The sequence below is a fragment of the Panicum virgatum genome, chromosome 2N, assembly GCF_016808335.1.
Source record: "Panicum virgatum strain AP13 chromosome 2N, P.virgatum_v5, whole genome shotgun sequence".
In the NCBI taxonomy this organism is placed as follows: domain Eukaryota; kingdom Viridiplantae; phylum Streptophyta; class Magnoliopsida; order Poales; family Poaceae; genus Panicum; species Panicum virgatum.
The window spans coordinates 67,940,000-68,075,562 of NC_053146.1; the positions used below are offsets into that span (position 1 = coordinate 67,940,000).

Consider the following 135,563-nt stretch of genomic DNA (forward strand, 5'->3'; position numbering starts at 1 on the left):
TGGATGTTCAACATTCAAAAAACCCAGCACAATGTGCACAAATTTAGACGCTGGGTCATTGGAACACCCTAAGTCTGTTATTGTGGGAAATAACATAGAGCTCAAAGGGTAAATATTTCCACATGCTTAATTGGTTCTAATGAATCAATCACACAAAGACTACAAATTGCCGGCATACTCCTCAAAATGCCTTGCACCTTATCTGGATCCAGACCACAAGTCCTAGGCAGAGTGTCTTAACACTCACATTGGGTCAAACAAAGGTGGCAATTAAGGAGAATTGCTTTCACTAAAAAGTGGAAAGTCTTTACTTCGTAATGATTTCTCCTCACAATGCTCCCCAATGGAAGCATTATGGATTCCTAAATCCATAAGGTGGTGAAGACGTGAAAGCTTGTAGCAAATGGTTTCACGCAGAGACCAAGCATAACATATTCGTTGGTATGTGTGGAAGTTATGTTCCTATATCAATAATTGGCAGATCAAATTTGATTTGGATAGATTTGGATTACAGGTCCCAATGCACTTTGTATTCTGAATCAAAACATAAATCGCAACATACGTTGTGTATAATCAAGTCACGCCAAGACTTGAAATAGTCAAGTTGATTGTGGTACAACTGACTAGGCGAGTTCCTTCCACAGAAGGATGTCTCCCATATTGATGATTCCACCTGTGTACTCATAATAGAATCCCAAGGATTTTATACATCTCATATGACACATCAAAACAGGTAGTCATCATATAAGACGGATTTGAGATGAAATATTTAGGTAAAACCAAATTATGCTTGAGTCCATAACTTAAGCACACATCAGTCTTCCAATATTCCATTGATATTGTATACCAATATCCAAATAATATTGGACAATCATACTACCAACAATATGGTCATTCAATCCCTAAATATGGATCACTATCCATGATGACCCTTGGGATTGCAACCTTAGTGCCATCAAAGTGCTCATGTATCTTGCATATCGCAACAGGCCTGATATTGCATTTGCAGATACTTACTATAGCTCAAAATAGTGCTACTTCTACACCACAGAAAGGTGAGAGTCAAAGTAGATATTCACAGATATCTATAGGCACAAAGAATCTTGATTTATTATTATCTAAATTAAGATATGATCATGTGGGGTATCAAGATATTGACTATTTAATCCCCTATATTGACATATCACATACTGATGTTATGGTGGTAAAAGTTCTCATAGGAGTCATCAAACTTGGCTCTAATGGCTACTTCCACTCCTCATTCTAAAGTATTACATGAACATGTATAACTTCATCGAATGGTCATATTTGATTCCATCGAATCCCTAGCCATTACATTTAAGATAATGCAACTTGTGTTGCTTGGATGTCAATAGGTTACATAAGAGCAATATCACTATATTGCCTTCTAGAAATGTTTATTCCCACAAAAGTGAGGAGATAAACACCTTGCGAACTAAATCAAGTGATAACTCCATGAGATTTATTCACAAAAGCCCCTACCAATTTCCACATATCACAATATGTTGTTGAGATTGGTATGCGATGACTTTGAGATTTGCAAGGTTCAGGGGGAGACTCCTCTTGAAACTATAACCTGTGTTACTCGGACACCCGCACCCGAGTCAGACACTGACACTCGCACCCGTGTCCATGTAACACTGACTATAACCTGTTCAAAACATTATATTGCACTCTTTTCCTCTATGAGTTTTTCCTCACATAGGTTTCTCATAGAAGGTTTTTAATGAGGCAATATCAATACAAGTTCATATGTCATATCTCTTGTTTTCCCCACAGGGGTTTTTGTTTGGGATATTAAAGACATAGCCTATGTCATATCTCCTGTTTCCCCCCACAGGGATTTTTGAGGAGGTACCAAAGACATATAATTACAATTATGATCCTCAGATCATATTTATTGTTCTCTAAACTTTGTCATGGGTTTTCCTTCCAAGGTTTTTCCCATATGAGTTTACAATGAGACAATAATCAACATATGCCATACTAATTTTATCCTTATTTTTCCCAATGGGTTTTAAGGAGTTTTTAATGGCATATCTACACATATTTCTTCCTTTTTTCCCTACAGGGTTTTTGGAGGATTCAAGATAAAACATTGATCTTAAAGGTGGACTCGATCAAAAGGGGGAGTGTTACAAAAGCTCTTTATTTGATCTCATCAAAGCAGCTATCAAGACCATGGTAACAGCCATGGTTAAGGATATAAATTGGGTTTATTGCTATGCTATGAATGAGTTTTATGGCTGCCATTAGAAAGAGAAACTGATGTTCTAAATGCCTAGTCTTAACTAGGTTGTAATCTCCCTATATAAAGGGACCTTGAGATCAATGAGAAAATTGGCTCCATTCACTACATTCTTGTCCCTACAATTTTTATTCTCCAACACATTCCACTACTATATGCAGAGAAGATGTTTCATCTATGCCTGCAATAGCAGATAGTGACCTCTGTAATTGTAAATCAGCTCAACCCTTTCATGTGAAACTGATCCGCACGCCCCGGTCTCCTCGGCAGAAATGTCAAAGCGGAAGCGGGAAGCTCCTAGCGCCTAGCACCACCGGGCACTGCTCAGAGGAAGGCAGCGTCGCCGTCCATCACCCCCCCCCCCCCCAACCCACCCACCCACACACACACAATGCCCCGTCACCCGTCTCTGCAGTCTGCACCAGGCCGGCCGGCGACGAACCCACCCACCATTAAAGCGGCGCCGTCGCACGGAGGGCGGTTGTGCCTCAAGAGCATTCGACTTCTGCACACGCCGTATTTACATCGTGCTACCACTATACTTATCTACACCTACTCAGTAGAATACTAGTATATAGCAGCATTTTGTTTGTGGATCACGGGCCGTCCGTGCCCTTAATTCTTGGCCCTGCGCTCTCCTCGTCCGGCGCATGCCCCGGAGTAACCATGGAGGCGGCGGCGGCGGCGGCGACCTCGTGCGCGCCCGCCACGCAGTGCGGCGGCGGCGCGGCGAGGACGGCGACGGCCTCGTGGGCTTCACGCCGCGCCCGCCAAGACGTTGATGCCAAGTCGGCACGCCACTGCCGATCTGGAGGCGAAGGGCGGGTGGGCCTCGTGCCCTTGTCTTGATCCATCCAGGGCCTTGATTAGTGGATTGCTTTTGCTAGAAGCTCCTGATCTAACCCCGCAAGGCCGACCTCGGACAGCGACGCGTGCATCATCGCCTCATGGGGTTCAGTCAGGGCGTTCACGGTCAGTGAGCAGAATTATGAGTGCGAGCTCAACATACTCCTGCTAATGGGGCGGGGCTTGATGGATTTTTTGGGTGGGTTTTAATACGGGTACTATTGGATGGGTGGAAACGGGTGACACTATGAAATGAGTTGGAGCGGGTTGGGTTGACGACATAGACGGGTTGGGACGGGTTGGGGCGCTATGGTAGTAGATCGGCACGTAAGTCGCATATCATCTTCCATCGTGACTTCGGGTTGGGGCGGGTTGGGCATTGGGCCGACGGGGTGGGTCGGGGCGTGCGGTAGTTAAGACTCTTGAAATATGGGTAGGAGCGGATTTGGGGTGGGTTCAACCCCGTTAGCAGACGTAGCTCAACACTTGTCCTGTGCCTGGTGAATGGTGCGTCTCTGGGGGCCATCGGACCTGTCCGTGGAAATGTGGTTTGGGTTGTCACTGCAGACAGGATCAATGAGTCATGCATGCACCAGTAGTCCAGTAGGTATCGCCTGGATCGGCCAGGATGAGAAACTTGTCAAATTGCATCGACAGAGTTGCAGATCGTCGCAACTGGGAGAAGTGGGCTCTGTGACTGTGTGCTTTCGTTCAGACAGGCCCAAATAGTCAGAATGGCCATGGTCCAAAAGATCAATAAAGAGCATACAATCCTATCCAATAATAACCAAGTGGAGAAAACTCATGATGCTAGTTTCACCAAGAAAACAACATTCGTACAGTGATATGCTATCACATTTCAAGGCAATAAAGGTTGAAATCAACAGGGGAGGTGCGAATTCCATTTCATTTCAACAATTCAACTGGGCCCAAGGAGGAACTCCAAGGAAAAACAGAGAGGTAGTCTAGCAGAACAAGCAACGCTCTCACAACATTATAGGACAAAAAATCCATATCTTTGACATCTGCACATCTGGTTTATAGCAACAGATTCGCCTTCCACGGTCTCATGTCACTGACACTAACAGGCGATTGATTGACGACACAGATGATAATTCCAACTCATGGCAAAGGCTAAGTTACCATATTGCCCAGATACTAGCCCATCAGGATCACTAATAACAGGGACAGGATCACTGAGAGATAAGAACAAGGTTGCAAGTCATCCATAGCTCTAGGTATACATCGTGTCCTTTTAGGAGACAGTAACACCATCAAGCTCGGCTTGAGCTACTGCTGCACCGATTGCATCGATCACATCCATCTTGCCCTTGGTCACTGCTTCATCCATTGGGGTTTTCTCATGGCTGCAGAAAACAAATCATGCCATAACAATGCCCTCATTGCTCAGTTAAATTTAATACATAGTGATGGGGGATGCCTTCCCGACTGTCACTTGTTGAAACATGGTCATTTAGATTGAACATACCTGTTCAGAGCACTCACACTAGCGCCAGCAGATATCAAAGCCTTGATTACCTGGGTTAGTTATTTTTCAAAAGCAGTGGCATCAGTATGCTTTTAATTGGTACACAAGAAAGCAGAGAAGTAAAGCAACTAACTACCTCTATATGTCCATTGAGGCATGCACAGTGGAGGGGTGTGTTCTTCTGTAAGTTGGTGGCATTAACATTCTGCATTTCAGTTATGTAGTCACAAACAGAACTTATGAGTCTAGTTCAGAAAAAAAAACTTCAAATGGTTCAGGCTTTGCTAATGGTTAACTTGGCTGTTGCCTTGCCTACATTGGTCAGTGGATCTTTTGGCAAGCTGGTAACCCCAGGAGAATGAAAAAAAAATACTTTAATTGACTTGCAATAGAAGTTGGCTTAGCCTTTCCCTAATAAGATAGGAGTACATTTTACAGAGAGGCTTAGCTTTCATGAAACGATGACATTTAATCTGGTTCAACATGGTAAATAATTTTACAAAGTAAGCTTTCTTACCGCTCCATTTTGAATCAAGTATTCCACCACAGCAAGATGGCCATTGGCAGAAGCCATATGAAGAGCTGACAGTAATGGGGAAAAGCTTAGCTAAACGGCCAAGAGAATACAATTAAACAATAATCTTTGATGAAAACAAGTCATCAAGTCTGTCAGCGGCTTCAGATGTACTTTAAACATTCCACTTTCACACAGTTTAAGAGTTTAGGCAGTCAATTGGGGCTTGATGATATTGGCTTGTAAGCTTAAGTCACAGAAGATGACTACAAAAGTAGGCAAAAGGCTCATTGAAACACAACAGAGTACAGATTTAGGAAATCTTCCACCAAGGAGCAACTGCACATCAAGTACTACTACTAACTTCTGACATGGACATATGGTCTTTATTCACCAAACAGATATGCATGCCACACAGTTCCAGTTTGTTCTATGCAATTGTATGACAGCCACCACAACTGAGCCCTATATTATACTGACATGATAAAGCTGAGATAAAATTTTCTAAACAGCATAGTAATAGCACTTAGTGGACGAATTCTTAGAAACGAATGCAACCTGTCCGGCCTTGCGAATCTGTTGAGTCCAGTGAAACACCAGCTGAGAACAGGGCAACTACGTCCTTCAAGTCATCGTACCTAGCGGCCTGCCAAGTTAACGGAGCAAGTATCCGCCTCAGTTTACACGAACCAGGGGAAATAGAACTCGGCGATGAAGGGGCCGGGGAGACGTTGTGTTTGGGGGGGGCTTACGTCGATGAGATCCTGAGCCTGCTCCGCGGCGGTTGCCGCGGCGGAGACGGGGGTTGGTTGAGCCGGTTCCACGCCCATCTGCACACGAGTACACGACGCGAGGAGCTGAGGAGGAGGAGGAGGAGACGATGCGGCGGTGACGGACGGCTGCCGGCTGCGCCTGATGGCTGATGCTGCGGCCTGCGGGGAATGCGGCGGCGGCGGCGGTCGTGTTTCTTCCAACTTCCTTCCGCTTCCTCTATCCTGGACCGATACCAGGCACATCTCGGCCCACGGCCCAATCCAAAATCTGCACTTTTGGGCTGACTACGGGCTTTCATTGAGATGGATCAAGGGCGTCTTTTTCTTTTGTTTTTTGACTGAATCAAGTGATAGATGTCTCTATTTGGATATCACTGTTTCTTTTTCGAGTACTATTTTGTACCCGGAATTTAATTTCGGGGAAAATATAAGGACATTCATGCCAAGTCTTGTACTCAACCGAGTACGATGGATCCCACAAACATGATTTCCTGTTCCATATATACTGTACTGCAATAATGTCACACATTTCAACATGGGTAATTTGCATAACTGCCCTCGTTTCAAGCTTTAACTACATATTGCCCCTCTTTTTTAAACTTTGCATGTTTACTCTTTTTTTTAATCCGAGTTGGCCGTTTGCCCTCATTTCTCAATGCCGTGAGCTGAACCATTTTTTACCCAATATCAACTCGGTAGCAAAAAAAAACATGAAGAAAGAAACAGGTAGGAAATGAAGTTTTTACCCTTGCCTTACCCAAAACACCTCGTCTCCCATCCAGTGCGTGACCCATCTCCTATAATGAACCAAAGGATACTCTCTCTCAATGCCGGCGGACGGTGGAGGACCGGCCGGTGGGGACAGGCGCGGCCGCGGCTCGAATCGCGTGCGGCGCAGGGCCTCGGCCGGTGCTCGCCTTGCGAGTAGCGCGGGGCCGCGGCTCGCGTCGCGGGCGGCGGGCGACGCAGGTCCTCGGCAGCCACTCGCCTCGCGGGTAGCGCGTGGCCGCGCCTCAGCTCGCAGACGGCGGGCGGCGGCGTAGGGACTCGACCGCTGTTCGTTTCGGGTCGCGGTCGGCGGGCAGCGCCGCAGCACAGCTCGTGGTCGGCGGTCGGCGGCGGCGCGTGGCCGCGAATCGGTTCGTGCTTACCCGCCGCCGCGGATGCCGTCCTTGCGGTCCACCAGCTTCTTCTTCTTCTCCGTGTCGTGCTTACCCGCCTCGCGGATGCCGCGGGCGGCCGGAACGCGTCGGCGGGCCTGGGCGCCCTGAGGCGGTGCGCGGCGAGGAGGCGGGTTCGTGTGCCGCCTCGGCCTGGCGCAAGCGCCGGTGGCGGTGTAGAAGTCCGCCTTGGAGTCGGAGGAGAAGCTGTGGGACGAGAAGAGCATCGACCTCGTGTCCGTCGCCTGGCCCCTCTCCCCGTCGCTGCTGAACGGCGCCAGCTCGCCGTCGGTGTCGATGAACAACGACCAGCTGTACAGCGGCGAGCGTGCCTTATCGCCATCGCCCTTCTTGCCCGTGCCGCTCGTCACGGCGTCGATGTCCCTCGCCGCCGGCATCGGCGAAGGCAGAACCGCCGCGCCGACCGTGCACGCGGAACAGTCGATGGAGATGTGAACAAGCGTCTGCGTGTTGCGGCAGCGGTGGCGGCGGCCCTGGGACCTGCCATCGATGGGCTTGGGCCGCTGCTCGTGCGCACACCGAGGAGGAGTTGGTTCTTGGCGCGAGGCCGCGGCGTTGCTGGTGACCGAGGTGGTGGCGCAGGACGAATGGAGGAGGATCTGCGCGAGCCGCTATCGCAGCCGGCCGCCCACGCGCCACGCCATGGCCGCCGGTCTTGTTGTGGCGGCTCTTGTCATGTTGAATTTGGGATCAACCTTAGCAAGGGCATATATGTCTTTTCACCCATTTGTTAACACTGTTAGCTTCCCTTCACAGAATAGGGGTAGATTGATGGTTCAAATTCAAAAAATAGGGGCAAACATGCAAAGTCTAAAAAATGAGGGTAAACGTGCAGTTAGATGTGAAAACGAGGGCAGTTTTGCAATTAACCCTTTCAACATTTGGTAGAACGGTGAGCTGGTAACCACATATATATAATAGTTGCTTCAACTTACAAAGTCCACGGGGTTGGTTCCTTCTTCCAATCTTTAATTTGAAGGTCTGAACTAGTCAAACTCATTTGTCAACCCCCTGATCATACGATTAATCCGTGCCGCATGACTTCTTAGTCAAAGTTACCTCACACGTTGCTAAGCTAGCTAGTACTACAGCACCAGAGGTAACTACATGCGCCATCAGATGCGTTGACCCAACAGCGCTGGCAGATGCGTAATTCGAAAGAACCATTTCTGTGCCATTTTTTTTCCATTCTCCTATGAGCCGACTTCATATCGACGTCAGGGCTGATTGACCAATTCTACGCCATATGCGTCGCAAAAAATTGTTCATAGAACATCATTCGATATTCAGTACGTTGGATTATTGCTGCGTACAGATGTCGTCCATTCGATATTCAGTCCCCAAAACACAAAATGTAAAATTTTTGTAAATCGCTTGCACGGCATACTAAATGTAGTAAAAAAATAAATCGCATTACACAAATGGATTGTAAATTGCGAGACGAATATAATGAGCCTAATCAGGACGTAATTAGACACTAAATTGCTACATTAATGCTACAGTAAATATGCTCTAATGATGGATTAATTAGGCTCATTTGATTCGTCTCGTAGTTTACAGCCGAGATCTATAATTAGTTTTATGATTAGTCTACATTTAATACTTCAAATGTTGAAGATCCCCTTTCAAAAATGTAAAAATGCAAAATGATCTAGATTTTTTTTTTGAGGGGGACAAAATGATCTAGATAGACAAGGCCTCAGTACATCATGCCGCCTTTTCTTTTGCGGGCAAGCACGGTCTATCACTCTAGCTGACAGATTTATATATGATGGGTGATTACTGTGCGTGCGAGATCTAATTTGGAGTGGAAGACAACCGTGCTCAGTCAACGATAGGATCAGATACATCAGCACCTTGATCAGGAGAGGTCAACCATCCGTGTCTGTGATAACCTACTTGCATGGCACCACGGTTGATGATGAGCATGGGCGCAGTCAGCTTCCTTCTTCGTCCAACACCATACCTTCAAGCTGCAGCTAGCGATGACAGCGACGACATTTTCTTCTTCTTCCCTCGTGAGCTTAAGCATTAACTCCGTTGCATCAAGTTGCTTCATCCTACTAACGTCAGGCCTTGCGACACTATGCAAGTCGTCGTCTCACCGGATCCGGGGCACGCGCGTGCCTCCGGCTGGCAGCAGTCGGCCGACATCGATGCTCGATCGATCGGTGGATTCCTTTGGCAACAAGGCATTTGGGTTGTGATTTGATTTAGCAGGTGCCACTGATTTTTTTTTGAGCCTCTTATCTGGATAGAGCTGTAGAATCTGTTCACAGCAGGTGCCACTGAATTAACTAGCACTGATGTCCTGATCTGTAGAATCAATTAAGCGCTTGAGTTTGTTAAACCCAAACCACCATTTGCTGAATTTCTCCATGAAACTCGAGTTACGATAATGCCCAAATTTTTCAAAAAAGAAACGATGGATCTAGCTAGAGTACGTCTAGAACAAAAGCACTATGTAGCCGGCCAATAATTATAAGCAAATAAATGATAGGATCGATGGTACTCAAATCTCTACGAAAAAGTAAAAGATCGACTCGGTCTGTAGGCCGGCATGCAGAACGTTCTTCCCATCGCCGGCGACGCAGCCGACCAGCCGGCCCACACCATACCATTCACTGCTCCATCTGACACCTTCATGCTGTTGACTTCGTTGCGCCAGAACGATCACGTACGCTGGAGGTGCCAGCGCTGTGCCAGCGCGCGCAGGTCTTGGCAAGCTCGCCAACGCCTCGTCGCCTCCGTCCGATCCACCACAAGCTCGTCTCCATCGGATCCAGGCGAGACGAAACGAAACGGCAGGCGCACAACGCCCTCGACACCCTCGCCGGCACGGCAACTGCAGGCAGGCAGGCACGGCCAAACCGCCACCGCCACCGCCACCCCAGATGCAGCCGGCAGCCCCGCGCCGCCCGTCCCGTCTCGCACCACGAAACGGAGCCCCCCACTTGCGCGCGTGCTCGCCCCGTGCCCCGGCCCAAAAGAACACCCCAGTTTACGCACACCCCACCCGTCGTCCTCGTCGCCCGCGTGAACCGCCCCCGCGCCGCGCCCCCGCGGACTTCTGACCACCGACGCCATGTTACGTTCCTGTCATCGTCAACCGCCATGCCGAGTCGCCGACCCGACCCTCGCAGAGTTGCCCCCTGGCACCACTCCCATCCATGTCAAACCTCCTCGAGTCGTTAGATTCCGGCCCATTCCCCATGTATAAAACGGATACTGCTTGCCCTCGCACCTACCAGCTGAGCTTGCCTCCTGCCGCGAACCCTGGTTGCTGCTTCAACGTTCGCGTTTCAAGCCCGCTCGTTGCCGCGTCGGCCGGCGCGGCATGGCGGATGGCCTGCTGCGGTGGCTCTGCGCGCGCCCGGGGCGGCGGTGGCGTCGCCGCGGGAGGCGCGCGGCGCGGCTGGTGCTGTGGCGCGGGGACGCGCGGGCGGTCGAGCCCGGGAGGGCGGCGGGGGAGCTCATGGCGGAGCACGCCGGCTGCGTGGTGTGCCGCACCGACGGGTTCCGGATCGGCCGCCCCGTGCCGGTGCTCGACATCGGGGACCGCCTCGAGGCCGGGCGCACGTACCTCGTCGCCCCCGTGGACCGGCTCCCGTGCGGCGGAACGGATGGGGTCGTCACCGCGGCGTCGCTCGCGGCGCTCTCGAACGCCGCTGGCAAGTCGTCGTCGTCGGCGGCGGCCCCGACGACGTCGCTGGCCGGGAGCGCGAGGAGCCCGTTCGAGTACGTGAAGGACGAGGACGGCCGCACGGTGATCAGGGTCACGGAGGAGTTCATCGTGAGGGCCGTCACGGGCGTTGGCAAGCCGCGCGATCGGGACGCCGACGCCGTCGGCGGGTGCGGGGCGCTTTGCAGCACGCCGGAGCTGAGGAAGCACTACGAGCAGCTGGTGGGCGCGGCGAGGGGGCGGCCGTGGTCGCCGCGGCTGGACACGATCAAGGAGCGGAAAGGGCGGAGGCTCGTGGACGTCGTGAGCCCGGGGAGGCTGTCGCCGGTGAGGCTGCTGGGGATGGACAAGAGACTCTCCACCTAGTAGGATAGAGATAGAGAGCTGCAAAATTGCAAACAAGCCAGTACAGCACCTCACATCTCACTGGGCTCCATGCGTTCGTGCAGCTGCTGTTTCTTTGGCTGAAGATGTTGATTCTTGGATGGAATTGCACATGTCGATGTATGGGGGGTTTTTTTGGACAAGAACTTGTACAGCCACGTCTCAGTAGTCAGTATAATAACTAATACAGATTCTAGTATTCAAAATTGCATGATCAGCCACGATCGCCTCTCCGGCTCTCCCCCACGCCACTCCATGATCTTGCTCCTTCAACTGGTACAGATACGCGGCAGGGCTGGTCAGAGTTGCCTGTTTCGAGCTCAAGTCATCCTGAAAGTCGAAGGATTCCACAGCTCCGGGTATCACAGAACGTCAGGATGCCTCGCACCGCCGCCGCCGCGGCGGCCGCATCCGTGTTGGACGCGGCGTGGTGGTGGTGCCTTTCGAGTTGTGAGTATGATGGCTCTTCTGGCGGCGACGGGGGCCATTCACGTCGGCGACGGCTTCCGACCACGGCGAGGCTCTTCTGAGCGCACGGCGATGGGGCTCGCAGAGTTGCGGTGACTGGCCGGCTCCCATGGCGCCGCCTACCATAACGGAACCACCGCCGAATGCAACTCTCGCTCCACCCCCTCTCCGCCACGGCAGAGATGAACGGAACTTGGTCGGAACTCGGAACCACGCGAGAACGTAGCCAGCCGGATCTCGATTGGCGGTGCAGGAAGGCCGGCCGGGCGCGACGTCGGAGTTCAGAATCACACGAGTACACGACCGCAGCGGCCCGTCGCCTGCTCAATCTTAACCGTTGCGTGCGGATCAAACGGCTGGCAGGTGCCCAGGAGGTGGACGGTAAATGAAATACCGTCCACCCCCAAACGAAATACCGACCGTCCTATATGGTCACGGCGACTCGGCGATCGGCGTACGGAGGCCATCGCTAGCCGGGAGGCGACGCGCGGAACGCAGGGCGAGGAGCCATGGGCCGAGGCCCCCTGGAGTGCGAGAAGTGTCGTTCCAGCTGTCGCGTATACGCTATATCTCGTAGGTTGCTCCGAGCTCGACCGGTGCGCGCGCTCAGCTTGCAAGACCTGGTTCAGAGTTCAGAACTTCAGATCGCCGGCACCATTTTCGCCCCCAGATTGAGCGTGCAGAGCAGACCTGCGATTGTGGGTTCCGGCGTCGTGGGGATCGCCGGTCAGCCGTCCACCTCGGTGATGCCGGCGGCGACGCGACTTCCAGGCCGGCCCCGGGGTGCCGCTGCTGTCGCCTGCGTTATCGAGGGATCGCCTGCTGAATCTCTACCGGGACCCGGGGTGGACGGTAAATGAAATACCGTCCACCCCTGGACGGTAACGACCGCCCCATACGGCCCTCGCTTCCTGCCATTGAGCTGGGAGGCGGCCAGGGAAGCCAGGAGGAGGAACCGAGGAGGCTGGGAACCCAGCGGCGGCAGCGGGCGGCGGCGCCGACACCAACATCCCCGCACGCGTAGGCCAGGCGCGCGACGACCGGAGCTGGAGAAGCACGATTATGGTTACTCGTAGGTCCCAATCGGAATACCGGAGGATGCCGAAGTGCACCGCGCCGGAGTCTGCAGCATATCTGTTTGGAGCAGGAGGGATGCCGCGGGCGGCGGCAGATCAGAGGCGGTGTGGAGAGCTGGGTGCCAGCGATGGCGCGCTCGCATAGATGCTAACTTCTCCCCAACACGGCAGGGGGCAGCGGCGTCGCGATCGTCGCCTGCGGCCTGCGCAAAGCCTCCAGCACTGGCTCGCCGCTCACTATTCACCACTCCAGCCACCACGCCGCCGGACTCAGCAGCCGTCTTTCCGCCCGGGCATCGGTGTCACCAACAGGCAGCCAGAGACCGTGCAGCAGTTACGTTTTGGATCGCCTCTCTGCGAGTTTCGCGGCACTCCTCAACACAGGCGTCACGGTACACATACGCCGGACACCAACGTTGCGAACAGAAGATCAGTTGGAGCTCTGCCGCGTGCGGTAACCATAGCCATGCCTACTCCTTGATGAACGTCGCCGGTGCGTGCGCTCAGCTGGCAACTCTTTCAGAGTTCGGATCGCCGCCGGCACCATCTCGCCCCCAGATCCGCGTGCAGAGAAGACCTGCGAGTGTAGGTTCCGGCGGCGGGTGTTCTTAGTTCGGCAATTGCGGCGGCGGCGCGACTTTCGGACCGGCCATGGCGCACCGCTGCCATCGCGTCTCGAGTAGCCGACCGCCGACGCCTTCGTAATTGAGCCGACAGCCGAGGAAGCGCGAGCCGCGACTTGATGGCTCGTTCGAATAGGGTGCCGGCTGCTGAATCTCGACCGTTGATTGAGGAATGAACGTCTCTCTCACGTACTCGGGGTGGACGGTAAATGAAATACCGTCCACCCCGGACCCCGCCGGAAGCCCGGACGGTAGCGTCCACCCTATACGTACGGCCGCAACGACTCGGGGTACACGTCCGCCGGCCATCGCTGATGCCACTGAGCTGGAAGGCGGCGAGGGAAGCCAGGAGGAGGACCCGAGGTGGCTGTGACCCTCGGCGCCGCGGCCGCCGCCGACTCCAACCGCCTGCCACACTGTGCGAGGATTGCCGTCCGCAGTTCCGCACGCTTTAGGTCAGGCGCGATGACCGCAGTTGGAGCAGCGCGTGATCATGGTTGCTCCTAGCTCCCAATCGGAAAGCCGGAGAATGCCAAAGTTCGCCGGGCTGGAGGCTGAAGCTGGAAGGTGTGGAGGAAGAGGGAGACCGCGGGCGGCGGCGGCGGCGGATCGGAGCCGCGGTCCAGCGCGTGCCAGCGGCGGCGCGCTGGTATATATATACTAACTTCTTCGCGCCACGGCAGGGCGCAGCGGCTCCGCGACCGTCGTCTGCGGCAGCCTGCAGCACAGGATCACTCTTCAGCACGCTAGCCACCACGCCGCCAGACTCCTCTGCCGTCTCGCCGCTCTGGCTACGGTGACACTCACCGGCAGCCCGAGAGCTGGAAGACGGCGAGGGGGCGCGACTGAATGACTTGTTCGAATCGTTTTGCCTGTCGCCTTCTAAATCTCGACCGTTGAGTAACGAACGGACGGTTCTCTGGTACCCAGGGGTGGACGGTAAATGAAATACCGTCCACCCCGGACGGTAAAACCAAATAGCGTCCGCCCGACCGCCGACATGGTCGCGGCGACTCGAGGTACGCCGGCCATCGCTTCCTGCCGGAGAGCTGGGGGACGGCGACGGAAGGCACGAAAAGGAGCGCCCCGCGCCGTGCGAGCCGTGCTTCCCGCGCGTGTTAGGCCAGGCGCGATGGCAACCGCCGGTGGAGCGGCCATCCAATCGGCCGGAAAACCGGAGGATGCCGCGCCGCGCGGTGGCTGCCTGGCCGCTGCGACGCGCAACACCCAGGTGCGCCGTGCCGGAGGCTACAGCAGGTCGGTGCGGAGGAGGGAGGCCGCCGCCGGCGTGGGTCCCGAGCTGCGGTGCCAGCGACGCCGCGCTCGCATCGTCCTAACTTTTCCCCGCCACGGCAGGGGGCAGCGGGGTCCGAGAGAGAGTCGTTCGTCTGCTCGCCCCAGCTCTGGCTCACTGCTTACTCTTCATGACGCCAGCCACAACGCCGGCGGACTCCTCAGCCGTCTCGCTGCTCTGGGCTCTAGCCACGGTGACAGACACCGGCAGCCGGCGATCGGGATTCGGGCACTCAACACACAGCTAATAAGCTACCTGCAATCCTGCATTTTTCTGTTTTTCTGACGAACAAATCAAGCACTGGACACCGCACGTCACTTGTTCCGATCAATGCGTTTGGACTTTGGATCACAGAATTCACGGCACAAGCAGCAAGTAAATCAAACAGGCGATCAATCGGACAGTGAATCGCACATATACAGTAATTAACAATGGCTACGGGAAGAGGCATGTCGCAGGACAAACTGTTCTCTGTTATTCCCTGGAAAAAGTGGAAAGTATGTACAAGGTGCCGGGGCAACAAGGATTGACACTATGTACAAGGAGGCAACACCACACAGCCTTTTTCTTCTTCTTTGTATTGCAGCTCATGTTGAGTTGACTCTGCCATCAGGTCGCTATACCTCAACCCCGATCCTCTCCGCGACCTGCGATACAAACAGGCATCCAGGTATAAGCAAATGCAAGAATCCGAAAATGATGTTGATATAGAACAGTTGCAGGGGAACCCAGCAGGGATGTCAATTAGTGACCCTTGGGTGCACCTCCAACCCTCTTTAGTTCAAAATTTTGTACTACTTCTTCAAAATCAGATCTCATTTTGGAAAATTAGTACAAAATTTTGAACTAAAAAGGGTTGTAGGTGCACATAAGGGTTACCAATTTGCACCCTTGGAACCCGGGGTCAATTTATATGCAGTGAAATCATTCCTAAATCTTGATGTACAACAAAAAAATATAGAGCTGCCAGATCTTGAATTACTGTATAATTAACTAAGCTTTGTGGCCTGAGCTTGTGTTTGTTAAGATTCGGTGCGTGGACTTCACAAGAAGTGTTGAGCAGAAGAGAAATATAGGTACCTCCTTGAAGGAGTAGACATCACTGCCCCAAAGCCAGGCATCACAGCCTGCATCCCTAGCTCCCCAAACATCATTCCTACGGTCATCCCCAATATGCACAGTTTCTTCAGGTTTCACGCCCAGCAGATCACAGGCCTTCAAGAATATTGTTGGGTTTGGCTTTTCTGCTGCAACCTGCAAGTTGATCAACCAAGGAACAGAGTTTAATATAATAGATAAAATTCACAAAGTCATAAAACCATACAAGTGCAATAAAAACAGGACCAGCGCCTTTCAACTAGTAGGCTGCAGTACACATGCTAATCTTTGGAAGATTTTTGAAATGGAAACCCACCTCAGCAGATACAGCAACTGCATCAAACCATTGATCACATTTCAGGGCTTGTAAAAGTGGCCGAAGACGAGTGTCAAAGTTGGACACAACAGCAGTTTTTACACCAGCCCTTCTCAATGCCTGGAAAACGCGTCCTGCGTCTGGATCACAGAGATGCCAAGCCTAGCAAAACATTTCACATTTGTAAGCTTAACAGACATATACCTAAAAAAAAGGTGGTCTGAAACCATTTTGATTACACATTTTATCTCACCTTTTCAGTCGTATAGTACTGATATACTTCCTCAAAGTACTGCAGATCTGAGCAGCCTGTAGAGGAACTGACTATGTGTTGCCAAAAGGGCCTTCCATCATTGACATACCTGAAGATACGCAGATACATTAAGACTGGAATTCCAATTGTAGTCCATGCAGAGTCATGATTTTTTTAAAGGATTTGAATGTAAATATGATTCCTGTAGGAAGAATAACTTTAACCACACATTCATATGTCTGAGGGCTCTAAGGTCCCAGGCAGCTCATTAGTTCATTTAAGTAACATAACAAACTCGAAAGATCACTCTGAGTGGGCAGGCAAAATGAGCTACAAACAAATAGGGTTTTAGGTGTGAATAACATTAAAGCATTCGTAGTACTTTGGCCACCACCCAAATATGCTGAGAAAAAAAAAAGGTGACGCTTTTTGGGTAAGATATTTCTCCTGATAAGTATACAGAAACGCCATGGTGGTACTTGCAACATATGATTGAGAAACACAAAAGGCAGGCAAAATTATTGCTTATCAACTGTACAGTATTTGTACTCAAATATCTAAATCCAACCCATATATAAAACTGCACTCTTTGTTTTTTTTTGTCCTTTCTTTTAGTGTTGCCAGCAAACATATGTTATTTCCGTCTGAGATCTAGATCTGGACATCATCACACTCAACAGGACTGAAATGATATAGTTCTCCCAGTTATTGACTTGTTCTTGCAAGGATGTCCAGCACTATGTCACATCGTCTTACAGCTGTTTTCATTTTATCTATGTAAATATTGACATAGATGTACCTCTACATATCGGATGTAAATGTAAGCCTGTTAGCTGGTAGCCTGGTACATATATGTGGCATGTTAAGCACATGCCAAATTCTCCCTAGCTAATCTTGCATGTGCTTGCAGTAGCAGTACCAAATTCCCCTAGCTTTATGGAAGGAACCACTTTCAAAGTGATTGTTCCAAAAGACTAAGTCACTAAACCACTGTGAAGTAAATGTCCTTACACCACTTCTAATAGCATATTTTGTTTGAATTACACAGAAGCACTAGGTATGTGCTGTTTCAGCAGGCATCTGACAGCATGAAGCAATCATCTGAGATCACATGACAAAATACTTCCAGATGCTATTACATCATCCTTGACTTTTTTTTCTTTGAAGAATTGTGCAGGGACATCGAAAATATAGCCAAGTACATGCACAATTTGGCACCAAAGAATAGTAACAAACACGTTACCTCAGGCGCGATCTACCCCATGGTTGCGCATAAGCCCGCCGATACCTCATCAGGATTTCATCCTCTGAGTACTCCACTCCATACTTCTGGCCGATCGTTCTGTATACCTGAAAAAAACATTTAAAACAGCCCGCATCAGAACGCATGCATATAACAATTATCACAGAAAGGAGCTTCCTCTGCAATTCGTTATGCAGGGGACGGAACCACCCAAAGCCTAACAGATCTCCTCCGAAGCGCAACCCAGAACTACACATGAATACTAGTAGAGCAGAACAACAACGGATCAGGTCAAGTCCAATCACACTGCCTCAGGGCGCGCACAGCAGAAATTGGCTTGCATGCCGCAAAAATTGCTAGTCATGGCCAGAAATGGGACATGCAAACCACCGGATCACACGCGCAACAGGCAAGGCGGAACAGGGCGAGAATCTGAGATGCGGGAATGGGAATCGAGCGCACCTGCGCCATGGGCTCGGTGGGGGCGAGGAGCGTGCCGGCGGCGTCGACGAGGATGGCCTTGTGCGTGATGTCGCCGTAGATGGCCCGCCGGTAGTCGTAATACTCCCGCGCGCCCATGGGCTCCCACCTCGAGACCCCGGCGGCCACAGCGGCCGCCGCATCCGTGGTGACCTCCGCCGCGGCCGCCGCCGTGCCTAGCAGCCGCCTCTCGCCGATGGCGCCAGCGAGCGCGGGCCGGACCCTGGCGGCCGCCGAGCGCAGCCGCGCCACCGCCATTGCTCGCGAGGTGGTAGTGGTGGTGGTGAGGAGAGCGGCGTGCGCCTCGGGTGGCGGGGCCCGGTGGCAGCCGCGGGCGGCGGTGGCGTCCCCGTGCCGTTCCCCAGCTCTGCGCGCGCGGCGTGCGTGTGGGCGGGCGCGGTGCGTGTGTTGGGGTCGGGGAACTGGTGGTGGCGGTTTATAGGAGAGGAGGCGAGGCCACTAGGCCAGGCGTGGCGACTGGTGGCCGAGGTGACGCCATGGCCTCATCTCCCTCATGTCCGCTTGGCACTTGGGTTTCAGGATTGCAGGTTTCAGTCTTCAGGTGCTGAATGCATCTGAAGTCAAAGGGATTTGGCTAATCTTGTTTTATCATCTCAGACCTGTGAATTTGGTAGGAGTAGGCTAAAAGAAAGCGCAAGCAATAAGATTGCAATCATGAGTTCCGTGTGATTTTGTGACATGTTTTTAGCTACTCCTTTTGCGCACGAAACTCCAAGTGCCACAGCCAAATCCTTCCTTTGACAAACAAACGACTTTTGCATATTTTTCATCTCAACCGAATAGCAATGTTCGTAGAAAAAGAATTAAAATAGTAAAATTAGTCAAAATACATTTGAAGAGGTGTGTTATTTATCCGAACAGTCATGCTTAACCAAGCATCAATTGTACGGTTTTCGAACCTAGTTTCACATATCATCTGGATAAATTCTTCTATATTAAACTACATGAACTCCATGCTCTTTTCTAAGATTATTCGAAAAAAAAATACATTCCCACATAATTGTTAACGGCACCTAACCATCCACTTCTTTACCAATTTATATTTGTGTTTTCATTTTGCAATCATGCAAACATTAATATTACGTGAACATTCCAACGAAACAATAATTCTAGGCTAGAGAGGCAGTACGGTTAAGGTGTTTTGTGGTTTTCCATGCAAATTCAAGTTCAACAGCTATGGATTTGTCAAGTTTTGCCAGATAATAAGGAAAAATATTAAGGGGTGTAATGACACACTTAATTCAGGTAAGAGATGTGACTGCCGTGTGTGTTCCAAAAACCATTGTGAAGAAACATAAAGATAGTTGAGGATGATTTACGATGTGGTTTTGGTAGGTAGATTGGCCAGAGGTGGTCTTTCCATTGTTTAAATATATCTAATATTTAGGGCAAACTATAAATGGAGAAAGTAAAACAATATGTGGGAGGCTGTGAGGAGTTACTTTTAGAGGAAAAGGTGGACAGGAGAAGATATAAGGGAGATCGTGAAGCAAGATGCTCAAATCAACACCTTTTTTTTAATAAAAAGTGGCATATGAAAGATATACTACGGATTATGCCGAGTAAGAGGTTGTTTGGATTCAAATGCTAATAATAAAAAACTAGCAAGGTTGCCCGCGCAAATAGCACGGGTAGCTAGATTGTTTTATACTAACATTTGGATTTTTACTTGGAAATAAATTTAGCAAATAATATTCTATCATCCTACTGTATGACGTGGAATGTGTATTAATTATCATGATAAAGGGGAGATTAGTTGAGGAGAAGTATAGTTTTATGTATTTATTTAAACCATTATAACTATTTTTTTAGTTGCACTTGTTCATCATAAAATTTGAAGTTTGCAGCCATACGACCTCCTCCACATGCTAACCATTTGATTAATATTAATTTGTGCCTCTTGATTTTTTCCGTTTTGTTTACATACAAATTATGGTCGCTTCTATTTTTATTTCAAACATCTATTTGAAATACACTCATATTTGATTATTCAAGTCCGAAGCCATGTAAAAACTAATGGATAATATACCTAATTTATTATTTGGTAGGACTCTATGTGAATATTAAATTTTACTTCATTTCATTTTTAGTTCTAAAATATTTGAAAAAAATACATAGGGAATATGTTCTCAAGACGCCATGTTCAATCGATTATCGATCACCTTCTTTGCTATGGAAAATTAATTCTTCCTCTCTCTCTCTCCCATCCCCCCCCCCCCTCCGGGCCTTTCTTTCCAACTCATAAGTGGCATACACTGTTGCCATGTGTTTCCCCGGTTCAGTCTTGCTGGAGTTCATGGTGACCTTTTGTGCATGGAGATTGGTCCAACGGATTAATCTCGCCGTTGTCTTGCCTTGGTTTGATCCCTCCTCTTCAAGCATCACAATCGTGGCACTCCCTCTGCTCACACTATATTTTCCCCTTTTGTCCTGGTGGACGTACATGTCCTCTTGAAAGCCATGGATAGGCCATTATGATACGTTAAGAAAAATATATAACTGGATCATGTTTTTTTATGGGTTATGAAATCATGTTTCCTTTCATTATATTTATAATCCATATGATACTTTCGTTGAGGTATTTTGTTTCCTATTCTGGTTCCTACTTCGTTTGGAAATCAACTTCCATATTTTTACTTTTTAATTTCGAATTTATGTATTTATTGATCGTATTAGATATGGACTCTTTGAGTTAGTCTTGACCGTTAGATCTTCATAAAATCCAACGGTGTAAGTTCTTCTCTTTTTTAGATTAACGTGAGAATTTCTAGACTCTCTCGGCGAACGTGGTAACTTCTTTTAACACTATTGTATTAAGATAATAGATGTAAACATTGACACTAACCCATCCAAACAGGAGTGCTAACGGGGTCGGTTAAACTATAGCTAACTTATAGTACATTTTAGCAAGAACCCAAGTGCTAATAGTTGTTAAAGTTTAGCACTCAACTTTGATACACTCAAACATACGCTAAGTTATATTTGGCAATCTTGGAAATTTTGTTGTGCGAACCAAGTAGTAGGAACAGAACCAGACTACTCGTGGCGGTCTACTCGATGCACAACATTGTTTATTTTTTGAAAACTACAGCATTGCTTTATGAATTATGAGCACCGCCCTTTTTGTGCTCTCCAATGCTTTGCGCTTCCGCTCACAAAGTGAAGTGGAAGTGTGGTTGCAAGTTGGAGCCGAGTGTGCGCGCGCGGTCGTGATTTTTTATTCCATTATTTCACCTTAACGCATGTTCCAATAAGCACCAGATGTAGACAGGGGCTAATCCGTTTTTGTTTAGGTAGATCTCAACATCAGGCGCCCACAGAGCCAATGGTTTCCCGTCCTGCCACACCAGTTTCTGCACACACGCGTTTGGCAGATAGCGTTACAACTGCCAAAACTAAGTTATGTTTAGATTAGTTTAAGAGGTAAAAGAGACCACGGTATCAGTACTACCACCGGTATCTTTGGGCTCATTGGCTCGAGCAGAGGTAGAGCCCATCGATTCATCGCCGACGCCCACCGGATCTTGGCCCTCGCCGTCGGCCTGACACGCGTGACGCACCGGCAGAAGGGCCAGCGTTCATGGACGACGCTGTCAGTCTACTCCCTCCTTTTGCCTCCATGCCGGCCGGTTTCCAAACTGCCCCGATGCTCCTGACGCATGGAAGCATGGAAGTATGGAACCAACAAAATCGTTTGAAACAATCCTAGACCTGATCCGCCGGCGCCGGTTCCAACTTCCAAGGAGACGGCATGGGTTGCCAACCACCGTCACGCCGGCCCGCACGTGAGCGCCATCCCTCACCGAGTCATCGGCGCCGCGCTTCCGGCCGGGGCCAGGGAGGGGGCGTGGCGGCGCGGGAGCTAGCGGCGCCGGCGTGGGCGCGCCGCGCTGGGCCTGGGCGCATCGCATCGAGGAAGCAAGCGATAGGGCCGCGCGTGCGGTGGAGCGGCTGCCAGGGTCGCCTCTCGCGCGCCCGCGGGGCGGGGCCGTGTGCCCGTGTCATCGTGTGCGGCAACCTGTCAAGCTAGCACCACAGTTTGGCTTCAGTATACCATCTTTTTGTGTCCTGGAACACGACATCTTTAAAGGCTCACGAACAAGGACTTCTGTTCGTGCTAGCTTGTCAGTCAGTTCTCAACCTTGCCGTTCTCGGGCGCCTCTCGAACAAGGACTTTTGTTTGTCTGTCTTGACAGTTCGGCTTCAGTTTATCATCAGCTCTCGAACAAAATCTTGCAGGATTTATGCTCTTGCTACTTGTCTGTCAGTCAGTTGTCGGCCGGGTAACCTTGACGCCTCCCGTGTTTTAGCCTGAATCTCACTCACACCTCTCGAACAAAGGAATCTCTGCTGTCCTGCAGCTTACTTAACTCTAGAGGTCCAGGTGCAAGCAAGTACGCCAGGAAACCTGTGATTTCCACTACCTGGAGATCGGATAAAAAAAAAATCTTCCGGAGTCGGAATCGGAACCGGCATCGTGTGGCTGCGACGCCACGACCTCGCCTTCCCGCGTTCCTCTTGCTTGTTGCAGCCTCTGGAATTGACAGCTGACCCGAAGATCCATGTGGGCGGACATGGCCCTGAATGGTCGTCGGTCGCCTACTAATCTAACCAACCACCCCGCTTGCGCGAGACGGCGAGCGCGTTCCCTGACCACGAGCACTGACGCACACAAACCAGGCTGCAAAAATCACAAGACCTGGGCTGGAGTCGCTGGGAGCTGTTTCAATCAAGCCGAGCTGAGCCAAGTCTCAGCGCCACGGCGTGTGAGATTCAGACCACAAGTACGCGGCGAACGATCTGGTTTGATACTGCAAATGGCTCGTAGCAGGAAAAAATGCACAAAGGGCCCAAACGTTTTTTTTTTGACAGTCTGCTCATTTTCCTGCGGTGACGAGTCTGTCTGACAAATCTGAAGTTTTTGCATTGCCACACGCTTCAAATTTCAGAAAGAAGAGAAAATCGCCCGCCACTCGAAGTAGTGGTCGCAGGCGAGCTGCGGAGAACGTGCGGCGGAGGAGCGCAGCCCACGGCCGCCGGAGTCGGAGTCGCCGTCGCCGTCGCGGCTGGCCGAGTCGTGCGCAATCAAATTCCTGGAGGACGACGCGCGCTTGTGGGTGCCAGCGGCCCAGGATTCGCAGCTGATGCGTCTTTTTTATTTTTGCATTTTTCAAAAAAAAAATTTACAGAAATATATTTTTAGTTTTAGGTTTTACAGTTTTATACCCCTACCGCCCGGCAGGGGGCGGCAGGGGGCCTACCGCTCGGCAGGAAGGCGGTAGGGACCTATATGTAAATTAAAAAAATTGCGCAGAGGTCTTTGGAGGGAGCCTGCCGCCCCACCAGTTGGCCGCAGGGGCCTGCCGCCCGGCAGGGGGCGGCAGGCTCCCTCCTCAAATATAAAACTCTACCCCTTTTCTCTGCGCCCTCATTTTCTGCCCACGAGATCCAGAGAGGGGAGAGGGAGAGAGGAGGGGTGAGGGAGGTAACAAAACCGGCGAAGCCCTGCAGGATTTTGGATCCGAACCGCAGGTAACCAATATTTCTCAACTTTATCATTCCACATTTTTTTTATGTTTAATTTTATGATTAGTATTTTTTATTATTGTAAGCACTTAGGGTTCGGATTAGTGGATATAATAGAAGGCATAGTATATTTGTAGATATTAGATTAATTAAAATGAAGTTTTTGCATGGCCAGATATGTCGAGCAAAGTGGCATTTCAAGTTCATTACGGTGACTTCTATAGAATTACTCATGATTCCTATGGAGTAAATATATCAACATTGGAAAGAAGACAGTGCAGTCTAGACAAACCCCTAGAGAGGAGTTTTGAGTCCATACGGAAATGTCTTCACAAGATGTTCAATGTGAATTCAAAGACCCATTTGCTTACGGTTCATACCTTGACTTCCTGGGAAGATAATGGGGATTTCTGGGAGTTGACGCATATAAGTAGTACAGAAGAATTGCAACATTACATGCACGCAGCTCTTGAAAGTGGGTGGCCTCTCGCAATGGTAATTCAGATTCACCAGAAGACCGGTGATTTAGGTGAAGGGTCAACACACACAACATCTAACTGCAATGAAGAGATGGAAGAGGATAAAGAAGAAGAGAACGTGCAAGCTCTAGAACGAGAACCAGAACCACAAGGTTTAGCAGATGATGGCGAGCGGATACCTGGAATTGTGGAGGATATGGAGAAAGAAGACCAGGATGCACAAATAATAGAGCAATGTGGGGACTCATCGGACGATGAGGACGATGAGCGCTTCCCAGTGCTAGGTGAATGGCGTAAAGAGGGTTTTGGTAATCCAGTGGTACAAGATATTAGATGTCCGGAGTTTGAATACAGAGTGAATGGGGTCATACAAGGGGCAAAGTATCGTACCATTGAGGATGTGAAGGATGCTGTGAAGCTCTGGGCTGTATCTCTGAGGAAGAAATTCAGAGTACTGAAGTCTAGCAGCAAAGAATACGAGGTGAGGTGTGCAGATAGAGACTGTACATGGCGAGTGCATGCATATAAGGGAAAGTTCAAGACACACTGGGAATGTTCAATTGTTACACCACATACTTGTAGATTGACAGGTGTAGTGGGACATCATCGTAATATCACATCAACTTTCGTAGCTAAGAAGATGTATGGGGTGATTCTTGACAAAATGGATTATGAGCCTGCATTGATAATTAGAGACATTGAACAGAATTTCCAGTATGTGATCAGCTATGCAAAGGCTTGGCGGGCTAAACAAAAAGTATTTGAGATGAGGTTTGGCACTTATGAAGCATCATATGACAACCTACCTCGTATGCTTGAAGCAATTGTGCAAAGAAATCCTGAAAGTGCTTTTGATACATACAGTGTACCGAGCTTGTCAGGGGAGCCAAGCATTCTGCTGCGAGCTTTCTTCTGCATTGGAGCATGTGTGAGGGCATTCATTTACTGCCTTCCTATTCTGTGTATTGACGGTACTTTCCTGACAGGGAAATATAAGGGAACAATATTGACGGCAATCGAAATTGATTGTAACAAGCAGATAGTTCCCATCGCCTTTGCCTTTGTTGAGAATGAGAACAAAGAAAGCTGGTACTGGTTTCTTGAACGTCTGAAGATTCACGTTGTTGCTGGAAGACCTAATGTTTGCCTTATCAGTGATAGGCATGCAGGTCTACTTGCAGCTATAAGGCAGCTCCAAGAAGGTAGTCAATTTTCACCTCCTATATGGCCAGATGTTGTCAATAGGTGGTGTGTGAGGCATATAGCTGCTAACTTTTATAAGCGGTTCAAGAATAAGGATCTGATGAATTTGTTCAAGCGATTGTGCACTCAGAATCAGCAGAGGAAGTTTGATGCTTTGTGGGGTATAATTGATGACATGAGTGCTGAATTGCTTAAGAGCCAGGCCTCATCATCCAGCAGGAGACGTTCTACAGATTCATTAGTTGGACATGCTAAGCCATTTTCACAGTGGATTGATGGTGCGCCTAAAGAGAAGTGGTCACTTCTGTATGACACAGATGAGAGACGTTATGGGATCGAGACGACCAACTATGCTGAATGTTACAATATGGTAATGCGTCGTGTTCGTGGATTTCCTCTTGTTTGCATTGTTGAGTTCATCATGTATGGATGTATAAGGTATTTTCGGGAGCGATACGCATCAGCCGCTCCCTTACTTAATGATCCAGGAGTGTATTTTTGCAGAAGGGTCAATGAGTACATGGAGAAAAAATTTGAAAAGACTCGATTTCACTCAGTCATATCGATGGGCACAAAGGAGCAAAGATTTGAGGTATCATGCAGGGACAGAACCGGACAGGGTGTCCGCAGACAAAGGGCAATTCAAGAAGTTTTGATAACCATTGACGGGAGGGTGTTCTGCCGATGTCAGAAGCCAAAGGTGCATCACTTACCATGCTCCCATGTCATCGCGGCTTGTTCTGTATCTGGGTTAGATGCTGCGTCATATATTTCTCAATATTTCACAAAAGAAGCCGCAGCACAGACTTGGTGTCATGAGATATACGGCATCGGTATTCTAGGCCCATTCACTCAAAAAAATCCCCATCCAATTCTCATACCTGATGCAGCTACGAAGCGGGGCATAGGCCGACGGCAGACACGTCGTATCCGGAACGGAATGGACGAGTCCGAGGCTGGAAAGAAGAAAAAACATTGCAACTTGTGTGGAGCGGACGGTCACACTTACAAGAAGTGCCCACAGCTTTCAGTACCCAATGCTGCTGCCGAGGCTGGACCTTCCGGGAATCCGACGGATGGATCGGCTCCACCTACAAGAAGTCGCCGCATCTAGTTGTGCATTTATTTGTGTGGTATCTTGTCTAACGTTCTATTTATATTTCGTTCATTGTATCAAATTGGTTAGCCCCAAATAGTTGGACACATGGTTTGTCGCCACTTATAGCACAAGCCATCACATAATGTGACACATAGAAGAAAGCTAAATGAGTACACATCCATGATACTGAAGAATCCAAATTATTTCAGTACAATTTACTTCACAATCTAGACCGATGAACACTATATGGTACACATTATTTCATGAAATCATCTAGGTAGTCACGCATAGGGGGAGGAACATCATCTCTTGGAGGCCATGGTTTGGGGGGCATGAAGTCATCTAAATCGTCATCCCAGTTAACAGAACTTGGTGCTGGAGGTGGTGCAGTTTGACTTGACGAACCTCTTGACTTTCCCTTTGTCTCTTTTATGGTTCTACTTTCATGTACAGGGGGAGGAACATCAGGTGTTCGAGGCCATGATTTGGGGGGCATGAAGTCATCCATATCGTCATCCCAGTTAACACAACTAGGTGCTCGAGGTGGTGCAGCACGACTTAACGAACCTCCGGTCATCTGTTCTTGCATAGGCCGAGAACTATGACCCGAAGATCTTTTCCACCTCCTTCGTCTAGTTTGCGGCATAACTCCACCGAAGATACATACCAATTTTTTGAAATTTGGTATCGATTTGTTAATCAACTCCGTGTCCTCGGGGTAATCCTAGCATATAATTACACAATAATTTTACTATTTTGTAAATATGGATTACAAATAACGGACGTGATTAGAACTCAATAAGAGTTACCTTAATATGCATCTCATACACCTCTGGCCGCATCCATATCTTACAAGTAGTTTGTAAGAATCCAATAACATGTTGATGATTCGCTAGTTCACATACCTTCATGTATATCTTCCTACGTTCTAGCAGGTGTTCCTTTAAATCTTGCATTGTAATACCTCGAAACAATGTCAAATTTTTAAACTCAACTAATTTGGACAACACCATCTCTATCGTACCATCCGCTAATGGACCCAACTTATTACTGATTACAAGACGTGTCATGATCTCAAGAAATATACTGGATTTTTCTTCGGTCCATGGAAATCCAACAGAATTGGAGGCCGTCATTGTCTTATGCTGCAATAACAGTAAGGTATTGTCATTCTAAGTTTATTATTCTATATTTCACTATCTAAAAACTAAATCTATTCTAATTCATAATTATTTTAGAAACAAGTCTATAATAGTTGAGAAATATTGGTTACCTGCGGTTCGGATCCAAAATCCTGCAGGGCTTCGCCGGTTTTTTTACCTCCCTCACCCCTCCTCTCTCCCTCTAGCCTCTCTGGATCTCGTGGGCAGAAAATGAGGGCGCAGAGGAAAGGGACGGAGTTTTATATTTGAGGAGGGAGCCTGCCGCCCCCCTGCCGGGCGGCAGGTCCCCTGCCGCCAACTGGTGGGGCGGCAGAGGGGGCGGTAGGCTCCCTCCAAGGACCTCTGCGCAAATTTTTTTATATATATAGGTCCCTACCGCCTCCCTGCCGGGCGGTAGGAGTATAAAACTGTAAAACCTAAAACCAAAAATATATTTTTGTAATTTTTTTTTAAAAAAATGCAAAAATAAAAAAGACGCCGCAGCCGATAGCGAAAAGGATAGCTCCACAGAGAGCAACCAGAGCCCGGCAGCACCAGGACAAAGCCGACCCAACACCAACAGTTGGTGTGCCGCTTCCTGCTTTCTTGGGGGCAGTGGTCGTGGCCGTGGATGCTCCAGCCGGCCACACCGGGGGGCCCAGGACCCTAACCGCTCGCTTTGCTTTGCAGGAATTTTTTTAATTTTTATATTATTTATTTTTTGATTTTTTAAAAATATATGCCTAATTTTTTTTAAAAGTTCTGGTCTCCTGCCGCCAGTTTAACCGGCAGAATGAAGGTATCGCAGGATGAACCGGCGACGGGTGTACTGTAGCAAACATACCGCCGGTTCATCCGGCGAAAGGACACTGTAGTGATTTTCACCGGCACTGTAGCGACCTACCGACAAATCAACCGGCGGTACTGTATCAATTTACTGTAGCACATTTTCAAAAATTATAACAAATTCATATGGATTCGAACGGAGATAAAATTTATACGAAAATTATAGACCTCGACAAGATCTACAACTTTGTAATTCAAACTTTTTCATTTGAAATTATCTTAGTGTTCAAATAATCGACACAACATTTAAATCTGATTTTTTAGATCTAAACGTTGTGTCGATTATTTAAACACTAGAATGATTCCAAATGAAAAAAGTTTGAATGACAAAGTTGTACATCTCGTCGAGGTCTACAATTTTCGTATAAATTTTATCTCCATACGAATCCATATGAATTTGCTATAATTTTTTTAAAATGTGCTACAGTAAATTGATACAGTACCGCCGGTTGATTTGTCGGTAGGTCGCTACAGTATCCTTTCGCCGGATGAACCGGCGGTATGTTTGCTACAGTGCACCTGCCGCCGGTTCATCGGACGGTATCTTCATTCCGCCGATTGAACTGGCAGCAAGAGGCCAGATCTGAAAAAAAAAATTAGACATATATTTTTTGAAAAATCAAATAATAAATAATATAAAAATTAAAAAAAACTCGCTTTGCAGGGTTCCCTTCCTATCCAGATGGGGTGATGGCGTCGTAGTGACCCAGTAACGTGTCGATGTTGAGAACAGTCTTGAGTCCTCGCCGCTGCTCACTTTGTGGTGAATGGTTGTCAGTTGAGGGGCTGCACAATCGTTTTCTGGATTCATGGTAGATCTATGATCTATCATTGTTACATTTACCACAGACGGGAATTTTTTTAGTAATACCGAACGGAAAGGTTGTGGACATGATTGAACTAGATTGTTGAGGACAAGGCATTCAAAATATCGTAACTTCAAAAATATCGTGACATGGGAGTCAGAGATCAGGCCAGACACACACCAAGTCCCTCGGGAGCTTGAGGTAGACCGGTTGGAAACCAGAAAACAATTTCATCAGCAATGAAATACAGGTGGTCCTTACTCCTTACAAGGGGTTGGCAGACTTCCCCGGACAATTTCACGGGAGATCATTACAAGCTGCCCAGGATCCAGCAAGCCGGTTTTCCAGGAGATCTCAAGGTTAGATCACCGAATAGGTCAACGCATTAAACAGACACAAAAGGCCATATTACACCAAAGCTGGAGCTGCGGTAAATTCTGGGAACGTTGGAGCGTCACCTTCCTTGTCTGCATAGGTTATCATCAAGGATATTTCTTTTAGCAAATCACTGGTAGAAATAAAGTGCTACTCAAATAATATGGCATGACTGAAGAACGATGCAACAATCTGTAGGGCTTTAACCATTTGAGTCTGAAACAAAATACAAATCAGCATTAATGAGCAGAAAGATAAGTGAAAGCACCTTCTGGTTGAGCGTCTAGCTGGAGCACTGTCTGCCGAGTCCTCTAAAACAGGATCTCTGGTTTTCTTTACCCTTGATCGTGACAAGCCTGCATAATACATGAAAGTTCCTTAAGAAACTTCATGTGTTTTGTGGATATCAAATCTGGAACCATGAGTCACCTTTGCGTACAGGTCGTGTTGACTGAATCTCTTCGCTACCATCTTCTGATTCTGTAAATGTAGTTGATGTCTGACAATTTCCTGTAGAAATATTGTCGCTGCATTCTGGCGTTTTCTCCTTATCCTCAGTGCTGCTATCCACTGAAGGATCAACTACCTCACTAGTTTCTTCTGTCAAGGGCAAAAAACATTGTGCAAGGTAAAAATGTGGTTGATGTCTGACAGGTGAAAATGTTGTGCAAGGCAAACTGTAATACCATATAGTGCATGGATCTATGTAGTCCTTAACCATAAAAGTATTGGAAGTTTGTTCAAAATCAACTTATGCAGTTATGTAGCATAGAGGGAGATTCAGGAATAAATGAAAACTCTTCTTCTTACCTTCAACAGAATTGCCACTACTCTGTTCAACTTCCTTACTAGCCAGAAATTCATTTAGCGAACCAAGTCTCTGTCTGTGCGCCTCAGCATTTTTGGTTGTCTCTTCCTGTTCTTTCTTTTCCTGATGAACCTTGCCAAGTTTCTCCTCAAATTCCTCAATGCAAACTTTGAGCTCAGGTTTCGCAAACTTCTTGCACTGGTTAGAGGGTAATCATAGACAAGTGGAGAGGAAATGTTCAAAAATGTTCATCGTGCTTCATTTAGCAAATGTGAGGCCTACAAAATCATCAAAGGCTATGCTACCAACCTTTGATATCACGCTTCTGAAGTGGTTCATCACAGAATCTTCAGATAATGCATGCTCAAACATCTTAAAGTTATCGATGAGTTTCTTCAGACCCTTTTCAGTGAAGGTTAGCTGAGAGAGGCAATATGAGATATACTCCCACTGTCTAACATCTGAAGCACATGCAAAGAAAGTATTGGACATCTGAGAATGGAGTAAGCTCAAATTTTCATTTCATGGAAATGTTAAAATGCATGCAGTAAGGCGCAACCCGTTTCAAGAAAACTAAGGATTGGCAAAGAAGCAAACCTTATATATGTGCAGGCGCAAGAGTGTCAAAAAAGGAGCTAGGCAGCTAGCAAATCACAGTTATATGTGCTCTCTTTTTCCTTAATTTTCATTTCCATTTATATGATGCAGTAATGCTGTTCCCTATGCTGATATATGCAATGCTGACCACGTTTTTATTTGTGTTTATCAGTGCTAAGACACAAACATAATGAGCAAAAAGAACACATAGAGTTCTTGCAGCCCTGCACATCAGCACCCTCTTACTTTTGCGGCCCTGCACACTAGCTCCCTCTTGTGTTTACACTGGTTTTAAGAACACATGCACACGTCATGCTGCACTGCAATTCAGCCGCATGTCTTGGCCAAAACACTCATGTGACTAGCTCCACTTACAGAATGCAAGATAATCTCCACTAATCCCAACATGCATGCTGATCTCTTCCACATCACTGTCTCCAATCTGTCAACTACACATGCACTCCATGGTCCATGCTAAATCTCTAGTAACAAGATTAGTGCTAACATTAACATCCCAAAGTACCTTACCAAGTATCGCCACCACTTAGCTAGGTATCGGACCAACTAAATCCAAAGCATGAATTCCTTAGTATGCATGGTGGTCAAAAGGTGACAGGTACTAGCAAACGGATGGGGTCCTATTTATCTCGTAATTTCTTGAATAAGGGTAGCTGATCAGTATATTTCTATTGAGGGCATAAGCATAATACCGTTTACACCAGCAAACCTATTGCAGAGCTTATCCACAAGAGCTTCCATTTGTTTGTCCTGGGACCACAAAAGAGTATATAGTTATTGGCAAGTGAATATCAAGTACACTGACAGTGTTCATATAATAGGTGAAACAGTAATACATTATACCTTTTTAATAGAGGTAATTAAGAACTGCATAATGTTGCAAAATGTTTCGTCTTTGAGGTTTTGATTGCACAGTCTGCCCAGGATATCCGGAAGAAGATTATAAATTGGATTGGTTCCTTCAGAGGCCACCAAGAGGGGTAAAACAAAAAAATGTTAGACAGAAGTCAAATCAAACTCTGGTATTCAATTTTACCAACCAATGTTACTGACACATGTTGTCATACCTTTCTTTGACAACTCATGAAAGAAGAGTTTTGCAAGGCTTGAGATCCTCTCATCTTCATCTTCTATCCTTACAGCCATTTCATTTATATAACCTTTGACCTGCAAAAGATTTCAAAGGTATCTGAAATTTAATAGAATGGTAGTAGGGGAGGAGCTTGTGTGTGCATGGGGGTGGAGTCGGGGTTGACCTTCATCATATCATTCAGTATAAGATGAGAAATAACCAGCACAGCATTCTTCCGCACAGATACTGAAGGATCACGTAATCGGGCATATATATACTCCGTCCAAGGTTCCAAGAGGTTTGGGAAGCGAACTGCTAAATCACCAAGAGCTATAGTGCAATTGGATCGGACAATTTCAGAAGGTGCACTTTCAGCAACAGTAAACAGAATTTGAAGATTTGCTTCGCTGAAAGTTGAGCCTTTAATGTGAGGGAGTGCTTTCATCAAATGCACATCAGTCCACAATATTGAACACGTAGAGTCATGTGAAAGAAAAAATACTTACCAGAATTCTGCATCAATGATCATTAGCCTGCAAAGACTAAGCATGGCAGAAGCTTGTAACTCTGGGAACTGCATCCAAAAAAGGAAAAAAAAATAGTAGGTGCGGATATTAATGGAACCTGGGCGCCGGTGCATAATGGGGTTCTTGAGCGGGTCGATAATGTAAAGAGGGGTAGAGGTAGACCTAAACTGACGTGGGATGAGTCGGTTAAGAGAGACCTTAAGGATTAGAATATCTCTAAAGAGATAGCTTTGGATAGGAGCGCTTGGAGACTAGCTATCAATGTGCCTGAACCTTGAACTTATTTCTTTCGGGTTTCATCTCTAGCCTACCCCCAACTTGCTTGGGAAAAAAGGCTATGTTGTTGTTGTTGTTGTTGCGGATATTAATGGAAACAGATGGTAAAAAAAATACAAGAAACCCAATAGACTAACCTTTTGCAGAAAAGTCAGATTCCTGCAGAGTTTCATGAGAAATGGTCCACAATGTCCTATGAGATTCTTTTCAGAAGAACAGCAAACGACCTCCTTTTCTGCCCTTTCAGCAAGGGATTCAATTGCAATATCAATTGTTGCACCCAGTCCCAGTTCGGCATTTATGCCTTGTGCCTGTTGCAGAATAAAGCACAACCAGTGAACTTAACTGAAACAATGACAGGTAGAAATTGACAAGGTAAGCAAGAATAGAGATTTAGCAGTCAAGCAAGAATTACCTCTGAACTTTTAGATGCATCCGACTGCGGACCCTCAGTGATGGGTTGAGAACTTTCATTCTTCCGTTTCTGTTTCTGAATTTTCCTAACAGAAGTTTCGATGTACACCAAATGATTCAGTGCTATATGGCTAATAACAAAAAGAAACCTACCCAGTTTTGAAGGTGGTAGTGATGACAGAAAGGCATCATTCTGAGTTTTATCTCCATTTGACACATCCTCAGTTCTTAAAACACCAAATACTGAACTGAGGGACTTCTTTACAATCTCAGTAGCAAAGATTTCAGGTGCAGGGTGTAATGTATATATGGTGCTTATAGCTTTATCTGCAGCTCCATACCATATTTTCTCAGGAAGCGAGAAGCTTGTTATCAAACCTTGCAGCGCAGCAAATACTCTACTATTAGTACTTATCAGTTTGCTTCTGTCTTCTTCTGACAATCTCTGCAGAGCAAGACATGCAGTTCTAGCAAGCAGAGGATCCTGCTTAGCCCAGCGTCCAAACCCAATGTCAATAATATCTTGCAAGTGAGTACCCAAAATGCTGGGACACGACTTTGCTGCCATACAAAGAACTGATAAAGCCCCACGACTTTGCACTGGTGTCACTCCGTTGATGTTAAAGCAAAAATAGTCCCACAGTGCAGCTACCTGTAAGAGGTGATGACTATTAGAAAGTATCCTCCTCACAGGAAACATTAGATATCATTGAAGTGAAATAATAGAATTCAACAAAACCCTTATATTTTGTTGGTGCATATGTGAGCCCATGTATAGAGGCCCATCTAGAGGCCCATGTATAGGATCTATATATCCCACCCTTCTAGGGTTTGGAGGAATACATATCATTATTCTTTCCTACATGGTATCATTTGTCTAGATCCTCTCTTCCTTCTCCAGCCGCCGCCGCCGGCTTTCCCTTCCCTCTCCTCCTTCCCTCCTTTATCCCCTGCTTCTGGATCTAGCGGCGCAGCCTCTGCCGCCGCCGGGCCGGCCCCTGGCGCTGCAGGCGCGGGCCTTGCTCCTGCCGCCCCGTCTGCTCCATGGCTTCTGCTCCAAGGCGCACCACCGCCTTCCCTGCTTCAAGGCGGGGCCGCCCCCGCCGCGGGCGCGGCCGGCCCGAGCGCGGCCGCCGCGGATGCAGTCGCCGCAGCCTCCGCCGCCCCTGGATCTCTCGCCGCGCAGTGGACCCGTGAGGTGCAGGACAAGCAACCGCCGCAGCCCTAGCATGCAGCCGCCGTGGAGGCCGTCGGGGACCCCTTCCTGGCGGCTGGTATCCTGGGCGCCGCGCAGGACAAGCACCCGCCGCAGCCCCAACATGCAGCGGCCTTCCAAGGCGCCGCCGCAACATGCCGGCCAGGACGGGGCCGCCCAGGCCCCTGCCTTCCAGGCCGCCCCAGCTGCCCCTGGTGCGGTCGCCGCCGCCGCTGCTGGTGGCTCTTCTCCTCCCAGGCGGGCGTGGCCGCGAGCCGCCGCCGGCGCAGACCTGGCCGCCGCCTCCTTTGTGGCCCCTGCCGCTGCGGCCTGGCGTGCCCTGCGACGCGAGCTCGACGCGCTTGCTGCCATCGAGCAGATCGCTGCGGTTCGCTGCACGAGTCCAGAGTTTACGGATGTCGCGCGGGGGCACGCTGCGCAGTCCGCCGTCGCGCCCGCCACGCAAGCCGCCGCCCCGACCGCCGGATCCACCTTCCCCGGGGTCCCTGGCGCCGCTCATGCTGCCAGACTTCCCGTGCATGCGCCCACGCCCGCGCCCCTGCATGCGCCCGACCCCCTCCTTGGTGCTCCTCTCACCGGCCAGACCGGGGGTGGGGGAGGCTGAGGGCGTCGGCGGCGGAGGGGACCTGGTGGTGGTGCTCGGGGCACTCCGGACCCGACTCCGGCTCCCACTCCTGCTCCTAGCCCTGGAGGTACGCCCTGGCCATCCTTCAGCGCCCCATGGCCAGAGTGCATCCCGATGTGGCCGGTTCAGGGTCGGGGGGGGGGCTCGTCCTCAGCCCCAGCCGGCGGCCATGCTCGCCGCTGCTGCCCCCCTGTCCGCGCCGTTCTGGACCCCACCCGCTCCACCCAGCCAGCAGCCGACCTGGCCTGGGGGGTGGGACCAGGCCGCACTGGCGTCGTCCTTCAGCGCCATGGGGTTGACGCCGCCGGTCAGCACTGAGTGGATCGCCGACTCGGGTGCCTCCTTCCACACCACACCACATGCCGGTATCCTCTCTTCTGGCCGACCCCCACACCCCTCTTGTTCTTATTCCATCATGATTGGTGACGGGTCTTGCCTTCCTGTCGCCGCCGTGGGTTCTGCTCCTGGCTCCTTTCGTCTTCCCAATGTCCTTATTGCTCCTCAGATGGTTCATAAACTTATTTCCATTCGTCAGTTTACAGCTAACAATTCTTGTTCCATCGAGTTTGATTCTTCTAGCCTCACTGTAAAAGGATTCGGCCTCCCGACGTCCGCTACTCCGGTGTGACAGCACGGGACCCCTTTACACCTTTCGCCTTTTTTCTTCCGCTGCACCACTCTCGCCTTCTTCTTCGCCCTGGACGTCTTGGCCTGCCGCTTTTGCCGCGACGCCGTCTTCCACCACCTGGCACCGCCGTCTTGGTCACCCTGGCCGCGACGTTCTGACTCAGCTCAGTCGTAGTACCGATGTTCGTGGTACTAGGGCTCCTGCTGAGCCCCTCTGCCATGCGTGCCAGCTCGGTCGTCATATTCGGCTCTCATTTTCTTCTTCTTCTTATTCGCATGCGACGCATGCATTTGATCTTGTTCACTGTGACCAGTGGACCTCTCCTGTACTTAGCCTTTCTGACTATAAGTACTATCTGGTGGTGGTCGATGACTTCTCGCATTACTCTTGGATGTTTCATTTGCGTGCCAAGTCTGAGACCTTCGCCACCCTCCTCCACTTATTTGCCTGGGTGTCCACTCAGTTCGGCCTCACCGTTAAGGCCGTCCAGTGTGACAACGGACGGGAGTTCGACAACTCCACCTCCCGTTCTTTCTTCCTCTCTCGGGGTGTTCAGCTGCGTATGTCTTGTTCGTATACCTCTCCTCAGAACGGCAAGGCTGAGCGGATGATTCGCACGACGAACGACGTCGTGCGCACCCTTCTGATCTAGGCCTCTTTGCCCCCACGCTTCTGGGCTGAGAGCCTCCACACTGCCACCTACTTGCTCAACCGTCTTCCGTCCACTGCTTCTCCTGCTCCCACTCCACACCACGCTCTTTTCGGTACCCTTACTCGCTACGACCACCTTCGGGTCTTCGGGTGTGCGTGTTACTCTAACACCTCCGCCACTGCTCCTCACAAGCTAGCGCCCCGCTTGACTCGTTGTGTGTTCCTTGGTTACTCCCCTGACCATAAGGGGTACCGATGCTTTGACCTCACCTCTCGCCGCGTCCAGATCTCCCGACACGTCGTCTTTGACGAGTCGGATTTCCCCTACTCCACCTCCTCCACACCTTCTCCTGACCCCGAGCTGGAGTCTCCGTTTCCGACTGACCCGGTGGTTCAGCCACCTTTTCCTGTCTGTCCTTTCCCTGCAGGTTTTCCCAGTGCACCAGCACCGTTCCCGGTGATCCCTGCTGCGCCGAGCGCGGCCCCGGTGCCCGCAGTCGCGCCACGCGCGGCCCCCGGACCTCCGATCGTGCCGCGCGCGGACCTAGTGTCTCCTGCTGCGCCACGCGCGGCTCCGGTGCCTTCCCCTGCACCTGCGCGGTACGCTGAGCCGGTGCAGGTGTACCGGCGTCGTTCGGAGCCGACACCGGCGCCGCCGCCTGCTCCGGAAGCTCCTGCGACGCCTCCACAGGAGCCGTCGTCGCCGCCGCCGCCACCGCCTCCCTCTCGAGCCGAGCCGGCGGTGTACCACCCGCCTGTCGTCCATCGGGATCCTCGGCATATCCATCCCATGGTGACTCGGGGGATGGCGTCTCAGGCCGTGACTCTCTCCGCCACCGAGGGAGAGCCGCAGGTCTCTTCGGTACCCTCTTCTGTCCGCGACGCCTTGGCAGATACTCACTGGCGTCGTGCGATGGAAGAGGAGTACGCGGCTCTTCTTGCCAACCAGACGTGGGACCTCGTGCCGTGTCCGTCTGGTTGCAATGTGGTGACTGGCAAGTGGATCTGGACGCATAAGCATCGGGCTGATGGCACACTGGAGCACTACAAGACTCGCTGGGTTCTCCGGGGGTTCACTCAGCGACCTGGTGTGGACTATGATGAGACCTTCAGCTCAGTGGTGAAGCCTGCTACTGTGCGCACGGTCCTCTCGCATGCGCTCTCGCGCTCCTGGCCTGTGCGCCAGCTAGACGTGAAGAATGCGTTTCTTCACGGCACTCTGTCAGAGACTGTCTACTGCTCTCGGCCGGCGGGATTTGTGGACTCGAGTCGTCCGGATATGGTCTGCAGACTCAACAAGTCTCTCTATAGTCTGAAACAGGCTCCTCGGGCTTGGTACTCTCGGTTCGCCACGTTCTTGCTGACATTGGGGTTCACCGAGGCCAAGTCTGACACGTCTCTCTTCATCTACCGCCGTGGGGATGAGACTGCATATCTGCTGCTCTATGTCGATGACATTGTGCTCACAAACTCCAGTCAGCAGTTACTTCAGAGTGTCATCTCCTCTCTGCAGCAGGAGTTTGCTATAAAAGATCTGGGTCAGCTCCACCACTTCTTGGGTGTCACTGTTGAGCCTCGCTCATCTGGTCTTCTCCTTCACCAGCGGCAGTACGCACTCGATATTCTGGAGCGGGCTGGGATGACTGATTGCAAGCCCTGCTCCACTCCTGTCGACACTCAGGCGAAGCTGTCTGCTGATCTGGGTGATCCGGTGGCTGATCCTACTGCCTATCGGAGTTTGGCTGGTAGAGGTCTACATATTTGAAAAGCTCAGCTTTAGATTCAGATGAATACAGTGATCAGAGAAAGAAAGACAATGTAGACACAAAAATTTCAATTCCTTCAGCAAGTATGATCTTTTTGTAGAGGTCTATAACTAGGATCCTCAAGACAAAATACCTCGCATCAGAGTGTAGAGAACATGGGGGCAAATTTATCAGGAAACATCTTAATTGCTCTATGTTAAAAAAAAAATTGGTGCTCAATTAACTACTGAATTTTCTTCACTACTGGATTATATAGTTAGTACAACTACCTAGTTAGTTAACATAAAGAAACTAGAGTTACATTCAAGTGGTAGCAAAAACAAATTTGAAAGGGAAAGAAGAGTGCACCGTGCTAGATGAAATTTCAGCTTTTGAAACTAAGGAGCTAACTAAGCTCTCAAGAGCAGCAAGGTCACCAATGCTGCAATCAATGGCTAGGTTTAACAAACTGCTTGCTGTTTCTGTTGGGCTTTTCCTTGTGTATATTGTAATGAATGCGCTCTCCACTGCTTCATATATTGACTTATCCTGAGAAAATACCTGCAAAGGTCAAAGGGTCACATAAATATTAGCAAAGAAGAAGAAGAAGAAGAAACAGGCAGTTTTTTAGGGCATTACCAGAGGTAACATTTTCCTGAGTGCTGCTTCTGATCCTTCGATCTGAAATTGTCTGCATCTCATTAGTAAAAGAATGGTGTTCTCAACATCCGTAGCTGAAGATGATGCCAGGAGCTGAATAAGAGTTGGCATTAAGGAAGTTATACACTTTGAAAACCTTAGACCAGCTTCAAGTGATGCAACTATAGCTCTGATCTGTTCCAAGTTTGTTATTTCCACAATCGTGACATCACGATCGTTCTGATCCTGACTGTTTGCTATACAGCTATCACTGACACTATCAGGCTGGCCCATGACCGCTTCACCAAGAGAACTATCATTCACAAGCTCATCTTGTTCTGGATTTCGAGGATCCATTCCTTCTAATTTTTCCTTGTACTTTTCTAGAGTTGCCTCAAAGGATGAATTCTTTAGCTGAGGCCCAAAAGGGTTGTGTTGCAGCATTGTGATGAGAAGTTGTAGTGCTGATTTTCTCACAATAGCACTTTTGTCCTCCAATCTCCCCGAAGCAACTGAAGCCACTTCATTCCACAGGCCAATTGAGATAGAGTTTTCTTCACACAGCTCTGCCCACACCTGAAGCACACGACTCCTTGTGTATGCTGACACATCCCTACAGCGCTCAATCAAAATTTCTAGCATAGCCTGCTTACTTCGGAGCCGAGCAGTGTTATCACCTTCAACATCTTTGAAAGCCTTTGCAGCCAGCTTTCCCAAGACTCCAACAAGAGCATTTCTGATCTTATATGAGTCACCACCAAAGTGAGGTACCAGAACACCGATATTGGTTGACATAAGCTTTGGCAAGCGGTCTGCAAGTTCCACAAGAAATCTCCCAACATTATCAGCACCAACACTATCCCTTGCATAATCTTTTGGGTCAGTCCGACCTATTTCCCTAATTAGGGAAATTGCAAGGCTTCCATCACCAAACTTTTTCTCTGCAGAAGCAACTGTTTCCGCAAGATGAGCAACAGTGAAATCAAACTTGTGGATCAAATGCAAAACAGATGCACTGATTTGAGAAATCCTCTGATGCTTCGTGGCAATTGCTCCAATTATCCTGCACATGCCAATTCTTGTATCCTCATCTTTTAACACATTTTGATTCTCGCAGAGAACAAAAGTACACCTGCATGTCATCAAGAAAGCGTTGTCATTACAAAAGGTAGGTGGCTGGAAAACACCAAAGCCAGTTTCTATAACTTACTTTGAAACAAAAGATAGGTATCGTTCATCAGTTCCTCCAGGACCAAAAAGTAGTGAAAGGGCAGCTTCAAGAGAATTAGCTATTAGATTCATGATCCTGCCTCTTTGAGCTTCCCAATTCCAAGTATATACAGGATTCTTCTTTCGACCATGTGTTGTCACCTAAATTCTCATGGAAGAATGAAGTCACTTACAAAAACAAGGGTAAAAATAATCTGAACAATTTGTAACTTCAGCACAAAAATAACCTTAGCCCTTGTGCAGCTTTCAGCAGCAGATTCCTCAGTGAGAACGATGGAAAGGAGAAAGAAGGAATAGATCTTGAGAGCATTACGGTGTGAGGCAATGCGATCAGTGATTGGGATAGCATCAGAAGGGGATGACATGGATGCACGAGAAAGTGAGTCTATGTTGGGTAGAAGGACACTAAGGTTGGAACGCAAGGTCTCAACGAGGTTAAACTTAAGGCCTGGGGATAGGCAGTTGAAATCGCGCACAACAGAATAGATGACATCGAACACCTCCTGTTCCTCGATGCAGAAGAGCTCCTTGTCAGACAGATCAAATGATGCACCTTCAATTTGAATCAAAATAAAAAAAGAGTTAGTTCACACTGACAGGATTCTTTCATTAAAAAAAAACACTAAAGCTTGCTAGATCTGTACACTTTTTGTAGAACAAATTTCTAATTGCATGCTACCACAAAGTGGACCAGTCAACATTATTAAAAGTAAGACCGTGGCATGGAAACTAAAGGATAAGGTCCTATTACGTCGAACAATCCCTAATATTGCAGAGATGACATTGGAGAACTAAGATCTATGAATAATTAAGCTAGCAAGCTTATGTAGGGCTATCATCGCAAAACTCATAATGACTTTTGTTAGCTGTTCGCATCAGAAGGCACTTTTTCGAAATTAGATCTAGTTTCTTAACCCCAGCATTGTCTAGTAGCACAGTACAATATAAAAGCAACAGTAATACCATCAATATCAAAATTTGTTACGAGCAAGCTCAAGAGGTTCAGTGGAAGTGTCCGCATGCGTCGCAGGGTCAATTTTTACACATATGCACCGATTTACTTGAGAAAAGGCATTAGGGATACTAGCCATCCAAATCAGAATCTCCAATTAGTACGACCGACCAACAAGACCCTATTCCAGTAGAGTTTTCAGCAGGCAACGTTCGAAATGCGAATCCGAAATCTACATAACTCCTAAGGATTGGGGCAACCCCCGACCGAAATAGGAAGTGTGCGCGGTTGAGAAGTGAGGTAGGCGGCGGCACGTTACCCTTGACGAACTCCTCGAGGTCGGCGGCGCGGAGGGTGGCGACAGCGACGGGGTTCTTCGGCCGGAGCGAGGGCTCGTCGTCGCCGTCGGTGTCCCGCTCCAGATCCCGCAGGCTCGATGGGAACACGAACGGTGGGGCCATCTCGCCGCGGGCGGGCGGAGCCTCGGAGCAGTCGGAGGAGGAGCGTAGGTTTTTGGGTTGGGGAATGGGAGGGGAAGAGTTGTGAGTGTTTCGAAATCGAGAGCGGGAGGCGTGTGATTTCGTGAGCGAAATCCCCGTTATGACAGGGAGGACCCACGCGTCATAGATGAAGGTGCCGCTTGTCAAAGAGTGGCTTGAATACGCAGCTAGGCAGCTAGCCTAGTACTCAACGGTCAAGCGAGTTATATATATTTTTGAATTATTTGATCGATTTAAAAAGTAGATAAAATAAATTAAGTGGCATTCTAGGTAAATAATTTGAAAAGAAGAAATGAATTAGAGTGACGTATCATCATAGTAAACATGACAGGTGGGGTCATTCATGTTCATGACCCAACAGTAGAGATTGAAGTCACCTAAACCTTACACGGACAGTTAGAGGTAGTAAACTTTATACGGACAGTTAGAGTTAGTAAAGGGTTTTAAAAATTAGTCTAGATAATTTAAAGTCGTCCTTTAAAAGAATCGGACTCTAAGACCAATTTTAATGGGAGTGTTATGAACATTAACTTTACTGATACGCCAAAAGAGAAAAGAGAGAAGAGGGAAGTATCATGAGATGTGGGGCTAGTCTCAGTGAAGGTTTAATGGCATTAAGTATTATCAATTTTGCAGATATGGCAAGGAGAAAGGAGAATAAAATTTTATGAGATGTGAGGAGAATTTCTCACCATAAAACTCATCTGGCATAGTTACCTAATTCCCAGTCTAGATAATTGTGACATGAAACTCTGCACCGAGACTGGCCTAAGAGGATTCCTCCGACTCAATTATCTAATTTACGGTCTTGGTAACTATGCGATGACACCCTCTGTTGAGACTGGCCTAACCTTATATAATTTAAACTAAATATATATAAAAGCTAAGGTGAACTGTGGTGACCACTGGGATCACATTCTATTACCACCCCCTATATAAAGTATGTCAACACACGATGCATATATTTTTCTTTCCGACCAAAATGTGAGCGGGCTACGAATTTACATTATCTATTATTTTATTATTTGACCAACAAACGGAGCCTCCACGTTCGCTCTCAAGGCCTAGAAATTCACACGTTAATCGGAGAAAAATAAAAAATAAAAATTACCCACCACTGCCATTATGATAAAATTAGCCCAAAATACCCCTGTGCCTAATTAAAAATCACCCATCAATGTCATTATAAAAAATTAAATATAAAATACCATTTAGTTATGTATCATTATCTTATTATTTGACCAACAAACGGAGTCTCCACGTTCGCTCTCAAGGCCTAGAAATTCCCACGTTAATCGGAGAAAAATAAAAAAATAAAAATTACCCACCACTGCTATTATGATAAAATTAGCCCAAAATACTCATGTGGCTAATTAAAAATCACCCCCCAATGCCATTATGAAAAATTAAATATAAAATACAATTTAGCTATGTATCAGTTACAAACATATACTATTAATAAAAACTAAAGCCGACAATAATTATTCAAAATAAATAAAAAATAGTATAATCTTTATGTAAGGATATAACGACATCTAAATTTTAAATTTTCAATACTAGCCGCGCAAATGCGCGGGCTATACGCCTAGTTTTAGTAAAATGTATAGCCGATCCTTAAACTTGTTAAATGTGTCATGTTGTGTCACTCCCTATACTTTTGAATGATATCTTACTCATTAAATTTAGCTTCGGATTTCATTTATATATATCTAGATCTATTTCTAAAACATATAAGGTTTTCACCTAAATTTTTGATTTGGTCTGCCTCGTGTCATTGATAGGTGGGCCTTAGTCCATTACGCATGTGAGTTGGATCAACCCCTCCATCTACGACTCAATTACGTAGATCCCTACAAATTAATGTGCGGGCACCATACGTATTCGATATTTATACCAACTTTATCCATTGCAACGCACCAGCATAATTGCCTAGTAATATTAAACACCCCACCAATAAAGTATAATGGTAAAATGTGAAAATGCATTTTGATAGTACAGAGATCTAGTTTCACCCGAAACTAAGTTTGAGAGCTAGATTTGTATTTTGATAACAAAAGGAGCTAAATGACACAACCCAATAAATTTGAGGACCAGTCTTTTTTTTTTTTTGCGCTCAAGAAGGAGGTGCGTAGACTGTTGGGACACTCCAGTTGTCAGTCCTCACTCCCTACCAAGGCCAGCAACATGTCCCTATAGCCGAAGGAGGTGTCGCCGGCGACGTCGAGGGTCACGGCGCTCTTGTACCTCGCCTTGTACTCCTGCTTGATCTGCTTCATGTCAATCTCCGCCCGCGACACGATTACCCTGGTGAGCAAGTCCTCGTACGTCCCCAGCCCCAAGATGGAGTACCTGATCACCTGTAAAACAAGAGAGCACGCACTGGGTGTCCATGCCACACATTTCCTTGGAGGTTCTGCATCTGCTCGAGTCCCAGCTTGTTCGGTCTACCTGTGCGAAGTGCTTCTCAGGTGAGGTCAAGCACCAGACGGCGCTCTTCAGCATCCTGCCGAACTGGCTGCTGCATTGCCCGTTGATATCCTGAATGGACGGACGCGAGAATGAACAACTGAAGATTTAGATTTTTGATCCAATTCAGTAATCTGATCGTACCTCGCCTATGTCTGTTCCATGATCCTCCTTGTACTGTTGAAACGTCGCTCTGAGCTGAGACTTGCTGCGAGTGCTGATGATCCGTACGACCTCGTCTCTCTGCAGTTGCTTCTCTCTGATGGCTTCTGACAGCTGAGCCGCCTCCAGCTTGGCCACGTCCATGTCGACATGCTCTCCGGCGTAGCGGTAGGAGCTCACAAGGCTCACCAGCATCTGCAGAAGAGAACAACGATGCTCGAAGCCTAGTCCTTTTTCTGAATTTCTGGTGAAAGTACAGCACCTCCGAGGAATTTACCTTCTTCAGAGGTTCTTGGAGCGCAGGAGAAGATGCGACATCTTCTTCGATGGAGCAACTGAATAGTTTCCGGTAGATGTCCCTGACGGCCATCAGATGATCTGGGGTGGACGCGCACGACACTTCGATCAGCACCAGGATGTAGATTTCATCCTTCTTCTTCACCGCCTCGTGCACCAGATTTGCGTCTCTTTCAGCCGGATCCATCGTCCACAAGATCAGCGCTTTCTGGACCGACAAAACGAAAACAAAATTCAACTTGCATTGTTTGCAGGTAACCGCGCGCAAGTGTTATCATGGCGAGTGAACGGAGGGATCGGAGCACCCAGAAATCGACGGAGAGGAGGTGGTGTCGCGAGAGCTTGTAGCGGAAGCAGTTGAGCAGGGGCTCCCGGTAGAGGAAGGCGTAGGCGCGCCGTATCGCCGCCCGCTGCGACGCCGTCCGCCGGCACAGGATCCCGATCAAAGAAGCCTTGTCCGCTCGCCATCCTGTGCATATCAATGGAAGAGATCGAGGTCGCCTCGTCAGCGTTGCAATGCAACAACGGAAGGAAACTGACAAGATGAAAGCAGCAACGGAAAATAAAAATCGAGGCGGTGGTCATGGCTTGGCTGCGAGATGCTATGCATTGCCTTGGAGCGCCTTCCTCAAGCTCTCGGCGTCCTCGGAGGCCGTCGGCGGCAGGCTCGGCACCGCGACGGTGGACATGGCTGCCGATCCTTCAACGGCAATGGTGGTGAAAAGGTGCGCAGCGAGCATGTAAGTGGGGATCGGATTTATAGTTACATCACTGATCAAGAGAAATCGGAATAAAACTGAAGTACACAGATCAGCATAACTTTATTCGCATATGCTGCTACGTAGACGATTAAAGTATCGTGGAACATGCTTCCTTACACATTAAGTTTTCTCACGTCTAAACTTGTTTTAGGGCTCATTACCACATGCGAATATAATCTTGCATTGTTATTTAAGCTTTAGCAAAAGTCTCATAAAGATACATACATATAGCAGCATGGCAACAAATCATAAATAACTAGAAAGATGGCACGGCATTGCCGCGCCTGAGGGGCCCCTTCCTCGATCTTTATATAGAAAGTGAACTTCGGTGATCTGATTGTGGCTGAAGATAAATCAATTATGCAACGTAACTATAACTTACATTTTCCAAATTGTGTATATGCAAAAGAGAACTCATCTTTGCAGCTGAGATTTTTTTTTATGATAGAAACTTATTCTGTGGAGTAGCTGTCATCGCCTAGAATAGTTCTCTTTGGTATGGAATTTGCAAGGAATCTTTGCTCCAAGTCTTGCAAGCAGGTTTTAATGCAGGGCTGCAGCCAAATTATGAACAACACCATAAAGCGCGACAACATTTGGGTGATGCAGATCCGCAAGGATAGATGCTTCATTCCAGAAGTCCATCAATATGCAGACAAGCATAACAAAAAACAAAGATCAGGAAGTATGAGAAAGAACCATCTTTTCTTGCTCAGATGGTTTCCCAGCAAAACATCTGTCATTGATTATTTTTATTGCAGCATCAGTGCCTCTCTATTTACCATTATATACCGTTCCAAAAGTTCCAGAACCAGTTGAAGGTCATTATTCTTTATAATCTGGACCGGACATGGATTCAAAAGGTTATAACCACAGTAGAGATGTACACACTTCATGTGGCATATGATGATCCTAACCTTCAAACGTCTATTTGTAATTGGAAATCCTGAAATCCAATCTGTTGGCCTGCTCTTGGCAACCTGCACGCTTCTCTTGTTTAGCATTAAGGCTAACATAAATAAGGAGTTAAGAAAATTTAGGAACATCGAAATAATCAATTCCAAATATCGTTCGGGTGAACTTCACTGTCTACTTTATTGGTAACAGCCCGAGCTCCTTCATTCGGCAGAAGAGGTTGGTGATCAGATGACTAAGGTTTAGCTGTAGCTAACGCATCCTCCATACCGAGTAAATCTGGGTTACAGGTATCATAACCTGGATTGATGATAGACGCAAATAAGAACTCAACTTACAAGTACATTGATAAGGCAATGAATATTTTTTTAATTAGCATGTAGATTATATGATTACATTAGACCAATGGTTAAAAAAGTAGTATAAATTATCTACTTTGCAAAAGCTGGGAGTTTTTTTTTTAATGTTCAATACATCTGTTGCTGCTGGTTAGAGGGGCTTTCCCATTTTATGGCAGCGTGCTTAGATTTAGAGGTAGCAGCCAAGAATTAGTTGGTGCACTGATTGGAGTTTTTATTCATAACAAAAATCATTATACTACACATTATGTTAATCTGAGAAGCTAGTTTTTGGTAGTAGTGATGGGTGTGCTAATAGGTTGCTGTCTTCCTTTTTTTTCATTTTTAAAAAATTGGTTTTCTTTGTCGTTGTACTTTATGCACACATTAGTACGTCACTCTTCGCTGTTCTTTCATCTCCCTTATATTATCCCTCTGTTCTATACAGGATAGTAACTGCCAGTGCTCAAATTGATCTTCGGCAATTGCAAATCTTGAACTATGCCATCTCTATGCTACTCCCCCAGTCTTACTGCTATCTCTCCCATTTTCTCATTCAAATTTGGGTTCTAATGTGCTCTATTTCAACATGCTAGCTAGAGTCGGCTGCTATAATCCGCAGTCCAGGCCTCATTCGTGTCTGACTCTGATTAGTGGAGGGTGAAAGGCATGGCCGCATGGAAGGGGATGATCTAATCTTTTTTTCTGGTGCGTGAATCGTAACCAGGCTAATCGGGAGCTCCTACTTCCGTGCACTACTCGGCGGCAGCTTCACTCCAGCGCATAAATCTTCTTGAGGCCTGAACTCATGCTGCCGGCCTCGTCAGACAGCTCCTGGGGCAGGGATGGACACCGCCGCCGCGGGCGGGGGTAGTGGGCGCTGCTACCGCCGCGTGCCGAGCGAGCGAGCACGGGGAGAGGGGGGAGCGCGAGTTCAGGCCCCTTCGCTCCGGCAGGTAAGCTGGCGGCGGCGGTGGGTGCGTGGATGGGCAGAAAGGTGCCGCAGAAAATGGATTTTTGGAGATAAATAGATGGGGAAGATAGAGGTGTTTATCATACCTGCTGATTCGATTCTTCTTCTTCTTCGTTGCCGGTGCGTTGCTTCGGAGGGCTCGATTGGTGTTCTTCTTTGTCTCCGCCGGTAGCGACGAGGAGCGCGGGGACGGGGACAAGCCACCCGCGTGCTGCTGGATGATGAGACAGCGGCTCGGCCCGGTCTCCTGAACCCCGGCGTCGGCGTGGGTCGGCTTGATGGTCCTGGCGGAGGCCCGGGTGCCGACGGAGGCGGCGGCGTGTGCCGTGCTCGGCCTGGCTCTCCCCTGCTCCGTGCTCCCTCCGGCCGTGCTCCAGGCCGGCGGATAGAGCGGCGCACGCGCCTGCGCGGCGCGGGGGAGGGCGGTGGCGGCCGGATCCGCGCGGAGCAGGGTGGTGGCGGCCGGATCCGCGCTCGGTGGTCATGCCGGCAGCGGCACCAGCAGCAGCAGCTTCGGGCGCCGGCAAAGCTACGAGGAAGGGGAGAAGCACACGCCGCCGGCCGACCCAGCTCACCACGCCCGCGAGGCGGACCGGTCGAAGGCGGCGTGAGGAGTTTGGGCCGACCCGACGAGCTGGCCGTGGCGCCCTTGCTGAAGCAAGCTGGGGATGCGAGGCCGCGACCACCCGCCGCGAGCGCTCGTGGCCGTTCGTTGCTGGATCGACGGCCGGGATTCCGCCCGATGACGTGGCACGACGAGAGGCGAGAGAATTGGCCACGAATCGTCAGGAAGAGATATAGAGGCTACAAGCCCACTGTTGGTAATACGTTTATTAAAGGGATCAACAAAATAAATGGAGCACAACGCCTTGAAAGGTTTAAAGCAATGTGTTGGTATCTCCATTTCCGTTTCAACTTTCTTCAATTGTCCTTTTCTTTTCTGAACTCTGAACCATTCACGGCCCTACGACAAACGAAAAAAGAAAAGAAAAAGGCAAGTACTCGTCACAGGCCTTTTTCAGTTAGATTTTTGGCCTGGGCTTGCTAGCCTAGTTTTGGCCCGGGTAATGTATATGGGCTCTAAATATTCTTGGGCCGGGCCAACGCAAAGCTAGTATAGCCCGAGAAAAAGGGCGACGTGGTTTGCCGTGAGCGACAGGGCCCCGAAGTTGTTTCCTATGACAGGTGGGGCCACCGGTAGGGGAAAAATCTGTGATGCGTATCCCGTGCTCACGCCGTCGCCGACCTACACCCTTCTCGGTCACGGCCGGCGCCGCAAAGCCGCAGCCTAGTGCCGGGGAGGGGAGAAGGGGATTAGGAGGAAGCAATGGGGAAGCGCCGGCGCGCAGCCGTGCCGGCGGTGGAGGAGCTGATTTCCCCGGTGAACAGCCTGGACGACGGCTGCCTCATGCACATCTTCAGCTTCCTCAGCCCGATTCCAGGTTCGATTCGCTCTTCTAATTTTACGCTTCCCCCGCCTTCCTTGGAGAAATAACTGAGTGGCTAATCTGTGACTGCTGGGAACTCATTTTATTTACCCAATTCGTCGTGGGATTGCCGAATCGGGCGGATGTGAATGGGAACGGGTCAAAACTTGATTTTGACCTACTTTGTTTTGCGTGGAAATAGAGATCGGATTTTGGGGAGACCTGTTGAACTGGATAGTAGTTTGGTGCGTCAGGATGAAAAATCTCTATAGATGCTTGCGCTGTTAACTTGAATCGATGTAATCTTATGCCCCCAGGCCCCAGTTGGGTGCAGCTATGCAAACAACAATGTGGTTTCGGGTAATGCATGATACACGTTCCCATGGTTTATCGTGTAGGTGTTCATGAAAAAGATCTCCCTTGCTGTGCAAATTTGAATTTTGAGAAATGTTGATTTGGTTATGCCATACCATATATCTAAACATCGAGGGGATTTTGGTGTTTGTTCCTCTTGCCACATGCTGTCTTACTGCCTTGTTCTGGTTACATGTAGCTTTTGTCAGATGATAAGGAATTTAGCTTTCTCTCAGGCAATCTCCTTGAAGATGGAGTTTTAGATAGTTACTAACTTAGCATAGCACTAGGTGAACCATTACTGTGGAATTTTTCTGGGTTCACAACTCGAATGATTTGAACTGTATTAAAAGTCATGGAAAGTTTCTATGTTTGAACTTTGAATATCCACCTTTTAGCTGTGGTGATCCATGTGATATATTTTTTATGTCACTCTTGATGTAATTTAAAATGAACTTCTTTTAGCAATTGCATTGTTGAACCTGCAGATAGGTATAACACCGCCCTCGTTTGCCACAGATGGCGCTTCCTTGCATGCCATCCTCGGCTATGGTTGCGTGTTGAGAGGCCAATCAGAGATGTGATGGAGCCTGGAGTTTATCCGAATCTTGAGGCCGCTGTTTCTGCTGCTAGGTCTGTCTATCTCTCTCTCTGAGTTTTCATTTGAATAGAGGATCTTATGTCTGATCTCCATACCTTGTTGAAGGCCTGGTGACACCATTCTTATTGCGGCTGGTGGTACTCATATTGCATGTAACATCCAAATAAAGAAGCCTATTTGCATCGTAAGTTTTACCTGTCATGTTTCTGAGCCCTGGAGAGTGAAGATATCAACAGAGATTTGATCTGACGAATGCTTTCTGCACTAAACACCAACTTTTTTTTGTGGGTGCTATGAACCCATTTTGCTTCCATCAGATTGGCGGGGGTGAACTTCCCGATGACACTGTATTAACCTGTTCACGTGGCTCCGACAAGTAAGCTCATTTCTCTTTTGCTATTTTTCTTGTCTACTGCTGCTGCTTCCTAATCATTTCATAGTGGCAATACGGTGGCCATCTTTTAGAAGATTTACTACTGTCATGTTTCTTAACTTACTGTAAATTGATTGTGAGTTTCACCTTTAGTACAGCTTAGAAAGGCAATGACTATGAGGCTTCCTGTAGATTTACATCAGCAGCATGGTGGCTAGGTTTGCTTATTATACTAAAGGGCACAATCATCAGCATAATATAACCGAATCTATACATTCATGATTTATGTGGTGCTGCAGTTGTGGAAAGTGAAATGTACCATGATTTGTTGTTATATGCTTGCCTCATGATACTAGTTGAGCTATATTTGAACCTCAGTAGTTTTTCTCTGCCTTAGTTGAGAGTGCAGTCTGTTGATCTTGTCTTTTTCCATCGAATAGAGGTGGTGATGTAAATTTTGTTCCCTTCAGAAACTGGTGAATTTGCGAGCTGTCAGATGGTTTTTGTTATGTTGAAATTCTCATTTTAATATCTCGATCTTACCTAGTTTTTTTTTTATGACTCTTCTTTGATTGGCCTATCAAACAGTGCACTGGAGTTCCTATCAACATGCAAGATTGCAAATTTGACTATTAGAGCAGAGCTTGGATGCTGCTTGCTGCATCGAAGCGGTAAATTGACTATTCAGGAGTGTTTGCTGCAGTGTGAGCAGAACCCTTTGGACTATCTGTCCTTTCCAATAATCAGCACAGCAATAGAGTATAATTCATTCCCATCCCTCAAGGAGCAAGGGCATGGTGTAACCGTTGTTCGCACCCGGATTGAAGGGGGTGCGAAGGCTGTCAGGACGAACGGAACGCTCACACTGCAGCATGTGCGGGCCATCTATTCCCGGAGTTCTGTTTTCTTTTGGTTCGAAGTAGGAGAAAAGTAAATAATGCTGTACACTAGCAATAAGCTGTTGAATTCCTGTATGTGTCATCCTAGTCTGGTAAACTCACCCTTGTATTCCTCTTTGCTGTAACTTATGGTAACTGCCTTGATGTTCGTTTCCACAAGAAACTTGTTGCTGTTTGGAAGTTTGGTGTAGTGTACAAATTCACAGTTGTCATTGATTAAATTTTCCTTAGTTTTCGGATCGGCAGCACAGATTATTGATTTGGATGGTTGTAATTTTTATGTCTTGCGCGGTGGATGGCGTTATTTGAAGGAAGGACGCCGTTGGGGACCAGTCTGTTCACCGTGCAAATTCTACCTCATGTAGCTGTTGTTAACTTGTCCTATTGCGTTGCTGATTGTCCAAGCGAGAAACCAGGTACGTACTGGTGTACTGAGATTTACAGTGAAGTTCTGTAGATCTCTCTGTATATTGTACATGTGATATGAAGGCGTTGGGTGATTCATTGTTGATCCTGGGGACAAGGGCTGACAGAACACATTTCAATTTCCCCTGCCTGAAACAGTTGCAATTGAAGTCCATGTTGATTAGTTACTGTTGGTCATAAATGCATAATTACTTAGGCTGTACACAGGCCTCTGTCCTGTTCTTGGTCCGATAGGTGGAAGAGGTGGCCCCAAGCTGGTAAATGTGTGCTGTCAATTGTCCTTTGTTACCGCTTCCTGAAACAAGGTAAAGCAGGGCTAATTAGCGGAGTAAAAAAGAAGAGTGAGGTGGATCCGTTCTAGTGAGTCGTGTCTTTCAATATAGAAACATGCGGGGTTATTGACAGTATCAATTCAAATCAAGTTGCAACGGTTGTCTCAGGCCACTGGACCATTTGGAAAATTTTACTGTGCATGTTCACGTGTAACCTCTGGGGAAACAATCCGTTCCTGTTGTTTCTTCTTTCTTGGAACGGCATGCTTGATTGGGTAATTCGAATTCCCGTTGTTCTTTGCTTTTTCAGTCTCTGGATGTCCACTATGCTAAAGCTGACTTGTCTTCAGAACTGCCAAAGCTGGATGTCCACTTTCAGTACCGTCACTGCAAAAGATGTAAAGCTCTGAGCTTTCATTTTTTCTATTATATTCCTCAGTAAATATGTTTTTTCTATTATATCCTTGAAAATTTACTATCACAAGTGTCTTCATGACATTTTAAAAATCTAGAAAATGAAATAAATGGTTTTGCTCAGGCAGGCCCACATTTTCCCTGTTCCCCCACATACTGTATTTATGAATAGTAGCACCCAAAATTAAAAAATAAATCCCTGCTTCCAAACCCGAGGAGGTAACAGAAGACACCCGTAACTTTCTGTCTCTGAGTTCGGGGGAAGAGAGAGGGTAGCGCTCTGTAATTCGAACGCCGTTGCCTCCTCTCTCTCGACTCTCGAGCCCTTCTCCTTCCAGACAGCCATAGCGGCATCACGCCAAAGCCCAGCCGCCGCCAGGAGATCGAATCCTCTGCTCTGGCCTCTGGGATCCTGCTCCGATCGCGGCTACCCTCTGAGGTGATGCATTGTTCTCACTTAGCAATGCTCCTGCGGTTCTTGTTCAATTTGTTCAATGTTAGCGCGAGATCGGGGTGCGGGCGCCTAGAGCGTGCGCCGTGGATGTGGATTAGGGTTTTAGCTCATCTGTTTGGGGGAATTTTTCCTAGTTATGTCTAGATGCGGGGTTTGTTGGTTAAAACTGATTCCCCCCTTAGGTGTTTCAGTGTTTGCATAGATTAGCCTAAACGCTAAATCATCTGAGAAACTCTGTTATTGGGATTCTTTTCTTAGTTTTAGCCTATGACTTATGCATGTGAGACTTTTTTTTTGTTTCTAAAAGACTACACTGGAGTTGATCCTTTTCTTTTTCTTTGGTAGACACATAAACTCATCTAGAAGTAGATCATCGTTTTCATGTTCCTACGGTTTCATGGAACCTTTTAGGTTCAGGCCAGTCATGATGTGTTCGTTTTCTAATCTGAGTTATGATGCCATTATCTTTCTGGCAACATGTTGCCATAATTTGGCTGGTCCACTATTTCTGTATGCCCACTGCCAAAATTCAAGGGGTCTGTCAATGGGCAATTATTAGGGATCTGCGTTTTTCTAGCAATTCTCTTTGGGGGTGTTCATTGCAACTGTAAGAAGTTGCCGGTCTTCTGCTTTTGGAGCAATACAAGGTGTAGTGGAGGTTGATGGAAGTGGCAGCGTGGCACCCTTTTCCTTCTCATTCTCTACCACTCCATAATTTGCCTCAACCACCAACTTTCCATCCGTTACATCTTCGTGCTCCTTAGAACTGCGGTCTTCTGGTTAATTCAGTGAGTGAATGGGGCCTAGATTAACTGGCAAGCAAAGCTTTACTGTCCTTTGCTATATATGGGAGTTTCTGCATTGGTACAGGTTTCTAACTGAGCTCATGGCTATGGATTATTAGTGTAGTTTTCTCTTGTATTTCTCCTGTGAGCAAGATGCAGGTTTAGCTAGTACCTACACTGAGAAATTGATTCAAATATGTATTCAAACTGCAATAAATAATTCCTGTATGTAGTAGTAACAGATATCTGATCATGTTTGGAGAATATGAGTTCTTCCCGGTTAAACTGTTTCTTTTGAAATTCTTGCTTTTTAATTACCGTTTTGTTGGGTCAAAGTTTCAAAGCTTCATGTAAGGTCCAAGCCCATGAAGTGCTCATGATTTCCATTTTGTTAATACGGTCTCTTATAAAACCTTTATGTTTGGTCAACTATGTTATGATTCCTTAGGGCTTAGCTTTTACAGTACTCTTGAAGTGTTGTCCAATTATATCATGATTCCCTTGGGGACTACCAAATGTAGTATTGTGGGCACAGCAGGAAGGTTATGTGTTTTGATTAGGCAATTATTTATCGCTTATTATATTAAAATGCTTCTGTGGATGAAAATTTTTCTTCTAATTTTTAAATATCTTTATTGTTGACTTGTTTGCTTAAAATCTTTCTCCTGCTCACTTTTTTTCCTCCAAATAGGATTCTGTACCTGTAGGCGTCCCCATGGCATCAGTTACTTATATTGATGATAGCCATGCTGAGGTTATTGATCCTCCAAAGAATGAGGAGATGTTGGATGTCACTGAGCTCGTTGGTGAACATATCCAGCATTCACCGAAACCAAATGTGACAAGTTATGGTAATGTGCGTGAGCTACTGGAATGCCCTGTGTGTTTGAGTGCCATGTATCCTCCAATTCATCAGGTACAGTTTCTCACTGAACTTCAATTACATTTTAGTAGCATTTACTTGTGATATTTTGTCTTTGTTCTATGCTTCCAACATACCATACCCCATGTATGTCAGTACATACAAATATTGGGAATTTGCAGCTTAGGCAGGGTTGAGATTTTGTGAATATGCTCTCCTTTTGAATTACCTTTTACGAAGCAACTGTGAACATTAGCCAATTAGTCACTGTTTGAAATAAAGTGTAGACATTGCAATTGTCCCTTTTTTATTTTCCACATTGTCTCTGATATCATGCAGTTTGTTTCTTTCCAAATGTCTTTTCTTGGACATTTTATAGGGTCCATAATATTAGAGTCTAACTGCATATAGAGTCCTAATAGGAAGTTGGACTTGTATGCTTATTCGTTAAGAATTCAAATGTGTTTGTGCAGTGCTCCAACGGACATACTCTGTGTTCTGGATGCAAGCCAAGGGTTCATAATCGCTGCCCAACATGCAGGCATGAACTGGGTAACATAAGATGTCTTGCTCTGGAGAAGGTAGCTGCATCGCTAGAGCTTCCATGCAAGTACCAGAACTTCGGTTGCTTGGGCATATACCCTTATTATTGCAAGCTGAAACATGAATCACAATGCCAATACAGACCCTATACTTGTCCGTATGCTGGATCTGAATGCACAGTTGCTGGTGACATTCCATATCTAGTAAATCACTTGAAAGATGACCATAAGGTTGACATGCACAATGGAAGCACTTTCAATCATCGTTATGTCAAATCAAATCCTCATGAAGTTGAGAATGCCACCTGGATGCTCACGGTAATTCTCATCAAACTCTGTACTTTACAATCCTGGCACATAGTTGTTTGTGCAATCTTTTACATATACTGATTGATCTGGATCTTTCTTGGTAAGTTCATGCTGCTGGGATGCCGTTGTTTGTAACATGAGATTCTGATTGACCTGAATCTCTTGGATAATCTTGTATATATGTAGATGCCTATCAGTCTGGTTCTTAGTTTTAAATTCGGTTTCCTTTTCTTTTGTTCAATCAAGCACACATTTATCAGTACCCATTAGTCACGGTACTCAAGTGCAATAGTGCATGCTTTCCATCAACTACTCATGATACTAACTACTGATGGAAAGTGAATGCTTGTCGCTTGACATCATGAGCTTAGCGCTTGTTTGGGTGGTAGTGGTAGTAGAATATGATGATTGTACTACCTTTCAAGGCCCATCTCGTGCTTTTCTTTTCCATAGTAACCCATTATGCAGTAGCTAATCACAGAATCATCCTCCAGGTTTTCAGCTGCTTTGGCCAGTATTTCTGTCTGCATTTCGAGGCATTCCAGCTGGGCATGGCACCTGTCTACATTGCCTTCCTCCGCTTCATGGGCGACGATGCTGAAGCTAAGAATTACAGCTACAGCCTGGAGGTTGGAGGCAGTGGTCGTAAGATGACATGGCAAGGCGTCCCTCGAAGCATCAGAGACAGCCACAGGAAGGTCCGGGACAGCTATGACGGGCTCATCATCCAGCGGAGCATGGCCCTTTTCTTCTCTGGTGGTGACAGGAAGGAGCTGAAGCTGCGGGTCACTGGGAGGATCTGGAAGGAGCAATGAACTGCAACAGGTAAATGCGTGGAGTTTCTCTCCTTGATGCCAATGAAGCATGGATCCATGATGAATTAATCAGACTAAGAACTTAGGAGTTGGTAATCTTGTAGACTGTACTAGTAGCTGATGTAGAACCAAAGGCAAGTCTCTCTTTGCTCTGAACCTCTCTTAGAGTCTAGAGTTGACCATGGCTGCGCGGTGGGGGAATCTGATGGCGACTCGTGAAATGTAAATGATCTAGCTTGGTTTTTCTCTGTATGAGACTCTTCTATGTCAGACCACCATTGTTTCTGGATTCCGGGGATGAACGAGAACAGCAGCCAAGTTTTTCATGCTGATGAGATCTGAGAGTAATCACCGAAGTTACTGGCTCCCGTACTAAAAGAAGATGGCTTCCCACTTCCTAACTTCGTGTTTCTCAAGTGCTGAAGGATCTGAATGCGGGATTGATTGAGAGATTGTCGACGTGCACGCTGTCTGAGATTCAGACGCTGGGCAACCTGGAATGCGGATTCAGAAGCAAAACAAGAGGTCTGAGGATCAGAAATAAGGATCCGTGACTTGCCCAGCGCTGACCTCAGAGGTTACACCGAGTCCCGTCAGAAGTAAAGGAGGGCGCCCCGGGAACAGGTGCATGCCAAACTTGTCAACATGTGCAAGAGGCGTCGTGTACAGACAATAAACTTTTTCATGGAACCGTGTCCGTGCGTGGGATGCCGATGCAGACCCGGATTCCAGCAGAGTCCCTGAGCCCTCGCGTTGCTGTCCCTGGAAACGGAGGCACGAGGCAGTCCAGTCCGGTCGCGGTCGCCGTGCTCGCCTGCGACAGCCCAACCGTGGCCTGTGGCTCCCGGCGAGCTAAAAAGCCCGTGGCGACGGGCGACGGCCGCAACCGCGGCGGCAAGCTCGCGCTTCGTGACCCCGGCTAACGCGCGCTCCCGGTCTCGGCTCGAGCTACCTGGGGCGCCGGGAAGGACGTGCCGACCTGCACGGCAAGACTCCGCTACGGCCTGACCTGGGCACGCGCACCAGCATATCCTGTGATCCTCGCCCACGGCGTGAACCCGGGGACGAGGTCGCACGAGTGGGTGGAAGCTTCAGATCAGGTTAGCCCTTTGGACTATCGACAAATTCCTGACGCGTATCACATGTTGTTCAACCGTGGAACAGATTCCATCAGATTGACATTGCTGTATAAAGCTGTTTTTTTCTCAAGTTTATCTGTTGAGGAATTTCTCTGACAGAGTAGCACCCTCATGGAAATGAAAAGAACAAAAAGAGATTCATGTGCCTGCAAGCTGATTTTAGAGTGCATCACACAAGGTTGCGCCTTACCAACTCCATAGGCCTTCAACTTTTCAATTCTAAATTTCTCGGTCAATGGAGGCGCGGCCGCTGCGAGAGGAGGGAACCGTCTCGCCTCGGGGCTGGCGAGGCCGGATCCGAGGCTCCCGCCGCCGGATCCGGTGGCCTCGATGACGGATCTACTGCCGGTGAGGAGCGCGGGCGCGCGCGCGGCGCGGGTGGCGGCGGGGCCTGTGCGTGGGCGGTGGATGGCGTGGGTCCGCGGTGGCGCCGGCTTGGCCGCTCGCTGGGGGCTTGCCCCTAGCGCCAGTGGCCGCGCGCGGAGGTGGACGTCGCCCAGCGGGCTGGCGCGGTGGCGCTCGGCGGTGGACGGCGAGGTGGGTGCTGCACGGCAGGAGGTGGCTGTGCACCGGCGCCGACCGTGTGCAGGAGGAACTACGGTGCACGGGGCACAAGAGGAGATGCGGTGCGCCGTGCGCCGGATCTACCTGCGGGGGTCGCGCGCTGGCGTCAAGGAGGCGGCCGGATTCGGGTCGGAGCGGCTGTGCGTCGGCGGGTCTGCGGCATGGCCGTGCGCGGGGATGTGCGGCAGTTTGGTGGCCGTGGCTTGGGCACTGCGGCGGCGCTGCACCCAGGAGGGCCTCCATGGCTGCGGCTTCGGATCGCGGGGCTGAGTGCGTGCTGTGGATAGGATTCTCCGGGCGAAAGCCTTGCCGGCATTCCTGCCGGCGGCGATGGCGACAGCGTCCGAGGGCGTCGTTCTCCCTGTTGGGGGCGCCATCTAGTAGCCTCATCCCCGTTGCATGGGTTCTCTGGGCGAAAGCCCTGTCCACCTAGGACGAGCGATGGCGGCGCCTTCGGCGTCGTCACCTCCTTGGAGGCGTCGTTTTCAGAGACCCATCTCGGCCTGTGGCAATGCCGGGTCGTCGTGGCTATGGGTGGCTTCTGCCGATGGCGCGGCAAGGCGGCGGATGCAGATGGTTGGCTCGAAGGGGCTTGCTGTGCCTTCGTGGCTGTGGCCAAACTTACGCCGGCGGGTAGGGGGCTTTGCACAAGTGTCGGCTCTTGCTGCTTGTAGTGGACCACGGCGGCTGGCGTTGCTTGGCAATTGCCAGTGCGGTGTGGGACTGCGTCGGAGGACGGCGCTCGCAGCATCGACACCGTGGGAAGACTTGGTTTGCAGCGGTCTGCTCTGCATCGCTCAGCGACTCCAATGCGGTACATCGTCGAAAGACGGCGCGAACGACAACTTGTTTTGCTGACATGATGACGGCGGCTGTATGCGTGGGTGGTGCAACGTGATGCTGTCCTCCGGAGGGCGCGGCTCGTCTGTTTCTCGTAGGGTTCTTGGGAACAGGGCAACACTATTCTTCATCCTGGCAGCGACTTTGTAGACGGATTTGTGACTCGGAGTGCTGAGGCGGGCGTGGCGAGGCCCCCACGTGAGGCGAGGCGACGAGTGAGGTGGAGTCCAACGGCGGATGTGGCGGGGCCCCGCGCATTGTGTGTCGTGGTGTCGATTGCGAGACAGCCTGTGTTTGGTCCTAATCCGGTGGTTTCACCTTGTTGGTTGGTGTGTGGTGTTGCAGCGGCACTTCGGCGGTGGGTCCCGCATAGCGGTGGCCTTCTTTGGTGCGGCGCGGTCTGTTTTTCTTGATTCCCTTTCAGTGCGGGGCTGTGCTCGACGATGGCTACTAGAGGTGGAGAAGGTTGTCAGCCGCGGCCCCAGAGGTGTGATATCGTCCGTGTTGACGTCCTAATCCGACCGGACATGCGTCTCTTGGAGACGTGTTGTGTGGCTTGTGTCGATATCCCAATCCGACCAGCTAGAGTTTTTTGAGTGGAATTGTATTTGGCGCGTGTTGATGACCCAATCCAACCCGCTGGCGTTGTGATTGTGTGTTTTTTCTCTCTTTTCCTGGTTATGGTCTCCCAGGGCTATATCCTTGTATTTTTTCTGCTATATCGATAGAAACACACTTGTCGAGTGTGTTCGTTTAAAAAAAAAAATGCAGAGTAACCAGATTTGACCCTTTTTCGGTTCTGGCCAGGGGACAAACGAATCAGTGAACATACACATCGCACAGGCACATAAGTTTCCCTTGTTACATGTCCTTATCATAAGCAAAAGAAATTTTATGTTGACAGACCACCACCTTCAGAACTAACTATCAAAGAAACAATAAACTCCCAGTTGTGCCAATCAAAAAGCTCTTCTGAATGAACTGATAACTGATAAAAGAATCCTAATGATTTCATGCCAGAGCTGCTGCCGCGAAGTTACATTCATTCAAGATTAGTGCCCTACCATATAAAGAACCGAAAAGCTGGCCCTAAGACAGAAAAAGAGTTGAAGGACAACATGATAACAGTTAAGGATCTTTATGTTAGTTATTGCAGAAGAAAGAAAAAAAGAGACTTAAGTTAGCATAGTTGGATCGATTCCTGTCTAAAAATATACTAGTAGTTGGATAATCTACAAATGACAGTTGTTTCGAGTTGCACACATGTAGGGCCACCTACTATTCAGATTTCAGAATGAAAAATGTCTTTCTCAAATTCTCTCTTAGTTCCGCCAACTGGTTTAGCAGGAAAGACGAGAGCAAAACCAAGAACTAGACAAGAAACGAAGCAATTGAGCACCCCCCAAACTTTAGTATTTACATTAATTGCACTAACAACAGTGTCAATCTTTCATAAGTACATCATATACATATATAAAAGCCCGGTTCTTATTCTCGAATCACCATCACCATATGGCAATTTTGCAGCAAGGAGTCAAGAACAACATGTCCTCGTTCTCCATGAGAAGCAAATCCGATCTTCAAAATAATCGGATACACACAATTCCCACGCCAGGCTCTTTCTTTTTTGTTGATTCTACAACCTCTAATCATTCAATTAGCAGCGCGAATGGACGATCGTGTCTGTTGGCGATCAAGAACAGCAGTTAGCGCAGCGTACCAATCCGTTCTCATTGCACTCGCCGCAGCGGACGACGCGGTCCTCCTCCTCGACGAAGACCTTGCGGCTGCCGCCGCAGCCGGTGCAGGGGACGAAGCGGACACCGCCGCAGGCGTCGCAGACGAAGGCCGGGTCTTGGCCCGCGGCGCCGTCGAGGAGCCGCCGGAGCTGACCGGTCTCGTGCAGGTGCCGCACCTCGTCCCCGCCGCCGACGAGGCGGCCGCCGATTAGCAGCTGCGGGAGAGAGAAGGCGCGGCCGCGCACGGCGAGCAGCGCCTGGAGCTCCCTGCGGAAGGAGGCATCCATGGACACGTCCCGCTCGTCGACGGCGACGCGGAACCCCCGCAGGATGGCGCGCACCGCGGAGCAGTCCGTGAACGTGCGCCGCACGCCCCGCAGCGACGTCGTGTAGAGCACCACCGCCTGCGGCCGCTGCGCGCGCGGCTCGTCCGCGAGCTGGTGCCGCCGCCACTTGGCCGACGACGCCGCCGCCGGCCGGTGCCCCTGATGGTGGTGATACGTCAGCGACCGCGCCAGCAGGAACGGCTTCTTGCCGCAGCTCCCCCCGCCGACGACTCCGGCCGCGACGCCGCCGCAGTCTTCCATCTCACGCGACGCCGGCGCAGAACCAGCCGCCGGCGCCGCCGTAGGAGAAGGTGAGGTCAGGTTCTGGGCTACGGCGGTTACCGAGAGGCGAGGAAAGAGAGGGGGAAGATGAAGAAAGCGAGTTGTGGAAGCAAGCGAAGCGAGAAATGGAATTCGCCGGTGGGGAAGGTGGGGGTATCGGAGGCTTATTTATATTTTCTTGTGGTGGTGAGAATTTTGACGGCCGTTCTTTTTCGTTTTTTCTTGGTGTTGGTTTGGTGATTAGCAAGGTAATTAGGCGGTGATTAAATGGTTAGCACTGGAACTAGTGATTAATCATTAACTAATTAGGAGTTAGAGGTTGTTTAGCGTTGTGATGGCAATAACTAATAACCTTCTTCTGTTTGTGTTGCTTAATTCTGAAGAAAATGGTTTCTTTTTTCGGTGGTTTGTTAATCTCACTGGGCTTTGTGTGTTGGAGCTGGACCCGTTATAGGCAGGCTGGGTGAAGTACTGACTTGAACAAACCGGCAGAGGCAGGTTCCTGAACGTGTTGCCATTCAGCTGAGCGTGAGGCTGCCATTTCCTTCATCTTCTTTTTATTTCTTTGTTTTTTATGTGAACCACAAATTGCTGCTATACAAATAGAACAGACATGGCTTAGATTATATTTCGTTTTGAATTCAGTATTTTAGGTCTTACAAAAAAGCACTTTAGAAAATTATTGGAACTCTAATTGGACACTGAAACATTATGACAGTTTACAAATATAGATGTACAGGCATGAATAGACGGCTGAACCATGTCCAGAAATGCCATCAGGTCCATGGCAGATGACACTTCAATTTACTATTAAAGCTGCATGTAGTATGTCTGCATGTGTCTACAGCTTGACAAGCATACTATCCCCACACCATTTTGCAAATGCTGGAGAGCATAAACTGTTCAAGGGAACATACCACGGTCCTGGACAATGGACCAACATGGATGCATCCAACTTCATAAGTTCTTGCTTTTTTGGGCCCAAATCATCTGGCATCCTAGCTGTTGTTGATCAATGCCACTCCATTATCGATTAATGCATTGCGTGTTAGTACTAACATGGATTTGATGGTGCATCGTTGGCCGTTGGAGCTTCATGTCTCTCTGTAATAGGAAGTGAGTAATGGACAAACAGAAATTTAAATTTAATTACTTGTTTTTGCTTAAACAAGTTGACAAGACTATATCCATTACTTTACAGAAGAATACCAGAACCAAATGGGGGGAAAAGAGAGAATATCTGAAATTTCAACGTGGAAGGTGTGCTACATACAGAATTCAGAAGAGAGCGAACTGAAAGACTAAACACACGAGCGATGAGTCGACGACGACTGCAAAAACTTGCATAAAATATGCAGCTGTCACCAGATGCAGAAGATGTTCTTTTCTTTTTTGTAAAAACAATTGAACGCGATCTTTGGCCTGTCGTTTTTTTATGGACTATCGTTGATTCGGTCGTTTCACGCGGTTGCACTCGTTATAGTTTTGAGTGAAAAGTCCATATTTTGACCCCCAACTATCACGTTTGTCTGATTTTCAACCTCAAACTGTAAAACCAGACATTTTGCATCACTGAACTGTCAAAGCCGGACAAGATACCCCCTAAGCCGAATTCACTCCGGTTTTAGGCCACGTCACCCGTCCACGTGGCGCTACTTGCCTAGTCAACACTCTCTATGTCTCTTCCGCGGCGGCACCATAACCGGCGACGTACGGGCTACGACGCCATGCCGAGCTACGGTGAAACCGGCGCCAGCAACCCCTCTGCAAGCTCCTTCACACCACTCTAGAACCTCACTGGCTACCTGTCTCCCTCACCGCGCCACCTTAGTGCTGCGCGCACCATCGCCGGCGGTCAGCCAAAGCTCGGCTCGCGACGACTCGGAGCTACAGGCCCTCCCGACGATGACATGCAACACCTACAGCTCCGTCACGATCAAAACTAGGACACTTTTGTTGCTCCCCGCTCACTGTATCAAATCATATCTGAATCTCAAAACTTTGTAACAACGTCGAGGAAAATTCCTGGACTCACTTGTTTCTGTTAAGCTATTCATCATAATTAACAAAACTCGATCAACAGCTTATAGAGGCTGAAATCTCGTTCATTTAGTATACGCGGCCATTGGGGATTGCCTTGACAGTGTGAGAACTTTTCAGCCATTACTATCTTGCACTTTCGATTTTCGGTTGGGGAGATGCAGTAATAAGACTTTACCTTTTACGGCCCAGGGAAACAGACCTTTTCTATCATTACCACCTTGGACTTTTAAGCAATACATTGGTACTAGCATACTATGTTGAAAATGTGTCACAGATGACTTTTGCAACAAGAATAACAAATTTTACGTCAACGAGTGAAAAGTTCAATGGCGAATGCAAGGGTCTAAACTCTGAAAAGTTCTTTCAAGGTCTTCTACGTCTTCATCAAATTCCAGATAGAAAGCAATAAAGGTGGAAAACATTCTGTCCCGTAGGGAGAAGAAAAAGATTGAAAAGGAGTAAGCTAGGGGTTTGGCACAAATTGCAGCATGTCTTGTAAGCAAAGCTACAGAAACCGAAAGTAGCTGTTTGAATCAAGAGGGCAACAGCAACACGAAAGATGCAGGTAATGGGTCATTCGTATCAAGTGGTAGGTAATGCATGAATTGAGTTGTCTAGATGAGACACCTAGTATATGCTTTCTTTCCACTAATCTTCAGTCTGAAGTTACATCTGGTCCCCTAGAAGGCACTGTTCTCTATGATTGGTCTTGCAGAGTGCAGACTGTGACTATTCTCCTGATGCTGTTCAGATTTCAGAGGCAGAAACGCAACCTGCTGAACCATACAAAGTACGAGTGATGTGAGATTCAGATACCATGCGCAATTGCACATACATGCTACCGACAAACAATTCGACAGTAACACACCAGCTCTGTGCGTCTGCAGGCTAATCGACTCAGAGAGACAATCTGACAAGGAATCCAATCTGTTCTCAGGATGTTTTTTTTCTTCCAGAGAGATGAACTATCACTAATCAGGAGCCGGTCCCCAGAAGGGAAAAAAGAGATGCCAATTATTGTTCGTCGAAGATGGCAATCGGGCCATTCAGAGTTTCAGATCAAGGAGCGGCAATAGGTTACACAATCATATATACTGATGAAGATTCCAGTGGCGCATCAATCGGTTGAGCCATGCTCTTCCATAGCTCTCCGCCGCACTGTTGTCGGAACCATGGACCATGGCGCGCCCATGCCTGCCTGCCTAGTTCTATTATTTGTTCGGTCTCCATCAGTTCATGAGTCTTCAACGTCGTGTTACCTCACCGTAGACATGGATCTGGAGCTTCCGATCGCCTTGTGTCTCTGAACACAACAGGCATTGCCTCTCGCTGCTCGTACAATGCACATGATCATTGCCGATCCATATGAACCATACCAACCCAGCACAAGCGGGTCCTTCTCAACGCTCGCAACAAGCAGACGATGACAAGTCATGGTCTCATGGACATGGCATAAATATCTCTCTAGTTCTATCATGTTGTGCTGGCCGCTTCGGCATCTAAATATCTCCCAGTTGGATTTACGAATTTAATTAGGAAAACGATTATTCATTCTTTTGTAACTGTATTATGATATGCCAAATAACCAATTTAATTACTCGAGGAAAGAAGTGGTTGATCCTGTTTTTAGATGAGCAGTGGCTGGTGTAGAAATGGAGCAGTAGGGGATGCTGTGTACCGATAGTTCAAGCATCACCAGTTAAAGTTTCAGTGGAGGCCTCAGACTGTGTTGAGCGGCGAGTTGGCTCATTGTCTATGGCAATCCAAAACGGGTGCACGGTCTCCGGCTGCCGGTGTGTGGCACCGTGGCCAGAGCTGAAGAGACGGCAGCTGAGAAGTCCGGCGACATGGTGGCTGGCGTGCAGAGTACTAAGCGGTGAGACAGAGCCGGAGGCTTTGCGCAGGCCGCAGGCCCGAGCAGACGGACGACGTCGCCACGCCTGCTGCCCCCTGCCGTGGCGCGGAGAAGTATGCGAGCGCGCCGTCGCCGGCACCATGGGTCCATGGCTCATTGGCTCTGGACCCCAGCCGCCGCCAGTAGTGTCTGCCCTGCTCTGCTCCTCCTCGGCTCCTCCACATCGACCTCTGCTGCAGCCTCCGGCCCGGCGCCCTTGCACGTTGCATTGGCCACCGCGCGGCGCCGCATCCTCCAGTTTTCCGATTGAGAGCGCTACGACTACGAGCAACATGATCGCGGCGGTTGGGCTCGACGCCGCCGGGGTCCCGGCTACCTCGGCTCTCCTAACTGGCCTCCCTCGCCGTCTCCCAGCTCACCGGGAGGAGGCGATGGCCGGCGTACCATGAAACCTGAGTTTTTTTTTTCTTGAATGGTCGGGGGTATCCCCATGTGAATTGTATTAAAAAAGTATAGGTGACAACGATCGAATGTCAACGGTGGCGGCGAGGGTGGAGCGAGCTGCGAGCGTGCTCAGCTCAGGTCACAGTTGCATTTGGTGCGCTCAGACACGTCGGCGTGCGTAGATGAGAACACATTCAACACATCCCTTTATTCATTTATGCCATTCCAAGTTCCGAAACCTCACATCGAAGGATCCCTTTATACAATCTTCTGTTATGGAAAATGTTCTACTAGAAAAAAGCTGCAGGAGTAGCCTACAGAGCAGCACCGAGAGATGGATCATTCACCGAGGTTCCTTGAATGCTGAAGGAGCTCAAACAAGATAAAAATGAGTGTATGTTCGCGTGGTACAGATAAATGATGACGCGAAGTCACCAAGACATCCAACTTGCGCATCAGAGATTTCAAAACAGATGCCCGAAGTAGAGCTATATATTTGTAACTTGACCAGAAAAAATTAATTGGCAGCGCATTATATAGCATCTGCTACAGTCTTCAAGAGAAAATTTCTTGTATGACACCAGAAGATAGCTTAATTCCTTCATTGACCCTAAAAAAATTTCGGTGCCTCTTATGACCATGAATTTTAGTTTTGCTCCAATAACACTGCCGTCAGTTTGTTGCCCAAACGCCGTAATGTGGACTGTGAAAAGACCAATTTGTCCCTGAAAGCAGAAAGAAGCCTCATGATCAGCAGAATTTGCCCCTAGCGTCAGTTTTCTTCTCATTTGCCCCGCGGCTCCACGGCCCTGGACGCCACACCCCTGCCTGCCGGCAGGATGGCGGAGCCCCCGCTCACCGCGCCCGAGGGGCAGGCCGGGCAGCCGTCCGCCCCACCCTGCCACCGCTCAGCAGCCACCAAGCCCCTGGCCGTCGTGCCTCTGGCCTCCGCACCCTTGCCTGTCGCGGACCCGGCGGCCGCCATGCCTTTCAGTTCTTTTCTGACATGGTTTCAAGGGAGACTCACAGAAACATGAGATGAAATGGACGGCAGTGTTGTTGGAGGAACGAAACTAAAATTCATGGTTATATGAGGCACCGAAATTTTTTCAGAGTCAAAGAAGGAATTAAGCTATCTTCTAGTGTCATACAAGGAATTTTCTCAAATTTCAAAAGTTACATCATACAACACTAGAAATATCCTAGCCGCATCTAAAACGCACAAGTCGGCAACCATGTCAAAGTAGAAACCATGTGACTTCCGACCAAATGACTTGTAAAAGTATCTCGATCAGCTAATTCACCTGCACCATAGATCATGGAAGACATATGTCAAAATGAAAATAACACCAAGATGGTATCAAACAATTACTTGAAATATATATTACCCACCTGATGCTCGCCATTCAGTATAACCGCGCCACTTTCAGTATGGGAGCAATACAAATATACAACAATTATGGCATCAACCAAGGGTAAGTTCCACCTTTATTTACAGAAATCAAAACAAAATAACACATGTTATGCCTGTTGCAACCTTATTGTTGCTCCAAAACGAGAGCAAGATGCTTTCCTTTGCTCTGTTACAACAACAGAATACAAAAAGGACAGAAACATTGATAGGAGGGGGAGAGCTGAACCATATTTCATTATATTGCAATGTAAAACATAATACATGTATTGAGATTGAACTATAGATCATTGTTGAGATGAACTTTTCTAAATGACAACTTTCTATTAGATCACAAAACTGAACCGACAAAACTTTCTCTAACTCTTCCTCTTGGTAGTTCACGAGCCACCATATATTTGTTTTGGTGAGATGGTGTCAGAATGATGTTCTGTGTACACTGTTAACAATTCCGCGCATCACCTCAGGAGTCCAGGCATAACTTTTGAGGCACAGAATTCAAAACTGTGATCCAGTCAGGTTTGCCTCTTTATTCCTTTTTGTTGTGCAAAAAGAATTTCAAGTCCGATGGACTCCTGCCATTTCTAAGTACATGGAAGTTGAAATCCTTGGGAACAGTTATGCCTTAATGGACAAAGGTTGTTTCCATGGACTACTTCCTTCAACTACAGCAAAGGACCATGCCCAGCAGGGAAATGACTAGGATGAACACCCCGTTTTGGCCTTTCATTACCATACCGTCTCATTTCAACTGGACCCCAGCCAAGAATACCAGCAGCACTAGATTCCTGCAACCTATTTCCATTAGTCATCATTGGGGGAGGTTGGTACAAAGGCTGAGTGTCAAATTGGTTATCTGGGTCAGCTCTCCGTCGACGCTTCCAGGCTTCAGAACTTCCAGAGTTATCACTATTATGGAAAGACTCAGAAGTGTACTGGAGAGACCTGGTTGGCCTTTGGTTTCTCGAAGGATGAAGCTGATTTGAGTTACCTCCCTTAGTGGGAGGAATTGATGCGAAATTACCACCATGGGATGGGCCAACTCCACCTTCCAGGTCTTGACTAAGTTTCAAATAGAGATCATGCAGCTGTTCCCCTGACATATTTGAAAAGGTTGCAACATAATTCCATAACCTCATGGTCATACCTGCAAGCAACCATACGCCTTTAAAATTTTCTGCACAATGTCTCAGAATGATTTTGGAGAAGGGAACAGATAACACTTACGGGAGGAGCGACTAGACTTACGGGATTGCCTATAAGACTCGCTGTGTTGCCGGACAACCTCCCCAATTTTGTCCCCAATTATCTGGAGGTACTTGCGAATTCTCGAAAGAACCTAAACAAAGTAAATTAAAGGTAAGATTTTGGTGGAAGAGCAGTTTTAAGAATATACTGACAACAGAAAAAGCAAACACCTTTTCCTTTGGGAGGTTTACGCTTGTATTCTGTAGCCTATCCAAGCGCTTCAAAGTTTCCTGCTCCTCATCTAAAACTTCAGAGCACCATTCAAGCCACTTTTCCTCCTTGTCCAGACGATACTTTGTCTCCGCCTCTGATTCAGAAATTTCACCTTCTTCTCTTGCTTCAGCTTCCACTATCTTGCGCTTCTGGATGTCGTCTTTGTTTGACTTATTATCGTCCTTTTCTTGTGCATCCTTTTGCCGGCTTCTCATTGGTCGAGTTCCACTACTGTCGTTATTGACTGTCTGGCGGGAACCTCCTTTGGCTTTTGAGCTCTTACCACTAAACTTGGCATATTCCTTGAACAAATACAACTTCTTGTCAACATAATAGAATGCAAAACAAATGCATAGCATGTAGAATATACAAATCTTGTTGTACCAAAGACATGAAATTCAAGATGGAACATTCATTTATACTCTTATAAAAATAAATCTCAAACATGGCTCCAAGCAACTAAAACATGTCAAGCACTCAAGCAAACAAATAAAAAAATCGCTAGCTAGTATTTTCTTAATTGCCTTATCCACTACAATGCCCCAAATGCATGCATAAAATATATAAACAGTTGGATCAGACTGAAGTTGGGGTATTCATTTAAACAAACCCTTATAATTACGTTGTCAAGGTAACACATACATGCCACTCCACTTGATCCATCCTATGAAGCATTTAGGATTTCCATTTTAATTTGGATAACTGTTACCATGACAGACTATAAAAATCCAAACTAATTTATATGATAAGAACAGGTGCAGGTGCGTGAATACCTTTTGCAGGAGAGCACTAGCACGATTATCCAAGTTTGGAGCACGTGGTAAAAATGTCTCTCTTTCACCAAGTGTTGCTGGTGCAATTTTTGTTGTCAGGCCAAGCTTTGGATCCAACCGTATTTTCTCCCAATTACCGTAGCCATACCAATGAATTCCAACCATCAATCTAGCATCATCAGCTATGACAATACAAGAAACAGATTATAAGAACCTATAACTTTTTACAGAGTTTCTAAACAACTAGGTTCAAGTGCAATTACTTTCAGTCCATCCACAGCTTGCGGACCACTGAGGCTTTTTGTAAGGTAACTGGATCCGATATTGCTTGATTGGATCTTTGTAACGTGCAATTCTCTTTGCCAAGAACTGAAGCTCTTCAACACGATCCAGCAATTCGTAGGGCTTCACAGGTACACCGAAAAAATCCAAAACTGTGCCCTATATTGGAGGTGCAAATAGAACTTAACAAAGGTGAAGTACAAAGTGCCATGTACAGTTTACGAAAAGGGTAGACAGTTATTACCTTGATATCTGTATTCTCTTTAACTGCCTCCTGGCAACCATCAATCAGCAAATCAAACAGCTCTATTTGTGCTTCATGTGGTGCCTTCGCTAATACACCACCAACATCATCCACAATTGAGTCAATCTGGGTTGCATTCCCAAATTTTTTTACCTAAAAAGTCACTTATAAGGTGAGAGGCTTATATGAAAGTTGAAGTGCAAGTGAAATGACTAACTGTTGACACACAAAAAAAAAGTGCAACCAGAAATTTTTCCATGAAAAAACTTGAAAATTAATATAATATGGCTTGATCTTAAGTACGAAAAGAACTGGACTAGTATATAGTTACTTTTTCGAAATATATATATACAGTTAGTTATTTGTCCTATAATCATGTTTTAACAGCTAAAGTCATTGCATTGCAGAAGATTGCAAATGTGAACCAAATGTGCCTTGCTGGTTGCGCATCACCACATCATTCACCAATGCGAAGCACATAATACAGTAAAATAATTCCTAAGACAAGATTAAAAATGCGAAGATATCCCATCAACTCGAAGCAAAGGAGATGATATGATGATATACTGATAGCATGCTTCGAGGTACTTTCAATATACAATTAACAGTTAATCGTAAAAAGGAATATACAATTCAACAGTCAGTAAAGCAGATTAACCAAATAAATAGATACAAGGTGCATATTACCGCTCGTACAAAACGGGAAGCGTCCTTCTTTGGAATACTGCCAAAAGACCACTCTCGTACTTGAGCTACAGCCCCATCAACCAATGGTAATGAAACAGCTGTTTCCACTGTTCTGCCAGAACGCCTCCTAGGCTTTTCTTGTGCCTCAACTGCCCGCCTTTTCCTGTTATTATTATTTTTGTCAAGTTGAGGATCTTCAACATAGCTCTTTTTACTTCGTGCAGCACGCGGTGCCAAAGTTTCCTGAAGAACATCAGTTATTACTCTCTGATATTACAGAAAGAAATGACTAAAGCAGGTTATAATCAATGCGCAAAGCCACTAGCCAATCATACCTGAACCATATCTGCAGGATCTGGCTGTATTAGTCTACTCCAGAATGTGGCATCATCTTCACCACTGGAAAAGTTAGCCACCTACCCAATATATGTAAAAAATTAATACAGAATAGTTCCAGGTCAGCATTAGTAACATGGGTATATAGCATACACATCACATGCCTTGAAAGCGCTAAGAAGCTCATTTCCTTCCTCCCCTTCACCACCCTTCGTTTCAACTTTCTCAGCTCTCTCAAGAATTTCATCAATGTCCAAACTTTCAAGGTTCCTCTTGGTCTCTTCATCAGTCTTGTCTTCTTTGAACAACTCCTCTGCCCCAAACCTCAATATAGCTGAAAGTTCATTCTGCCAAGTGATGCAGCTTACATCAGAATAGTACAACAGAATAAAAGTAAAACAGAGTAGAACAAGGAAGTAGTAGATGTATCTCTTTATTTGCTTTCTCACAAGTGTACTCCTGATCTAAGGCAGAAGGCACAAGAACGTTATACATTAATATGATACACTTCAATTTCAATCATATTGACAAGCTGTACGAAAAATTCAGAAGGTACATATTACAACTTGTTTTAACTAGCAGCCGCAATTATGGCCGTCCCATTTGGAAATGCAGGAATTTTACAGGAATCTCATAATAAATTTACAGTAACCACAAACATATACTCCATCCGTCCCAAAATACTAGTCATCCTGGAATTCAAAATTTGTCCCAAAAAACAAGTCATCCTACCCTAATTAGAAAGTGCATGTGCATGCAAGAATCAATTAGTGCCAAATATGGATAATCTACAGGGGGCAAACATGGTCATTTTACCTTCTTGTTAGTTTGTCTTAAAATTTTTAGGATGACTTGTTTTATGGGACGGAGGGAGTAAACAATTAGTTGAAAACAAAACCTACCTTGTCAAACATGGAGCCACCCTTTTTGGATTCTTTCTTCTCAAGTCTGCCTTCAGCATTTAGTTTCTGAATCACCAAGTGATCAAGAACCTAAAAAAGGGGGGAATATGTAAATAGAATAGTTCAATCATCCTACTAAAAGAATACATCAACTAAGCAGTGTGGCAACCATCTTTTTCTTTGCGCGTTCCAATATATTCTCTTCCACGCTTTTGCACGTGACGAAACGGTAGATGTTAACAGTCTCTTGTTGACCAATCCTATGTGCCCTACTCATTGCCTAGCAAGAAATGAATCATACAAAAAAGATAAGAAAATCTTTATATATTAGACAACACACATGCGCGCGCGACGTGCACGCACTTCCACAGGGAGGGAGGGAGGGAGGGAGGGACCTGCAAATCATTTTGAGGATTCCAATCTGAATCAAAAATTATCACTGTATCTGCAGTTGCAAGATTAATACCAAGTCCTCCGGCACGTGTGGATAAAAGAAAACAGAAGTCATCACTTCCAGGAGCATTGAAATGTTCCATGGCTTGGTGACGAAGGTCTGCTCTTGTACTACCATCAAGCCTCTGAAACTGGAATCCCCGGAGAGAGAGGTATTCCGCAAGGATGTCCAACATCTTAACCATCTGCAAGGTATCAAAAGAAGTAACTATATGAGGTGTAGATACTTCGAATAAAATTGGGTTTCCCAATATATTGCTGTTAACAAAATAAGGAAACAGTTTTAGTAATGTTTTAGCTTTCAAGCGAGTGACAGCCACAAAAATTCTATTAAAAGAAATCTACCAATCACAGAGAGAAAACAACAGCAGAAATAGAAGCTAGTGCAATGAAAAACCAAAAAACATCAACACAAATTCATTGAGGTTGCTTCCTCCAAGATCAGGATTGGCTAAGCGTTGCCCTGCACATCAACCAACTTACATACAAACCAGCAACCATATGCTAGACATATCACCACATCAGTTTCATACACATCTTGCATATAATTAGGGTTGATAGATTTATAATCTTTCAGGCTGCTAGTATAAACCCTTGAGATCTTTTATCTCTGTTCTAAAATGGAGTATGTTTAAGCATTTTGTTTTGCTTTGCAAATGCTTCTTGTTTTGAACTTTCTAGAAAACATTATCCATCAAGTATACAATCTGGAAGCCTTTTAGCCATTGTCATAAATCATCATAGAGCTAAAAAGATATTTTTTGGACCAAAGAAAGTAATTCATTAAAATTAGTTTTATTTTCAATTTTATTATATCATGACGTTGATCATTTCTAGCAACCGGCTAACCTAGCTTAAGCATCTGGTTCTGCCACGAGCAGAGCTCAAAGATTCCCAAAGGTGTGTTCGACAGTGTAAGAGAGAATATGAGAGAATAATGGCTTGTATTCTTCCAAACCCTAGAAGGGTGGGATATATAGTTCCTATACATGAGCCTCTAGATGGGCCTCTATACAAGGGCTCAATATACACCAACACCTCCCCCGCAGTCTGAACTACCGGCGCAGCGGTGTTCAAGACTGGACAACAAGAAAGCCAACACCCCCCTGCAGTCTGAACTACCGTCGCAGCGGTGTTCAAAACTGGACAAGAAGAAAGTACAAAGGGCAAACACCCCCCCCCGGCAGCCACAACTAGCCACCTACTACGTTGAGGCTGGAGCGAAACTCCGAGAAGGTCGAGGAGGGTAGTCCCTTGGTGAAGATGTCGGCAAACTGGGAGGTGGTCGGGACGTGGAGTACCCGAACATCGCCGATGGCGACCCTGTCGCGCACGAAGTGCAAGTCGATCTCCACATGCTTCGTCCGCTGATGCTGAACGGGGTTGGTGGAGAGATACACGGCGCTGACGTTGTCGCAGTAGACAAGCGTGCTCTTGGCAAGCGGGTTGTGGAGCTCCGCCAAGAGCTGTCGTAACCGGCTGCCGCTTGGACGACTAGGAGACCAGGTTGCCACCTAGGAAGATGGCGTAGCCGGAAGTGGAGCGACGAGTGTCCGGGCAGCCAGCCCAGTCAGCGTCGGCGTAGACCACCAGCTCAACAGAGGACGAGCGGTGAAGCACCAGGCCGAGGTCCACAGTGCCACGGACGTAGCGGAGGAGATGCTTCAGCGCAGCAAGGTATGACTCCCGGGGATCATGCATATGGAGACAGACCTACTGAACAGCGTAGGTGAGGTCCGGCCTGGTGAAGGTGAGGCACTGCAGAGCACCGGCCAGACTCCGATAGGCAGTAGGATCAGTCACAGGAGCACCCAGATCATCAGACAGCTTCGCCTAAGTGTCGACAGGAGTGGAGCAGGGCTTGCAATCAGTCATCCCAGCCCGCTCCAGAATATCGAGTGCGTACTGCCACTGGTGAAGGAGAAGGCCAGACGGGCGAGGCTCAACAGTGACGCCCAAGAAGTCGTGGAGCTGACCAAAATCCTTCATAGCAAACTCCTGCTGCAGAGAGGAGATAATGCGCGCAAGCAGCTGCTGACTGGAGGCGGTGAGCACAATATCATCAACATAGAGCAGCAGGTAGGCAGTCTCATCCCCACGGCGGTAGATGAACAGAGAAGTGTCAGCCTTGGCCTCGGTGAATCCCAAAGTCAGCAAGAACGTGGCGAACCGAGAGTACCAAGCCCGAGGAGCCTGCTTCACAACATAGAGGGACTTGTTGAGCCGGCAGACCATATCCGGACGACTTGAGTCCACAAATCCCGCTGGCTGACTGCAGTAGACTGTCTCTGACAGAGTGCCGTGGAGAAAGGCATTCTTCACATCCAGCTGGTGCACAGGCCAAGAGCGAGAGAGCGCAAGCGAGAGGACCGTGCGCACCGTAGCAGGCTTCACCACTGGACTGAAGGTCTCATCATAGTCCACACCAGACCGCTGGGTGAAACCCCGGAGAACCCAGCGAGCCTTGTAGCGCTCCAGTGTGCCGTCAGCCCGACGCTTATGCGTCCAGATCCACTTGCCTGTGACCACATTGCAACCAGACGGACGCGGCACGAGGTCCCACGTCTGGTTAGCAAGAAGAGCCGCATACTCCTCTTCCATCGCGCGACGCCAGTGAGGATCCGCCAAGGCGTCGCGGACAGAGGAGAGTACCGGAGAGACCCGCGGCTCTCCCTCGGTGGCGGAGAGAGTCGCGGCCTGAGACGCCATCCGCCGAGTCACCATGTGATGGATATGTCGAGGATTCCGATGGACGACTGGCGGGTGGTACACCGCCGGCTCGACTCGAGAGCGAGTCGGCAGAGGCACGTCGCAGGAGCCTTCGGAGCCGGAGGCGGCGCCAGTGTTGGTGCCGACCGACGCCGGTACACCTGCACCGGCTGAGTGTACCGCGGCGGCGCCGGTGTCGGCGCCGAACGACGCTGGTACACTTGCACCGACTGAGCGTACTGCGCAGGTGCAGGAGGAGGCACCGGGGCCGCGCGTGGCACAGCAGGAGACCCCGGGGCCGCGCCCGGCACGACAGGAGGTTCTGGGGCAGCGCGTGGTGCGACAGCGGGCACCGGGGCCGCGCATGGCGCAGCAGGGATCACCGGAAGCGGTGCCGGTGTGCCGGGAAAACCTGCAGGGAAAGGGCAGACAGGTAAAGATGGCTGAACCACCGGGTCAGTCGGAAACAGGGACTCCAACTCGGGGTCAGGAGAAGGTGTGGAGGAGGTCGAGTAGGGGAAATCCGACTCGTCAAAGACGACGTGTCGGGAGATTAGGACGCGGCGAGAGGTGAGGTCAAAGCATCGGTACCCCTTGTGGTCAGGGGAGTAACCAAGAAACACACAACGAGTCGAGCGAGGCGCCAACTTGTGAGCAGTGGCGGAAGTGTTAGGGTAACACGCACAACCGAAGACCCGAAGGTGGTCGTAGCGAGGAAGGGTACCGAAAAGAGCGTGGTGAGGAATGGGAGCAGGAGAAGCAGTGGACGGAAGACGGTTAAACAAGTAGGTGGCGGTGTGGAGGCTCTCAGCCCAGAAGCGCGGGGCAGAGAGGCCTGGATCAGAAGGGTGCGCACGACGTCGTTCGTCGTGCGAATCATCCGCTCAGCCTTGCCGTTCTGAGGAGAAGTATACGAACAAGACATACGCAGCTGAGCACCCCGAGAGAGGAAGAAGGAACGGGAGGTGGAGTTATCGAACTCACGCCCGTTGTCACACTGGACGGCCTTAATGGTGAGGCCGAATGGAGTGGACACCCAGGCAAAAAAGTGGAGGGTGGGAAAGGTCTCGGACTTGGCACGCAAAGGAAAAGTCCAAGAGTAGTGTGAGAAATCATCGACCACCACCAGATAGTATTTGTATCCAGAGAGGCTGAGAACATGAGAGGTCCACAGGTCACAGTGAACAAGATCAAAGATCAAAAGCATGCGCAGCATGCGAAGAAGAAGAAAAAAAAGAGAAGTCGAACATGACGACCAAGCTGGCACGCATGGCAGTGGTGCTCAGCATGAGCCGTAGTACAAGGAACATCTGTACTATGACTGAGCTGAGCCAGAATGTCGCGGCCGGGGTGACCAAGACGGCGGTGCCAGGTGGTATAAGGCAGAGTCGCGGCTAAAGCAGCAGATGAAGAAGAAGGCGAGAGTGGTGCAGTGGAAGAAGAAAGGCGAAGGGTGTAAAGGGGCCTCGTGCTGTCACACCGGAGTAGCGGACGCCAGGATGCCGAATCCTTTACAGTGAGGCCAGAAGAATCAAACTCGATGGAATAAGAATTGTCAGCTGTAAACTGACGAATGGAAATAAGAATATGAATCATCTGAGGAGCAACAAGGACATTGGGAAGACGAAAAGAACCAAGAGCAGAACCCACGGCGGTGACAGGAAGGCAAGGCCCATCACCAACCATGATGGAAGAAGGACAAGAGGGGTGTGGGGGCCGGACAGAAGAGAGGATACCGGCATCTAGGTGGTGTGGAAGGAGGCACCCGAGTCGGCGATCCACTCGATGCTGACCGGCGGCGTCAGCCCCATGGCGCTGAAGGACTACGCCAGTGTAGCCTGGTCCCACCCCCCAGGCCAAGTCGGCTGCTGGCTGGGCTGAGCGGGTGGGGTCCAGAACGACGCGACCGCGGGCGCGAGCACCCGCGCCATGGCCAGCGCGGCCGTCGCGAGCGCAGGCAGGGGCAGCACAGCAGGAAAGGCGGATCCATCGGCCGGGGCGGCAGCGGAGCGTTGGGGCAGCCACGCGCCGGGGGCGGCAGCCTGCGCAGCGCGCTCGGCAGCGAGGGAGGCAGCGGCCCGCGCGGGGTCCCTGGGCGCGACGGCCTGCGCGGCGGCGGCTGGCCCGCGCGGCGTGCGCCTGTGCGGCCTGGACGAGCTTGGCCTCGAGGTCCCGCAGCATCTCCTGCGCTCGCTCATGCGCGGTAGCAGGGGCGGCGCCGGGGGCCGCGAGAGGCGCCAGGGCGGCGGCGGTAGCGCCCCCTGCGGCGGCAGATCCCGCGGGGGGCGGCGGCGGCGGACTGGGCAGGCCACGCGCGCCCGGCGGCCAGGGTAGCGGCGGCGGCGGATCCCGCGGGGGCGGCGGCGGCGGACTGGGCAGGCCACGCGCGCCCGGCGGCCTGGGCTGCTGGAGGAGCGCCGGGGCCGGCGGATGGCGCCAGGGACTGCAGCGCCAGGGACGGCGGCGGCGGATCCGGCTGCAGGGGCGACAGCCAGTGCGTGCAGCGAGCCGGAAGGTGGGCCGCGCAGCTGCTGCTGGAGTGCGCCCGCGCCGTGCAGAACAGGGGCCGCGGCGGCGGCGCTCGGGGCCAGCGCGCCCGGCGCGGCGCCCTCTGGCGGCGCCCGGCGGCTGGACAGAGCAGCGGCCAAGGGAGGAAGGGGCCCGGCGGCCAGGGGAGGAGGGGGGGTCCCGGCGGCCGCGACAGGGGGGCACCAGGCCGTGGGGCCAGCGCCCGCAACTGCAGGGGCAGCCCCGCACGATCCAGAGGCAGAGGCCAGCGCCCGCAACGCCATGGGCGGCTCCGCCCGATCCAGAAGCAGGGGAGAGTGGAGGGAAGGAGGAGAGGGGAGGGAAGGAGAAGAAGGCCGGCGGCGGTGGCGGCCATGAGCTAGTCTGATACCATGTAAGAGAGAGAGAATAGGAGAGAATAATGGCTTGTATTCCTCCAAACCCTAGAAGAGTGGGATATATAGTTCCTATACATGGGCCTCTAGATGAGCCTCTATACATGAGCTCAATACACACCAACAGACAGGTTGCCATACATTCTCGCTCTCTGATAGATTTGTCTTACTTCAATACAAGACAGATGCTGCTGTAACAATAGTTGTTCTAGACAGACATTCAAAACTAACAAATGTTACAGCAATTTAAAATTTGTGGAACCTCAATGTGTGGTACTAAATTGTAGATACAAACCTGTGAGAATATAAGCACACGATGGTTAGTCTCCCGTAGTCTCACCAATAATTTGTCCAACAAAACAAGTTTCCCGCTACTCATAACAATGCGTTCAACTTTATTTCGATCGCCAATGCTATCTCCACCATAACCATGATCAGCACTTTCGAACAAGAATGGATGGTTGCAGCATTTCTTCAATTCAACAACAATGTTCAAAAGTGAGACCTGCATATGCCATGATTCAGTCAGTCAGATAAAATAAGATAGCTTGACTATGTGTTCAGTTCCCTTCAAGATGTAAATCAGTATGGGCCTTAAAATAATTGTTGCTGAACCTAAATATATGGGGTTAGTAGATCAGAACATGGAAAAGTAACAAATAATCCTTGCCACATGGGAGATCCAATATGGCTCCCAAAGTCCCAAACTCACAATGGGCCAAGCATTGCCTTGCCCATGCTGAGCCAGTTTGATGAGCAAGCATGACTAGCAACAGAACAGTAACATTGCTCCAATCCAGATCATCCTGGGCTCCATGGCAACTGGCAGGCCCCATAGCATAAAATGGTTCTAGACTAGCAGGACACCATATATTCACTTCTGGCCATGAAATGGTTCAAATGGCTCAGTCATCAATTCCAAGATATGAAGATAGGATAGTAACCGATGCTGACAGAAAAGGATAGTAACCGATGCTGACAGAAAAGACAGAAGATGCACCTGAAGAACTAAAGGCGCCCATTAAAAAATAAATAAAACCACAGAGCACTAAGAAAGCACAAGAACTTGATTAAAAGAAGATGATGGCTAAGACATAACAAAAACCTGATTGCCCCGGACTCCTTTATTCAGATTCTGAAAATTCCGCTCCAAAATCCACTTGTAGTACCTAATAATACACATAGTCACATACCCAATAAAGATTAACCTCAATGAAAAATAAAATGCAATGATGACCTTAGTACTCACTGTTTCTGAAGGGGTGACATCTCGACACGTAGAATCCGCTCAATTTTAGGAGGTAAAGACTTCTCAACATCTTTTATAACTCGTCTTAGAATGTGAGGCCTCAATTCCTTGTGCAGATTCGCCAGCTATAAGAAATAAGGGCAAATGAAGTTATGGGAGTTCTATGAATGAAAAATCAATAGCAATAGATGTTTGTCCAGAGAAGATAAAACTTTCATTTGAAACATTACCTCAGTTTCATTGAAGGAACTCAAATTTTTGTATTTCTCAACAAAACTATCCTTGCTGTTGAATTTGACTGGATCAAGGAAATGAAGTAATGCCCTACAAAAAACGACAGCTTAGCAACAATAAAAGAATGAAAAAAATGGAAAGAGGCTAGATGGCGACAAATTGTTGTGTCAAGTTACATATGAATTGAAAATAGCCCCAAAAAAATTGAACTATTACAGTTTTACACAAAAAAAAAGACATACCAAAGCTCTTCGACACTGTTCTGCAAAGGTGTTCCCGTGATAAGCAGCTTATTCTTAGTGCTGAATTCCTGTAGAAGCGACATAACTTTAGTATCTTTGTCCCAGTAACGTGTATACAGAAGCTATTATGCTTAAGAAATTGTCTCATACCAAAAGGGTAGTATACAGTGATGCTTCACAATTTTTTAACCGGTGGGCTTCATCAACCATAAGATAGTTCCATTTGATCTTGGAAAGAACAGCTTTGTCCTTGAGAATCACCTCATATGTAGTTATCAACGTGTGGAATTTTACATGCCGTCCACCCTTCTTGTCTGAAAAAAATTCATACTGCTGGCACATCTGGGGGAAGCAGATTGCAAGAAAAAAAATCAGGACACAACTAATGTGAATAAAACTAACTTAAAAAGAGTATGAATTAGAATTTTGTGACTTCTGGTATATTAAGATAACACATTCATAATTGATGGAGAGAATAATGGCTTGTATTCCTCCAAACCCTAGAAGGATGAAATATATAGATCATATATATGGGCCTGTAGATGGGCCTCTATACATGGGCTCAGATATACACCAACACCCCCCCCGCAGTCTGAACTACCGGCGCAGCGGTGTTCAAGACTGGACAACAAGAAAGCTAAAACTCCCCCGCAGTCTGAAGTACCGGCGCATAGTCACAAAGTTCCTGGGTCGACCGGGTCGAGGGTCGTCACTTTATAAAATTGTGGTACGAAGGGGGTATACTTCTATGGAACGATAAATTATTATATGGAACACGACCCTAATTCATCCGGGTCGATATCTTCGGGTCGGCACGTCTTTATAAAGACAAAAACTATATATATGTGCTACTAATGAAGAAACTAATCTGCACAAGCATATAAGAAACATATAAAAAAGTACATTTAGACCATGCTACACGTACTCAGCTCATTGTTTAATAAAAACCACACTGATCCACTATCCTTAACCTCCTTATCCCAATTAAATCTGTTAGTAATGGGGCCGCGACCCCTCTCAAACCGCCTCTCAAACCGGGACGCGATCCAACCTTGAATGGGACACCGACCTCTTCGACCCCGACCCTCGAATCGGAACGGCGTTCCCGGGTCGTGGGACGAGGCATCGACCCCGAATCCTGTAACTATGTACCAGTGCAGCGGTATTCAAGACTGGACAAGAAGATAGTACAAAAAGAGTACAAAGGGCAAATACCCCCGCAGCCACAACTAGCCACCGGCTATGTTGAGGCTGGAGCGAAACTCCAAGAAGGTCGAGGAGGGCAGTCCCTTGGTGAAGATGTCAGCAAACTGGGAGGTAGTCGAGACATGGAGTACCCGAACATCGCCGATGGCGACTCTGTCGCGCATGAAGTGTAGGTCGATCTCCACATGCTTCATCCGCTGATGCTGGACGGGGTTGGTGGAGAGATACACGGCGCTGACGTGTCGCAGTAGACGAGCGTGCTCTTGGCGAGCGGGCTGTGGAGCTCCGCCAAGAGCTGTCGGACCCAGGACGCCTCTGCCACGCCGTTAGCGACAGCACGGTACTCCGCCTCAGCACTGGAGCGGGAGACAACCGGCTGCCGCTTGGACGACCAGGAGACCAAGTTGCCGCCCAAGAAGATGGCGTAGCCGGAAGTGGAGCGACGAGTGTCCGGGCAGCCAGCCCAGTCAGCGTCGGCGTAGACCACTAGCTCAGCAGAGGACGAGCGGTGAAGCACCAGGCCAAGGTCCACAGTGCCACGGACGTAGCGGAGAAGCTTCAGCGCGACAAGGTGTGACTCCCGGGGATCATGCATATGGAGTCAGACCTGCTGAACAGCGTAGGTGAGGTCCGGCCTGGTGAAGGTGAGGTACTGTAAAGCGCCGGCCAGACTCCGGTAGGCAGTAGGATCAGCCACCGGATCACCCAGATCAGCAGACAGCTTCGCCTGAGTGTCGACAGGAGTGGAGCAGGGCTTGCAATCAGTCATCCCAGCCCGCTCCAGAATATCAAATGCGTATTGCCACTAGTGAAGGAGAAGACTAGACGGGTGAGGCTCAACAGTGACGCCCAAGAAGTGGTGGAGCTTACCCAGATCCTTCATGGCAAACTCCTGCTACAAAGAGATGACACTCTGAAGCAACTGCTGACTGGAGGCTGTGAGCACAATGTCATCGATATAGAGTAGTAGATATGCAGTCTCATCCCCATGGCGGTAGATGAAGAGAGACGTGTCAGACTTGGCCTCGGTGAAGAAGGACAAGAAGGGTGTGGGGGTCGGACAGAAGAGAGGATACCGGCATCAGGAGTGGTGTGGAAGGAGGCACCCGAGTCGGCGATCCACTCAGTGCTGACCGGCGGCGTCAGTCCCATGGTGCTGAAGGACTGGGCCAGAGTGGCCTGGTCCCACCCCCCAGGCCAGGTCGGCTGCTGGCTGGGCTAAGCGGGCGGGGTCCAGTACGGCGTGGAGAGGGGAGCAGCACCGGTGAACATGGCCGTCGGCTGGAGCTGAGGACGAGGCCCCCCTCTCGGACCCTGGAACGGCCACATCGAGATGCGCCCTGACCATGGGTTTCTGAAGGATGGCCAGGGCGTACCTCCAGGGTCAGGGGCAGGAGCCGGAGTCAGAGTCGGCGCACCTCGACGGCCCCCACCGGTACCAGTACCCCCAGAAGCAGGGCCACCAGTACCACCACCACCACGCCCCCCCTCGCCGACGTCCACGCCCCCCCCCCCTTCTCCGGTCTGCACGGCGGGAGCAGCACCAAGGAGAGAGGTGGCAGGGGCGGCGGAGGAGGCTGGAGGAGCAGCGAAAAGCGCGGTGGGGGTGGGCGAGGGCGATCCGGGCGCGAGACCCCTGGTGATCTCCTCGAGGGCGAGGTCGTCCCGAACCTGCAGGAAGGACGGGAAGGTCCTCTGGCGGGCGATCCAGCTCTTCAGGTGGTCATAGGTGCTGCTCAGGCCCCGCAGGACATTGAGCACCAAGACCCGATCGGAGACGGGACACCCGAGGTCGTGAAGAGCATTGGCCATGCCCTTCATCCTCTGGCAAAACTCACCAACGGAGAGGTCCCCCTGCTGGAAGGTGCGGAAGGTGGCGTCGAGGTGGAGGGCGCGGTACTCGGCGTTGCCGAGGAACTGCCCCTCGAGCGCCACCCAGGCCTGCCGCGCGGTGCCGCCGTGAGTCCTGACGAGGTCCTGAAGATCCAGGGAGATGGTCCCGAAGATCCAGGACATGGCGACGCTGTCGAGGCGCAGCCACACCGCGTCCCGCGCTTCGATCGGCGTGTCGAGGAGGACGTGGTCGCCGAGGGCGTAGCGGCGGAGGGCGAGCAGGACCTTGTCCCGCCAGCGTCCGTAGGAGGACGACATCGGGTCGAGGAGGACGGTGACCAGGGCCCTGATGTTCTGCACGCCGGCGGCCTGGAGGTGGAGCTGGGCGACCATGGGGTCGGTCGGGTCGTGCCGGGCTCCAGATCCAACGGGCGGGGCCTGGTGGGAGGAAGAGGCGCCAGGCTCGGGGTCGATGGGTAGCTGGCCGGAGGACACACGGAGGAAGTGCTCCGCCTCGGCGACCCGGAGAGCGGAGGCGTCAGCCGCGGTGCGCTCGCGCTCCTAGGCGAGGGCAGCCACGCGGACACGCTCCTGGGCCGCCGAAGCCTCCGACTTGGCGGCGAGGAGGGCGGCGGCGGAGAGCGGCGCATCCGCGGGCGACATCCCGAGCCCGGTCCACGCGGCATCGGGCGCGGCGTCGGCGGCGGGCTGCTTGCCCGCGGCGACAGCGGCACGGTGGGCCGCAGTGGCGGCGGCGGCGAGATCCTGCAGCAGCTGCGCCGCGGCCCGCAGGACAGCCGGATCGATGGCAGTGGCCCAGGCTGCAGCGCCTGCTGCATGGCGGCGGCGGCTGCGGGATCCGGCAGGGGCGGATCCGCGGGGGCGCCATCCGGCGGCGGCAGGGAGTTGACCAGGGCGGCGGCCGGCCTGGGCCAGGCGACGGCGGGGCCCCCCGCACCCGCGGCCACGGCGCCCGCGCCAGTTGCTGCAGCGGCGGCGGCGGCGGGCTGCAAGGCGGCGGCGGGCCGGATCTGCGGCCAGGAAGCTGCGGCGGCCAGGCAGAGGAGGCGGCGACGCCAGCAGAGCTCGGCACAGGAGCAGCGCCGACAGCAGAGGAAGATGAGGGGAGGGGAGGGAAGGAGGGAGGAAGCGCCGGCGGCCGGCCATGGCTGCCGGCGGCGGCGGCGGCTGGGAGGGGAGGAGGGAGGAGAGAGGGATCCCTAACCCTAGGCTAATGATACCATGATGGAGAGAATAATGGCCTGTGTTCCTCCAAATCCTAAAATGGTGGGATATATAGATCCTCTAGATGGGCCTCTATACATGGGCTCACATAGACACCAACAATAATTAATCCCACAACAAATTGCAACACATGCAGAATGAGAACTAGGAGCCAAAAAATTAAATTCCATGTCCTAAAGAGCGATATACACATTGAATGTGCATCAATGTATAAAGGTTTTGTGCAGAGATCCATGTTACCAAAAGGTTTCGTTTCATTTTCAACTACATTGTGATGGTATCATAACCTAGATAGACAACAGCCTCATTTAAGATGAATATAGTAAAAAAGGAACAGTACTGTTTAGGGGTATTCAACTTTCCACAGTGGGTCATATTGTTTCTTTAAACTTATCTAAATCAAAGTGGAATGAAAGTAATACTGCAGCATACTTGTCTTCTCTTGTATGATCTAGGTTACAAGTCAACATATCATTGATTTCTCACAAAAATATAATCCAGGTAAACTCCATAATGCTAATACACTATAGCAGCAGCGTTTTTATATTAAGGTTACTAGCCAGTTCAAAATATTCATACAGGGGGGGCAGTCTCTCATACTTATGAGAGGGAGTACTAGTGCTAACACTGCATAAGTCAATTTCCATCAGTAGCAATAACTGGTGTTCTCAATTAAGTTTATATTTAGCAAAACAATATTTTCGGACTTCAGGCTATAATGCCTGCTGCCAGCATTTGATAATGGCAGCTAGATCACATACAAATAAGAAATGGAAAATTAATATAATAGGTTCACCTCTCTGCTGGCACGGTTTCCAACATAAATCACAACGTTCATGTTGGGCAGCCACTTCCGAAATTCCTTTGCCCAATTCGACAATGTAGACAGTGGCACAACTACAAGAAACGGTCCATTGATCTCTTGAGCATTCTGCAACATAAATATCAGATATCAGTAATCAGTGAAAGGATCATTATACCATTCATCATAATGAAATATAGAAGCAAATTATTAAGAAAAAAAAAGGAAATTTTACATGAAGAAAGCCAAGCATGGAAACAGATTGGATAGTTTTTCCCAGACCCATTTCATCAGCAAGTATAACATTAGTGTCGTTTCTCCACCTGTGTTACCAACCAATCAATCAGACAAAGAAAATGTGTTTATTATGTTGTACATATATGTATATACATAGTGATCTTACATACCCATTGACGAGAAAGTTTAGTCCTTCAAGCTGATAATCACGAAGTTTACCACCTTTTAGCCATTCTGGTTGGTCATCAAGCCTCCTCAAACTAGCTGAAAAGCATAAACTTTGATTAGGTTAAAGAGAACAATAGCGATCCACTGCTGCAAGAACAAATTCGTTCAATCCCCTCAAGGCCACACACAAAAAGATAAGCCATGTATATCCTTATTCAAACCATGACCCCTAAGCACATCGTAGGTTCACAAGAGGTAAGCATCAATTAATATGATAACATTTTTTACCGTACAAATTGAAGACTTATTAAGTGTTAACAACAAACGAAGTTGTAAAACTAAACAGAAAAAACTAAATAGTGTATAATAAAGTAAACTGCCTTATCTATTAAATATCGGTCAAAAATGAGAAGGGAAGTGTTACCTTTGCTTTTCTTCCTTTGGAAATCCACAGTTTTCCCAAGTATAGCTGTGGCAGCTTCACGGGCCTAACATTTAGTGTGAAGCCAGTCATGATGCAACATTTTATACATACCATATTATGCTATATGCAGTAATATATGTAAAATTACAGAAGCTCATATCGGCTACTGAGTACCTTACCTTATATTCATCAATTGCATCTTGAGCAAATTCAATATCAGTATCTTTTTCCCTGCAACAAAGAACCAAAGACAAGGCCAGTAAGTACACAAATTAAATAGTAACAACGTATTCCTACAAAAGAGAATTTTGTCTACAAGTCCACCAGATAAATCATAATATGTACTTCCTCCGTCCCAAAAAACAAGTCATTCTAGGATTCAAATTTTGTCCCTAAAAACATGTCATCTTACCCTATTTAGTATGCGCATGCGCATGTAAGAATCAATTAGTGCCAAATATGGCTAATAAATAGGGGCAAGCAAGGTCATTTTACCACTTTCTTAATCTGTCCTACAATTTCTAAAGTGACTTGTTTTTTGGGACGGAGGGAGTATGCAAGATCGATGCAGCACAATCATACTCTGAATCAACAGAGGTAGAGCGAATGTGTTTATCATGGAAGATCATTGATGTGCAAAACAATAAGCAATTAAGCATAGCCCTGAAACTGGACACCATGCCACAAAAATTACCAGGTAGATTCTGCATATGGAAGGCCTTGCCATTTGACTAAATATTCCGGAACCAGATCATCTCCATCAGCTTTACTGACCCTATCAGCAAATATCCGTTCAACCTGAAGGTTCAATGTTAGACTATATGCAGACATGATAATGAACAATGTATCCCAACAGTATAAAATTAAGCTCAATACAAAACCTGACTATATTGCTTAATAAGATCCAGCTCCATCTCCTTGCCCACATCATGTACCTCAACCTGAGATGAATAAATTAGTAACTTGGCATACAAGGAGAAACATTGAATTGCTTCCATTATGTCAACAAGGTGAAGTTCGTGTGATTGCAAGCAATTTTTACTCAGCCCATAATCACTAATTAACATAACACAGAGATTACTTAATTTTCAACATCATCATCAAAATAACTAACTACAGCACCAAAATCAGGAATCACTGATAACAAGAAAAAAAAGAGGCACGAACATTTCCTGTACACTTCCCAAGTTCTATCATAGATATTTATCCTCTGGACGCTGGTATGTTGAAGTTATCATCTTTTGAATTGAAAAGTATCACTGGTTTACCTCCTCACGTGAAAGTGCCCTCTTGTACCTCTGTTCCTCAGCAACTCTTTTTGTGTAATTCAATACCTTCTTAAATCCACTAACCTGCCGTGTAGAAGTTAAATAAAAGCAGATTGAGCAAGGAACACGATAAAAGAAGTGAACACATACGCCTGACTGTAAGATAATCTATACATATTTATAGTCCAGATAAGTACTTACACTTTGGAGCTCCGATAATGTCTTCCATTGACAATGCAGGTAAGACTGCCCTTTCCATTTTATGTAGAACTCTAGTTCATCCCACTGTTGATTAAAGTCTGATGGTAGGCTGACAACAGTAGGTTGAGTCGATTGGTCGTTCCTCATTGCCTCTTCCGCGACACCCTTGGGTTGATGCCAAAGAACTCTTTCGATTGTTTCACCGTCTTCCTCTTCTGGTTCCTCCTTAAGCTAGATATTAAAATTTGTTAAGGTGGGCATAATACATATGAATTGATTTTGACGCAATTAGATGACAGTAAGTTCAATTAACAGTGTAATATGTAGACAGTAAAATAGAGAGAGAGAGAAAAAGCTCAGAAGACAAATATTTTGATTTTTCTGTTGCAAAGAAGCAACTTAAATTAGCATCAGGCGCAGCAAATCGTCTCAATGACAACATGTAGAATATCTAATTAAATTCAGCATGATAATCAAACAAGCCAAACATCATGACAAGAACTAGCCAGTTATCTGTTCTGATTTTTCGGTGACAAAAAAATACTACTTTCACTAATAGTTTGTATTGATTTCTCACCTTCTGTTGTTTAGTTGACTTCTCCTCACTATCATCACTTTCTTCACTTTCAGCATACGAGATCTTCTTTACTGTCCTCCTCCTTCCAGAAGTTCGAATCTCATTATGAGAATTGAGCGGGGCAACATCATTGCGGCCCACAGGTTTCTGATGCAATCTGTCAGGTTTTTTTGATCTGTGATAATCAGCATCGCTGGGAACATCTGACTCTTTTCCTGAGGAATATTCGTCATCGGTGTGAGACATCCCACGCCTTCGTTGAGCCTGCATAGGCAACTTTCTTCCCTTGGAAGTTTTAGTTGCTACAACCTTAAGCCGTTTAGGTTGCCTCCGGTTCTCAGCAAAATCATCATCTTCATCATCTGAGAGCTCAAGCTCATCATCATTGTCGCCATCAGAATTCTCACTATCCATAAACTTATCCTGTAAGTCAAATGTTTCAGAGAGAGTAACCTTCAGCAACACAGACAATCAAGCAAAAATCTATAATAGCTCGAGCACTAATTTGATAGAATTTCCTTGAACGAGCCATTGGGAAAAGTAGCAAATTCATAAATAGAAACATAGGGCTATAGTGGTTAATTTTCGAAAAGTGCAAAAAAAAAACTCAGTGTGTATGCAGATGATCATAGTCCCAAAAATAAGCACTCCAAAAGTGCTTCAGCAGCAGTGAGTAACACAAGCTTACCTTTATAGTCCCACAAGAAAATGCATTATACAAACCAAATGTCCAAATAAGAAACATTCCAGGTGTCCAGGACTCTGAAGTTACAACTGCAGCTGATGCAGTTGCCAAGGCCCACAGAACTCATGTCTAGCATATTGTATTACCTTGTTCAAGAATAACAAAGGGGCATATCCATCCAAGGTTCTGATCATTCATCAATTCTTGCTTGCATAGGTTACAAGTACTTCATTCCATTTCCATAGACTATCATTCTGTCTATAAATTTCCCTAGATCACCAATCTGATGTTTAAAGTGATAAATTGTGTTCTTCAGCCTATTATATCACCTGAAGTTGGATTTCAACTAGGACATTATTTTTAATGCTCACTGGCTCACATTCGTGGAGATATACATACAGAACGACTTTATAACACGGCGGTGGCGGCGGCGGCAGCAGCAGCAGCATGCAAATCTCAAACATGGTTGTGACAAACATTAAGTCATTAACTACACCAATTAGCCTGATTTAATAGGGTGGTGATGCAGCTTAATGTGTGGAAACTGCAGAGGATTGAGTCAATGGAAGACCTTATCAACAGCCTTGTCCGTTTCACTGTCTGGCTCAAAATCCACGTCATCGGGATCATCTTCTACAAATAAGGAAGAAATAAAATGGCAATCAATAATGGGTTGTAACGGCAAATATACAAGCAATAATGCATTTATTTTGTTAAACACAAGAGTACAAGACTCGAGATTTGAATATACCATCTGCATCGTCGTCGTCGTCATTCTCATCATTATACTCATCGTCATCATCGTCAGCATAAGAATTGTACTTTGTCTTCGTCTTTTTTTGTCGCGAAGCAGACTTCATTGCTGCACCAGAAGTGGAGCAGCTTGACTGCTTCGTCCCGCCACGATGCAATGATTCAATCTGCTCCTCTCCATCCTGCTCGTAATAGTCATCAGAAAGCATTTCCTCAGCAGGCACATCCCCATTTGCTCTGTTCAGCTCATCATCATCCCCACTACCATCAATGTCATCAAGCAAGCTAGCAGCATCCATTCCCCTATTCGACAGAACTTCTTTGGCTGTCTGATTGGACCTGGAATCCTTCAGAAAGTTTGTACCCCATGGACCGCCCACTCTCCGGGCATGCTGGCCAAATGTGTTCTCAGAAGAGTACAGACTTGACTGGCCAGCTTCAAATTGCTCTGGTTCACTGTGGTAGGCATCCTCTGCTTTCTCATTTAAGTTCCACTGCCTAGAGTTCGAGTCAACACCCCCATCCCTGACTGACTCGTAGGCGCCCTCGTCATCAGCCTTCTCATTCAAGTTGTACCCTCCCGAATCAGCCCTGCTTCCAGAGTTGCTGAAGAATGCCATCACAAATTATGACATTACATGGAATTCCTCTGGCAGCCTCTGTATCACTCCCTGCAGTTTATGAGACGAAGTCAATTTAGAACCCCACTTGAGTAGCTAGTGATTAACATCTAGTGCCCTAAATGGGGGCAATCCGAATAGAATCGCATTAATTTCCTGTGTTTTTTTTTGTTAGGGGTTGATCGTTTCAATGCCAAATGGATTAACTCTTCAGATGGGGGACGTGACTCAACCCAACTCTAATCAAAATCAAGCAGCGGGAGCGGTGATGCAACGGTGAGCAGCCTCGAGCGCGCAGAATTCGAATTGGATTCCGAAACCCTAAATCCCAACCGATTCGCGCGCCGCCGCACAGATCGGGGCACGGGCGGCGGCCAGATCGAGCCGCCGGCGTCGCGGATCGGGTGCGCAGCACTCGAACCGACGCACATCACACGCGCCCATGCCTTGGAACCGAAGGCTGCCCACAAAAACCCGCGAGGTGGCAAGGGGACGCACCTCGTGCCGCGGCCGACGAGAGGAGCAGGGGGAGGCGGCGGGCGACGCGCGCTCGGTCCCCGCGTCAGAGATGAATGCTCGGACCGGCACGAGACGGGTCTGGCTCGCCGAGGGGCGCTTATTGCCTGGCGCGATCGCCGTCGCCGGCGGCCGCGAAGGGGAGGCGGCGGGCGGGAGCAAGGGGGAGGGCAAACGCCCGTGCGATTTATTCAAAAAGGACCGGACGAATTTCTGCGATTTTTTGCGGTATTTTCCGCGATTTTTCGCCTAGAATTCGGATCGGGAGCGGGGGAGGAGGGGGGCTGGACGGCGGCGATCGCCGGTGACGGGGTCCCGGCGGCACAGCGCGGCGGCGGCGGCGGCGGCGGCGCGCAGAGAGAGAGGGGGGTGGTTATCTATCACAAGGGGGTAAGGGCGATTAGAAGGACAGATAAGTTTTCCTCTCTCTCTCTCTCTCTCTCTCTCTCTCTATGGCAGCTCTCGGCTTTTCGTTTGTGTATTTGTTTCGGTCGCGTGGGGGTGGGGTTTGTGGTATTTCGGGGGCTCGTCTCCGTCTCTGGACGCCCCTAAATTCGCTGGTGGGGCCAACCAGTAAGCGACGCGTAGCTGGGTGGGCCCCGAAACGAGGTGGGGTACCGTGTCAGTGACTGTTAGCCTTGCGAGTGTCGTGCTATGCCGTGACGTTGCGTTGGTGCCTCGCGGCCTCGTAATTTCTGGAGGGCTGTGGTCCAACCGGACGGGTTCCCGGCTCCACGCTTTCAACTCCCGGGTTAGGCATGCCGATGTGGCCAGGCCACATTGGCCTGTTTTCTCCCCCGGTAGCAAGGTCCATCTTTTTTTTCGAGAATTAGAGAGCTTTATTAATTACAGAAATAGGATTTGCTCGACACACACTGGCAACAATTGCACCATACTGCACTATGATACAACCGGTTAGCAAGCTGTGCCAACTCTGAGTTACAACGGTTCCGCTCTCTTTTTATATGATGGACACGAAACAACGGTAGGCCCTTAGCCGCTTCCATAGCTTCTTGCACGATGAAGATCGACGAGCAAGGTCCATCTATTAATAATGAAACTCTGTCGAGTGGTATGTGCCAAGGATTTTTTATCTTAAATTTCATGACTTGTAGTATGTTATGGGGTTTACTTGTGTGCATTTCCACTGACTTGAATCTTGAATGTTGAATTCATCGGATCGTAGAACATATATATAGCCATGATCAAATATTTAGCTATTGTTCCTAGTATAGTTGGAGAGATCATCATGATACACTTGGCCCCTTTATATTGGGAAAGTATCCAACTAATAGATGCAACCCACTTTGAGCACGTATTCATATCCAATTAATGCCAAAACATCCAAAAGGAAACTATGACGACGGCATTGGCACTTATGTAATACCACTCCCTATGGATGAAGAGATGCCATGTATAATCTTCAAAAAAAAAAGATGCCATGTTCAATTGGACAAAGTATGTTCTGGTCAAAGATTGATAGATACAATAGTCACAATTAAACCATGTAAAAGTACTTGCAGAAATCAACGCTCAAGGAAAAAATAGTAATGAAACACGTCATCATCAAATTAAGAATTTGCACTTCAAATAACCTTACAAACTTATCACCCCTATCCTATAAATTATTTGTTATTATTCTCATCAAAACATTTTTTGAAAACTTAAAATTATAAACAATGACAAAATCATGACCCGAAGTCACATAATCTAGTTCATCCTCCTGATGTTGTGTTGTGTACAGTTGTGGGTGTTTCTTTACAATACCAAGTTTCTTTTTCCTAGTTATTTGTGGTTGCCATCATGTGACAACCAAGCTAACGGTGAAAACAAGAAGAATTATAAATCTCACTGTTCAAGAAACATGACGGTTATCGGGATAGTGAAACAAATTTTTGAAAGAAGAGTGAAACAAATTTGGTTAGTCGTTTCTTTTGGCATAACTCTAACGTTTCAGCTCTAGAGCTCCTTGGCCTAATAAATGATGGTTTGTGGACTATCTCCTCGTAAAAAAATAACAATACACCAGTGCCTCCAACATCTCACAACATTTCGTTAGAGCAAGGTCAATAGTTACCCAAGCTGCGGGCCGCAACAAGTAGTGGACCCCATGGATATTTAATGCAAAGCGGAAAGTGCAGCCAATGGGAGTGTTGACAGCCAAAATTGGCATCAACCGGTCTGACCAAGCGGTCTGACCGGTCTGGCGCTATAGGTGATCTGGCAGGAGCCCGACCGGTGGGTCTGACCGGTCCATGAGGAGTCCGAGTACAATCAGAGTTCTTAATAGATTTATATCTATAAACATAATTTCTTGCGGGGTAAGTCTTCCCCACCCTATAAATATAAAGGGTCACGGCCGATTGAGGATACAACCCAATCGAATCTATTAAAAACACATCTTTTATCTCTTTATCTTTTCTCTTTACCCTACTTTTCCAACCTCGACATGCTGTTCTTCTCTCGTCTCCATGACGTTTGAGGACGCCCTAGCTGGCCTACCGAGCCTAGGGCAACCCTACGCGCGCTTGCCCCGACGGGGTCCCTCCCGGGCGAGCGTTCGTCGGATCGTCGTCGTTCTACACGGCGACCGGTCTGACCGATCTAGATAACCGGTCTGGCCGCTCCACGCAGGAGGTGCTGCAATGAGCTCCTCCTCGCGCCGCGCGACCTAGCGCAATCGTGTGTTGGCCCGTAAAAGACGTCAACACAAATTGACGACTCTGCTGGGGACGAGAATCAGGTTATCATGACCGATTTGTCAAACCCTAGCAATATATCGTCACATGAAGAACTACTTCAGGAGTATCGACGAGAGTGCGATCAGGCGGATGAAAGATTGCTTCTATCCTGTTATCGTAAAACAGAGCAGGGCGTCGTCAAGATAAGGAAGTGGAAGCCACCATCCGTGATTGATCTATTAAAAAAGGTACAATCTTCATACACGTTATCCGATGCTCTATCTGGTCTTGTCCAGTATTTGATTGATCGAGAAGATAGTTCAATTTCAGTTCCTATTATTCAAAAGTCGGTTTTTGAAAAGCCGGCTAATAATTCTTGCAAAAATTTGTCTGATGTTGCTGGTCAAGATACAATTCGGCCGTCCCAAGCCGAAATTGTTGAACCAAAATCCCCTGACAAGAGCACAGAGACTAAATCTAGTACTTCAACGCTCGGGGGGCAACAAAACAAAGGCAAAGATGCTGGTTGCATCGCAACCGGTCTGATCGGTTCCAAGACCGGTCTAACCGGCTCATCAAGGGTTTTGTAAAATAAATCAAAACCCAAGATGGTTAAGCCCAAAAAACCTGAGATTGGTGTTTGAAAAACCGTTGAATTCAAAGGCCGTCACAAGCATCAAAAGGAAAAGCAGAAGTCCTTTCTTGGAGATCTTCCGGCTAAATCCAAAAAAACAAAATAATGATGCTAGTCGATCAAAACATCCAAAACACTCAAAATCTACTCCAAGACAGCAATTCCATGATCGGAATCGGCAGCCGAATAATTTTCCTAATTCACTGCCGTTTTCATCACATAGGTCGTCTATACATATGCCATGCGGATCTTATTATAGCATGCCTTGTTTTTATCCGTCATGGTATTATAATTCATGTATGCCGCCTCTTCATAGATATTTGTGTCCATATTATATTACATGTAGGGAGGCGGCAATTAGTAAACCATCACCTACCATTAATGACTGTTTTGATGAAAAAGATTGGTCTATGCAGAAAAAGAAATACAAGGTGATCAAGCAAGTTTATCGTGTCAAAAAAGATGGACGATTAAACAAAAATTCAGATTTGACACTTGATAAAGAAAAGCTGGTTGTTGAAGAGCAATCGGATAACTCAATTAGTAAAATTGTCCCTAATGATGATCATGATTCAAACAATGTAGTCGAACAATTTTCAAGTTCGGTCGGGGGGCAAGATAGAAGCAACCATATCAGTTCGGATAACTCGTCGTCTCCACCTTTGTCGCCAGCATCCTTCTTTTTGTCCTCGTCGCGATGCGCGACGCGGTTATAGTATTTTCGGAGCATCTCGCACTGCTCTAGGGTGTGGTTGACCGAGCCCTTGTGGTAAGGGCGCGGCTTCTCGAGCATGTCGTCGAACAGGCCGCCACCGTGTAGCGAAAATGGCCTCACATGTCATATTTCAATATAATGTTTTGGCGATTGATGACACACACAACACTTGGACTAATATAATTGTTAAGATAAACATTCTCAGGCTTTTAGGTTCAAGTGATGACAAAGAGAAGATAGGCGTAGCTAGGCCCAAAGGGCCGCCCCTACGGGGGTTCCGCAAGAATCGAAGAGACCGTGAAGAAAACCAAGTCGAAGAAATCAAGACAGAGACAAATTACTATCACCGGTTGAACCGACGACAGGGAAATTGTACTCATCGGTGCAACGGACTCAGAGAAGGCAAAATCAGCAGAGTACACCGGTTGAACCGATGCTAGAAAAATTACATACGTCGGTGCATTGACTTGGAGTACACCAGGCTAGGGTTTTACACCGGTTGAATCGACGCTAAAGAAATTGCATACGTCGGTGCATTGACAGATGAAGACAGAGGAAATTCTATACACCGGTTAAACCGACGATTAGATATTGGTGAACGTCGGTGCAGTTGTCCAGAGAGTTAGTTTTTCAGCAACTACACTCACCGGTTAAACCGACGCTGCATCGGTTGATTACGTCGGTCGATTGAGGTAGCCGTTGAAGTATAACGGCTAGTTGGAAAATGCACTCGCCGGTTAAACCGGTGATGACAAAAAGTTGAGCGTCGGATCAACCGACGTTAAGGGTTTTTGTCAGCCTTTTTCCAACGGCTAGTTTGGGGTGTGTGGGCTATATATATGCCACCCCACGGCTCATTTGAGGGTGCTGGAGACCATACAAGCATACAAGAGTAAAAGATCATCTCCAACCATCCTAGAGCTTCATTGTACATCATATATGCTTAAGCACACTTGTGAGAGTGCTTAGTGCTTGTAATAGGGATTAGTTCTTGCGAGAGCTCCCTTGAGAGAAGTCTTGTTGCGGCAAGCAATCCTTGTAATCCGTCGTGTGACCCTCCGACTTGGTGTGGAGTGGCAACGACACTTTGTGCGGGGGAAGAGGAGGCCCCCTCCTTGGTGGAAAAGCTCCGTAGTGGATTTCGGCCGAGTGACCGAGAGAGACGGTGGTGGTGCACGAGACTCAGTGTCTTGTGGGCACTTGCCTTTGCTTGCCGGCATCGCCTTAGTGGCGTAGTGCAAGACGGTGATCGGAAGAGCCTCGGTGTCCCGTGGACGTAGGCGTTTATGCCGAACCATGTTACATGACCGTGTCTACTCGGGAGTTTGCATCCCTCTTACACTTACCTCTTTACTTACCGCATTATGTTTCCGCATTTACTCTACCTTGCATACCTTTACTTTCCTAGTTAGTTTGATTAGGATTAGCTAGGTTGCAAGTCTTTTAGGGGTAAGTAGAGAGTAGCATAGATAAACCTTAGTCATAACTAGCATGTGTAGGACGTGTTAGGTTTATCTTATGCAAGTAGTTTGAGCCTTAGGTTAAAAAGCGATTAGTGACCCTATTCACCCCTCCCCCTCTAGGGTCGGACACCTCGGTGATCCTTACACATGCCCCGGTCCACGCTGGTTTGGTGGGGCTGGCTTCTTCCCTTTCTTCCCCCGCTTTTGTTTCTTGGCGTTGCTGCCCTCTGCGGGCACATCTTCCTTGCGCTTGTTCGGCTTGTCGTCGAAAATGGCACCGACGGCCTCCTCGCCGGCGGCGTAGTTAGTGGCAGCGTCGAACAACTCGTTGGTGTTGGCGGGACGGCTTCGTGCAAGCTCGTGCACCAGGTTCCTGCACGTCGTGCCCTCGAGGAAGGCGTTAATGACCTCGACGTGGGTGACACTAGGGAGCTCGGTGCATTGCTTGGAGAAACACCGCACGTAGTCGCGCAGGGACTCATTGGGCTTCTGCCGGCACCCTTTGAGGTCCCAGGAGTGCCCAGGGCGCACGTACGTGCCCTGGAAGTTGCCCACGAAGATCTGGACTAAGTCGGCCCAGTTGTGGATCTGGTCCGCGGGCAAGTGCTCGAGCCACGTTCGTGTGACGTCAGCAAGGTGAAGGGGAAGGTTGCGGATGATGACCGCGTCGTCCGTCGCACCGCCCAGCTGGCATGCTAGGCGGTAGTGTTGAGCCAGACTGCAGGATCGGTCTCGCCCGAGTACTTGACGAGGGTGGTGGGATGTCGAAAGCGTGGGGGAAAAGGAGCGGTACGAATCTCCTGGCTGTACACACTGGTGCCCGGAGGCTTTGGTGACTCGCCCCTGTCATGTTCGAGGTCGAAACGCCCACCCCGTCGAGGGGTGTACTTCCTGCCATTGATGATGTTGTGCGCATCGCCGTCGCCGGCATGTCCGCGCGTGTCATGGAGTCGCTCCCTTGCGGGAGTCTTTCCGATGCGGTCGTGCACCGAGGGTGCCTTCGCACCGTGCGCTGCGGCTGCCTTTCCCTTCTCTCCTGGTGGAGTGTGCACCGAAACCTCGTGGTCCTACCGTGCAGTCCCACCGGGCTGCTTCGGGACTATCGAGCGCATGCGAGACGCAGAGCTCATGGCCTGCTGCACAACAGCTTGCTCGATGAGCACCTGTGCCTTGCGGCGCAGGTTGCGACCCGAAGTCTTCGACGGCTCGGGCATTGCTTGGAGTAGGTAGGCCGCAGTGACGAGTTTTTCACCGGCCGTTTTCAATTCCGGGGGTTTGTCGACGTTGTCATCAGCTAGGATTCGCTCCCGGGCAACGCGTGCCGCCGCCTGGGCATGTGTGCCACGCGCGGTGCGCTGCTGCTCAAGTGCGGTGCGCAGCTCCTGTGTCTGCCGACGCTGCTCGTCGAGCTTGGCTTGAAGCTCCTTGAGCTGCGCCAGCTGTGCCTGCCGCGCCGCCGAGCTTGACGAAGAAGAAGGGGTCGCGGCCGGCACCACGGGTTGGTTTGCCTGCATGTCTGCCCCGCCGTTCCCGCCATTGCCGGAGCATTGTCGTTTTGCCCGTCCGCGAGCTCGGCCATGAAGCACTCCCGAGTGGGGTCGTAATCCCCCTCGCTGGAGTCCTCGGAGCAGCTGAGGCAGTAAGCCGCCGCAAGCTGGAACAAGCGGAAAGCGTCGGGGTCGCGGACCCCGGAGTAGTCCTCGGCCTCCTCAGCTTTGAAGTTGTCCATGAAGAAGCTGATGTCGTCGGTGATCGAGATCGCCGTCTCGGGGTAGGAGTCGTCAGGAGATGATGCGATGAGGTTGCGGATCGACAGGAGGTGATGACCTGGCATATCCTCGTACTCGGCGAAATTGGTGCTGGACGAAGAGGCGTAGGTGGCAGCGTTGCGCATCCCAAAGGGAAAGGGCGACGGCGCAGTCGCGCCCCCCTGGGAGGCACTAGGGCTGCAGTCGATGATGGTGCCGGCGTAGATGACGTCGAGGCACGTGATGACGAAGTGGTGGCCCGGTCGGCCGCGATGCTGAGCTGCGACATGGCAACCTCAACCCATGTGGGGGAGCTGAGGCGTGCCGCCCGGCGCCGCTCCATGAGCGATTGCTGGCCCGAGCGCCTGTTGCGCCAGGCTGGTGAAGTCGGAGTGTCAGAGTTGCGTCTGGGCGAGAGGAGCTCCATGAGGTAACCGTTGCCGGTTGCTCTGAACTCAAGACTCCCGAACCAAATCACGTATCCCGCTGGGAGCGGATCCGAGGCGCCATGGGGAATGGGTTGGATCTGCTCGCCATCCCTGGAGATCAAATGGGAGCAAAAGAGAAATGTCACGCAGCGGCCCCTACCTGCCGCGCCAACTGTTGGTGTCTTGACCCGGCGGTCCGGACCCAACCAGTGATGATGTTGTATGTTCCTCGTCCCAGATGTTGATGCAAGAGGTAACACAGTAATGCACGGGTTTATTCTGGTTCCGACCGTGGGGCCGTACGTCCAGCAAAGGGGTGTGCGAGAGCACTGTACTGTCTTTGCACCGGGGGTGCCTGTAGTAGGGGGTACAAGCGAGGCGAGAGAGGGAGGGAAGCTCCCAAGTCTCTGCTAGAGGGGGAGTTGATTGAGGCGAGTGCCAATATCGGGGCTCAGAAGAGCGTATGTGCTCTGTGAGTAGTGTTGAGCGTTGTGTTCTACCGAATGGGCTGACCCCCTTAAGGGAAAGCCCGCCTCCTCCTTTTGTAGACACAAGGAGGGACGTTGTACATGCACAGGGGATTGTGGAAGTCGTCGTCTTCTCCCCGAATCGCGGGGGTGCAGTGGTCGAGCACTGTGGGAAGTACACTGTGGGGTATGGCGCCGGGCGTGGCAGTCGTCCTGGGCATCATCCTTGGTCTTGCGGAGATCGCACCGGCGTCCTGGCGGCTCCAGCAGGCGGCGTGGTCGTTGCTGTGGGGGGTACCGTCCTCCAGGCGTGGCGTGGCGGCGTTCCGAGGGTCCTACAGGCCAGGGTCTTGTCCTGGTCAAGGCCAGAGCCGCTTCCGAGGGTCGTGCCCATGCCGTTCGAGGGCTCCGTGGAAGGGAAAGTACGAAGGAAGTATGGGGAGTTGGTAGTATAGTAGCTGGAGCAGTGCCGAGCACGTCTTGCACTGCGTCGTAGGTTCCCACAGTGTCGTTATAGCGTCCGGAATGGCGGAGCAGTGACCGGAGTTGGCGGACGAGACTCCGGTCCCAGCTACTGTGGGAAATGGCGGCCTGACGCCGTCTGACCCGGGCGCTGTGGAGGAGTGGTTGGCATTAATGCCTCCGTACGGCGGGCGGGTGAGTGGAAGGGCCGTTTGTCCCTTCCGTCGAGGGGTGTCCTCGAGCGAGGCGGAGGCGCGGGGCGCGGCCGAGGGCTTCGGCGGGGAGCCCTCGAGCGGGGCGGAGATCACCCCGCGGGTCCGAGGGGGGTGCGGATGGGCCGCACTGCGTACGTGGGCCGCGTGTTGGGCTTCTTTGAGTACTTTCCTTTCTTCCAGATTGGAAGGAGGTTGTAAGCCTTCGTGGGCCCGGTTGCCCAGCATGTGTTTGCGTTTTTAGGGCGATTTTAGTCCCCTGATTAGGGTGTCCCTAATCATAGTACCCGACACTCTATCTTTTCTCTTTACCCTACTTTTCCAACCTCGACATGTTGTTCTTCTCTCGTCTCCATGGTGTTTGAGGACGCCCTAGCTGGCCTGCCGAGCCTAGGGCAACCCTACGCGCGCTTGCCCCAACGGGGTCCCTCCCGGGCGAGCGTTCGTTGGATCGTCGTCGTTCTACACGGCGACCGGTCTGACCGGTCCAGATAACCCGTCTGACCGCTCCACACAGGAGGTGCTGCAAGGAGCTCCTCCTCACGCCGCACGACCTAGCGCAATCGTGTGTTGGCCCGTAAAAGGCGTCAACAGGGAGCTGGATGTTTAATGCAGAGGGGAGAGTGCAACGAATGGAAGCTATTGGAGCGTTGCCGGCTCCCCACCCCTCATAATACTTGCTCTTATAGATGGAGGCACTTGGAGCTACTTCAGTGCGTGCTTCCCACGCTCTCGAAAAATTAACTTTGGCTAAATAAGTCAAACCGCCACTTTTTTAGGAAAAGGAAATCATTTCTAGCCTCTGCGACTTGAATCTCCCTTATCTATGTTGTTCCAATTTCGAGCCATAATTTTGTATTTTTCTCACTCAAAATGTTCCTGATAGTTGTTTTTTGAACTGTGTTAGAAGATGATTTTCTAGAGGCAAAAGGCTGCCTCAACTTTCCGGCGTCTCTGCCGATCATATACGATATACTCCCTACGTCCTAAAATATAAGCATTTATCGACTTCCGCGATTCACGTTTGACCATTCGTCTTATTCAAAAAAAATTGAAAATATTATTTATTTTGTTATGACATATTTTATCATTGTATATATTTTAAGTATATTATAAATGTTTTTATATTTTTATAAATTTTTTAAATAAAATGAATGGTCAAATGTGATCAGCAAAAGTCAACAAATATTTATATTCTGAGAGGGAGGGAGTACATGCTCACTGACATTTTGAGCCCGACAGCTTTGCTTTTGGCCCAGGGAGTTTGTGCAGAGGACATTTGTGTCCTTGCCTTTACTTCCCGGCCGAACGATTCAATACGTACATCCACGATCGGTAGCCGATCGGGCACCGACCGCCGAGGTCCTTGTGCTCGCCTCCCATACGTCACAACCCCGACTCCTACATGCTGTCGGCCTACCACGGTTGTCTCGTGTCGCGTCGCTGTGACTCTACAAGCTGCTGCAAGTGGCAACATGAGCTGCCATGTGAGTATGTGACGCCCCAATACGATCGCATGGAGGGGCTGATTAGTTGGCTTCCAACATGTGCCAAGCCAAAATGTGGGCAATGCCAAAAAAACTTCGGCACTCATTTGGTTGGAAGCCAATTTTTTTGGGCCACAATTCCTTAACAAAGTGACAAATTTCTTTCATATTTTGACACCTTATCAATTGTCCACATGTGCGTTAGTATAAATCATAGTCATTAGCGTTTGTATTTGACATCAAGTCATGTGGTGCTATAATTTTGATCGTTATATTTTTTACACCTAATCAAGTGGTACTCTAAAATTTTGGCCCAAGTTTTGACAAAAAAATTTGGCATGCCAACATTTTGACTTGGCAACTTTTGACATCCAACCAATCAGGCCCGGAAAGCTGCCGTCCACACTGGGCTTCGTTTGTTCTGTAAAGCCCATGTTCAGTTTGGACCACCTGCGCAGCCCAAACAAATTTCTGCACAGGTACCCGTCATTTCTCCTTAACAAAAGGGGAAAAATAAAGAAACGGAACCAGCCATTCTTACGTGTCCGTGTGACCGTGTACACTGTTACATACGGCCAGTACTAAGAACAAAGTACAGATCATGAGATCAACAGCAGTTACAGAAACCTACACCTAGCCAAATCCGACAAAAATGTGCGCAACAAGGGAACAGTGACAATCTGACAGATGTGGCACCTTAACAGTAACAGGCCCAGCACCAGCCGGGTCTCATCTTTTGTGAAAAACTAAACCTGAACATTTTCGGTGTGTTAGGTATTTTGTTGCTGGTGGACAGCCAGCCATACCATCCCAGGCATATGCCATCGTCTATTAGTAATCTGGACATCAGTTTCTCTTCGGTTGGGAGGCAATCTTCCAGAACCTTGTCCACCAGGATGCGTACCAAAGCACCGGCGGAGCTTGATCTCTAATCTCAGAAGAATGAGGGGGCACCCGTTGCTACAGTAATGAACAGTGTTCAAATCACTGTTCATCTAGTGTAGAATTTGCAAAGCCAGGGGTCCATGGCCCCCTTCGGCCCTTACAAAGCTCTGCCACTGTACCAAAGGTGTTACTTCAAACTTCAAAGGATACAGTTCATGGTAGATATTCCCTTATACTACCACTTTTGCTCATACCAGATCAGACTCCACTGAATCCTGCTGCCACCATGGAACCCCTGCCTTATAGCTGTGGCGTTCACCCTCGTACTCCCATGAGATCTCTGATGCTTGCAGGCCAATTACAGATTTTGGTTCCTTGCCGTGGGCAGCAATCCATGATTCAATGGCAGCTTCTTTCTCCTCTTCACTATTGTAACTCAGCTTTTCCCTACCGAATGGGTTAATGCTTGGATTAGCCATCGCTGCCATTGCTGCAGTCATGTATGCAGAATCCCCTATAATTGGAGTGCCTACGGCAGCAAGTTGTGCCCTTATCTGCGAAACAATGTAAACCCAAATTAGACTCTAGTGTGATGTACTATAAGCAAGAAATCACATTACTGGAAAGGACTAAAGCACTGGGCAAAACTATTGCATAAGCATAACTCAATCAATTAAAAAACACAAACGTTGGCAAAAATAAGCCGATTGTGCTTTAATGTTATCCAAGCCGGCAGGCTGTCAGCTTAGGAATTTTTTTATTATACAAACCTAAAGGGGAATAATCAAGCCTCTAATGATGTCGGCCTGACAGAAATTACATCATACCTGATGAGTTTTGCCTGTCAAGAGATTGATTCTACATTCATAGGCAGCTTCTTGCTGGGGCCATCCAGAGTCATTTACACTGTAAGCTTTCCTGATCAAAGAGTTTGGCCATGTTACCTTCTTACAATCAAGTACCTCCATTTGACAGAGGTACCATTTTCCAATATGGTCTGGTTAAATATGAAGAAAACATTAATATACTGATATATAAAAAGATTTCATCATAGCAGCTAATGCTCAACAAATTAAGAAAAGAAAGTTATTTAAAACTTCATGTGCGTGCACTCAGGCCACGAGTTTATGCAGCACTCATGTCTTAGTCAGGTCAAGGGCTTGTATATTCTGAAGTGTTTTAACATCCAAATAGAGATTAACACGGCAATGCACAAATAACTGATGCAGAATATACGTGTCTTATTAGTAAACTGTTTATTCATGTTTCACTATTTTCAGTAAGTGGCCACAACTCAACAAAGGTGCCAGTGCACATATGTTCAGAAGATAGTACACAAATTTAGCCAGGCATATGCAATGCTTGAAGTCAGGACAACGATGCTAACATCAAAACATGTAATATGTATTAGCTGAACTTATAACCTTACATAATATAGACGCAAACAATTTCAGTTCAGAAGTTACCTTCTGAAACTAATCTAGGAGCACGATTAACAGGACGCATATAATGCGTAATTATTCCTGTAGACACAGGTGCTGTGGTAAGAGCGAGATAAACTTTTTTAACCTGTTTTTCCTGTTGCAAATAAAAAGAACTTAGCATTGCCCGTACAGGTTCATGATGCAAAGCTCACTGCATTTCAGTCAGGTAGTAACATACCCTTATCAGTCCATGGAAAACCGAGCAGAACTCTTTAGTTTTAGACAACACCACACTGCAAAGTGTCAAAAAAAATTGACATTAGTTACTTAATTCCCACATTTTAGCATAACATGTTTATTATACAAGTAAAGTGATAGACAAACCAGCCTTCAGAGCAGTTGTCAATTTGGTGAGTCGTCATTAATGGTGTTTCCAACCCTAGTGCGCGTGAAGTAAACACTGCACAGGATTCCTCGATGTTATCAGTTGCTCCTCCCACCTAAAAGTTGAAAATAAGCCAGATGCTATTATTTAAACTCAGGAAAGTTCAAACATAATCTAATGACTGGTTGGACTATCTCTAACTTCCGTCTACAACAGCTTACGGAAATAAATCATGACTATGCTTCCAGCTGCATTCTATGTTGCATTGGTGATACAAATACATTGTAATTGAGGTGATTTTTTTGTTTTTTTTTCTCGAATGAATTTTATTTTGTTAACCTAACATCTAAGTAAAATAAACATCGTATCCATAGAAGATTTAAACAACATCAAATTAAAGGTATAAACAATATGTTCAACAACGCAGAAGTCTAATCTGTTGCAGAAACACATTCCATATTACGAATTACAGCATGTGTGGTCTAAGAAGTTTAGAGCACATGAAACCACGAGTACCAACAAATAGGAAAAAGAAGGAAAAGAGAAGCATACTGATGTTGCAGCTGGTTTATCGAGGACAACATAGTCGTCAGTAACCGCTACTACCCTGGATTTCCAGTCAATTTCATAACACCTGGCATAATCAAGTAGGGAACATATTCATAAGCACTCGAGCTGATTCATTAATTCACCATAGCAGTAGTCCACAATAGATAATAACTAAAATAAAACCAATACACCTTACCTCGGAAACCGTTTGGGGTGCACATGAACCCGTAGATACGTGCCAGCCTCAAGGGGTTGGTTGGGATCCGTCACCCTAAATGTTTTCTGCGCCTCCCTCACTGTCTTCCCCTTAATGGACGCCCTCCGGCGCAGGACTGAAGGATCGGTCACTTCCCTAAAGATCCTAACATGCTCTGGAGCTGCGTATGGGGGCGGCTGTGGCGCAACAAGAGCATAGTACACAGCCCCAAACTTGATAAGATCTGCAACATACCTTCACAGCCACAACGTTACTCATGACTCACTCTTACGATAGCTAATTCATTCCAATATAGCAACAGAGCGCGGGGCAGCATATGGGGAGATAGGTGCTTACAGAGGAGGAAGGCCGAGAGACCTGGAGATGAAATCGCCTGCCATCTCGTCCTCCCGAGTAACAAGGTGCTCGATTCTTGGAGGGTCGTCTTGCAAGGGGCACGGCAGAAGCCGCTCATACACTGGGTACCTGCATTAGTGGATAACATCAGGTTCTATCACATGGGAATAGCAGCAGCTGGAATCGTAGAAGGGTGGGGGAGGGGGAGCTTACGGTGTGGTTGTTGGGGCCTCCACCGCGGCGGCGGTTGACACTGCGGCAGCGGTGAGGTGCGTGGAAGGGGGGAGCGGGGAGCAGCGGCGTGGTGCCGAGTGGATGGTGAGGAGGGGAGAGAAGGAGGAAAGGTCTCGCGGGACGAGGGTAGGGGGAAGAAAACGGCGGTGCCATAGCTGCGGGAGGAGCGAGGCGACGGAGGCCGCCGGCTTCGGCATCGGCGTGTCCGGCCGGCGGCGGCGGGAGGTGCCCGGGTTTTTGGGCTTTTGTGGGGTTGGAACGACGTTGCTCCGCTGATTGGTGATTGCTGCCTTTGTTGGGCTACTGGTCGGATAAGATATTTTGCCTGCTCAGATAAGATTGGGCTTTTCGCTCAATTTAACTTTTTTCCCCCGCTGCAGATTTATGCAAATTTTTAGGTGAATTTTGTTTTAGAAAAAGTCTATATCACCTCCTCAACTAACCTATGGGGGTGGAGTATATAACCCCCGTTTTATGAAATAGTTTATATCACCCCATAAATTTTTCAAAACCAATTAAATTAACCCATAAAGCAGCTTTGAAAAATCATAGTAAACCACAGAAAAATCATAAAATAAAAAATCCAATTGTGTTGGACTTCAAATGAGTAGATCTACACAGTAAACATATAATATGGTATACTTTAGTATATTTTTTACAGCTATGAAGAAAAACATATATCTAAAGCTACAACAACAAAAAATATACTAAAGCATACCATATTATATATTCACTGTGTAGATCTACTCGTTTGGAGTCTAACACAATTGGATTTTCTATTTTATGATTTTTCTGTGATTTACTATGATTTTTCGAAACTGCTTTAGGGGTTAATTTGACCGATTTTGGAAAGTTCAGAGTGTAATATAGACCGTTTCATAGGTTGGGGGTTATGTAGTCTACCCCCATAGGTGAGGGGGTTATATAGACCTTTTCCATTTTGTTTTGAAGGCTTTGAAGCTGTTCGGCAGAATTAGGCATGCATGTTAATTTGCTGCCATATTTTGTATGAGATTTTAGTACCAACAGTATTTTTGGTCAAACTGCTGAGCAAGATCAGATTTTGTCAGGGTGATAGACCTCGATTGGTCGTTTCTACTCCCTCTGTCCCAAAATAAATACAACTATAGAGTAGATTGCAGTACAGAAGTTAAATAATTTGCAATTTCAAATCTGACTTTCATCCCTAATCGTAATCGCTACATTCTTTTTCATACCTACTTTTTTCCATCAAAGGCAGAGCCGGATTTTCATTACTCAGGAGCAACGAAATTAGAGCAAGTTCAGGTACCAACATCATGCGAAAACAAAAAGGAAAAAGGTCTTAGCAAACAACCGTAGCGAGCTTCACTAGTCCAGCAGCGTCCTGTTTGGTTTGAGGAACTTTTGTAGAAGTCTCTAGGACTTTAGGGACTTTTAACCCTAACAGGGTGGGACTTTTAGGGATTTTTTTGGGGTAAAAACTTTTTTTTGGAGAAGACCCTCTTAAGGAGCTTTTTTGAGGCTTTTGGACTATGTTTCCACCTACTGCCCCTACCCTACCCCCGGTCCGCCCCTCCCCCACCCCGACGCGCCCTCCCCCCATCCACATCCTCTGGCTCTCTCGTCCTCTCCCCTACCCGTGCCCTTCTCCGCCGCCCTAGATCTCCGCCGCCGCCGCCACCCCCGCCGCCCGTTGTAGCCCCCACCGGCGGCACAGCGCATCCCTCCGCCGCCCGCGCATTCCTAGGCCGCCCGCTCTAGCCCCCGCCGGCGCCCGTGCAAGGCCTTGCCGCCACATGCGCATCCCCCGCCGGGTCCGACCATGAAGCTGCCGAGCTCGGCGTTGCAGAGGCCCAGCGCCGCGCGGAACACGCCGTTGACGACGTCCTCCTTGCGCCTCTCCACCTCCTGCGCCGCGCGCGGCGCTCACGGCAACAAGGACGCGCGCGGCGGCGGAGAGGCGGCAGCGGAGAGGCGGCTGTGGGGCTGGTCGAACGGGAGGGAAGGGAGCGGGGGCGGAGGGGACGACGAGCTGCGGTCGTCGTGGTCCGCGAGCGCCACGCGCGCGCCCGTCGGCCGCCGCCGACGAGAGCAGGTGCAGCGCGAAGCGGGCGTGGAGGCGGCGGCGGAGGCGCTCGAGGCGCGCGTTGACGGCGTTCTAGGCGTCGAGGAGTGCGACGCCGGCGGGTGTGCTGCGACGGCGGCCGCGTCGCAATTGCCGGCGAGCGCGAGGAGGTCAGCGAGCCGCGCAAGCGCCGCGAGCGAGGAGTAGGCGCCGGACCCGGCAGCAGGCCTTGGAGGCGCGCGGCCAGCAAATGCCCTTCATTTACTGTGCATGCAGGGGTATTTTTGTACTTTGTTAACTTATTAAATGACCTTTAGTCCCTCTAGTCTCTAAAACCAAACAGAGTGGGACTTAAATTTAGCTCCAAGACTTTTGGAGAGTCTAGAGACTTTTGGAAACCAAACAGGGTCTAAACCCTCTTACAGAAACAAACAGGCACCCTCAGGCCACCAGCAGAAGATTAGGTAAGTACTAATATGAAAGGAAGGACTCTCAGAGCCAAACGCGCGCAAGTAACACGGGGAGACAAAAGCAGCAGAAGGGCTTCATCAACGCAGCAGAACCTACTTGTACTCTCAGCATCACATATCCAATCAAGCTGGTAACTTGCTAATTGATTTCGAGTCGATGACAACTGACAAGTACTGCCAGATGAAAATAATAGTCTGCCTCTGGCCCTTCGCTTTCATAAGACTCAAAACGAGTCTTAATCGTTGTTAATTAGAACAGCACCATTTTTGGACAAAAATTTTTGGCAACTTTTACAACACTAATTATGAGTGTTAAATGTTAGCAATGTGTTACTTGTATATTTATGTGTTTCATGGCAGGTACCTGGTCAGGAAGGATTCCTATCTTGCTGCCTCCTGCAGTAAGCTTGAGGATTAACTGCCAAGGAGCTCATGGCGCAGTGGCAAAGGTCACTGGTCGGGGAGGCTCCCGCTCAGGTTTTTTTTATTTCGCGACTGTGCCTGAGCACGTTTGTCATTAAGAGGTCCCGCCAGGGTTCTGACAGATATTTCCCTGGACTTGTCATGATATCCTAACTAGGACATGTAAATTATGGGAATGGCTAGCACAAGCATTCTATGATTTGCCACAAATAAAGGGTGGCCCAACATATCATTGATTCGGTGGTTCAGGTCAGGATTCTGTTAGCTTACCTGTACTGGAGAGTGGAGATGATGCTGTTTTCCCGCTAATTTAAAAGCCTCGAAGATCTCCTAGGCAACAGCTCCTGGGATTCGCCCTGAAGAATCCTTCGTGTATACTAACAAGGTTAGGTGGGAACTTTCCAAGCTGTGTTCCTGCACAGCATCGCTCAACCTAACTAGGAGTAGTCGAGGGCTGGGGAAGAAGACACTTTGTTCTGATTCTCAATGGAGAGTCAAGTCTCGTAATCTGGTGTGGACGTCAGATCAATGTTCAGATGACTAGGCTTTCCAAATCTGCCGAGATATTTCTGCGTTGTTTAGTGGAGATCAAAGTACCATCTGCAATCATGCAGTTTATGTGACTTATGTCTGATCATCAGTTCTAACGAATGAATCCGTCTGTGTTAATTTATTTTGACCTGGTCAGGAGAGATTTTCATCTCGCTGTCTGCTGAAATTAATTTGAGGATTAACTTCATCAATCATTTCACATGCAGATCCAGGGTTTCTGAAAAGTCAAATTACTGTTGTTGCCATGACTGACGAGCATCTGTCTCCTTCGATCCTGTCCCCTTTCTCCAGTGTGGCAGTAACAGTTGCTCTAACCCTGAAATGATTCATGGTATAGAAGTTATTCACCTAGTGCACGAAGCACAATTGTCTCCTTTCAAAATGAAACAGATAACAAACAAATATGTTCAGGTTCAGATTTTCATTTCTGGCAGGTCCATCTTGCAGTTTTTATAAGGTGACACCAAGTGGGTGCTCTCTGTTGGGTCCTTGGCTTCCTTATGACCCAATCAAAATGCATACACGAAGGTAGAATAGAGAAGAGTGACAGAGTTTCGCCCTCATATATACATGTGTCCAGGACAGATTGGTTAGGGGGTATTTATACCCCTAACCTTTGTTACATAATGACCATAATGCCCCTACCTACCCAGAATATTCTGCGAATATTCTGGGCCGTAGGTCATTTCATACAGGTTGGAGTGTACAAATTGTCTACCCTATCCGATTCCTAATCGAGACACTACTCCGAAGCTTCGAGGTAACCTTCGGATCAGCGGTTGACCTTCGTTCGCCTTACTGGACCTTCAGTGTCTCCCGGGGACCTTCGGCGGACGGGATCACCTTCGGGCTCTGGTAACCTTCGGCTTCTTTCGGAGACCTTCGGACGCGTCGTCTGACCTTCGGGGTAAAAGGTAACCTCCAGTCTTCAGCGACCTTTAGGACCTTCGGCTCCCGTTATCCAGCTTCGGGCAACCTCCGTTATCCGAGACGGTGACCCCCAACAGTAGCCCCTCGCGGGCGAGGGCCGAACCCTCGAAGTATCCGTTACCTGCAACCAAAGAACGTCTCCCTCCGTCGGAGGTTGGGACGAGCCGAAGGTAACTTTTGTATATGTGTCGATTTTTAGTTGGGCGACGTTTGATATCCTTCTCGATTTTACCGTTGGTGGCACTGTTTACTTTCACCCCCCCCCCCTATATAAGGGGGGGAGGCGTCGCTTTCACGCCTTCCTCCTGTAGCGAAGCTATGCTGGTTTTCTTGAGCTTTGCCACGTGGAGTGTTGCTATTTGCCAAGAGCTTCGAGCTTTTCCGCTCCTGCAGCTTGTCAAAGTGGTTTGTGAGTTGAAGGATCTTCGCCTTGCCTGCATCATTTGTAAGGTTTTTTTTAGCAAATCTCATAGTTGTTATGTGCTCTCGTAGGGATGGCTCGTGTGAGGATCACGGCAAAAGAGATCACTGAAGGTGCTAGCTTGTCTGAGGAGAAGGATCATCTTTCGGGGGACGAAGAGGATCTGTCGAACGTGGACGCAGATCCCTCGGAATTGATGAAGAAGGACAAGCCTGCCCCGACCCTCAGTTTCGGGCCTTCGGTTATGTCAGCGGCTCTAATCGAGTCGTATGTTGAGAGAGGATATTTTCCAGCGGGTATCTGCCGCCCGCCCCAAGCGGAGGAAACACCCAATCCCGAAGATGGGGAGTGCGTGGTGTTTCACGACTTTTTTGTCGCTGGGCTTCGATTCCCCCTCGACCTGGTGGTTCCGGAGATTCTTGCTCGGTTCAAGGTGAAGATTCATCAGCTGACGGCGAACGCGTTCGTTCAGCTGTCGAAATTCTTCTGGGCCATCAAGACTTTCAGGGGGCCTGTCTCGATTGACGCATTATGTCGTCTGTATGAGCTTCACCCTCAAGGTTGCAAGGTCCGGTTTGCGGACGAAGATGAGGTGTTTAGCGCTCAAAGTGGTTGCTGCACCTTCGTGGCCCGGAGGCCCAACAAGTCTCAAAAGATCGATCGGGTGGAGCTTTCATATTGCCAGAAGAACCGATGGGACGATGACTGGACCCAATTTTGGTTTTATGCCAAAGTTGGTTTTTCGAGTGCCGGTGATCCGGCCGAGGTTTCTTATCATTTAGCCTCGAAGGTCGTTCCAGTTGAGCACATCAGCCAGGCTGATTTTCGGAGGTCCGGGGCAGGCTACAAGGATTGTGTGGACGCGTTTGGGTCGGCTGCTGGGCTGATTGGAGGGAGAGACCTGATTGAGGAATTTATCTGTGCGAATATATGGCCCTTATCTGCCAGCTGGGATCCAAATCCCCTTGCGAAGGTTAAGGTTCGCGCTTCGAAGGAAAGTGTTCCCTTCCCGAAGCTTGCGCTGGTTAAACCGCCTGGCAAAAGTGACAAGGCCATTGTTGCTGAGATCGAGGAAAGGGCGGCGGAGCTAGTGGGGCCTTATTTATCGAAGGAGCACGATTCTTTTGTTGCTTGCTGCTCTAGTGGTTCTCGGGTGAACCGATCTTTTGCTGTTATGGGAGTAAAGTATCCTGACCGGGAGGAGCCCAATAAACCGGAGAAAAGGAACAAAGGGGCTTCGAGTGAGGACCCCGCCACCAAGAAGAGGAAAGTTTCTTATGCGGATGCTGAGACCTCGAAGGCTGGCCCAAAGGTCTTATCTGCAAAGCCACCTCGTCCGCCTCCGAAAGTTCTTTCGACAAAGAAAGGTAATCGCTTAGTTTGATACCTTCGTGGTGTTCCTCATAGTGAGATGTGTAGTGAATCCTTTATGCGGGAGCTAGAGGAGACAGTAAGTTACTCCCCTCTCCGAGGAGAATCGATGGAGCTTTATCTTGATCAATTTGGGTCCCTTCTTTCAGGACCGGACATCATCGGGGATGTGGTTGTTAAACTTAACCCATCAAGAGGTACTGGCCTTTGAAGCGTTAGCTTGCTTGATCTAGAGGACGAGGCTACTACAATTGACCCTGTCTTGCCTACACCTGCGGCCACTGCTAAACCAGCTCCTGCCCCGGCGAATGATGCTGTGAAGGTTGCCAGCACAGTTATCGCGACCCTGAGCGTTCAGCCTTCGGGTGTTTTGGGGAGTGCTGCTAATGAAGATGCTGGTGTTATTGCTGCCGAGGCTTTCAAGGACCCGGTGGAGGCGGAGGAGGTTTTGATGGGGGAAGACACACGCGAAGATGGTCAACACCGCTTCAACGAGCTAGGTGGGATTCTACTGCCTCGTCCTCTTAATTTTCAGGGGCCGGATGTTGACCCTTATCTTCCTTGGATTCGTGAAGTAGATGTTGCCACGATGATGGCGGAGCTGAGCCACGAGATCGAGTTTGGATCCGCGAAGGTGCCCCCACCTTCGCAGGGCACCTCCTCATCCGTGAAGGGGCAACAACTTGAGAAAGAATTCTTCGATGTTGAAGGTAATCTTGCTTATTTTGGTGGAGTTTGCGTTGTTGAGTTATTTTAACGGCTGTGGTTTGTGCAGATTTTAAGAATGAACTTGAGGTGTACGGCACTGGCGATCTTGGCCGTGTGGTTGCGGCCATGAACGCGAAGGCTCTCGTGGCTGGGGGAGTACTGTTGCGCCGGGTGAAGGCGGAGTCTGACAAGAGGCTCGAAGCTGCGGCTGAACAGCTTCATTTGACTGTGGAGAACGAGAAGCTCAAAAAGGAGATAGCGGTGCTTCAAGCTCTTGATGACTTGCGGAAAAAACAGAACGAAGAGTTGGAGGAGAGGGCGCGACGCCATGATACTGTTGTTTCTGAAATGCAGAAAGAATTGGATTCGAAGGAGGCCACCATTGAGGGCCTGAGGCAGGAAATTGTGAAAAGTGTTGATAACGCCAAGAAGGCGGAGAGTCTCGCTGTTCAACTCTCCGGCGAGTGCTCTAAGAAGGATCAACTTATTGAGAAATTACAAGAGGAAGCCCGAGAGAACACGCAACTGCTTAGCGAGGCCACTGAAGAAATAGTTGAAAAGAGCTCAGAGATCTACGAAGCTTACAGAGATGCGCTCGCGACCTTCGGGGCAGAGCCGAACCTTTGTTGAGGTCCGATGGCCTGGGTTTAAATGGGCTTCTTGACTGGATGCTCAAGGAATTTGCCGTCTTGGGAAATATCTTGACTGATATCTCAGACAACTCGGCAGTTATCTCTTGTGAGAATGCCTTCGCCTTGCTCGAGCATGAAGGCTATCAAGACCTGGGCAAGATTACTGCTCCTGGGTATCAGTTCCCGGAGTCCTCGGAGTTGGAAACCTATTGTGGCCGAATTCAAACTGTGAAGAAGGCTTTTCTGCGAAGGTTCTGGCTGTCTGCTGGTCGCCAAACTTTGCGTGACATAGCTCGCCAGCGTCTTGAAGAGGTTAGGGCGTTATCCTTCGGGTTCTTTTTCTTTTTGTGTTGAGCATTTTCTAACTGCTTTGTTTTGTAGTCCAAACGAGCTTGTGAGGCCGCAAAAGGAGTTGTCAACGAAGGTGTAGATCCTGGAGAACTCACTGGGGCATCTGGCCAGATCGGGAGCGATAACGACGAAGAAGACCCGAAGGTCTAGGGGTTTTTAGTTTTTGAGATGAACTTGACTTTTTGTGAAGTAAATTCTGATGTAAATATTCCCACCCTGGCCAGGCGATTGTGCCGGCAGGTCAAACACTTTATGTGGCGCCGCTTCGAGTCGGGCGCGATGGTGTTGCTGCACTTTGGACAGACTGGGAGCGTTTCAGCTTCGCTCACCCGGGTGCGAGCGTTGTCGAGTTTTTGAACGCTAGTGGTGCCACGAGTATCTGAGTTGTGATGAACAATGCCCTTGTTGGGGTGGATAATGTTGATTTTATGGTTGATGTAAGGTGGCTGCCGTGCTGGTGTTGCTTTCCTTCGCCTTTTGCAGTTTTGTGAGTGGCGACTGTTTTTGGGCTTTGGTTTGTGCTATTGCTTCTAAGCTTCGAGTAGCATGTGTTATCTTTCTGGAAAACGTCTCCCCCTTATTTGAGTCCGAGCAGAGGCCATTGAGCTTCGAAGGTGAAACTGTTGGTTTTGTGCTTCGATCTGATGATTGTTGGAACTAGATGAGGGTTTTGGTGCTTCGTCCTTGCGTGAATGTCCGTAATCTTTGGATAGCATGGGCAAATCTTGTTTTCAAGAAAAACATTTCCCCCCTACTTTGCACATGCTGAGCGAAGGTGTTTTGGGTTGTTATCTTTGTTTGACTGGCCGTGTGCCTTAAACAGCATGGGCAGGCTTTTTGACTTTAGAAAAAAAATGTCTCCCCCTACCATGCGTATGCTGGTTAAGGTTGAGCGAAGGTGTTTGGAGCTTTGGCCTTGTATGAGTGACTGCGTGCTTTAAACAGCATGTGCAGGTCCTGTTTTTGAAAAAAAACGTCTCGCCCCTTCCTTGCACATTTTGTTTAAAGCTGAGCAAAGGTGTTTACTGCGCTTTTGATTTTTAGGGCAAAGGTGCTTTGGCTTCGACTCTAGGTCGGTAGCCCCTTGCCTTTTAGTGCTTATTGCGCTTTTAGTTTTAGGGCGAAGGTGTTTTGGCTTTGACATTCGGTCGACAGCCCTTTGCCTTTCGGTGCTTGTTGCACTTTAGTTTTAGAGCGAAGGTGTTTTGGCTTTGACATTCGGTCGACAGCCCCATGCCTTTTAGTGATTATTGCACTTTAGTTTTAGGGCGAATGTGTTTTGGCTTCGACATTCGGTCGACAGCCCCTTGCCTTTTAGTGATTGTTGCACTTTAGTTTTAGGGCGAAGGTGTTTTCGCTGTTTTTAGCGACATGGGTAATTCTTTTTGGGAAAACGTCTCCTCCCATCTTGCCCATGTTGGTAAAAAACGAAGGTCTGGGCCTCTTTGGATAAGTATGCTGGGCTTGAGAGGGAAGCGAGCCTAGCTGACTTAGTTTTGCAATTTACATCAAGCGACGGTCAAAGTTCGCAGCTTTAATGTTGCTTCGATTGTCAAGAGCTTCGGAGATAGGGAAAATATTTTCATTCATAGTGATGAAATTTACAAATGGTCCGCCTCGTTAAAAACCTCACCTCCAGAATGGAGTCCCCTTTGTGAGGAAAAGAGTACGACCCGAAGGTTCGAAATAAAAATAAAAATGAAAAAAGCACCTAATGAGTCTAGATCTCCTTATAGATTCGCAGTCCAGCCCTTTTTACATTTGGCTAGATGTAGTACTTTTCGAGGCTGTCAGCATGCCATGAATGCGATAGCTCGTTGCCTTCGGAGTCGGTTAGGTGGTATGACCCAAGCCTTTTGCTGGAGATGACGAGGTATGGGCCGTCCCATTTTGGCTCTATTTTTCCTGCATTTTCTGCGTTTGGCTTGCGCTTGAGGACCCAGTCTCCGACAGAGATGTTCTTCTTGACCACTTTCTTGTCCCTCCATTTGGTGGTTTCTTTCTGGTATTTGCTCAGATTAGAGGCTGCTTGTAAGATGTCAAGCTCTATTAGATATGAGTCGTCCGGAGGTTCGTTGCCTTCGGGTGCGAAGGTTGCTCTTAGGCTTTGGTTCTTTAATTCTTCTGGACTCATGGCTTCAGCGCCATACAGTAATATGAACAGAGTGAATTTGGTGGTTCTTGTTTCGGACGTGTTGTGTGACCAAACGACCTTCGGGAGTTCATCAACCCATTTACCCTTTTTCTAGTCGAAGAGGCATTTTTTGATGCTTGTGAAGATGAAGCCATTGGCGCGTTCCACAGCCCCGTTTGATTGGGGGTGGTAGACCGAAGCGAACATGAGTTTGGTTCCGATGTTTCGGCAGAATTCTTTGAATAGCTGCGAGTCGAATTGTTTGCCATTATCTACCGTGAGCTCCTTTGGTACCCCGAACCTGCATATGATGTTCTGCCAAAAAAAATTTCCGAACTGCCTCGGAGGTGATTTTTATCAAGGGTTTAGCTTCGACCCATTTGGTGAAGTACTCTACGGCAACCACTGCATATTTGTAATTTCCTTGAGCGGTGGGCAAGGAGCCTACGAGGTCCATTCCCCATGGCTGGAGAGGCCACGCGGGGGCTATCAGTTGCAATGATTCCGAAGGTTTGTTGGATTTTGGGCCCAGCTTTTGGCAAGCTTCGCATGTTTTGACCACTTTCTTTGCATCTTTTAGTGCTGATGGCCAGAAAAAGCCCTGTCTAAAAGCCTTCGCTGCGAGGGGTCTAATGCCTATGTGGGATCCGTAGATGCCAGAGTGGATCTCATTTAAGAGTTCGACGCCTTGAGCGACTGGGATGCATTTGAGCCAAGGAGTTACTACCCCTGACTTGTATAGCTCGCCTTGCGGGATGACATAGCCTCTTGCTCTTTGAGAGAGTCTTTTTTCTTCTCCTTCGTTAGAAGGTTCGTAGTGTCCCCGAAGGTAAGCCATTATTGGTGCCCTCCAATCTTCATTGAATATTGCGTTGATTTTGCTTTCTTTTTTCGGCCTAGTCGAAGGTGTAGAGATTTCTTCAAAGAAAACATCTGGTGGGAGTTGCTGCTTTCTACCAGCTGCTTTTGCGAGCCTGTCAGCTTCGTCATTCTGGGCGCGAGGGATGTGGATGATTGTGAAGGCTCTGAAATGTTTTTCCATTGCCCTTACGGCTTCCAAATACTGGATAAGTTCAGGTTTCCTGGCTTCTAATTCTTTTTCTATGTGGTCTGCATTGACCTTCGAGTCTGTCTTGATGACACGGTTTTGATGTCCGAGTGCCTTCATTTTGCGGAGTCCGAGCAGGAGAGCTTCATATTCAGTTGTATTGTTTGTCGATGGTGCCGACTGGTCGAAATTGAGGCGGGCAGCGTATCTTATTTTCGCTCCTGAAGGTGACTCGAGTATTGCTGTGATACCGACACCTTCGTTCTGCCAAGCTCCGTCACAGTGAATTGTCCAAGTTTCTGCTGGTTCTTCTTCTTGAGCTTCGGGGGATGTCCAGTCCACTATGAAGTCAGCCAGAACCTGGGATTTGATTGCTGTTTGTTTTTCAAAGTCCACTACCAGCTCTGATAATTCTGAAGCCCATTTTACTATTCTTGGCGAAGCTTCTCTGTTGTGTAGCAGGTCGTGTAGAGGTTGATCAGAGATGGCTATGATTCTGTGTGCTTCGAAGTAGTGGCGAAGCTTGCGAGAGGCCATGATAACCGCATAGGCTATCTTTTCAAGTTATGAGTAGTGCAACTTGGATCCAGCAAGAGCTTCGGATGCAAAGTAAACTGGGTACTGTTTGCGAGTGCCATCTGTCTCTCTCTCTCGATGACTAATGCGGCGCTCACAGCCTTCTGAGAGGCCGAAATGTATAGCAAGAGTATCTCCTTTGGGTCCGGGGAGGTTAATTTGGTCATGTTCTGAAGGTATTGCTTGAGGGAGTTGAAAGCTTCTCTTTGTTGTTCGCCCCCATTCAAATTTCTGGGAGCTTCAGAGGACCTTTAAGAATGGCAAGCTTTGGTCTGCCGAGCATGGGATGAATTTGTTTAGGGCGGCGATTCTGCCCGTGAGTTTTTGCACATCCCTAATTGTCTCTGGTTCTTTCATGTTACAGAAGGCTGCGATTTTGTCTGGGTTGGCTTCGATGCCTTTTGTTGAGACTAGGCATCCTAGGACCTTCCCCTTGTGTACCCCGAAGACACATTTTTCGGGGTTGAGGCTCAGGTTTGCTTTTCGAAGGTTTGCGAAGGTTTCTGCCAGATATGAGATGTGATCTTGTCGTGCTGCGCTGATGACGACGATGTCGTCAATATAGGCTAGGATGTTTCTTTTCAACTGTGGCTCCAGGACTTTGGAGGTCATTCTTGAAAATGACTGGCCGGCATTTTTGAGACCTTCGGGCATTCTTACGAAGCAGTAAGTGCCGAAGGGGGTTATAAAACTTGTTTTCTCTTTATCTTCTGTTCTTATCCAAATCTGGTGATATCCAGAGAAGCAATCCAGGAGTGACATCAGCTGACTGTTTGCAGCGTCGTCGACGATTTTGTCAATTCGTGGGAGAGGGAAGTCATCTTTTGGGCAAGCTTTGTTCAAATCTGTGAAGTCTATGCACATTCTCCATTTGCCGTTCTTCTTCTTGACGGGCACTGTGTTTGCGAGCCAAGTTGGATACTTGACTTCGCGGATGACCTTCACGTCCAGCAAGCGCTGTACCTCCGCCTTGACTGCGGCGGCCTTTTCATCGGACATCTTTCGGGGTTTTTGCTTTTTTGGCTTGGCGCCAGGTCTGATGTCGAGTCGATGTTCAACTATGTCTCTGCTGACTCCCCGAAGGTCACTTGCTGACCATGCAAACACATCTTTGTTCTTGTTCAGGAAGTCGAGTAGTTCTTTTTCTTCTTCTTTGGATAGTGTTGCACTTATCGTTACAACCTTATCCGGAAGATGCTTGTCAAGGGGTACTCTTTTGACCTCGCACCCTTCGTCGAAGGTTACTTTCTGTTTGCTAATCTTCCCGAAGGTTGCTGTCATTTGAGCTTCGAGGACATGTACGTTTCTCTGCCCCGGGGCTACCCCTCGCTCAATGTCTCTGGCGAGCTGCTGATTGCCACGCACGGTGATGATGCCCCTTGATGCCGGCATTTTCATGCAAAGGTACAGTTGGTGAACGACTGCTTCGAATTTGTTAATTAGTGCTCGGCTGAAGATGGCGAGGTAGGGGTAGTTCATTTCGACAAAATCGAAGGTGATATGTTCTGTTCTTGGGTTGGTGGTGTCACCGAAGGATACAGGGAGTGAAATTTTTCCGAGGGCTTCGACCCTTTTCCCTCCGAATCCAATTAGGGGGATTTCGGCTGATTGGAGAAGGTTTCTATCTATGTTCATTATGTCGAAGGTGCTTGAGAAGATGATGTCTGCGGAGCTGCCAGTGTCGACTAGTATTTTTCCGATGGTCCAGCCTTGAATATTAGCTTCGATGACCATTGCATCAGTGTGCGGGTAGCTGTTGAGGCTCATGTCCTCCTCTGAGAAAGTTATCGGCATGTGAGACCAAGGTGTTTTCTTTGTCGGGCCATCAACTAGGATGTTGTTGACTTGTCTGAAATAGTCTCTGCGTTGCCGCTTGTTTTGAAATCCGAGGGTGGAACCTCTGGATATGGGCATGATCATGCCGAAGGATGGCAGTGCAGATGTTTGCGAGGTTTGGGAGCTTTGTGGCTCTTGCTTTGGGGGTGGGCCTGGAGGAGGTGGAGGTAGTTCTTCCTGGGCCTGCTGTTGGCTCGGAGGTGGGGGTAGTGAGAGTGGTTTGGGGTAAGTTGGTGGCTGAGGTGGCCAATTATTTTGGTATGGGTTGTAGGTGAAGGCGGGCGTAGGTTGGAAGGTTGGATTGTATAGTGCTGGTGCTGGCGGGAACGACGGCGCCGAAGGTTCTGACCATGCAGTGTGGCTGACCAGTTTTGCCTTTTTCTCTTCTTGCATTTGCTCAAGTATTCTCTTTTTTTCTGGGCAAAAGTTGGTTGTATGATCTGACTCATTTCCATGGAAATGACAGAAGAACTTTTCAGGTCCGTGCGAAGCTCCGCGACCTTTTCCACGACCACGCCCACGGCCTCAGCCTCTGTGTCTTGGATGACTCTGGTCTTGGTTGTTATGTTGACCCTCGGGAGACTTATTTGTGGGAGTCATGAATGGGTCATGCTCTTGTTCGGGGCTGGTTTCTTGCGAAGGTTCCACGGGGAACACGAACTGTGGGTTTTTGTTCTGATAGTTCCAATTTTGTTTTTTAGCTTGTCTCATTATCCTTCATTGTTCGACCCTCTGTCTGTGGTCTGCATCTGACCTGGCGTACTTTTCTGCTTCCGTATATAGGTCGCTGAGTGTTCTGGGTGGCTCCCTAGACATATGCGAGGCTAGCTGTCCGGGTAGTAAGCCGGCGATGCACTTGGCGATTGCATCTTTTTTCGGGAAATTTGGGATCAGAGCTTTCTTCTGGATGAACCTACGAAAGTAATCATAGAGGGGTTCTTTGTCTCCTTGGAGACACTGAAAGTTTTCTATGGTGTTCGGGTCGAGTCGCCCGAAGCCTTGGAAATCTTGCCTGAGCCTCGCCTTTAGCTGAGGCCAGCTTGTGATGGAGCCCGAGGGTTGGTGAGAGTATCAGTTTGCTACTGGACCTTCGCAGGCCATGATGAAGGATTTTGCCATAATAGGGCCATCGCCGCCAGCCGAGGCTATGGTAGCTTCGTAGGCCATGATGAATTGAGTTGGGTCTTCCGAGCCGTTGTATCTGGGGAGCTGCGTTGGCTTGTAGCCCAGTGGCCATGGTGTGTGCTGCAAGGCTGCAGAGAGTGGCGAGTTAGGGTCATATGTGCCAGCCGAAGGTGGGACGTAGTGGTCTTGGAGGGTATGGATGGTTCGGATGCTGTGGATCTCATTCTGATGGGGGGCCCAGCGGAGGTTGTTGTTCATGATTGGTCTGAGTGTTCATGCATTCTTGCTGCATTATGTCAATTTCTACTTGCATGGCTGCTACTTTGCGCTTGGCCTCAGCCAGTTGGTTTGCTCGATTCAGCGCGTTTTGCTGGGTAGCCAGCTGCTTGGCGAGGATATCTTTCTGTTTTTCCAGGGCCTGAAACTGGAGGCTCACGACGGTGAGCTCATCTTGGTTGGACCCCGAAGGATCTATAACTTCGGGAGTTCCGTTGGGTGGTTGGTTGCCTTGTGGTGGGGGTTGTGTGGAAAGGTGTTCTGGGGAGGTTCGGGAATCATTTTGGGTGTTGTCCATGGGGGGTCTGTGGTTTTCCTCTTTGTTTGGGCCATCGAAGGTTGGTTTTCGAGCTGGGAACACGGTGGGCGCCCTTGTTGGGTCCTTGCCTTCCTTATGACCCAATCAAAATGCATACACGAAGGTAGAACAGAGAAGAGTGGCAGAATTTCGCCCTCATACATGCACGTGTCCAGGACAGATTGGTTAGGGGGTATTTATACCCCTAATCTTTGTTACATAATGACCATAATGTCCCTACCTGCCCGGAATATTCTACGAATATTCCGGGCCGTAGGTCATTTCATACAGGTTGGAGTGTACAAATTGTCTACCCTATCCGATTCGTAATCGAGACGCTACTCCGAAGGTTCGAGGTAACCTTCGGATCAGCGGTTGACCTTCATTCGCCTTCCTGGACCTTCGATGTCTCCCGGGGACCTTCGGCGGACGGGATCACCTTCGGGCTCTGGTAACCTTCGGCTTCTTTTGGAGACCTTCGGACGCGTTGTCTGACCTTCGGGGTAAAAGGTAACCTCCGGTCTTCAGCGACCTTTAGGACCTTCGGCTCCCGTTATCCAGCTTCGGGCAACCTCCGTTATCCGAGACGGTGACCCCCAACACTATCTGTTTATATTCAGTCTGTTTTCAGCTTAAAATTTTGTTGACAGTCCGTGGGGCTTCAGCTTAAATATTTAAGATATTTTCCTGGATTTGTTTTGATGTCCTGATTAGAGGGGATATAACTTCAGCACACGCCTCATTGACCAAGGAGAGTGAGAATAAATTACATGTTCAGTATTGTCAAATGACTGAATACAGTTTAGACCTGCCTCAGACTATTAATCCTGAAAGGAACAGCTCTTTATCTATGGAGGAGCCCAAATCAATAACCATTGACGGCCACAAAGTTTCATGGCGGACAAATTAAAGACCGGAACTGTAAATCACTAATAGAAGTGATATTGATGCTGATGAATTCATGTCGCAAACTCGCAATCCTCTCCACTATTGGAACTTGGAAGGTTGTACACGCGATAACAATAGCTAGGAAGGTGCATTGACGTTAACTCTTTCAGTTTCGCCTTTTGTCGACATGAAAATGGGAATTTTTTTTAAAGCCAACCGCTAAAAAAGGGCTCCATTGTAAAGCCAACCAAGCAGTAACCCCTACTCAGATTATCTTTAGCAGTACTTGAGTCTTGAAACCGTGTATAATTTTCCCACCTGAACCGTTGAGATAATTCATGCTTTGTGGAAACAGAGTATTTAATTTTATGGATTCGGTTCAAATTTGTATCAAAGTCGCAGATTTAAGCCAAAATGTCCTATTCTGAAGAAAAAAACTAGACCTGCGGGGGAGACCGCCCCCACGGGGCATTACACTAATAAGGAAACATTCTTACAGGTCTAGAAAATCCTCGAATCCCCGAATCCCTACCCACCCGAACATAGTGATCCGGTACATGTGAGAAAGGTCGGACTCCAACTATGCTTTGGACATGGGACAAACAAGGGTATTTTTTTTGAAACGCGCAGATAAACTGCGCCACCTCAGGCCAAGAAATCCCCTCCCGTGGGAGTCGAACTCTGGCCGTCAGGGTGCCTAGCGCACAGCCAGACCAACCCATATTTTGATGGGTGAGATGACACTGGCAAATAGTGACAATCATTATAATTCAGCTTATGTTTATATAGATACAAAGTTTTTGAACCAATCTATTGTAATCTAATCTCTACTATTTCTAAAGCAAACAATGTTTCATTGGTCTGTTAATTGGAATCCTAATCAGAAATGGATAAATCAATCGTATCGGAATCCTAATTGAAATCCGGATAAATTAATTGGAATTCTAATCAGAACTCGGACTATATATGAATGCCTCCCATGATCACGACATGGTCTGTATAGGAAATGAAAGAGTATAAAATTAGTGGTGTGAAAGAGTATAAATTAGTGGTATTATGTAGATCTATTATATTATTCGTGGTAATGCATAGACGTTATGCTAGTAATTTCCAAATTCCAAAAACACTCATGTTAGGACAGTAAAATAAAGGAGAAAATTATTTGCAACCATGGGGAAGCAACAGTCCCCGAAATAACTGAATCCCTCGGACTCTGAACTGAAGGCTTAAGCCGCTTATTGTTCCTCCCTGTTACCCGTCCCATCCTCCAAGACTTCAGCAAAGTCCCATCCTCCAAGACTTCAGCAAAGTGACAAACAAGGGCAATCATAGGTGCTCCACACAGCGAAGCAAGGAGCAGCCGCCATGGACACAGACATGGAGAGGAAGGTAGCGGCGGAGAAGGAGATGAGAGAGTGGTGCGTCGCGCTCCCCAAGGTGGAGCTCCACGCCCACCTCAACGGCTCCGTCCGCAATTCCACCCTCCTGTCAGTGTACTCCGCTCCGCCCCCACTCCTGGTTCTTGATTTATGGCCATCGGTATCTCCAGTTTCTTGAATCGACGCTATCACGCTAGATTAGCGCAGTTCAAGTCTGGAATCTGGACCGCTATTTGTGCAGTATTTGGTCCACGATAATGATTTTGTGACACATGTTTGGGAAAGGAACTCGTTTGGAAATTGGTGGTTCAAATCTGATTTTTGTTATCGAGAGAACAAATCTGATTTTGGCGCATAAATCTGGACTTAATCTGGATTGTAAATTGTGAGGTCGTAAAGAACTGCACTTTTAGTAAGTATCGGTCACCTCTTAATGAAAAACGTGCCAACATACGGTCGCGAGAAAAAAAGTAAGTATCAGTCAGGTACTCAGGTAGTAGGAACAGGGTATGTGCAAGTAGTAGTGCAAGCATGTGGATTCATGGTATTATGTTAGTGTGAATGCTCATCCAGGTGAGAATCTTTACCTTTTTTGATTAAATTTGTAATGGAGCTTCCGTTCCACAAATTGCAAACGATTTGCGTCTGTGAAAATGACCTTACTACTAATTAGAGCTGCTGGGAGATAAGGTCTGTAATTTATCTCTTATTTGCGTCAAGAAAATGCGTCATATGTTGCTTGGTTGGTTAGTTCATCTAGACATTGTACGTTTGGTTCAGAGATGTTCTGTTTCCCTTTATTTTATATCTTCAACAATATGCTCATATCCTTTAGTGACTGGCCATGCTAGTTCACTTGTTAACACTTCCGTTTGAACATATAGTTCTAGGCTCTTGCTCTTTAGTTGGTCTAAACCAGATGCACATGCTGATCTGATAATTACTTGCAGTCAGAACAATAACCAAGGCCTCAAATAGTACCAACATGCTATAGTAGTTTTTGCATTAATTTCATAGCCATATGTGTTAATCTGATGGATGCTCCCTAGTAGCTATATAAACCACCTATGCTTTACGGATTCAGTTATAAGTTTGTACAGTTAAGACTCATTACCAATTTTACTACAATGACTTGAGATGCATACACTGCTTATATATCATTTAAATCTGTGTCCAGACGTTCTTATCCTTTTTTGAACAGGGAACTTGCAAAACAGCTAGGAGACAAAGGAGTCATTGTCTTCGAAGATGTTAAGGATGTGATCATGAAGGGTAAGTCAAAGACCCCCTTGATTTTTACAGATGCAGTTACTTACTATAAATCAGATCAAAAGATATCATTAGTCAAATTTGTGAGAATCACGTCTCAAAAAGTTTTAAATGCTGGTATGTAAATTTGCTTTACTTTTTCATGATTTTTGAGGATATTAAACACTGGCATTTGAAATGCTTAAACAGATGGTAGATCTCTCCCAGAGTGTTTCAAGCTTTTTGATTTGTTTCATATACTTACAACGGACCATGATACAGTAACAAGGATCGCTATGGAGGTATATCTGTCATTACAATTAGAAGGTTGCATTTTTAATACCGTAAATTTGCTCAGTTCATTGACTGAGGAAAAATTAACAGGTTGTGGAAGATTTTGCTGCAGAGAATGTTGTGTATTTGGAAATAAGAACAACACCTAAGGTGCTGCTTTTGAATATTTGTTGCATATTGCTTTACAGTTTTGTGAGTCTACGCAGCAAGAATGTGGCTAGTTATGTGTTGTTCTTTTTCTCACATATCATGTAGAACAATGAAGCCAAAGGGATGACCAAGCGATCTTACATGAATGCTGTTATTAAAGGTTTAAAAGCAGTTGATGCAGTTGATGTTGTTTTATTTGATTCTAAGTCAAGAACAAATGACACATTAACTTGCACACCTACAATTGGGTTGGATGGTGACATAAAGAAAAGGAGGATATATGTCAGGCTCCTTCTTAGTATTGATCGCCGCGAAACAACTTCGGCTGCATTGGATACCGTATGTTAAGATTTTCCACGCCAATTGATGCTCTGACAAACATAGGCACAAATTGAGAATCTACACAAATTGTTTCTTTCCCTTTGGCAGGTTAATTTGGCCCTGGAAATGAAGGACCAAGGTGTTGTTGGTATCGATCTTTCTGGCAATCCAGTTGTGGGGGAATGGTAAAAAATACATAATATCTGGCTTAAAGTAGGTCAAAACATGCTAAATATTTATGTGCTAACATTCCTTGGCATTTGCAATAATTATGAAGGGAAACATACTTGCCTGCCCTACAACATGCTAAAGAGCTTGGAATCCCCATTACGCTTCACTGTGGAGAGGTCTGGAAATACATGTCGACAACTTCCAAACCATTCTTTCCTTGACCTTTATGTTCTCGCAGCTACATTTGTGAAATATTTCCCTACATTATTTGACCAATGAAGTAAAACTTAGTGACAATAGGTAGCAAACAGGAAGGAGATTCAAGCAATGCTGGATTTCTGCCCTCAGAGGCTGGGGCATGTATGCTGTCTGAATGATGCAGAATGGAAGAAGCTCAAGTCTTTGATGATTCCAGTAAACTTCTTTCTACCCATTTCATATCTGTACTCAATTAGGAACGACAATGACTTGTATGTTTAACTCCAAGATAAAATGCAGGTTGAGATATGTTTAACATCAAATGTTATGACAGGAGGTGCTCCTTCTCTAGAGCTTCATCACTTTGGTTAGTCCCTAAAATAATACAAACTCAAAATTCATGCCAAGAATCGTCATCATCTCGGTACTTACATTTGATTATACTGAATTTGTGCAGCTGACCTCTATAATGCAAAGCACCCTCTATCCTTGTGCACAGATGACTGTGGCCTGTTTTCAACAAGCCTCTCAAATGAGTATTACCTCGTTGCAGCTACTTTTGGTACGCTCTCTTCTATAATGAAGTAAATTTAGAAGTAGTGGATCTATTTCTAATCCTGACCTGACCTGCATGCTTTCAATAGGTCTCAGCAAGCCTGATCTGTTTCACCTAGCTCAGGAAGCAGTGCAGTTTATTTTTGCTGATGAAAATGTGAAGATGTCTCTGAAGGAGGTGTTCAAGCATGCCGAGAAGAGATTGACAATGTTGTCTGATATTGGCATGTTGTCTGATATTGGCGTGCCAAACTGATGTGTGTGTCTCTTAGATCAGTATGAACCCAATTGTGTGATATATGCAAAAAATGTATAGGCGTGTTATTTCTCGTTTATGTATGGATTATGTATTTTTTTCAAGGTTAAGAAGAAATACAGTCGAAGAGGTAATCAGCATCAAGATGTGGCACAAAATACTATGGAGAAGGGGGTGGAAGGAGCTGAGAAGTTGGTTTGCCCCTAAAGATGACCCAGCTCAAGAATTTGAGTGTTATGTGCCAGCTTATGTGTGTCTAGCTGTTTTAGGATTTGTCTCCTATCCTCTCTAGCTACCCTGCTGGCCTGCTCAAAAGAAAATTGGCCCGATTGTATGTTTTTTATTCACTTGGAGGAATATCAGTTTTCTTCTGCACTGTCCTTCTGATTGAAATAGTGGTTTGGCAGCCTAAAACAAAAGCACAACTGATCATATCGATCTGTGCCTTTGCTGTGGCCGTAGCTGTTGCATTGTGACTACTCATGCCACCTATGGCTTTTGTTGCCAGTAGGACGAAGCTGAAGCCATGAAAGGCTGGCACCTTGCTTCAACTGACACAAGGCTGAAAATATTCTCTTTTCATGCTCCATAATGCTAAGCATTTTCAGTTTGATAATATTTAGCTGTTATTACTGCAAGCCATCCTTGAATGCTTCTCTCTGTTAAATGATATAGCAGTGCTCCTGCAAGTTCTTCAAAAGGAAAAATTCTTGAGAAGTAGAGGAAGATCCACTGATACAACGACTGCTCAAGGGAATCAATCAATGCAGTCACGGCTAGATGCTTGGCGATCGAGCAGCAAGGACGGCGTCACAGTTGAGCACCACAGTTCCGGACGTCGGCTCCTCCACACCGACCTGCCGTCGCTGGCACCACAGTTGAGGACCCCACCTCCGCCGACCGCCGCCGCGCGCGGCCCCCCTCCTCTTCGGCTCCTCCACACCGACCTGCCGTCGCATCTGGGTGTTGCACGTTCCACCGGCCACCGCGCGGCGCGCCGTCCTCTGTATTTTTTTTCCCAATCGGGAGCTAGGAGCACAACGATGATCGTCTGCGCCACCCGCGGTCGTCGGCTCGTCGCGCCTGGCCTAACGCGCGCGGGCGGCGCAGCTCGAACGGTGCAGGGCCGCTGGTGTAGGCGCCGCCGCCAGCGGTTCCGGACGCCTTGGATCCTCTTCCTGGCTTCCCTCGCCGCCTCCCAGCTCACTGGCAGGAAGCGATGGCCGGCGTACCCCGAGTCGCCGCGACCATGTCGGGCGGACGCTATTTGGTTTACCGTCCGGGGGTGGACGGTATTTCATTTACCGTCCACCCCGTGGGTAGCTGGCTGCCGTTCATTCCTTAATCAACAGTCGAGATTCAGCTCGGGAACGAGCCATCCAGTCGCGGCTCGTGCTCGCTCGGCTGTCGGCTCCGATGGCTCGATTACGCTGGCGTCGGCGTCGCTACCCGACACGGAAGTCGCCGCCGACATCGCCGAGGACCCGAGATAGACGGCTGACGGCCGAACCCACAGTCGCACTCTCGCAGGTCTGGTCTGCTCTGCATGCTCGATCTGGGCGCGAGGTGGTGCCGCCGAGCTGAATTCTGATCGAGGTCTTGCAAGCTGACCGCGCGCGCCGGCGAGGTTCAAGGAGCAGCCATGGCTATGGCTGCAGCGCGCGCCGGGGCACCGTCGGATCTGCCGCTTCATCATGTTGTACACTGTGACGCCGTGCCTGAGCCACGCCGGCCTTCCTGCCCCGCGATGATTCAAAGAAAAATATGGTCGCAGATTACTTGTGCCATTCATGCTTACTAGCCTCTGCATGGTCGAACAATGCTGCCAGATGGACGCGCGAGGTTTTAGCTTGAGTGCTTTCAGCGGTTTAAAACAAATCATTCATGTAAGCACGAGGGAGAGAGACGCTAGAGCAATTGGTGTGGATGTGAATTGTGGGCTTGGAACGGAAGGCATTGCTGCCGCTGCGTCAAACAGACCACAGCTCTGGACGGCCGGCTCCCCCGACGCCACGGCCTCCTTCCTCTCCCGCAACGATTCGCTCGACGTCCTAGACCGACCAACCAATGCGACCCAGGTGGAAGAGGTGCCTAGGTGGCTTGGGTCGCGGAGGTGCTCTTTGGATCGCGGTCGTGCTCGGAGTCAATCGGCGAGCTCGCGCGCGCCGGCGGGAGCGACACTGCTCGCACGGCATGGGGCGCGGGGCGCCTTCTGTGGGTGCTGCCGCCGCAGCCCGCAAACGGGGTTCCAGGGTCCTTCGTCTCCTCGCCCTGTCTTCCCCGCCTCGTCTCCCAGCTCACCGGCGGGCTAGCAGTGGCCGCCGTACGCCGATCGCCGCGACCATATAGATACAGGGCGGTCGGCATTTCGTTTACCGTCCAGGGTGGACGGTATTTCATTTACCGTCCGCCCCCTGGCTACCTGAGAACCGTTCGATCCTTGCGCAACGGTTGAGATTCAGCGAGGATACCCGATACGGACGTGCCGTCCTGTCGCGGCTCGCGCTCCCTCGGCTGTCGGCGTCGGCGTCGCTGCCCCATACGGACGCGACGGCAGCGGCGCGCCGTGGCCGCCCTGGACGTCCCCGCCGACTCGCCGAGGCAGACGGCTGGCCGCCAAACCCGTGCCGCCGGAACTCTGAACGAGGGCGAAACGGTGCCCGGCGCCCGCCATCTGAACTCTGAATCTCTGAGGCTCTGAGCAAAGTTTCGCAAACAGAGCGCACCGGCGGCGACGTTCCGTTTCACCCAAGGAGCCGACATGGCTGCCGTGCGAGCCGGCCGGGGCTCCATCGGATCTGCCGCTTCGCCACGTTGGTGCCCAGCGTGGTTTCCAAGTGTGCCGCGACGCCGGGCATGAGCCATGCCGGCCTTCATGCTCGCGCGCCGCGCACCTTCGTGATCTCGCTGGCAACGGCGAACGGTGAGAGCGCGCTGACTCTTATTTTGTGGACACTGAAGCCAGGCCCAACGATGTGAGAGCTTTGCAACGAACTAGAGGGCCATTGATCATTTCTTTTTCTTCTTGCAAGCTAATGCCTTTTTTCTTTCGGAAATTCTGCTGATTTGTTAATATAAAAAGTTATTTGCACACCATCACGTGTTGGTTGCTGACAAATATTGTTAGTTATTAGATTAGACAGTCGAAGTGTTCACCTTCACCAGATAGTATGGTAGTGTAAGTTTATGATGCTTGTCGCCTGCACATATGGAATCGCATTCACAAACTGAAGCAAAGAATAAGAATGAGCTGCAATGGAAAAGGATGAAAGAGCATGTCTGAAGTCCTGAACTCAATATAGGCGCTCGCAGAGATCTACCGGACCGCAAGTTGGTGCAGTGGTTGAGAACTATAATAGCAGAGCTTGAAAGGATAAAAAACAGAAAAATCTCATCGAATTCCTCAAAAAAAGAAAAAGGCTAAATCAGTTGGTTTTCTTTGACGAATCATCCTCTGAAGATGTAGCGTCGTTGCTACTATTATCTTTGTTGCTCTCACTGTTGTTTTCAAGGTTAGGAACTACAGCTGTAGAGGGTTCCACATGGGCCAGCCGAGCTGCGCCTATGACTTGCTCCGGGAGCTCCTCATATGTGTTAGCCTGAAGGTACGAGTAATAGCAGATAAACAGCCAAAAGTGAGATCCTCACATACATTGACCGACAAGCCTCCGGTTCTCTCATAGGGAAGGAAGCATTTTTTATCCCAACGAGAATCTAGTAATGAGCTATCCTTAACAAGATTGGATTGCATTCGCAATCTTAGGAGAGAAAAAAAAAACATCAAGGTCATGTAGAAAAAGTCTGTCAGGTCGAAAAAGGGCCGCCAACCTGTATTAGGAAAGCCATATCAACTACTAATGTTGTGACAACACCAAATACCAAGCCCAAAACTCCATTTGCTACTGCAGAAGAACCAATGTCGACATCCACCTGCCAAAAACAACACCCTGAGATGCATTGCCTTTTGGATATGACCAAACACAGCACCCCGCACTTAATATTTTTAAGCAAAACAAGGATGAAAACATAAGCGATGTACTAGACATATTTCAAGTATAACATTACTTGACTCACCTCCAAATACCCAGGACCTCGTACGTAGCTACAATCCACAGCCTTTCCCAGCAAACAAGGGGTGCTGCCAACACTCTGCCGCACTATCCAAGAACCCTGAAGATTTTTCATTTTCCATTTTTAAGGCAAAATGAAGTCGAGGAATACAAAAAATATCAACATAGCTGCTGTATGAGAAAAGACCTTAGGAACAGATGGTATAAGCTTTAGTCTGCTATTGCGGAAGTCATCATCGCCATCAAAGAAACGCTGCAGTAATGATCCTTTTTTCAAGGAACTCGTGACGAAATACATGACTAAGCTGTAATGAGTTGATCCGGGAATCTACAAGAGGATACATTCACAAAAAAGAATTCAAATGGATAAATAATTTAAAGACTGAGAACAGTTCTTACGATATTACCGATTTACCTGCAAGTTGACAACAAATGTATGCATCCCTTTGTCAGCAGCAACCTATAAAATAAGTAAAACAAAGAGCCATGTAAATAAGGAAAGGTTTTTGTGTTTTTCCTCTGATAACAGCAATGGTATCTATTATTGATAAATTATTTTGTAGTTGGATCATGATTATTAGTGAAATGGTATAAAATTGAAGTTATAAAGTAACATGAGCAATATAACAATAGGATAAGAAATTAGACCAGCTTTTTGGTTACCTGAGCAACACAATTTTTTTGCCTTCCAACATTATCCATGCGCTTGGTGTCCTTGAACCAATCAATGGCTGCAAGCTCCATGAGATAACTTGCAGCAGGTATCTGTAACTTGGATATTGGCATGTTAAGATTCTGTATATTATCTGATAAAACACAACCAATAAAATACAAACAGGAAGATTTAGACCTTCGATTTGTCATGTGGGAAGTTCTTGCTACGAACTTTGAAAAGCTTGCTGTCAGGTACTGTCCAACAGTTGCGGCTTTTCTCCTCCGGATCATGATGGAGAATCCCAGAAAAGCAAGATAAATCATTTTTTTCTGGAGGCTCATCTGTCATATGAGAAAGCTACTGCTGTTACAAAAATAAAAATAAAACACATGCCCTGGAACTTGACAACAACAGATATGAGAATGCAGGAATGTGGGAGAAAGTAGGAAACAAACCAATGTGTTTAGCTTCACCGTCAGATTTGTTAGGACCTTCCTGTAAATTGCATTGTTTTTCATCAAGGATTAGTATGAAGTAAGCAAAATGCAAAACGTGTACTAAGTTAAGCATTCATGGATTTTGGTTCATAGTTTGGTCTAGGACATTTGGCACCTCTATATCAGCTTCAGGAACCTGATAATCCTCGTCGTCATCTGATTCTTCATCAATTGTTCCCATGTTTTTATTTTCTGCACGTTCTTGATCTGCTGGTTTAGTCTTGGGGTCAACTTCATTAGGCTTTTCATCATCAGCCATGCTCTCCATTGCAGGAATCCTTGGAGTTATATGGATATCATCTGTTTGGGAAAAATATTCACGCAGCCCTGGGAGTAAGTGTAAATTAGAGCCATAAGAATGAATCGGTGGGACAATAGGACTGGGTGGTCAATTTAATAAACTTAATTCCTTCCCTCATACTAAACATGGAGTTGTTAATGTTTATAGCACAAGAAAAACAGTATTTCAGTACCGGAAACACAGTTCAGTATCTGCAGCAAAGAATGATACTGAAAGGAAGTAGAGTAATTCAGGAACCATCCCTTCAGGTCAATCTGCATAAGGTGCTGAACCTGAGTACGGGGTCTTCCATTGTGACTCTTCAGAGGACAAATCTTGAACCCTCCACCTGAACTAGTTGAAATTTCAGAGAAAGAAAAGAAATTGAAGCTGACATTTTTGTTTATCTGGAATGTCTAGTAAAGCTAGATGCAGGACTTATTATGGGCCCAAGGAAAATTACTTTCAATAAGAGCCCTCACATATCCTCGCTGCCGACTACAGTTTGGATGTTCTGTAGATCGAAATAGCACAACTGCATGTGTAAACACTGTCAGAAAGGAGTCACTAAAAAGAGTAAACGAGGCTTGGAAAAATTATAACTCAACAATTTACCATAGCTTCCATCATCGTTACGCCGCCAATACCGAACATAACACAGATCCCGAGGCCAGACGAACCTGCATGTTCATGTAGATGGAAATTTCGTTGAGAACAATCAGAGACAAAAGCTAATCATAAGAACTTGTCCATCTGTGAGAATTGTAGTTACCTTGTACACCAATGCAGCTGCAACCTATGATATAGTACTACGGTGTGACCATCAACCTCTTCAACTAAACTACCCTGGCGAAAGCTACAGTCCCACCTAAATAGAGAAGAAAGATCAGAGGTGAAATTAAATATTCGCATTATAGAAGCAGCAAGTCCAAGGACCATATGCTTACTCGTATCGTGTTGCATCCATGCTCATCATCAGCCCAAAAATGGCTTCACATGTGGCTTCCACTACTCCAACAGCTCTCATAGCTCGGCTACAGCTTCTTGCCTACATGTCATGAGGCAATGTGTAGTCATTTACTTCAGATTTTTCAGACTATCCAGTTTGTTTTTTGGCAAATGTAAAAATTTTTACAGCTGGAACGTACAAGGTATTCCACTTCTAGAAGTTCTTCAAAAATGCGCAACCCTGCCAATGAAAAACCAGTAAGCGACCCCAAGTTCAAACATCCTCCAAAGAAGGATGAACACCTAAGGAGACAAACACAGACTTGCCATTTTGGCATCGAAGTAGTCGCCAGTTCTTCTTAGAATAAAGTTGAGTGGGGTCATTCTGATTGGAAAGACCAAAATCAGCATCTTTGGTCCAATCATGTACTGAATCTGGGGGGCCTAGCAACAGAAATGGCATGGTGAAAATGTGTAACATGCAATGGATGTAAATTATGCAACTTAGTGTTCAGCTTCACATGGTAGATGGTACCATTCCCTATAGTTTTCCTGCGAGTTAAAGTTGGCCGTTCCTCTTCTTCTTCAGCTCTGCATCAGTAATAAGTTTCTAGCTGATTCAGTAAAACGCCTCACACACAAGGTACTCTTAAGAGATGGAATGGCACTTACGCACTGTCACGATCTGACAATGAAAACTGCCCTCCAAGATCCATATCGAAGTCCATTGTAGCGAATGCCTTATGGTTTTTAGCTGCAGGGTCCGGTTTCTGCAAAATGGGAGTGAATTGGTAGGTACTAAAGCAACTAAAATCTGTTCTTGAGTTGGGATGTTTTCTACAATAGAAAACGAGCTAAGATATTGCTGACTCGTATCCCATTTGCGCATCCATTAAGTTTGATAACGTTGCAAGTTTTCTGAAGACAGTGATCAACTGCCTCTGATGCAATGAACTATGGGATCTAAGAAGCTCATATCATATTCTAGCACTGTGGTCCACTATAAAAGAATTACTGCCTACTGTTTAATTACAAAAGTAATACAGTATCATCAACTTCTTAATCGATCTAAAGAATTTATCAAAATGGGCTATTGAAATCCAAGCTTTTCTCCAGACATATTTCATGTTTGCAGCAATTGTGTCATATCCTAAAAACGGGTTGCAGACAGACTGCACCTGATCAATGAGGAGCTCTATTTTCTTTTTCCAGATCAGTGCATCTTCAATATCGTGAGCGCCCATCTGTGAAATGAATTCGCTAGATAAATAAAAGAGGAGTGTGGTTCTGGTTAAGGATTGAAGCATTAGAACTGACCGTGATTTGATGCTCCTTTTCTTTCTGGTTATAAACACACAGGACATAAATCATCTGAAAATAAGAAAAAAGTCCAAAGGAGGGATGAGAATAAACAACATGAAAAGCAGATTGCTGAGTCACATCCCTACGCAACACTTAGTCAGATGCATTATATATGCAGATAATCCAAAAGCCTGTACCCACCCTGAAAAGAACATTTTGAAATTTCTCGCAGCATGTATAAATCTGGGCCGTTTCATATAATCAATTTTGAAGTGCTTAGAAAGGGAACAAACATGCATCTATGAAGGTTCTTGTGGCACGATGCAGTATCATCTATCCCGTACCCAAGAACATCACCGAATGACATTCAGATAAGCTAGGAAACAACATTGGAAAGCAAACTCACTTGCCCGTGATGAGTTTTGAGCCCTCTATCCTCCACCCTGCAATTCCCATCTATCAGCAGGGACTTGAGGGGAACCTGGATGCACATCCGCAAATTTATCGACCAAACTATTAAACATTACAAGTGGGGTGCTTTTGTGCTGATGCGATTAGGGTAGTAGAAAGCGTGGATGGGAAATCAATGCATAATTAATTGTTCTGTATAGTATCAGAAACAACAAGAACACAGATTAGAAAAGGTATATCTAAAAGCACGAACTTGATAATGAATTAATCTGCAATTTTGGAACATAATTAACTGGTACATTTTCAAAAACAAAATTATCATGCTCAACGGACCACCATTTCGTTTTAATTTGGAGAATGCGCTACCGCATTGTACCCAAAATAAAAACTGGTTAAGGAATCCGAACGAACCCTAGCTAGAAACTATGGAACTGCCGGCAATCGAGCATGAAATTAATGCGCACCATGTTATCCTTGGGCTTCTTCTTGTAGTAGGCGAGCAGCCTGCTCTCGAGCACGAAGTAGCGCGTGTGGAAGAAGGACCTGCCGATCTTACGGCGGCCGTAGCGCACCATCCAGCCCTCGTGGTGCACGGCCGCGGCCTCCCTAACGGCGGTCACCGCCTTGGACACCTCGGTGTTCTTGGCGGTGGCCGCGGCCGCAACGTCCTTCCAGGAGATGCCGGCCGACTTGGGGAGCTCCCCGCTCTTGGATGCCCTGGCCGCCGCGGCGTCCCGCCTCGACGCCGACGAGCTCAGCATGTTGGTTGGCACGCCAAGCATTTGGGGCCGATCGCGCGGCGATCGGGGAGGAGAGGGAAGCAAAGGGGGAGGAGGGAGCGGTTACAAGGGTGGCCGGGCGGGAGACGCGCAGTGGCTGTATTTGACATTGATTAAGCTTCTAAAGATAGAAAGCATCGTGTTTGGCATGCTGTTAGAAAGCACCATATATCTTATCATTGAACTAGACTTTGACAAGCTGCAATTGTTGGTGACAGAAGTTCGTCAGGGATTCAAAGTTTCAAACGGAGGAGGGAGCAAATCCCAAGCTTAAAAGGGAGTGGCTAGGGAGGCGATCAAACTGGCACTGGGCGGTGGCACCACCGCAACGACGCCGCGGGGGGATGGCAGGATCGGCGCCAGGGGAGAGCTGCAAAATGTAAATTGGAGTGAGCCAGTGAGGTGAGAAGAAAGGGGATGTCTACAGTAGAATGACAGAAAAGAAGGGACGGTTGTGGTTGGTCTGATTCTGAATGTAAGATGTATGAAAAGAAAAAAAACAGTAGGGTTAAGTCAAAAACTTGTGTTTCATGCTAGATGGAAAATACGTGTAAGACAGTACGCGATGAAAAATACGTGTAAAATTGTAATCGTTTTTCTTTTGTCTGAATAGTAAAGTCACACCTTCACGGTTGCTTTCACTGAAGCAAAACAAAGAAATAGAGTAAGAGGGTGGACTCTTGATACACAAATATACATAACTTCGGAACAAGCTTGTTCCCAATGGCGTGCAGACTAGAGAGTAAAAGTGTTACAGGACAGCAAACTTCCTTGATGTCAAAATCATTGTACATATATAGCAGTTAAAAAAGGTTAGGAGCTGTAGTTAGCACAAGTATAGGGAACAAATACAAAGGTTAACCATAAAAGGAAATTGCGTGAATGGCAAGATGCTCTCTTCCACTAGTATTGGAAAATTTGGCCAGTTAGTCTACAAATATGTCGATGGAACTGGTAGTCATCAGATGCCACTGATTTTTCTGAGAAGTAGAGTGACAGATGTCTTCTGCAATTCATCATTTGTACCATCCAGTAAGCATGTATCTTAGCCAGAAGCAGAATACGCAACATAGAGCCTGTCAGACATGAGGACGAGGGTTATTATACCAAAATAAAACTGCATGACAAATGTTCACATGGCTGTACATCACAATGCAGATATATGAAGGAGATTTGCAGCTGTTGCTTCAATAAATGGGCTGGAGAAAAGCACAAGTTCACTTGGAATTATTTTGTGTTGATGTTTCCCAGTATTGACACAAGAAAGCTAATTCCATGATGCGCTCATGCAAAAACATCAAGAAAAAGAACAGTGACAGCTTCCATGCTAAATTTTGGTGTATGGCAGCATGCCTCATATCTATTGTAAGCGCAACATATTAGACAACCCTGCTGATTTACATTGACGTTCATGCTGACAAGCTTCATCAAAGTTCTGACTCGACCAATGAATCTTGTGCCTAGTTCAACATAAGCATTTACTTAACTCTGTTCTTTCTTAAATTCTCAATCTGTAATAAAAGTTTCTCCTGTTCTGAATTCAGAATAAGAACTTTGCAAATGTAAATGATGACTTTTTTGCGGCATAAGCAAATAATCAACACAGTGGTAACTAGTTAATGAGATGTTTGGAAGTCAAGAAACAAAATCGCAACAAAGAGAGAAAATAGTCAGCACCAAAGGGCCTTTTCAGTTCACCTGAAAAATAAGGAGCCTTATGCAAAGGGCCTTCTCTGAGCACTTTCCAAATAATCTAAGGAATATGTTGACCAGATTTCCATCTTTGGTACCAGTCAACAAACCTGTTTGAGGATCAAACCTATGGATGGAAGCATAATTTAGAAACTTAATAAGAACTCAGGGCATAATATGTTATCTTCATGATTCCAGGTCAAAGCAACACAAAAAGTACCTTGGCAACCTATGCCTTGGGCAAGGAACAAAGTGAAAGAGCTGCAGAAAATAAGGACATAAATCCAAAGTGTAAGCATACCAAGCACCTAATCAGCTACCAATGGAGTCAGAACAAAGGAATAAGTTGAAAAGCATTATCCTGACCTGTGGGACCGAACACAAGAAATTAAGAACTTGAGGTAAAAAGAAGAGTAATAACGTCTCACTGCAAACTCAAGACGGTCATTGATCAGCTGCATA

At 47.9% G+C, this 135,563-nt stretch overlaps 14 protein-coding genes and 1 long non-coding RNA gene across 24 annotated transcripts in view; 5 read left to right on the top strand and 10 right to left on the bottom strand.

Annotated features, from left to right (window-relative positions):
* Positions 1-3,989: 3,989 nt before the first annotated feature.
* LOC120662076 (poly [ADP-ribose] polymerase tankyrase-2-like) lies at positions 3,990-6,149 on the bottom strand. The gene is made up of 6 exons (XM_039941163.1): positions 5,871-6,149; positions 5,677-5,764; positions 5,122-5,186; positions 4,741-4,809; positions 4,605-4,654; positions 3,990-4,482 (listed from the first exon to the last, which is right to left on the bottom strand). The coding sequence occupies exons 1-6, from the start codon at positions 6,132-6,134 to the stop codon at positions 4,371-4,373; spliced, it is 648 nt and encodes a 215-aa protein (XP_039797097.1). The 5' UTR covers positions 6,135-6,149; the 3' UTR covers positions 3,990-4,370.
* Positions 6,150-10,183: 4,034 nt separating this feature from the next.
* On the top strand, positions 10,184-11,355 carry LOC120659033. Its single transcript, XM_039937110.1, has one exon. It carries the CDS (start codon positions 10,410-10,412, stop codon positions 11,118-11,120), a length of 711 nt encoding a protein of 236 aa, XP_039793044.1. The 5' UTR covers positions 10,184-10,409; the 3' UTR covers positions 11,121-11,355.
* A 3,684-nt stretch (positions 11,356-15,039) lies between these two features.
* Positions 15,040-18,409, bottom strand: LOC120662077 (N-acylneuraminate-9-phosphatase-like). The gene is made up of 6 exons (XM_039941164.1): positions 17,972-18,409; positions 17,510-17,616; positions 16,267-16,375; positions 16,014-16,175; positions 15,680-15,853; positions 15,040-15,246 (listed from the first exon to the last, which is right to left on the bottom strand). Exons 1-6 carry the CDS (start codon positions 18,245-18,247, stop codon positions 15,217-15,219), a joined length of 858 nt encoding a protein of 285 aa, XP_039797098.1. The 5' UTR covers positions 18,248-18,409; the 3' UTR covers positions 15,040-15,216.
* A 10,865-nt stretch (positions 18,410-29,274) lies between these two features.
* LOC120662078 (condensin complex subunit 1-like) lies at positions 29,275-41,438 on the bottom strand. The gene is made up of 17 exons (XM_039941166.1): positions 41,204-41,438; positions 40,160-40,485; positions 39,913-40,073; positions 38,703-39,834; positions 38,433-38,624; positions 33,200-33,850; positions 32,922-33,095; positions 32,488-32,555; positions 32,166-32,388; positions 31,977-32,076; positions 31,753-31,868; positions 31,602-31,659; positions 30,604-30,755; positions 30,297-30,492; positions 29,916-30,086; positions 29,755-29,842; positions 29,275-29,578 (listed from the first exon to the last, which is right to left on the bottom strand). Exons 1-17 carry the CDS (start codon positions 41,343-41,345, stop codon positions 29,566-29,568), a joined length of 3,963 nt encoding a protein of 1,320 aa, XP_039797100.1. The 5' UTR covers positions 41,346-41,438; the 3' UTR covers positions 29,275-29,565.
* Positions 41,439-43,302: 1,864 nt separating this feature from the next.
* Positions 43,303-45,106, bottom strand: LOC120662079 (annexin D3-like). The gene is made up of 6 exons (XM_039941167.1): positions 44,923-45,106; positions 44,615-44,778; positions 44,290-44,517; positions 43,995-44,207; positions 43,833-43,922; positions 43,303-43,741 (listed from the first exon to the last, which is right to left on the bottom strand). The coding sequence occupies exons 1-6, from the start codon at positions 45,047-45,049 to the stop codon at positions 43,538-43,540; spliced, it is 1,026 nt and encodes a 341-aa protein (XP_039797101.1). The 5' UTR covers positions 45,050-45,106; the 3' UTR covers positions 43,303-43,537.
* A 957-nt stretch (positions 45,107-46,063) lies between these two features.
* On the bottom strand, positions 46,064-47,736 carry LOC120662082. Its single transcript, XR_005670181.1, has 2 exons — positions 47,383-47,736; positions 46,064-46,285 (listed from the first exon to the last, which is right to left on the bottom strand). It is a non-coding gene; the product is annotated as an uncharacterized LOC120662082 (long non-coding RNA).
* Positions 47,737-48,466: 730 nt separating this feature from the next.
* On the top strand, positions 48,467-51,195 carry LOC120662081 (F-box protein SKIP5-like). Of its 2 annotated transcripts, none has more exons than XM_039941171.1 (5): positions 48,467-48,738; positions 49,597-49,710; positions 49,784-49,862; positions 49,996-50,054; positions 50,640-51,195. In XM_039941171.1, the coding sequence occupies exons 1-5, from the start codon at positions 48,512-48,514 to the stop codon at positions 50,983-50,985; spliced, it is 825 nt and encodes a 274-aa protein (XP_039797105.1). In that variant the 5' UTR covers positions 48,467-48,511; the 3' UTR covers positions 50,986-51,195. The 2 variants fall into 2 exon arrangements, with proteins under 2 accessions (XP_039797105.1, XP_039797106.1); XM_039941172.1 differs by having other exon boundaries at positions 48,489-48,738; positions 49,566-49,710.
* A 91-nt stretch (positions 51,196-51,286) lies between these two features.
* On the top strand, positions 51,287-56,161 carry LOC120662080 (E3 ubiquitin-protein ligase DIS1-like). Of its 3 annotated transcripts, XM_039941168.1 has the most exons (5): positions 51,287-51,366; positions 51,959-52,046; positions 53,993-54,217; positions 54,637-55,023; positions 55,509-56,161. In XM_039941168.1, the coding sequence occupies exons 2-5, from the start codon at positions 51,966-51,968 to the stop codon at positions 55,827-55,829; spliced, it is 1,014 nt and encodes a 337-aa protein (XP_039797102.1). In that variant the 5' UTR covers positions 51,287-51,366; positions 51,959-51,965; the 3' UTR covers positions 55,830-56,161. The 3 variants fall into 3 exon arrangements, with proteins under 3 accessions (XP_039797102.1, XP_039797104.1, XP_039797103.1); XM_039941170.1 differs by lacking the exons at positions 51,287-51,366; positions 51,959-52,046 and adding an exon at positions 52,281-52,501; XM_039941169.1 differs by lacking the exons at positions 51,287-51,366; positions 51,959-52,046 and adding an exon at positions 52,933-53,380.
* A 3,602-nt stretch (positions 56,162-59,763) lies between these two features.
* Positions 59,764-60,876, bottom strand: LOC120662084 (uncharacterized protein At5g39865-like). Its single transcript, XM_039941173.1, has one exon. It carries the CDS (start codon positions 60,696-60,698, stop codon positions 60,066-60,068), a length of 633 nt encoding a protein of 210 aa, XP_039797107.1. The 5' UTR covers positions 60,699-60,876; the 3' UTR covers positions 59,764-60,065.
* A 5,650-nt stretch (positions 60,877-66,526) lies between these two features.
* LOC120662085 (protein CHROMATIN REMODELING 5-like) lies at positions 66,527-89,995 on the bottom strand. 3 transcript variants are annotated; one of them, XM_039941175.1, is made up of 31 exons: positions 89,465-89,995; positions 88,345-89,017; positions 88,165-88,226; positions 86,909-87,331; positions 86,332-86,562; positions 86,131-86,214; positions 85,744-85,803; positions 85,557-85,660; positions 85,042-85,093; positions 84,863-84,926; positions 84,441-84,534; positions 84,269-84,356; positions 84,028-84,162; positions 79,098-79,289; positions 78,948-79,015; positions 78,702-78,795; positions 78,472-78,596; positions 78,328-78,391; positions 77,518-77,727; positions 71,553-71,795; positions 71,327-71,437; positions 71,158-71,247; positions 70,420-70,602; positions 70,255-70,335; positions 69,920-70,162; positions 69,233-69,385; positions 68,970-69,147; positions 68,707-68,888; positions 67,891-68,235; positions 67,721-67,811; positions 66,527-67,619 (listed from the first exon to the last, which is right to left on the bottom strand). In XM_039941175.1, exons 2-31 carry the CDS (start codon positions 88,964-88,966, stop codon positions 67,138-67,140), a joined length of 5,154 nt encoding a protein of 1,717 aa, XP_039797109.1. In that variant the 5' UTR covers positions 88,967-89,017; positions 89,465-89,995; the 3' UTR covers positions 66,527-67,137. The 3 variants fall into 3 exon arrangements, with proteins under 3 accessions (XP_039797109.1, XP_039797108.1, XP_039797110.1); XM_039941174.1 differs by having other exon boundaries at positions 67,700-67,811; XM_039941176.1 differs by lacking the exons at positions 66,527-67,619; positions 67,721-67,811 and having other exon boundaries at positions 68,147-68,254; positions 89,465-89,808.
* Positions 89,996-100,293: 10,298 nt separating this feature from the next.
* LOC120662086 (RNA pseudouridine synthase 6, chloroplastic-like) lies at positions 100,294-104,091 on the bottom strand. Its single transcript, XM_039941178.1, has 9 exons — positions 103,789-104,091; positions 103,576-103,704; positions 103,219-103,473; positions 103,026-103,107; positions 102,473-102,588; positions 102,327-102,381; positions 102,131-102,242; positions 101,492-101,661; positions 100,294-101,218 (listed from the first exon to the last, which is right to left on the bottom strand). The coding sequence occupies exons 1-9, from the start codon at positions 104,004-104,006 to the stop codon at positions 100,913-100,915; spliced, it is 1,443 nt and encodes a 480-aa protein (XP_039797112.1). The 5' UTR covers positions 104,007-104,091; the 3' UTR covers positions 100,294-100,912.
* Positions 104,092-110,818: 6,727 nt separating this feature from the next.
* LOC120659034 lies at positions 110,819-112,155 on the top strand. 2 transcript variants are annotated; one of them, XM_039937111.1, is made up of 2 exons: positions 110,819-111,675; positions 111,745-112,155. In XM_039937111.1, exon 1 carries the CDS (start codon positions 110,858-110,860, stop codon positions 111,359-111,361), a length of 504 nt encoding a protein of 167 aa, XP_039793045.1. In that variant the 5' UTR covers positions 110,819-110,857; the 3' UTR covers positions 111,362-111,675; positions 111,745-112,155. Both variants share the same exon structure in this region, with proteins under 2 accessions (XP_039793045.1, XP_039793046.1).
* A 9,023-nt stretch (positions 112,156-121,178) lies between these two features.
* On the top strand, positions 121,179-124,847 carry LOC120662087 (N6-mAMP deaminase-like). Of its 3 annotated transcripts, none has more exons than XM_039941179.1 (11): positions 121,179-121,388; positions 122,476-122,546; positions 122,733-122,824; positions 122,907-122,966; positions 123,072-123,305; positions 123,396-123,472; positions 123,565-123,634; positions 123,759-123,872; positions 123,957-124,023; positions 124,114-124,218; positions 124,301-124,847. In XM_039941179.1, exons 1-11 carry the CDS (start codon positions 121,261-121,263, stop codon positions 124,465-124,467), a joined length of 1,185 nt encoding a protein of 394 aa, XP_039797113.1. In that variant the 5' UTR covers positions 121,179-121,260; the 3' UTR covers positions 124,468-124,847. The 3 variants fall into 3 exon arrangements, with proteins under 3 accessions (XP_039797113.1, XP_039797114.1, XP_039797115.1); XM_039941180.1 differs by having other exon boundaries at positions 121,179-121,382; XM_039941181.1 differs by having other exon boundaries at positions 121,179-121,382; positions 122,492-122,546.
* A 2,889-nt stretch (positions 124,848-127,736) lies between these two features.
* Positions 127,737-133,967, bottom strand: LOC120662088 (protein ENHANCED DISEASE RESISTANCE 2-like). 2 transcript variants are annotated; one of them, XM_039941183.1, is made up of 22 exons: positions 133,095-133,967; positions 132,626-132,700; positions 132,235-132,288; positions 132,096-132,161; positions 131,590-131,687; positions 131,453-131,508; positions 131,245-131,361; positions 131,118-131,158; positions 130,917-131,017; positions 130,742-130,837; positions 130,585-130,649; positions 130,433-130,504; positions 130,163-130,318; positions 129,805-129,989; positions 129,648-129,687; positions 129,388-129,533; positions 129,201-129,302; positions 128,953-128,997; positions 128,725-128,865; positions 128,542-128,637; positions 128,296-128,397; positions 127,737-128,066 (listed from the first exon to the last, which is right to left on the bottom strand). In XM_039941183.1, the coding sequence occupies exons 1-22, from the start codon at positions 133,410-133,412 to the stop codon at positions 127,893-127,895; spliced, it is 2,346 nt and encodes a 781-aa protein (XP_039797117.1). In that variant the 5' UTR covers positions 133,413-133,967; the 3' UTR covers positions 127,737-127,892. The 2 variants fall into 2 exon arrangements, with proteins under 2 accessions (XP_039797117.1, XP_039797116.1); XM_039941182.1 differs by having other exon boundaries at positions 129,805-130,016.
* Positions 133,968-134,101: 134 nt separating this feature from the next.
* LOC120662089 (UDP-N-acetylglucosamine--dolichyl-phosphate N-acetylglucosaminephosphotransferase-like) overlaps positions 134,102-135,563 on the bottom strand; it is a 5,425-nt gene continuing 3,963 nt past the window's right edge. The window contains exons 8-11 of the mRNA XM_039941184.1: positions 135,468-135,528; positions 135,322-135,362; positions 135,108-135,228; positions 134,102-134,485 (exon numbers count right to left, since the gene is read on the bottom strand). Coding sequence (XP_039797118.1) covers positions 134,426-134,485; positions 135,108-135,228; positions 135,322-135,362; positions 135,468-135,528 — 283 coding nt within the window. The 3' untranslated portion in view covers positions 134,102-134,425. The remainder of the gene's footprint in view (positions 134,486-135,107; positions 135,229-135,321; positions 135,363-135,467; positions 135,529-135,563) is intronic.

What these genes read in the sequence shown, in the direction of transcription:
- LOC120662076 (XM_039941163.1), bottom strand. Translation starts at nt 6,134, where the DNA reads ATGTGCCTGGTATCGGTCCAGGATAGAGGAAGCGGAAGGAAGTTGGAA. An exon ending in AGGCTCAGGATCTCATCGAC is followed by an intron (nt 5,765 to 5,870) that starts GTAAGCCCCCCC and finishes TTAACTTGGCAG; the next exon opens with GCCGCTAGGTACGATGACTT. An exon ending in ACTTGATTCAAAATGGAGCG is followed by an intron (nt 4,810 to 5,121) that starts GTAAGAAAGCTT and finishes ACTGAAATGCAG; the next exon opens with AATGTTAATGCCACCAACTT.
- LOC120659033 (XM_039937110.1), top strand. Translation starts at nt 10,410, where the DNA reads ATGGCGGATGGCCTGCTGCGGTGGCTCTGCGCGCGCCCGGGGCGGCGG.
- LOC120662077 (XM_039941164.1), bottom strand. Translation starts at nt 18,247, where the DNA reads ATGGCGGTGGCGCGGCTGCGCTCGGCGGCCGCCAGGGTCCGGCCCGCG. An exon ending in CCACCGAGCCCATGGCGCAG is followed by an intron (nt 17,617 to 17,971) that starts GTGCGCTCGATT and finishes TGTTTTTTTCAG; the next exon opens with GTATACAGAACGATCGGCCA. An exon ending in CAGTTGCTGTATCTGCTGAG is followed by an intron (nt 15,854 to 16,013) that starts GTGGGTTTCCAT and finishes ATCAACTTGCAG; the next exon opens with GTTGCAGCAGAAAAGCCAAA.
- LOC120662078 (XM_039941166.1), bottom strand. Translation starts at nt 41,345, where the DNA reads ATGGCCCCACCGTTCGTGTTCCCATCGAGCCTGCGGGATCTGGAGCGG. An exon ending in CTGAAATTTCATCTAGCACG is followed by an intron (nt 33,851 to 38,432) that starts GTGCACTCTTCT and finishes CACCTCTTACAG; the next exon opens with GTAGCTGCACTGTGGGACTA. An exon ending in TAGTGGCAATTCTGTTGAAG is followed by an intron (nt 30,087 to 30,296) that starts GTAAGAAGAAGA and finishes TGCCCTTGACAG; the next exon opens with AAGAAACTAGTGAGGTAGTT.
- LOC120662079 (XM_039941167.1), bottom strand. Translation starts at nt 45,049, where the DNA reads ATGCTCGCTGCGCACCTTTTCACCACCATTGCCGTTGAAGGATCGGCA. An exon ending in TCCTCTCCGTCGATTTCTGG is followed by an intron (nt 44,518 to 44,614) that starts GTGCTCCGATCC and finishes TTGTCGGTCCAG; the next exon opens with AAAGCGCTGATCTTGTGGAC. An exon ending in TCCAAGAACCTCTGAAGAAG is followed by an intron (nt 44,208 to 44,289) that starts GTAAATTCCTCG and finishes TCTCTTCTGCAG; the next exon opens with ATGCTGGTGAGCCTTGTGAG.
- LOC120662081 (XM_039941171.1), top strand. Translation starts at nt 48,512, where the DNA reads ATGCGTATCCCGTGCTCACGCCGTCGCCGACCTACACCCTTCTCGGTC. An exon ending in TAAAGAAGCCTATTTGCATC is followed by an intron (nt 49,863 to 49,995) that starts GTAAGTTTTACC and finishes TGCTTCCATCAG; the next exon opens with ATTGGCGGGGGTGAACTTCC. An exon ending in TGTTCACGTGGCTCCGACAA is followed by an intron (nt 50,055 to 50,639) that starts GTAAGCTCATTT and finishes CCTATCAAACAG; the next exon opens with TGCACTGGAGTTCCTATCAA.
- LOC120662080 (XM_039941168.1), top strand. Translation starts at nt 51,966, where the DNA reads ATGTCCACTATGCTAAAGCTGACTTGTCTTCAGAACTGCCAAAGCTGG. An exon ending in GTACCGTCACTGCAAAAGAT is followed by an intron (nt 52,047 to 53,992) that starts GTAAAGCTCTGA and finishes TCCTCCAAATAG; the next exon opens with GATTCTGTACCTGTAGGCGT. An exon ending in ATGCCACCTGGATGCTCACG is followed by an intron (nt 55,024 to 55,508) that starts GTAATTCTCATC and finishes ATCATCCTCCAG; the next exon opens with GTTTTCAGCTGCTTTGGCCA.
- LOC120662084 (XM_039941173.1), bottom strand. Translation starts at nt 60,698, where the DNA reads ATGGAAGACTGCGGCGGCGTCGCGGCCGGAGTCGTCGGCGGGGGGAGC.
- LOC120662085 (XM_039941174.1), bottom strand. Translation starts at nt 88,966, where the DNA reads ATGGCATTCTTCAGCAACTCTGGAAGCAGGGCTGATTCGGGAGGGTAC. An exon ending in CATTATCGGAGCTCCAAAGT is followed by an intron (nt 86,215 to 86,331) that starts GTAAGTACTTAT and finishes TCTACACGGCAG; the next exon opens with GTTAGTGGATTTAAGAAGGT. An exon ending in GTGGCTCCATGTTTGACAAG is followed by an intron (nt 70,603 to 71,157) that starts GTAGGTTTTGTT and finishes ATCACTTGGCAG; the next exon opens with AATGAACTTTCAGCTATATT.
- LOC120662086 (XM_039941178.1), bottom strand. Translation starts at nt 104,006, where the DNA reads ATGCCGAAGCCGGCGGCCTCCGTCGCCTCGCTCCTCCCGCAGCTATGG. An exon ending in TCTCTCGGCCTTCCTCCTCT is followed by an intron (nt 103,474 to 103,575) that starts GTAAGCACCTAT and finishes GTGGCTGTGAAG; the next exon opens with GTATGTTGCAGATCTTATCA. An exon ending in ATAAACCAGCTGCAACATCA is followed by an intron (nt 102,589 to 103,025) that starts GTATGCTTCTCT and finishes TTCAACTTTTAG; the next exon opens with GTGGGAGGAGCAACTGATAA.
- LOC120659034 (XM_039937111.1), top strand. Translation starts at nt 110,858, where the DNA reads ATGAACGCGAAGGCTCTCGTGGCTGGGGGAGTACTGTTGCGCCGGGTG.
- LOC120662087 (XM_039941179.1), top strand. Translation starts at nt 121,261, where the DNA reads ATGGACACAGACATGGAGAGGAAGGTAGCGGCGGAGAAGGAGATGAGA. An exon ending in AATTCCACCCTCCTGTCAGT is followed by an intron (nt 121,389 to 122,475) that starts GTACTCCGCTCC and finishes TTTTTTGAACAG; the next exon opens with GGAACTTGCAAAACAGCTAG. An exon ending in CTTCGGCTGCATTGGATACC is followed by an intron (nt 123,306 to 123,395) that starts GTATGTTAAGAT and finishes TCCCTTTGGCAG; the next exon opens with GTTAATTTGGCCCTGGAAAT.
- LOC120662088 (XM_039941182.1), bottom strand. Translation starts at nt 133,412, where the DNA reads ATGCTTGGCGTGCCAACCAACATGCTGAGCTCGTCGGCGTCGAGGCGG. An exon ending in AAAAGGAGCATCAAATCACG is followed by an intron (nt 132,162 to 132,234) that starts GTCAGTTCTAAT and finishes TTCATTTCACAG; the next exon opens with ATGGGCGCTCACGATATTGA. An exon ending in ATATGGCTTTCCTAATACAG is followed by an intron (nt 128,067 to 128,295) that starts GTTGGCGGCCCT and finishes TCGTACCTTCAG; the next exon opens with GCTAACACATATGAGGAGCT.